General features: G+C 38.1%; 7 protein-coding genes across 9 annotated transcripts in view; 3 read left to right on the forward strand and 4 right to left on the reverse strand.

Annotated features, from left to right (window-relative positions):
* LOC311098455 (uncharacterized protein) overlaps positions 1-8,634 on the reverse strand; it is a 12,146-nt gene extending 3,512 nt beyond the window's left edge. The window contains exons 1-9 of the mRNA XM_084138655.1: positions 8,450-8,634; positions 8,165-8,288; positions 6,462-6,637; positions 5,667-5,843; positions 3,911-4,031; positions 3,634-3,794; positions 2,613-2,765; positions 142-283; positions 1-54 (exon numbers count right to left, since the gene is read on the reverse strand). The exon at positions 1-54 is cut by the window's left edge and continues 266 nt beyond it. Of these exons, the coding sequence (XP_083994781.1) occupies positions 1-54; positions 142-283; positions 2,613-2,765; positions 3,634-3,794; positions 3,911-4,031; positions 5,667-5,843; positions 6,462-6,637; positions 8,165-8,288; positions 8,450-8,476 (1,135 nt within the window). The 5' untranslated portion in view covers positions 8,477-8,634. The remainder of the gene's footprint in view (positions 55-141; positions 284-2,612; positions 2,766-3,633; positions 3,795-3,910; positions 4,032-5,666; positions 5,844-6,461; positions 6,638-8,164; positions 8,289-8,449) is intronic.
* An 824-nt stretch (positions 8,635-9,458) lies between these two features.
* On the reverse strand, positions 9,459-22,307 carry stxbp2 (syntaxin binding protein 2). The gene is made up of 19 exons (XM_084113802.1): positions 22,212-22,307; positions 21,205-21,254; positions 21,019-21,100; positions 20,701-20,777; positions 20,495-20,570; positions 20,278-20,381; positions 19,381-19,535; positions 19,218-19,302; positions 16,764-16,894; positions 16,548-16,655; positions 16,415-16,472; positions 15,068-15,133; positions 14,893-14,973; positions 13,448-13,589; positions 13,248-13,354; positions 11,758-11,856; positions 11,587-11,675; positions 10,523-10,683; positions 9,459-10,266 (listed from the first exon to the last, which is right to left on the reverse strand). Exons 1-19 carry the CDS (start codon positions 22,246-22,248, stop codon positions 10,193-10,195), a joined length of 1,782 nt encoding a protein of 593 aa, XP_083969928.1. The 5' UTR covers positions 22,249-22,307; the 3' UTR covers positions 9,459-10,192.
* A 4,193-nt stretch (positions 22,308-26,500) lies between these two features.
* pet100 (PET100 cytochrome c oxidase chaperone) lies at positions 26,501-28,197 on the reverse strand. Its single transcript, XM_084088620.1, has 4 exons — positions 28,104-28,197; positions 27,773-27,859; positions 27,497-27,529; positions 26,501-26,907 (listed from the first exon to the last, which is right to left on the reverse strand). Exons 1-4 carry the CDS (start codon positions 28,128-28,130, stop codon positions 26,818-26,820), a joined length of 237 nt encoding a protein of 78 aa, XP_083944746.1. The 5' UTR covers positions 28,131-28,197; the 3' UTR covers positions 26,501-26,817.
* A 3,486-nt stretch (positions 28,198-31,683) lies between these two features.
* On the reverse strand, positions 31,684-81,255 carry brd4 (bromodomain containing 4). 2 transcript variants are annotated; one of them, XM_084088635.1, is made up of 20 exons: positions 81,123-81,255; positions 71,298-71,445; positions 43,807-44,176; positions 43,190-43,327; positions 42,966-43,101; positions 42,171-42,544; positions 41,710-42,075; positions 41,492-41,620; positions 40,319-40,540; positions 39,924-40,144; positions 39,433-39,812; positions 38,325-38,435; positions 37,831-38,214; positions 36,199-36,894; positions 35,037-35,131; positions 34,782-34,938; positions 34,258-34,394; positions 33,950-34,155; positions 33,609-33,867; positions 31,684-32,583 (listed from the first exon to the last, which is right to left on the reverse strand). In XM_084088635.1, exons 3-20 carry the CDS (start codon positions 44,044-44,046, stop codon positions 32,515-32,517), a joined length of 4,320 nt encoding a protein of 1,439 aa, XP_083944761.1. In that variant the 5' UTR covers positions 44,047-44,176; positions 71,298-71,445; positions 81,123-81,255; the 3' UTR covers positions 31,684-32,514. The 2 variants fall into 2 exon arrangements, with proteins under 2 accessions (XP_083944761.1, XP_083944760.1); XM_084088634.1 differs by lacking the exons at positions 71,298-71,445; positions 81,123-81,255 and adding an exon at positions 60,261-60,888.
* On the forward strand, positions 61,126-68,557 carry LOC311067077 (uncharacterized protein). 2 transcript variants are annotated; one of them, XM_084088665.1, is made up of 4 exons: positions 61,126-61,328; positions 62,835-62,908; positions 64,747-64,857; positions 67,401-68,557. In XM_084088665.1, exons 1-4 carry the CDS (start codon positions 61,274-61,276, stop codon positions 67,560-67,562), a joined length of 402 nt encoding a protein of 133 aa, XP_083944791.1. In that variant the 5' UTR covers positions 61,126-61,273; the 3' UTR covers positions 67,563-68,557. The 2 variants fall into 2 exon arrangements, 1 of the variants encoding a protein (XP_083944791.1); XR_014603179.1 differs by lacking the exon at positions 67,401-68,557 and having other exon boundaries at positions 64,552-65,815.
* Positions 81,256-82,758: 1,503 nt separating the features above from the next.
* On the forward strand, positions 82,759-88,478 carry LOC311067068 (epoxide hydrolase 4). Its single transcript, XM_084088655.1, is given in 8 exon segments — positions 82,759-83,073; positions 83,461-83,546; positions 85,227-85,377; positions 85,381-85,384; positions 85,469-85,597; positions 85,697-85,800; positions 86,578-86,726; positions 86,819-88,478. Coding segments are annotated over 8 exon segments (1,104 nt in total). The 5' UTR covers positions 82,759-82,830; the 3' UTR covers positions 87,057-88,478.
* Positions 88,479-89,114: 636 nt separating this feature from the next.
* lpar2a (lysophosphatidic acid receptor 2a) lies at positions 89,115-99,913 on the forward strand (the record flags this gene model as incomplete). Its single annotated transcript, XM_084088683.1, has 3 exons — positions 89,115-89,378; positions 89,831-90,753; positions 99,582-99,913. The coding sequence occupies exons 2-3, from the start codon at positions 90,000-90,002 to the stop codon at positions 99,911-99,913; spliced, it is 1,086 nt and encodes a 361-aa protein (XP_083944809.1). The 5' UTR covers positions 89,115-89,378; positions 89,831-89,999.
* Positions 99,914-107,334: the final 7,421 nt, after the last annotated feature.

Consider the following 107,334-nt stretch of genomic DNA (forward strand, 5'->3'; position numbering starts at 1 on the left):
GTCGTCCTCTTTGAAAGTTGGCCAGTAGATTGAAAAGGTCCTCAGAATCTTCCGCTGTATGCAACAAGCCAGAAGTACAGTGACTGAATTACAATGATTCGGTCATTAATAATCATCATTATCCGAGCAGACTTCAGTTACCTGTGGGATTAGCGTTCGGGCTATTCGGAGAGGGGGAAGGTTTTCTAAAGGGATCAAATGAGCACCGCTGGTCGTCCATTCGCCGATGCTGTGAATGATGCACCAGGGAAAAAAACTGGTCCTGATCAATACAATTTTGTACCTGATTCAGAGAAAGAAAACACTATATGAATCAATGTGAATTTATGATTTTCAGGGGCATTCTACCTTTACCAGACATATTCTACTATCCTAAGAAAAACTATAGTAACTGACAGCATACCATAGACTTATTTTGAACCCACATCATTTATCTATCTATCTATCTATCTATCTATCTATATATCTATATATATATATATATATATATATATATGTATATATATGTATATATATATATATACTGTATATATATATATTAGTGCAGTCAATCGATTAAAAAATGTAACTAGATTAATCACACATTTTTTCTGTGATTAATTACGATTAATCACAATTAAAAACATTTAAGTTTTTAGACGTTTTTAAAAATATATATATTTTATAATGTAATAATTTCACAGTTAATCTCCAAATTAATGTATAAACAACATAAAAGGCAGTATATTTAAAATATTTGTTTAATAGCATCTTTTTGTGAATGAAGGCCAGTATCACTGCTACTAATACAGCAACTAATGTCTCAATGAAAATGACTTTTCCCCCCAATTTTAAACTTTAATTATAGCCATTTAACATTACAGTGATAATTGAAATCTATCTTCTTTTTTTAACATTTATTAGGCTTCAAAAATATAACAACTTTTAACCTAGGTGAACTTAAAAGAGTTTTCACATAAACCCATAATAAATGTAATTTGAATAAATGTCCTTCCTACTTTTCTAACTAGGAATTGAATGAAGTTATCAAACAGTCACTGCATAAATTATAAATTAAACACAGATTAATCCTTATTAAAGCTATAAAAAAAAATTAGTCACGAGCAGTGAGTAATTTTCTGTTACTTTTGTTCTTTGATAAACTTTACGCTGCGTTAATTGCGTGTTAAAAATGCGTTAAACTGAAAAAAATTATTTGCATGCGTTAATTCATTAACGTTGACAGCACTAATATATATAATATTATGTAATTATATAATTATTTAACAATACCAAATTGACAAAGATGCTACAAAGATGCTCGAAAATTGCAACAGAATAAAAAAATGACCACAGAGTCAAAATATACTGTATAAGGGTACGTTTACAACAGTGTACTACAAATGGAAACATATTTCCTTTGCGTACAAACATACAGACATTGTCAAAACGATCCCCGTTCACACGGATCTACAAAAATGATTAAAACGCTGTATTATTCATGCCAGGCCAGTAGTTGGCGATGTCAGTTTGTAAAGAAACACTACACGCCTATAGACTGAACACGTGATACGCATGACGTCACCGTTTTCACAAATTCACATTTTTGTAGTTTACACAGAGACGATAACAGTATCGTTTTCAAAAGTTTGCATTTTCAGGCCCCCAAAACACTGCTGTCGTGTAAATGAACGACCAAAATGCATGAAAAGTTTTCAGTTTTTAGTTGAAAACGGTGTCGTGTAAACGGCCCCTAAGGTTTGCAAAACTTTTGCAATGTTCACACAAAGGGGCCGTTTACACGTCACTGTTTTCAACTAAAAACTGAAAACTTTTCATGCATTTTGGCCGTTTATTTACACGACAGCAGTGTTTTGCAGTAGCACCTCACTGCAGTACATGAGATCCAGGGGGCGGAGTTGGATCAGATCTAAGGGGTGGAGATTGGTAGGTTTAGGGGTGGGTTTAGGGATCAGATCTAAGGGGTGGAGATGGGTAGGTTTAGGGGTGGGTTTAGGGATCAGGGGGTGGAGATGGGTAGGTTTAGGTATATGTAAGGTGGGAGGAGTTGGATCTGGATCCAACTCCTCCCCCTGGATTTCGTGTTCTGCAGTGAGGACCATCTCGTGTTTTGGGGGTCTGAAAATGCAAACCTCTGAAAACTGGTTTCAAAGTGCAAGTTTTTGAAAACAACACCGTTGTCTCTGTATAAACTACAAAAGCACGAGTTTGTGAAAACGGTGACGTCATGCGCATGCGTATCACGTGTTCAATCTATAGGCGGGTAGTGTTTCTTTACAAAGTGACATCACCAACTACAGGCCTGGCATGAATAATACAGCGTTTTTAGTTCTTTCCGTGGATTCGTGTGAACGGGGATCGTTTTGACAACGTTGTCGTCTGTATGCAAAACTTGTATGCCAAAAGGAAAAACATTACCGTTTTTAGTACTTTGTTGTCGTTTAAACACACCCTATAACTTAAGAGCTATAACTTAAGTCATTACAAAGGCAAGTAAACTTTTTTTATGCTACTAACGACAACAAAATATATAAAATATGAAATATATAAAACATATAACATTTGAAATATCCAGTCAAATAAATATTATTAAATATAGGCCTATATAACACCTCAGAAGAAGGACTGAATGATCCTGATCTCCTGGTTGATTCAGATGGAGGGTTACTCGGGGATACAGGTTGAGAATAAGTCTTCCTTGGGGGGGCAGGAGACCCCAGCTGGATTTTGGGAGCAGAGCAGCACTGATCATCCATCCGAGAGCCCTGCCAAAGAGAAAATAATACAAGCGTGTCTTGTTATCACGGAGTGCTTTTAAATTAATGATATTCTGTCCAGGTTTCTATTTCTGTGCATGTACCAGTTATGGAAACAGGAGAGCGCTAGTAAATGTTGATTAAGATCTTAAAATAAGCCCTTTTTTGCTGGCCAATATTTGAGCTCTTGCCCTTATTAGAGCTGCGCATAGTCTCACAAATGTATCTCAAAGGGGTCGTTTCATCACATTTTCCATGATTTTTAATGCACTAAGAAAATATACTATAACTTTTTTAAACTTTGTCCACATAATTAAATAAATATGTATGTATGTATGCATGTAGGCCTATGTATTGGAAATAAGCTGCATAAATAATGACAGATAAATACATTAACATGGACTACCTTTCAAAGAGTGTTTCTGAAAGAGGTTTCTTCTGCTCATCAAGGCTGCATTTATTTGATCAAAAATACAGTAAAAACAGTAATATTGTGAAATATTATTATGATTTAAAATAGCTGTTTTCTATTTGAAAAAAAAATTAAAATGTAATTTATTCCTGTGATCAAAGCTGAATTTTCAGCATCATTACTCCAGTCTTCAGTGTCACATGATCCTTCAGAAATCATTCTCATAATGATGATTTGCTGCTCATATGAATCATTCTCATATAAAGATTTTTTCAGGATTATTTGATGAATAGAAAGTTCAAAAGAACAACATTTATTTGAAATAGAAATCTTTTGTAACATTATAAATGTCTTTACTGACACTTTTGATCAATTAATGCATGCCTACTGAATAAAAGCATTCATTTCTTTCAGACTTTGGAACCGTATTGTATAACCGTTTGAAATGTCGGAAGCGTTACACACCTGTATTCTGGAGACCATGTTGAAGAGCTGATCTGATTCCTGAGCTGTCATCCCAGGAGGTGCTTGTTTTCCTGCCAACGGCTTTAGCATCACCCGCTGGTCATCGAACCGTCGATTTTGGGTGTTAGAAATGAGATTAAAAAAATTCTCGACATCTTGATCTGTTTAGAGGGTGTATACAAACATGCGCTTAGAAAAGAACCTTCTCTGATTGGTTTGCTTTTTAATGCATTTGTTGAATTATTAACTTGATAAAACTTTATTATTACAGACTAACCTGACTGGCTGTTTTCCATATGTCTGGGTGAAGGCGATAAGGGGTTAATGGAGCAGCGCTGTTCATCCATACGTCCACGTTGTGTTTGACTAACTAGACACAACAGCTGGTCCTGGTCACCCTGATGAATTAAGTACAAGAATAACAGGCTTTTGTACTTTAACCCATAAGAACCCACTGTGACGTGGGTGTCACAAACACTGGTGATTATCTGGAAAGGTCTTTTTAAAGCATTATCCCTTACTTTCAACCCAGGAAGTCCCTAAGTGACATTTAAGGAACATCCAGGTTCAGTCATGTGACAATGTGTGCATTTTTGTTGCCATGGTAACATTTCCAAAATGGTGGCCTGCCCGGTGTGCACATGTTGCAGTGTCAGCAATTTTTAAAAATGCTTGTTTTTGTTACTAAAGGTATGTTTCAACCCATACAACAATTCTAATGTTTTAATAACATATCCTAGATTACACTTGACCTGATTTTAAAACATGTCTTGTACAAATTTATAAAAAACAAGTTATGAAAATGATGTGGTGACATATGTGTCACATCAGGCTTTTAACCGTAAAACAGTAGGTGGAATTTTGATGTGACCTATATGTCACATTAAGAAAAATGGAAATGAGCTGCTCAGATAATTTAGCTGATTCAATTATTTTAGTGTTATATATATTCTGCTGCTCAATTCAAAGCATATTTTAAACAAAAAAATGTCAAATTAATAACATTGTTAATGAAATGTATTCTGAAAATATTTTGCATACCTGTAACTAAAACCTGTATGCAACATATGGTATAAAACAGGTATAACATGTGTTGATATCATATGTTGGTACTATTTTAAGGTTATTTTATCTTTTTGTGTAGTGAGAATAACATGAATAGATTCAGGAAACATCTTGATGTTTTTTTTTTTTTTTTTTTTACTTAGCATTGTATTGTATTGTTTGTTTGTTTGTTTACAGTTTTATTGCACAATATACACATTTTTGCAATGTTATTGCACTACATGCATGTTCAACATGTTTACCTCCGGTGTGAGGTAGTTATTTATTTTTATTCAGTTTGCACGCATTTTTGAGTTGTGAAAAAATTAGCTAAAAATGTTTCTGGTTAAACCTTATACCTGAAAAGGTAGAATTTTGCAATGTTATTGCACTACATGCATGTTCAACTTGTTTACCTCCAGTGTGAGGTAGTTATTTATTTTTATTCAGTTTTCACATTTAGGAGTTGTGAAAAAATAATCTAAAAATGTATTTCTGGTTAAACCTTATACCTGAAAATGGTCACAGTTATGTGGTTTTGAAATATGTGGCAAAGCAAATAAAATACAAAAACTATTTCTTCTAAAAAAGTTTTTTTTTATTTATCTTCCTAGAAAAGTTATAATTTTGAAAATGTTGTGGAAAAGAAAATAAACAGAAAAAAAAACTGTTATTTAGAAAGAAAATTGACTAAATGTATTTTTTTTCAAATGAGAAATAAAATCCCAATGTGACATATATGTAACATTAAAAATTTATCATAAACGCCCAATGTCACATATATGTAACATTACAGATCTTTCACAAGGAGTGGTTGTATTTAAAAAACAACTGCAGAAACATGTTTTAAGTGGTCCATTTAGTCTGTTTTATATGCCCCATAATTTTCCTATAAGGGGAAATTGGTCCGGGTTCTTATGGGTTAAGTAAGTAGGAAGTTTTGAGAGAAAGTATCTGAGGCCACTGTAAATATATGCATTCATACTCACTTGAAAACTTTCCATTCTGTCCTTGTCTGATATGGGGTTGAATGAGGCTGATCTGGTTCTGAGCGTGTTATAAGTGTCTGAATCAGCAGGAGGTTGAGGACTGTAGCTCACTCTTCTCACAGAGTCCGGGGCCTCAGGGGTCAGGGTGTTTTTTGAATGGGTCTGTTTCCTGAAACTCTACATTGCAGGTTAAGAAATTTGAAGATAAAAAACTTTCTTTTCAATTCTTTCCTGTATATACAATCAAAAATAAATTGCAGGATTTACTTGAAAAAAGGCTAGGAAACAATTGCAGTTAATTTTACGTGCACTTACAGCGTACTTAAAAAGTACTGGGTAATATAACTACATGGGTTGAGGTTAGGTTTATGGGTAGGTTCAGGGTTAGTACTTGTTGAAAGTAGTTGTTATATACTATAATAAGTACATAGTATGTATATGCAGAACAGGGCTGTAAAATAAAACGCTACTAAATTTCAAATATAAATACTAAAAATTCAGAAATTGCTAGTAAATTCCCAGGTGAAAAATACGTACTATTAAATATATAAAAAATCTACTTGAGTATGTTTTTAGTACAATACAAATATACTTGAATGCATTTTTAATATATTTAACAGTACGTCTTTTTCACCTGGGTTTCACAAATAATTACAATGAAATGGCAAGTAACGTAGGGAATTAAATGTGAAATTTTGAAATAGAAAGACTAAAACAGTATTTTCTTGTAAAACATGCTCCAATAAACTTTGTTTTACAAATCAGATGTCCTCCAAAGTTCACTGGAAAACTCACATGAGCTCTGCTGACCATGTTGCAAAACTGATCAAAGTTTGTCTTCAGTACATTTCCCTCTTTCGGATCTCTGATGGTGAATGCCTCCATCCCTGGCAATGAACTGAGCGTCACTCGTTGGTCATCTAATCGTTGACTCTGACTCTTGACCAGGAACTGTAAAAAGTCATCGCCATCTGCCGCAGTGTCGTCCAAAGAAACATGAACATGTAAATGTTACTTTTAAGGCAAGACGCTACAGACAAAACCTGTGCACTGGTCAATTTTGAGTATTTTGGGCTATTTTTGCTTCCACAACAGTCAGATACCTGCACTTCAGCAGCACTTATAAACACCAAAATTGTTAGCTGCTAATAAACCAGGTATATTACTGTCAATACAGAGCCCGCGGACACGTGGTGGAAATATGGGATGGGAGGAAAACATTTTTTCAAAGCTTTTGCATTCTCTCACAAAACTTTTGCGTTCCCTTGAGAAATTTTGCGTTCGCTCGCAAAGATATTTGCGTCCATTCGCAAACTTTTGGGCAAAACCTGTTGTGAGTTTGGACAAATACTTTCTGATTAATTTATCGCTGGCAGTGGTTCAGTTCAATGGAGAACCTAAAGGGACATGGTGAAGGAAACAAATATGAGATGTGATGAAAAATTATTTGTCAATGCTTTTGCGTTCTCTCATGAATGTTTTTCGTTTCGCCGAGAAACTTTCCGTTCACTCGCAAACTTTTGCATTCTTTCGCAAAGATATTTGCATTCGTTCATAAACTTTTCCACTCACTTGCAAAGGTATTTGCATTCACTTGCAAAGATATTTACGTTCATTCGTAACCTTTGCTCTTGCAAAAATATTTGCGTTTGTTCACAAACTTTTCCGCTCACTCATAAACTTTTGCATTTTCTCTTAATGTTATTTGCGTTCGCTCGCAAAATGTTTGTGTTCCCCCGCAAAACTTTGTTTCATGAGAAACTTTTCGTTCCCTCGCAAAATCTTTGCGTTCTCTCTGAAAAGATAATTGCATTTGTTCGCAAACGTTTCATTTCACTTTTGCGTTTCCCGGAGAAATGAACGCATTTTTTTGCGAATGAACGCAACGTTTCTCGGTGGAACGCAAAAGTTTTGCGAGAGAAAGCAAAAGCATTGAAATCTTTTTTTCCCCCAATCCCATAATTTTCCCTCCACCATGTCCCTTTAAGGGCTCTGTAAGAGGCTCTGTAAAAAAGAGATATCACAATCCCCTCTGGAAAAACCAATGACTCTAATATGTCAACAAAAAGAAATTTGAACCTGGGTTTATCCAATGTTCATATTTCTGATATGGAAATGTATGTGAATTAGTTCTATTCAAAAATGCTTCATTTGCATCTAGTGCTGTCAAATCGCTTAATCATGATTCTAACATGAAAGTTTTTGTTTATGTGTGTGTGTGTAAATATATATATATATATATATATATATATATATATATATATATATATATATATATATATATATATACACATACACACACGCACACACATGATATAAACAAACTTTTATGTTAGAATTGATTAATCGCGATTAATCGATTTGACAGCATTTTAGAAAACTGGAAATACAAAAGCATTTGTCTAAATGTGCTGTGATTAATCAACTGTGTAAATAGGGTGATGCCTATTTTTTATTTATTTTTAATTACCATTACCAAAATTGCAAAGACATCTGACCTGGGCTGTTGGCATGAAGTTGTTGAGGTTTTGTTGGACCCAGTGTGCAGCGCTGTTCATCTAATCTTCCACGCTGAGCGTTACTAACGAGGGAAAACAACTGATCCTCTTTCTCTGAAACTTGCTGCGAAGACCGAACATTTCAATCAATTTGAACATTGTTAACAGGTTGTAGTAAACATACACTGTTAATAATGATTCATATCAATGAAGTAATAATCAAATACAGCAGAAAAGTTTAGGGTCAAAAGTTTAGAAATGTAAAAAAAAAAAAATATGAAATACCTCCATGTTGTCCGCCACAGATGTCATCTCCTACTACTATCTTCATCTGGATTTTCTTCTTAATAAGATACAAATATCAATGCATACTTCTTTAGAACATGTATTCAAATTTCAGTCATAGTGTAATCTAGTACTTTTGTACAAACTTGCGAGCAAGCTTCTCTCTCCAGACTGAAGTAAAGCTCTACCAGGACGGATGGATGGAGTGCTTTTAGAGGGTCTTAAGCTTTGAATATAAACCCGCACCCATTAAACCTAGACGGGGGCAGTCTTTAATCCCAGATAAAAACAGTTAATCCTCTCTATCATGCAGCGATGATCTTTTATCATGGGAGACAATTATTGGAGCAGTGACATCAGTATCAGTATCAACAGAGACCTCCTGACACCATCAGTCTGTGTTTAGGTTGGTAACTCTATTGAAATGATCAATGGATTTCTAAAAACCTGCAGACAATAGGTTTAAACAATTGTACAAATATGTACAAAAATAGGACTCTTTAAAAAATTAATTATTATTATTTAACAAATGGTCAGTGAAATGATTTTTGCTTATTGGTGTGGTTGAATCAGATCATCGAATGTCAGCATCAAAGACATTGGTTAATAAAGTGAGATTAAAGTCTATTTGTGTTATGTTATTTAACTATTGCATGTTTGTGTAATATTCTGAGTTTACATTTCACTCTTCATTCATTTTGAGGAATACCGAATGTTTTTGTGCGAGTGATATGAGTAAATGGTCACATTAGTCTAGATCTACAATAATCATCATGTTCACACACAGCACACACAATGCCTCTGCATTTACTCCTGATTTCTCTCAACATGGGGACAGGAGAGCTGTCAGTCAATAAATGGGAAAACAAAGTAACTTGTGTTACTTTTTTGAAAAAGTAACTGCGATATTTTGTTGTAAATTTAAAACTAATGCATCACTTGTTAGTTGTCTATTTGACAAACTTGTTATGCGTTACCCCCAACACTGCTCAAGCATCTCTTTCTGGAATGAGGTATAAGCAAAATTTATTTAGAATTGTTAACAAATAGACAACAGACACTAAGAGCCAGTGAACCACATCCACCGATATGTGATAACGTAACAGTAAAAGAAAAAAAAGTGCACAAGTTCAGAGCATGAAAAACAAAAAGACACCTATACTGAGATAAAACATTTCATGCCTTCACCAACACGGGGGCAGAAAATATCACAAAACCTGACTGAAAATCAGAAATGGACAACTGTGCCATAAGCAGGCTTATCTTGCAAATTCCTTTTTTCCACATTGTGCAGCTTTACAGTAGCAGTAAGACAGTAAGTAAAGGCAGGTGGTACAGTGCGTCTCAGAATCCAGGGTGATCATTTGGTCCAAAGAAGTCTTCAAATCACATCAGAACTTGATACGACTGATGTTCAAAGGGTGTAAGGCAAGATTTAATCCATATATCTGCACATTTTTAAGACTCCGGCAACAGGTCCTCAAACAATTTCACATATATCATCGTCTCATATATATATAATTTTTCTTTTAAATTAAGCATCAGTCATCAACAGCATGAATATATATATACACATACATATACCACCAGTTTAGCTTGGGTAATTAAAATGACTACTTTAAAAGCAAACAATCAGTAAGCTAGATCTAAAGGTCTTTTCACTGGTCATTTGAGAGAATCCTAACTTCAGAGTATCAGGTTTCACAGGAGTTCAGTGGGATGAATCTCTTCAGGGATGTGCTGCTAAACGGCTGCAGGCTTGTCCAAATCCCTCAGGTCATTCAGAAAGCTGGTTGGAGTGACAATGTGAGATGATCCTGCAGAAGAAAACCAAATTAGACATTTTAAACAACACTGAAGACAATTAATGCTATCTTCAACCCAGCTCTTGGAGACCCACTGTCCCAGAGAGTTTGGCTCCAACCCTCATCAAACACACTCGAACCAGCGAATCAGACTCTTCCAGATCACAATTGGTGTGAAATCCAGGTTGGATATAAACTTTGCAGGACAGTGGGTCTCCAGGAGGAGGGTTGAAGTCCTCTGTCAAATGCAGAAGTAATCTCCTCTTACCAATCAGAACCTCCCACTTGCCCTCGGTGGCCCGGGTCACTTCATAAGCACAGCGCATCTCAGAATGGGTCACGCCGCCAATCACAAAGATGATGAGGCGAGGGCCGCTGCGGTACTCCGTGGCAGTCTTGTTCTTGTGCCAGTGTCCAAACCGTGCACTGCTGGAGTAGGGTTCAAGAGAAATGTCAGACCACAGGACGATATTTGACATTGAGGTGAAAGACGTCTTGCGATATCAGCATGAAGGAGTTGAGTTTGTGGCAAAACATTTCACAGTGCTTGCATTATGTTGTTTTGTCTCATACTCAGACAGCAGAACTGAAGTGACATTCGTTACAAGATAGGGCTGTCACGATTACTCGTTTAAATGACTGATTGATTGCTTAAAAAAATGATTGATCGCATACCCATGCCGTTTAACCAGCAAAGCTAATTTACAGCAGCGCTAATTTAATTCCGTAAAATAGACACGCAGGCCAACATGGTATGAATGAACAATACAAAACTTTTGCCTACAACACATGAACGATCTGTCCATACAGGATTTTTTTGAACAAATGTGCACAATTATGCAGTTTTTTTCAAATCCCACCATATGGCTATACAGACACTTAGAGGTCTCTATAAATGAAAAGAACATTTAGGCAAATATGAGCCTTTACTGTCATATAATATCAGGGACATTTCAGCGGATTCACTCCGCATTTAAATGCGGTTATCTCTCCTGACACTGCAGTATACATGGCCGTTGATCCTCTTAGCAGCATGAAAGATAAAACTTTTATTAAAATTGCAAATAGATTATATACATAAAGCGAGCAAAGAGCACTCCCTTAATGGCTGAAACTGTCAATCACTTCAGTCGCTGCAAATCGCGTTGTAATCAGAAACCTTTGACGTTCACTGCGGAGCGTGAACACAAATAAGCACGGGACCGTTTGAAAGCAGTTGCCTATCAGTGGGTGCCGAGTTAGTCTTGGGTATTGGACCAGCCCGTGCCTATTGATTCCTGACCCGCACCGCAAGTGTGCAGCTTATCTATTGGCTGTGAGAAGTGCTGGTACCTGACTGTAGTTGATGTGGTGGTGGTGATGGGGGCGGGATCAGACAGGAACGGCCACAGCTTCCTGTCACACTTGTCATCAATGATGTTCTGCAGAGCAAGCCGAATTTAAATAAGAATCATTACATTCTTATACGATTATAAAAATCTTACGGACACAGCGTTTCCTGACCTCCATCACATCTTTCAGGATGGGCGTCCACCGGGAGAGCTGATATGTGGATTCTGTGCGTTCTTTCCTGTCAGGCATAGTCTTACCAGAATTAGTGCCCTAAAAGACATGACAGAGAACAGTTTGGTAATGTGTTATCATACTGATCTTCAGCAGCTGTTTCCTATGAAGAAATCAGTACAGCTCCTATGTTCCTGAACAAGGAAAGACTGAAATTTAAATTAATGAAACATCATCATTTTACAGACATGAATGATAATTGTGAAATATTATTATTTAAAAAAACTGTTTTCTATGTGAATATATAGTAAAGTGTAATTTATTCCTGTGATCAAAGCTGTATTTTCAGCATCATTACTCCAGTCTTCAGTGTCACATGATCCTTCAGAAATCATTCTAATATGATGATTTGATGCTCAAGAAACATTTCTTATTGTTATTAATGTTGCATACAGTTGTGCCGCTTAACATTTTTATGGAAACCGTGAAGCATTTTTCAGTATTGTTTTTTATTGAGTTGCACGATTAATCGTTATAAGATGGCGTTCTAAGTTCGTTCTAAGCACATAAAGAACGTTCGTTATAAGGTGACGTCAAAAATCCAAGTTCTTATTCCTCAATGATTCAACTGGGTCTATTAAACCTTTGACAAAACCACACCGGAACATTCAAATTTGCGTTTGCGCTGCAGCTGAGCCAGAGAGCCGTTTCAAAATAACGATTGTATCAATTCCATCGTTATACCAGTAGGTGGCGACAAGTGACTGTTAAAAATGTATTCAATGAATCATTCAATTAAGAAATTCTGATTCGCCCAGTAATGAAACAAGTGTTTACGAGTGAGTAATTGAATCATTCATTCAAACAGATTTTTTTTTTTTATTGTTAAAGTTAATTAAACATTTTTAAAATAGACTGCAGCAATTAACATTCTGTCAGAACTCTTGATTAGATTAGATTAAAGTTTTTTTTTAAAGTGTTTATATTTTGTATGCTGCATGGTTTCTTCTTATATGCTAAATGTTTTATTGCACAGCACTTTGGTGCAACTTTTAAATGTGCTATAGAAATAAATTTTGACTTGACTTGAGAAATTCTACTAAATGACGTTATTTTGTTCAGTTGTCTGTTCGGAATCATGGGAGAATCGAGATCTCTATTTGAAACATAAAAATCGTGATTCTCATCATTACTGAATAAAAGTATAAGTTTCTTAACAAAAGTATTAGTTATAAAAACATTTCAAAGAAGCAATGGCATCCTAAATCTTACTTTTTCAGGCTGGTCCAGTTAATGCACATGCACATTTAAAAGTAAACAAATCTAACAAGGTGACTGCCTCTTAACAGCCATTTCTACAGTGTGATCAGTGTCTAACTCGGTTTTAAACATTTTATCATAGTTAAATCCATTCTGCAGATTTCCCCATAAATTCAGCACAACACATTGCACATGGGCCTGTTTTCAGACATTAGTGCGTCTCATCTTACCCCAGCGATGATGGGGCAGCCCAGGAGCTGCAGGTTGGTGATGATGTTACTGTCCTTCTGCACGTTTGCGTGCTGGATGAGTTTTGTGAGGTTCTCTTCACCAATGCCTGTGTGTAAGGATGAGTCACTTCTGCTTAATTCATTCAGAGCTTAAGCTGTCAGCTTTCAATAAAGTTATACGCAAATGCGAGTGTTCATACCCTTCTTCTTATGGAAAATGTAAAGCAGTATGATGCGGATTTTGTCGTAGGGTTCGATCTCGGTGTTGAGCAGAACGGGGACGATACTCTTCATGGCATCTTTGAGCGGTTCCCCCTCAGCATCTGAACCCATGGCCAAGTCCTGAGGAGGGAAACACAAAACCACTTCTGAGAACAGGAAAGACTGAAAAGTAATTTTTTTTTTTTTTACAGACATTGAATGATAATTGTGAAATATTTGTACAATTTAAAATAAGCGTTTTTTTATTCGAGTATATTTTCAAATGTAATTTATTCCTTTAATGCAGAGCTGAATTTTCAGCATAATTACTCCAGTCTTCAGTCACATGATCCTTCAGAAATCAGTCTAATATGATCATAAACATTTCTTATTATTATCAATGTTGAATGTTGCTTTTTCAAAAGAACAACATTTATTTGAATCAGAAACATTTTTTAACATTGTATGCGTCTCAACTGTCACTTTTGATCAATGTAACGCATCCTTGCTGAATAAAATGATCAGTTTCTAAACTTTTGAATAGTAGTGCATGTTTACAGTTTGTTGCATTACTTCTGAAAACAATGGAAGCGCATTTAAAGTGAAAATATTGAACGTTTTGATGGCCCCATTTGTTTGTTAAACTCATTTAAACATCTTTGAATCATAAAAATCATACAAATGAATCAGACAAACTAACTATTTCCAATGCTTTTTAGTAATAAATCAGCAGAATAAGATGTTCACGATGTTAATTTAAAGAAAACAAGGGAGCGAGATTATGCATTTAATATTTTACTGCCGCGGTAAAACATATCCACACTACCAATTGTGTGAAATACCAATTGTGTGTCATTTTTGTGCTTTATTTATTTATATATATACAAAATTTGGCTAAAATATCCAGAACTTCACCCCCAGATGTTGAGGCAGATATTTACATAACAATTACATAAAATTATATAAGTTGTGAGTCCATCAAAACAAGAGGAAGTTGAGATTATCCATCAGAAGGCACCAAGTGATATAAACACGGCACATAAAGAACGGCATATGCTGCAGTCATGTCCAGACATTAACCAGCTGCTTATAATACCTCCACACACAGAACGGTGCACTTAGGGAAAGAAATCGCCCATCTGCTATACATAAAACGGGGAGATGGCTTCCTGTACATTATTTTATTGCAACAGATCAAAGTTCAACTTCAGTGCACAAGCTGTTGCATAAATTGACAATAAGAAGCTTAGAAATAGTAGTGAAAGATAGTAACAGACCCTCTGAAATCAACATAAACATAAACAGTATAAACTGCATTTCATCAGAACATATGGTTAAATGTAGCCTCACAAAATATTTCACTAACTTTAGATATTAAACTCATAAAATGAAATAATACTGCTAAATACAGTGATGGAATCTGACAAAAGCAGGCGGCACTGACCTGCTCCACCGCACAGAGCTTGTCTAATGTGTTCTTGAACTTCTTCATGCAGGCATCAGCGAGGTTCAGATGAGTGGAGTACTGTCGACAAACAACAACACGTTAAAGTCGTCGTGACTACACACAAGCGTCAGGGGAAAAAGGGAAGCTGTGCTATGTGAGAGAGAAGTCGTACCAGGCTTAGTTCTTTCTGGTACTGTGGCATCTTCTTCAGCATCTGAGACAGATCTTTGATGTTGGCCTGAGGGAAGACGCATCAATGACACTTCAGCATGAATCAGGTGCAAAAGAGAGCGTTTGTTAAAAGTCAATTTGTTTGTTCTTTTTCATCAAGATTTCAAAAAAAATTTGCTATTTAGAAAACGTGGTTTGTTAACCACCCTCGTGAAAAAGAAGTGCGATTAATTGTATTGAATGCGCACTTGTCGTTTACTTCAAATATTAAAGTCCCCCTGTAGTCAATAATTGTATCCCTTAAAGACTCATTTTTAATCACCAAAATGACATATTTAAATGTTTTTTTTCCCGAAAAAGAATTCCTACATGAGTTAAAATAGCCTGAATGTAACTCTACACCCTTGCTTCATTTAGTATACGCAGTCTCATGAATATGCAAATTTGCCCACGCCTCCACTCACTCACACCAGCTCAGATTACCTGATCAGCTCGCTCAACTTTACTGTAATAAACGCTGCACAATGGCAAGTGGAAATACTGGTTTAATTCAGCCATATATGTTTGAATCAGAAACTGATTCAGATGAAGAGCAAATTATACAGGCTCGTACTCAAGTCGATGCATCAGAATGATAATGTGTTTTATGTATCGCTCTCTACAATGTCGGACACATAACGGTAATTGATACGATTAACCTTTTGCTTGACTACGTTATCAAACAGCTAATAATGTGTTGCTAATGTTACACAAACCATGTTCCTGTTCACCATCTCAGAGTCTGACAGCCGTCTTTAAAAATCTGCATCCTTAGAAACGCTTTGAAAGTCAGTGGAGAAAAGTTCGGGATTGGTTACGTGTTTGTGATGGTAGGAAACAGGGGCGAGATCAAACCGGGTTTTTGAGACTGTCTTTTTTCACTGCAGTTTTAAGGAGAAAATACTCAGCAATGGTGTTGACTGATGAATTTGCACATGGTTTGTCTTAAAGTATATTAAAAACACCACAGAGAGTCAGGTTGCTTAACATAGACCGCTTAACATAGTGATTGCTTTCAGGAAATGATGAGACTTTCAACCTGCATAACAAAAAATATTTCTGTAGAGAATCACCTATTGCACCTTTAACCAAGATCTGTAATAAGCGTTAGTTATTGTGTTATTCATAATGCATTTACTAATGTTAACCTTATTGTGGAAGTGTTGCCATATTTTATTACTTTAAACCATAAACCATCATAAGAAGTTTAACTGTCAATGCAAATACATCTGAACTTCTAGATAACACTAACACGTTGGATGAAGTGCGGTGTGACATCATCACTAGTGGACAAAGAATGTGTGTTTACCTTGTCTGTGTTCATCCTCTTGCTCTCACAGAAGGTGCGCAGCAGCTCCGTCACTTTCCTGAAGCAAAGCAGAAGGTGTGAGCACAAAAGCCCATCAGACAAGCAGGAAAGGTAATGGTTGATCTGCTCTTACTTGGTGACGTCTGCTATGTGCATGTGCCGCAGCTGCACCCACAACTCGTCGTCCTCGTCCAGCAGCACTTCCTTCTCTCGAGCCTCGCCGATCCCTGCCGTCTGATACCTGCCAGCAACATGCCACAGTTCACTGGCTAACAGTAATCATTTCATACATCGCTGGTCAGATTAACTGCTCAAAAGTTATATTGGGAGCCGGTAGACAATCACACACTTGTAAATGTCTTGCTCGATGTCCAGCAGATCGTAAGCCATGGCCTGAAAGGTGAGCTCATGCAGGATTGGAGAGATGGGATCATATCCACGGTCCACTATAAGCAGCTGGGAGCGAGCTTTATCTGTGCCCTGTCAGTCAAACAACACACAGGCTGTTAAACTGCAGTTCCTTACAGTGAGCATTTAAAGAACATGCAAACCAGGGTTGTGTATCAGTATATTAGACAGGTTCCAATGTCAGACTTAATCAGACATCTGCTTAAAGGCACACTATGTCATTTTTTGTCGCTAGAGGTCGCCTATTCAAAGCAAAAGCGTAGCTTGATGACGCTGTGATTTCGGCTCGAGAGCAGTGGAGTCATATATGTGGGGTAACAGTTTAGATATATTTGAGTGTGTTGAAAGTTATGTTATAATGCTACTCTGTGTGTTCGCTACTATGCGGCTACTATATGAAACACTTGTCACACACTGCAGCGAGCTAGATCGATGTTAGGTATGGTAAAGCATGGTACTCGCAGTATATCAAGAAAACAAGATTTAAAAAATAAAGACTAACTGTGTTGAGCTGTATAACAATGATTAGTTTTCTGTCGATGAATGTATCCAAACAGTTGCTCACCTGTCTAATAAAACACATAATGTATTAAAGCGACTTTGGTGTTAGAAACATTTGGGATAATGTAAGTACACAAATCAACAAAATATATAACATTGTTCTAGTGGTTTTTGGATATTTTAATCCAAAGATCTTACATATTGTGCCTTTAATACTTGCTTGTCTGTCATTTTTAATATATATAGAGCTATCAATTTCTTTCACAAATACTTCTAAATATCTTTTTTTTTTACGTTTTTGAAAGGAGTCTCTAATGCTCACCCAGGCTGCATTATTTGATCAACAGTAATATTATTACAATGTAAAATAACTGTTTTCTATTTGAATACATTATAAAATGTAATTTATTCCTGTGATGTCAAAACTGAAAACCTCCAGTCTTCAGTGTCACATGATCCTTCAGAAATCATTCTAAAATGATGATTTGATGCTCAAGAAACATTTATTATTATTATCAATGCTGAAAACAGTTGAGCTGCTCATTATTTCTGTGGAAACCGTGATAGATTTAAGGATTCTTTGATTATTATTAAGTTCAAAACAATAGCATTTATTGGAAACAGAAATCTTTTATAACATTCATTATAAATTAATTTACTGTCACTTTTGATTAATTTAATAAATCCTTGAGGAATAAAACTATCAATTTCTTTCTTTAAATAATAATAATAATAAAAAATCTTACTGACCCCAAACTTTTGAATGGTAGTGTATAATCAGGCTCCAAAATAAACGTATCCGCCATGAAACAGATTTTGTGGGATTTCATTAAAAATGTGTTAACAAATTTTTATTAGAAATGTGTTAAAATCATGTAACAAATTTATTATTTAGTTGTTTATTCCTTGTATATTTATCAACAGCGTTTTTACATCAAAAAAGGTTGGGCGATAAGTTTAAATTGTTAAATTGCAATTTAAAACACACAGGCCTGGTTTCACAAGCAGAGCTTAGATTAAGCCAGGATTAGGCCTTAGTTCAATTAGGATATGTAAGTAATATGCATGCCTCAAAAATTATAATATTATTATTATTATTATTATTATATTACTATATTATTATTATAAAATATTATTTAAGAAACATGCCTTAGAAAAAAAACATAACTGGTGTTCATCTTGAGACAAAACAATGGCAATCTTGACATTTTTAATATCAGTGCAAGTTTCTTTCAGTTAAAACAGCTCAAACATGTATTTTAGTCTGGGACTAGCTTCAGCCTTGTCTGTGAAACCGGGGGAGTATATTGCAATACCTAAAAGATCAGTTCAGTAACAAATTGTTTCAGTTTATGCAATATCTGGTGTTGTCAGCCAGGGGAGTCTTGGTTCCTTCCTCATCTATTTAAACAACATCCTAGGGAGTTCACATTTGGCTTGTTCACTGGAGGATTTTAACTTAAGGGACAATTTTTATTCACCTTTTCTCTACTTTATTTTTCTTTTGTCTGTAAAGCTGTTTTGGAACAAGCGCTGGTGACTGGAATTGAGTTTAATAATAATGTGAAATTTCATCAAATGAAATGCAGGATCAGAGAGAAAACAGATGAGGGGTTAGAAGTAAAAAAAAATACGACAAGAACACAGATGCAACAGAACACAAGGAGATAGCAAAAGCAAGACTCGCATTGACACCCACCTGAACCTCGAGAAAATACCAGCTGGCATTGGAGAACAGGAAGAAAAAAAACAGAGAGAAGAGAAAATAGTCCAGAAAGCAGAGTAAGAGATGATACAACAATCAGGAAGTGTCACTTTGAATTGAAGAAACGGAAGAAAGTATTTGTGTGACAACATATTAGAAGGCGTTTATAATATATATATATTATCTCACCTCTCCCATACTGGGATTGTCTGCTTTATGTGCATTCAGACGGTCCATCACCATCTCAGCCAAGGTGAAATTCTCCTTTGGGCCCCTTAGAGAAACAAAGTTGGTTTACACTTACACTTCAAACCAATCATGTTACACCAGGAAACAAAGTCTTGACACGTACTGGTGGTAGCGGATGGCAGGGTATTCCTTCAGTGTGTCACAGAGTGTGGCGATCTGCTCGGCCATGGCCTCCATCATCCTGCTCCTGTCATCTAGATTTGTCTGATTTGGGCTGTAGAAAGTGTGGAAGGAACTAGGGTTGTCCAGAGAAAACACCTGCAACAAAAACCATTCAAAAGTTTGGGCTCAGTAAGAATTTTACTTATTTTTTTAAAACAAGAAATTAATCCTTTTATTTAGCAAGGATGCATAAAAGATACACCATGTGACGTTTGGCCCTCTAACGGTTAAAAAACAAAAATGCATGCATTCTACGTAAAAACACTTTATTTTAAGGCGACGTAGTTACATTGTACTTACTCTAAGTATTAACTACATGTTCTTACTATGGAGTCACAGTTAAGGTTAGGTTAATGGTTAATTACTTGTAATTATGCATAATTTACTGTTATTACTATAGTAAGTACATGTAGTAACGTGTAACTACGTCACCTTAAATTAAAGTGTTACCAAACATTGTTTTGGTTGTGCGGATGAACACAATTTCCCACAAAAACCTTCCCGCCAGGTCTAAAATATAAACACCTATAATAGGCCAACCATAGTGAATCAGGGTAAGACAAAAACATGCTTTGGAAGAAGGATTGATGATGTATGAGCGAAAAAATAGTTACATAGTGTGTAAGTGACAGTGAAGACATTTATAATGTTACAAAATTTCTATTTCAAATAAATGCCATTCTTTTAAAATGTCTATTAATCAAAGAATAATGGAAAAATTGCATCACATTTCCACAAATCTATTAGCAGTTTTCGACACTGATAATACAAATCAGCATATTAGAATAACTTTTTGTATGGTAGTGTTAGTGTATGTGCTTGTTACTCTGACACGCACCTGAGACTCGTACGGTATGAAAGCCACATTGATTTCCTTCAGGGTTTTGATGACCTTGGCAACCTTCGACCTCCCGATCTCAGCAAAAAGCCCATCAGGACAAGCTGTACAATTTACAATACAGTTAATACACAAATCCAGATCACACAAGAGTAGGCAACCAAAATAGACTGTATTCGAGCTGAAGCAAAGCTAATAGTGAAATGAATAGCCTTACTGTCTGTAAAGAAGATGTGCGCTGCTTTGTATGTAAGGCTGTCTCTTTGAAAATCACCGATTAGAGATTGAATTGACTGGAAAAACAAATATGAGACCATTTCAACATGCTTAAGACCATGAGTGTTAACAAAAATGATCAAAGAGACGTTAACAACACTAGGCAACACATTAACACTTCAACATGTGCTAGTAAAGATGGCTCACCTTTGGCACAGGGGAGATGAGGTAAATGGCCTCCAGACTGGGGATCGGCTCCCTCCGCTTGTTAATGTCCTCTACAACTGTGAAGAAAAACAGGAAAGCTCACATCTTGTGTTCTTAGGTCAAGATTGCATCGAGTGGTTCATAGGATAACCAGTGAAGTGTAACAGACACATTATGCAATAAAAACATGCTAATAAAAAAATCATCATTCACACTTTAGTATCTGACACTGGTGACTTTAAAATGGAAAGTGTTTCATAGTGAAATAGTGAACTGATCTGTGAAAGAAAAGAATAAAGAAAAATTAGATGTACTCACTTGTAACGCCCTCCGCCATGATGTCAGACATCTTACAGCAAGAGGACAGAATCCGCATACTGATGTGATCCACGATAAGAACCTAAATAAACACAACCAAGATACACAGAGTCAAAGTCATTTGCAAACAGATTAACAACTACATAACTTCAGTCTACTGTGCTAATATTATACTAATATTATTACCTTCCATTCTCCATCTTTCTTAACACTCTTGATGACGCCACTGAGGATTTCTACAGACAAATACAATCATGTATATCATGTATGGAGTTTAATACAGGACAGATATATGGAAAATCAGGATATTTATGGCATTTACAATGATGAAGCGTATTATGATGATAAGCTTTCGTTTGCTGAAGCAGGTTAAATGTCTTTCTGGACTACCGGAAATAAGAAATAAATAACTGACGGTCCTTAATTTGTGTTCCAAAGATGAGCGAAGATCTTACAGGTTCGGAACGACGTGAGGGTGAGTTATTAAAAACAGTAATTTAATTTTTGGGTGAACTATCCCTTTAAGATTTGGTTCTTAAATTACCTGCCTGGTTAATACAGGTTTATTTTGTGTAAGTGAGTAAATATATAAATACATTCAGAAATGTGTTTATTATTTCATACAGAGGAGCCTGCAAAAAATGCAGACTTGTTTCTTATCCAAATATAGTAAGTGTTATATTGTCAAATTTGGCAAGAAGGAAACATTTAAATGTAAATAAAACATAACTCTGGTGAAATGCAATAGTAATATATTAATACTGTGTAGGGTGTTGTGCATTTTCTCAAGAGTTACATAAAAAATTTACATTTCCTGCTGTGTGTTTTTATAATGTCCGGCGTGATGTTGATCACAAGACCACAATAGCCTACACTTTCTAAATCGTGCAGTACAAACAAGTCTATTATCCCCTCCATTAACATAAATGACATTTCTGAGGAGTAAACGTGTTGGGTAAAGTCATTAAACTTTCCTGAATTTGTACTAAATGAAAGTTCAAATTTCTGTAAAAACTTGAGCAGCTCATACGGAAGTTTGGTCCATTATGACGTATTGAGCGCTCATTGTACACCTGTTGCTATGATTACATATCACATGACAGGGCAATATGTGAATATTTAAACACTTAATCATTATATATAATGTCAGTAGATGTTTTAAAGGCCGTATTGTGAGATTAAAACAAACTTACTCTCGTTTGCGAGCGCTTTTAGTCCACTCGGGGCCATCTTGACACTTCCCTGTTGACAGACTCCAGCAGGGCTGTGAAGGCAGACTCTCCCACACCCTGATGGACGAGAACACCCGGAAGATACAATTCACAATAAAAGTCCTCGAAGATGTCTTCTTGTTACGATGACTTGACCAATATTTATAGAAACTATGGTTTCTTTTAAACGAATTAAAGACTAAAAGCAACAGCAACATTAACATAAACTAGGCTCCATCTCGTTTTATACTGGGGCTAGTTGCATAAACACAGTTAGTGTTTGGAAAAGTTACGTTTAAAGTCCTCATGAAATCAAAATTGATTTTTTTTTTTTTTTACTTTATGAATATGTTAGCCTTACTGTTATCTATAAGCTAGTGTGCTCCAAAACAATGACAAAATGAAATGAAATGAAAATCACATTTAGAAGATAAGCGCTCAAAACTTACAGTCTACTTCCATCAATATTTATCAACGATTCTGATGACATCACTCTGCACTTCAGCTTCTCATCAGACTTTCTGTCCAATCAAATACTCTCTAGAATCTAAAGCGTCCTGCCCCCTATATTATGAATAGAGACTGAAGCTAAGCAGGTCTAATGTGCGAGTTTGCGCTGGCCAGAAAACATATCAACCCATTTTGATTTCTGCACAGAATGCTATATTTTAAAGCGATATGGAGGAGATTAGGAGGAGAAACGGTTAGAGATTGGTGGTTAGAGACTGAAGTTTATCTGCAGAGCTCTTACTATCTGGCCTCTGTAACACTCACCCCCCTAAACCTCACTCCCATCTGGGTCATCGCCAGTGCTTGAAGTGGGGTAAAAAAGGTGCCGGTACTCTCTTGCATTGGCAAGTAATCACGACATTTGAGATTTGTACAGTGAAAAACAAAACTTGGAGATATTGCTGGTACAACAACAATTTATTGATATTTATTAACAACATAAATGTATTTAAACAAGTCGTGTGTGTGTGTGAAAACGGAACTACTCCAAGTCTGCAAGTCCAAAAATACATTTATGGTGAGATTACTACATTTTATTTAATTAAATGCATTTAAAGTGAGATTATTATATTTTCATGTCATATTCTGTGTTAAAGGGATAGTTCACCCAAAAATGAAAATTCTGTCATCATTTACTCACCCTCAAGTTGTTCCAAACCTGTATGAGTTTCTTTGTTCTGCTGAACACAAAGGAAGATATTTGGAAGAATGTTTGTAATCAAACAGCTCTCGGTCCCCATTGACTACCATAGTATATCTACTATGGTAGTCAATGGGGACCGAGATACTATGGTAGTCAATGGGGACCGAGAGCTGTTTGATTTTTGGGTGAACTATCCCTTTAATTTTGACCACGAACCATGCGTTGTCACTTTAATTCAGCGCGTGCAGCACAGCGAAAATAGACTTGGTGCAGAAATGATCGTTGCACTGCTGTATACGCACCGCTCCTGGAATGTATTGCCGGACCGCATGCGCGTGCAGTGTGAAAGCTCAAACCTGTTAATATGGGTGCGGAAAAAAATAAGCACCGCATACGCATTGCAAACGGAGTATATGTGAAATGGGCGTGACACTGACGCTTTTTTTGTCAGTGGTAGAGTACCGGCTACATGCGTGAAGTAGCGGTACGCAAGAAAAAGTGCAGGTACGCTTTGGAGTAAAATGCAGAAGTGCCGGTACTGCGTACCGGTGAGTACCGCCCCACTTCGAGCACTGGTCACGGCACCAATGTAACCCCTACTCGCCCCACTCCAAGCGGGATTCATCTCCGACATGGGAGGCGGGTGCGCTAACAAGGACGTTAAAGACCGCAGTCTGTAGCGTCAGTCGCCAGTGTGCCTCTTGAGATCAGGGGAGTGAGGTTTACCTGCACAGCTCTCACTTTCTGGCCTCTGTTACACTTGTATTGCTTAAAATGGCATACAGACACTAGATGTTCATTTAGCAGCATACCATCTAGCATGGAATTGCTAATTATGCAGCCTCGACTGTTGTGTAATAGACGAAAGCATAGCCTTTAGGTTCGCTGTTACTTTTCGTGCACAACTCTGTTTGACAGGATTTCCCCAAAACACAAAAAAGTTTTGTACAAACAATGTCATTTAATAATTATATTACCGATTCCACTTTTTCTCAACGCAGAATCCAATTAGCCCAACAGGATACACCTCAGTTTGAGCTCCGAAAAAAATCAGCATTTAATGCAATGTGCATTTAGTGCGACATAACATTACCTGTTGCTCCAGCACCAACACACAAATATGGGTTGATATACAGGATTTATTTTCCAGTTTTATGGCCTTGTATGATATCATTGTCATCATCATCAATAATCAGCCAACATCAGCTGATCTCATTTTTTCATGGCTTTTTTAGCTACAACAATTGTACTTTATAAACACACAATTACAGCAGCCAGAAAAATTTTATATCAAAGAGTCAAGGGTCAAGAGCACAACTAAAGCAAACGCTAACCACCATCATGGTGACTTTAAAATGCGAACTATGATTTAATTAAAATGGAAATTAAATAAAGTAAATCTGGTTAGTTTTAAGTGAAGCTGGTAATAAGTGTACGGCCATGCATTTCACCTTTTTGTTTGGCAAAATGACATCAGCAGAGGTCAAAATCTTGACATCAAATTGACATTGACACTCTGATGTCAGTATGACTTTCATTTTTGACCTATTTCGTGACGTAATTTTGACATCAAGGTGCCCGCTGGGTCCTTAGTATTCAATCTTGATAGTTTTATTTTCAATTGAATTAACTGCCAGTTCAAAGCCAAAGTGCATTGTGAGTGAGGAGGTTATTGCTTTATTTATCAAGTTTTGTTTTCTAATTCAGATGACTAATTTGAGGCTAATTTCTCCATGATAAATGCTACATATTTCGTTGATCTGCCCGCCAGGACACACCAGTAGCCTACTGGTTAAAGATACTCTAAAACACAATGTGAAGATTTAAATTCAAGAAAACATGACCCAGAAGTTGAGCATTTTCTTTCTCTGTGACCGTTTGGCACATCAGGCACGTAATGTTGCTCAACATAGGACTGTAATGGTACAAGTCTGACATCTGTGCCTTTGTGAAAAGGAATTTGGGAGCAATTTTGAACAGTTTATAAACTATTCAAACTATTTATCGGTTGATTTATTTTCATCATTTATTGATAATGATTGTGCAAAAACGTGTTGTTTAGTTAGACTACTAGGCCTATAGATGTTTGTACCTGATATGGTCAGAGAGAGAAAAAAATGCGCTTCATGTAATTTCTCAGAGAGAGAGACATTACTCCTTGGGGAAAGAACATCGAGACCTCGTTTATCAGAACTAATTGAATGAACAGCAACTGACCTTTAGATATTTGTTGTCTAATTTGTTGTCAATGTAATTATATTCCTCCAGGAGGCAGCGTTGCACAGTGTTTCCAGAACCTACATGAAACAGAAGCCTAGCGTAAAAATCTCAATAGATAATACTCTATTTTAATGTTTCAATATTAGTAAAGCAACAAGACATTGAGTACACTATCCCCGGTTTCACAGACAAGGCTTAAGCTAGTCCCAGACCAAAATTAACGTTTGAGCTGTTTTAACTGAAAGCAACTTGCATTGGCATATCTTCAAATATGTCCGTGCCATTGTTTTGTCTCAAGGTGAACACCAGTAATGTTTTATTCTAAGGCACGTTTATAAAAGCTACTTAAATGTCCTAACTGAACTAAAGCCTAACCCTGGCTTAATCTAAGCCCTGTCTGTGAAACCGGGCCTATATGTATTATGATTTTAGTGTGAAACAAACTCGCTTGCTAACAGTTTCTGTGTAATATCTAGTTTTACAACTTCATTGCATGACAATGAATGCATTAACGCCAAAAACACTAAAATGACTGTAAAAATGATGCTTTAAACAGTTTTACATCTTAAATACATGTTTTAACATAAGAATGGATCTAAATAATTTGATACATATATTAGTTTCGTATCTATTCACTCCCATTGTAAGAATCTCAAAAACATACATTTTTGCTCTTTTTAACATACAAGGAAAACAGGAGTCTGAATATTTTTTTTCTGGTAATCAGCATTATGCCACAAATGCTGTCGACTGAGATGAACTTGCATTGAACCTAAATTATTCCATTAAGCAAACATCTGTTATGTAGTTTAAATAATACTCTTTTACAACATGAATATATATTATGACCAAACGTATAATAGAATTAAAAATGAATAAAGAATGACAGCAGACAAGATTAAAAAAGAAATTATTTTTTTTATTTTCAAATTGGAAAAAAAAAATCAACAGCAAAAACAAAAAGCGGTGTTCTTATTTATTCACTAAGAAAGTAGTTACACACACACTGAAGTCCAACCACTCAATTGTAACATATATTTACAAAAAATATATACATTTTCCCACCCGTTTATTAATCTATGTCCAGAAACAATAAAGATTTAACTATATGGTCTGACACTTTGAGAGAAGCATTACAGTGTTTTCCATGTCACACATGAAGGCTTGATCTCAAGGTTGTGATATGACACAATAGCATGTGATGTTGTTTTATAGTCATTCCTCAGACTCCATGGCCATCTGTTTCAGCATCTTCTGCTCTTTCCGGTTTCTCATGCGCTGTTTGAAATCCTCCAGTTCTTGCCTCTGTTCCAGAATGAGAAACGGCACAAGTAAAAGAGAGCATGTGGCACTGCATCTCGCTTCTCATATATGTTATATTCACTTCCCGGCCGTGTTTGGATTTAAATAGGCAAATGCTTAAGAGTATATGATTGGAATGGTTGGGAGGAGCATGAAGAATCATTTTCACACATGAATCGGCACCTCTGAGTCCAGACCTTAAATTCACTGAAAGTCTTTGGGATGTTCTGGAGGAGACTTTACAGAGTGCTGGACTCTTGCACTGACAATACAAGATCTTGTATGCAGAAAATGTATGCACCTCTTGATGGAAATAAATGTTGTGATGCGTCTTCCTACATGGTTGTTAAAGAAACGAAAAGCTACACACTCCATCAATTAGGGTTAGACGAACTGATGCCAAACATATAACATGAAAGAAACATAATAATCACTGCAATAATGATCCAGTCATAGACTCTCAAGCATTTGCCTATTTAAATCCAAACAGCAACTTTTTTTGTGTGTATATGTGTGTGTGAGAAATATATATTATATCTATTATCTACCCAAATATCTGTTGTGCGCATCAAATTAAAGAGGAAATACTTACATGCATTTTCTCATCAGGTGGGAAAATCTCCCTCTGAAAAATGTGATAATATATTGTGATCATACAACAGCAACTGAATATAGGAAATGCTAAATAACACACATAAGAGAAACTCCCTAGTGAAACCAGAATATGATTTTAAAACAAAGAGAGATCCCCAAAAATGTAAGTATCGTCATAACTTTAAACAAATGCTGATATTGTATTATAAAATATTTACGTATTAAATGAATAATACTATAATAATTGACTTAGATTATTAGGGCAATTATAAACCTTTCGCTTCACGATGTATTCCTCAAAATACTCGGCTTGGTTTGATATCCAAAACATCGCCACTGGAAACGACAGATACACCATCATCTGTGTAAATAAATAAATAAACACTGCATATTCATATATACATTCACTTTTTTATCGGTTATTCACATAGCTAGACAGGCAGTGAGGAGCAATACAGTGTTTAGCAAAGTGGGACGTTTAAAGCGTCTGCACGTTTTTTTTTTTTTTATTCATTATGTATCTCCCCAAAGTTGGTTTAGTTTGTGTCTCTATGTTTATATAGACAGACCGGGGTGCTAACAAGTCTAAACGTAATCAAACTCACCCTAAAAACCTCTATTTTAACCCCCATGTCCTACAGCTTGACAGTCACGCATGCAGGCACTTCCTGTTTTTAAGATGTCAAAATAAAAGTCCGCTCTAAACACGGCAGTTTCATTCTTACGTAAGCCAGCGGCAGGCTTATGAAACAGCGTGCAATAGACCTTATTCACAGCAGCGCCATCTTTGATTTTTAATGGGAATGAAAGCGAGGCTGTGAGGGACAGACATGCTTCTCTTCAATGGGCAGTAGTGTTATTTAATGTGTTTTTGGATTGTTCTGCTCACGAAACACTGGAAAAAATATATTTCCAAGAAATTTCAGTTGACAAAAAACTCCTGACAATATAAGCTGTGTAAAATTGTAAGTAATCTAGGAGCTTTATACAGCGGATGCCATTGGAAACAAGGCAAGACTATCCCTCACAGCCTCACTTTCATACCTGTCATGGCGCTGCTCTGAATAAGGTCTTTCGTTGACCGGATGCTGGTACATCAACATGATGATGTAAGCATGCAGTAACTTTACATCAGATACACAATATCAAACTGTAAGACCAATATTCGCCTCTGTTTAACCACATCTAAAGATATTTGAAGACAATTAAATGGTTAGTTCGTCTAAAAAATATGTCATCATTTACTCACCCTCATGTTATTTTATTAAACATGATACATTTTATTATTATTATTATTTTGCAAAGCAAGTGTATTCTCATGTTGTAAAGACACGGGTGAGTAAATGACAGAATTCTCATTTTTTTGGGTGAATCACAGAAACTGCCAAGAAATGTCCGGGTCATATTTCACCCCAAATCAAAGGGTGAAAAGTACATTAAATCTGCTATTGAAATCTTAAAGGGACAGTTCACTCAAAAATGAAAATGTTGTCATTTCCATGCTGTTCCAAACCTGTACCAGTTTCTTTCTTCTGTTGAACACAAAAGAAGATATTTTGAAGAATGCTGGTAACCAGACAGTTGAGTGATTCTGTGGAGTTACATTTTGCATTTCAAAACGTTAAAAAAAAAAAACAAACAAAAAAAACTACCTTTTTTCTTTAAATTACAAAAATAAAATAATTCTTCATAGAATTGTCAACTCTGTCACATATTGTCAACATTGTTACCCTGGAAACAGAGTTTGACGGTAACAGAATTGACCATTTTAATCTTTTTAGTAAAAAACTCCACTTGCTAGCATAAATGACAAGAGCTCATGGCACTAATGAAATCATGATTAAAATACTCTTAAACAACCCACTGTGTGATCAGTGATAAATTCTGTTTTCCTTTTGATATTGTGGTAACAGTTTTAACAGTTGGTGTAAGAACTTTTTAGATTAAAATACATTAAATACATACCTTTCACTGCTTCAGGTCTTATTAGTGAGGTCAAGTGACGTCATTTCCTGTATCTTACATAGTTGTGGGAGAGAATTACACCAAAGGCAAAGTATGGTACAGTAACAGAATTGACAAGATTTATGGACACATTTTTTTCTAAAATGTTATTTTAAACAATTTAATGTTGTAGAATTGGGAAAATGACTATTTAGGGCTTTTATAAATAGAATAGATGAAATATTACCCCCCAAAAAAGTTAATATTAAAGTTAAATATAATATTTTGATTACACAATAATAAATTATGGAAAAATGTTCACCTATATAAGACAGAAAATGTGTTATGGCCTGTAACATCGTGATCCATGATCTCAAATAACCATTTGAAAACAGTAAAGAAATGACGACTTTGGACACCAAATGAACTATCCCTTTAATGTCCCTTATTTTCCTCGCACAAAATTTCTCTTGATTTTAGGGTGAAATATGACCCAGCATTTTCTTGTGTGCTTTGATTAGATGCTGAGCAGTACAACAAATGTTGCATATGAAGGCACAGGTTTCTTTGCACCATTTTCAAACAAACAGTCAACTTCTCAACTCGAGCTGAAGAGTGAAAACTGATAGGTAGCAACACAATGGAAAACATAGCATATGCATAATGTGTAGAACTGAACTGTGATGAATTATAAAAAAAGGAGACAGACTCATTTTTGTTTAATTTTAATTTTCTATAAAAGAGATGAGTTTATTTCATGATCATAACAGATTGAACCATTGACCTCGATAGCCCACGCACATACCAAACAGTAATCGAGGAAAATGTTAAACAAACCAAAAAAAAAAAAAAAAAAAAGAACAAAAAAAAAGAAAAAGAAAATAACAAAATACCTGAATAAAGCAAACTCTCTGCTGAGCTGCAGGTCAGCACATTCTCCGGAGAATCCGAAACTATGGCACATAATGTCCAACTGTTACCATGGAAAAGAAAATACATTTAAAGGCTTGAAGGAATGAAGTGTTGCTCTTCTTTTAACTTGTACAGACCAAATTAACCAAAGAAAAAGAAAAAAATAGATATTTATATAAGTGGACTTCATGAGGAAGAAAACAAAAAAAGTTTGCAAAGCAATATCGTTTAAATGAAGTGTTGCGATTTAAACCTCAGGGTAAGAACACCCTCCCCAGCCACATGACGTACACATCCAAACATCCAGACACACACACACACACACACACTCACTCGATGACGATGGGACATGTCCTCTTAGCAGTTTCGAGAAAATGAAAACTAGTTGTTCGGTGTATACTTAAGAAGTCCAGCTAAAACTAGATTTAAACCTGAATATTGTAAATGGGTAAAATATAAAATGTTTACGTTCCTTTTTTCGTCTTTTAAACACAAGCTCTCGCACCTAAATCCCCAATTTTCCCCTCCCCGGTCCAACCGTGCCCCCTCCCTCGCCCTCCCAGAACGTAATATATGCCAACTAGAATCGCAATACAATACAGGCACTGGAGAAAACACTATAAGAGAAAACTCAGAGGACCTGCCAAGGTCTCGAATTGTGCCCCCCCCCGCCCCCCTCGCCGAGTCAAATAACAGAATTAGAACACATATCCACTATAATCGAACAAGAACAATGATAAATCAGAACGGTTTGATTTTTTTTGTAACTTTTTTTTTCTTTCAAACTTTTTGCAATTATATCTAGCACAGCATACGGAGTTGTCTCTGTGCCGCTGTAATAAAATGATCTGTGAAAAGAAAAAGAGGAGTCATGCAGTAACCAGCTGAGAGCTCCGTCGCGTTGGCCTGGTGTTCGCGTGACGCTTCCACCAGTTGCACAGAGTCGCATGTTTTCCTTCTGTATGTATAATACACTTAAAATAGTATTCTTTAAATTATACTCGAAACTAAACGATACTCAGAAACTGCCCCACATGGGTCAACGCTCCGGCCCGTGGCGAGACTCCCCCACCAGGCTAACATGAAAACCATGAGCAATGAAAGTATATCTTCCATGATTCTGTCCTCAATTAACACTTTTCAGAATAATGCATATATTAGGGTTTATTTTCTACAAGGCTACCTAAAACTTTTAATGACGAGTGGGGAGAACAAGAAAATATATTTATATATTTAGAAAGACATGTTAAGTGAAGCGTTTCGGGTCTCGGCTATCAGCATAAAAGGATATGGGTGTTTGGCATAGACATCAGAGGGTAAAGGTGTTGGTAAGAGAGAGTTAAAAATATTTAAAAAAAGAAAAACAACAACGAAGAAAAAAAAAAAAAGAAGAAAAAAAAAAGGAGAAGATAAACAAAAATACAACCAACCAATCAACCAAAAACAGTAATTAAGAAAATACCTTTTTACAGTAGATCCTACATAATGAAAAATCTGCACATGATAACAGTGTGAAACACACCATGTTTAGTCATTTGTCACAGCCCCTGGTGAATATCGTTTGTGTTGTCAGAGGTGTAAGGCGAGCTGTACCTCCTCTCCCGAGGAAGATCATCTAAGTGCCCCAGATCCCATCCTGCCATTTGCCTGCGTGTTTTCGCGAAAAAGGGGAGGAGGGGGGAGGATATAGCGAAAACGAAACGATGGGAAGGAAACCAAATCAAACAGGAAACAAAGACGTTTTCTATTCCCCCACAGACGTCTGGCAGTCGACGGATGCCGTAACTAGAGAATCAGTACATGTTATTGTTGTCGTTCAAATATTCCTCCGGCGATCGCATTGTCCATTGCTCCCATATTCTGAATTAAAGAGTCACACAAACAAGTCCTCTCTTTCCCGCCATGGTCACAATGGCAAATCCAGGAGGAATGCCGGAGAGGCGGAGCCGTCCCAGTGTGAGGGTCCCTCTTTCTGCTAAGGCAAAAGGAGAGCTACAGCCTCCCTCCCTCTCTCAGGGCCTCAGCTTATCCATCGCTAGTTCAGCCTCTTCAGTGTTTCTTGTGGTCAGATGGGGTCTTTTTCCCTTACTGCTTTTTTGAGTTCATTCTAGAGGAATCCATGAGCTTCTGTTTTCGCAGTTTATCTCTTCCTCTCGCACTTCAGAACAAGTTCTCCTCAAAGATAGCCATCAAATCGCTTTGGAAATTCATGTCAATAGTAGCTGCCATCTGTAGACGTGGAGAAAAAAACAACAAAATTAAACATTGGCACATGTAACATTTTGAATCTCAAATTATATCCACATTTTTATGGCAAAGTGATTCAAGAGTTACTGTAAAGACACACATTTGTTGCTCGAGTTCAACTGCCCAGTGCTATACTGAGTGACAGTACCACTCAAATGTTTGGGGTTAGTAATGATGCTGAAAATTCAGCTTTGACATTTTGAAATATATGCAAATAGAAAACAATTACTTAAAATCACTATAATGTGTCACAATATTACTGTTTTGGGACTTCTTTTAAAACATCTTACAGATCCTAAACTTTTGAACGGCAGTGGCTGCAGCTGTCGATTAGTTTAGTAATCGAGTATTCCACCAATTATTCCATCAATTAATCGTATAAAAAAAAAAATTTGTGGTATTAAAAATAGATTCAAGTTAAAAAAAAGTCTTTAAAATTACTTAAAATACAAATTTATAATAACAAGCAATAATAATTGGCTCAAATAAAGTATCAAAGCAAGCAATCATATGGGTTTTATCAAACAACATGTAAAATAAATGATGTAAACTAATATAAACAACTAATGTACATTATGTATTATAATGCCTGCAGAGGCGCCAACGGCCTGGTGATAGTTGTTGTTACACTGCGGCATGATCAAATCCTTGTTTAATACTGGCCAAACATTTAATTCAAATGTTCACTTGATCTTTAATACTTTTAACACGTAATCTGCACGCATGTAAATAATGCTTCGTGCTTCTCTGTGAAAAACAAACAAACAGCGCATATATTTATCTAACTGAATCGCAGCCTTTGTGATTTCACAACAGCACATTTTAAATAGCTTTAATATATCGTGTAGCCTTAGAAAACGGTGTAATAATGCAGTTCATGGATTCTCATCTGTGGAACACGCCACTTCCGGTATTTTGCCGGTTCCTTGACACGGGAAAATTGCAATCGAGGAATTTTTTTCTTTAATCGAGGAATCAGGACAGCCCTAGCTGCAGCTGTAACTCACCGCCTCTCTCCTCCTCCTCTCCTGCTCCCGGCGACGTGCGTTCTCTCTGTCAAGTGCACTCTGGGAGGCGGCGGGCGAGTGGGGCGGGGCTTGGGAAGGTTGCGGGGCCGAGGGCGGCTGGGCCGGGTTCTGGGCTTGGGGCTGAGTTTGAGTTTGGTGCTGCTGCGGTGGTGCCTGAACCTGCTGCTGCTCCGGCCGCCTGCGGGGCTCCTCCTGGGGCCTTCGAGACGTCTCAATGGAGTCCTCCTCATCACGTCCCCTTCAGAGAGCAAGACCAAGAAGATGTCTTGAAACTGCTAAAAGTGACCTTTGATTAAAACAGACAAGTTCAGCTCTCTTACCGAAGTTTCTCTTGTTCTCTGCGCTGACGGTCTTTCTCGGCTTGCTCAGCCTGGGCTTTCAGGGCCTTCTCTCGCTCTTCCTTCTCTCGGGCCGCACGTCGAAACTGTTCGAAGCTGTCGCTGGAGGACCTCAGAGCAGACGAGGGAGTGGAGGTGGATTTCTGTGCCAGGCTCGCCCAGGAACCCATGTTCTTTAGTTTCACATCCTGGGCACAAAACGATGCGAGGCGTGAAAACAACGTAACATTCTAGAAATGTTAACAGTTGCATTCATGGAAAAGTAAAACAAAGTTGTCCCTTCCACCCACCTGTACCTTTTTAGGTGCCACAGGAGTTTTGGGCTCCTGTTTGAATTTCTCTTTGTCCTGCATGGAAGGAGGTGGACCGCTTTGCTCAGAGGAGCGGATGACAGGACGGGAACTTTCATGCGATTTCATATCTGCTCCTAAAACGAGTTGATAAACAGTTAGTTATGCTCCTTTTATTTGATTGACAGAGCGGAACCAAGAGTAATATTTAGTATAGCCGGGATGTTTCACGGTTTGTGGAACATGTGAGCAGTGCGTAGTGGAAGCAAAGATGTGCGATTTTGCATGGGGTGCAGAGCGTTTTTTTTTGGCACAACTCATTTACATAATCTGTTCTAGACCAGCTTTCTGTTTGTGAAATGCTTCTAAACAATTTTATTAAATGTAAAAAAAAAAACTACATATTAATTGTTTATAAAATAAAAGCAATATAACATGCAAGAGTGATGCAATTTTAAATATCAGCACACAACAGCACAAAGTGTGCTTAAATTAAACATACAATTGCATGCTTTGAAACTCACTCTGTTGGCTGTGACCTTGCATTGTAGGTTTGCTCTCAGGGTGTTTGTGAGGCTCTGGTCTCAAGGCTGGACTGAAGGGCTCACCACGCATCACAGGTGACGGGGGCAGCTTCTCTTCTTTAATGCCAGCCAAAGCTGAAGGACCTCGCTGCGGTTCCTGTAGCAAACCAAAGCTTCAGTTACACCACACCGAACACACATCTAGAAAACCACGAACTATTCATCATGCAAAAAGAACATGGAAATGGCACTGACCTTTTTGGCCTGAGGAGGGGACTGGTGGACTAAAGCATACTGAGGGATTTGAGGGGAATGCATCATGAGCGGAGAGGGGTTATCTCGCATGTGTGCTGTTAAAATATAGACACAATTAAAACACTTGCAATGGTGTCCAATACATATAACAAACGACCTGTCTGGACTTTGGAGATGTGTCAGGGAAGCTTTTATATATAGTGTTTATACTATGCAGCTTTTTTAAATTAGTATGTTTGGGCAAATTCAATTTTAAAAAACAAACAAACAAAAAACACCACAAACTGTGATAATCATCAGTTTAATAGACAATAATAAACAAATACGGTATTGTTCCGAATATAAGACGACCCTAATTATAAGACAACCCCTTTTCAAGATGCACCTTTTGGAAAAAAGACTTTTTGATAAAGAAAAAACATACTGCATATTTTAATTTTTGTATTGCAAGTATGCCAAATACTGGTACCAAGTACCAACGATCACATTTAAAAAAATAACACTTTGGCATACCATAAAAATAACCTGTAGCCCATCTGAATTATATAACAATTAGGCTAACCATCTCATAGTGAAAACCATGTAGCCTACCAAAATTTCATAAACAGTAGAAGTGAAATCGGTATTGTAGTTTTGAAATCTGGGTTCCGTCTTGCGTTTTAAAATCACGTACGGGGTAAGTTGGTCCCGTCAGCAAGGCACACGGTCACACGGATCTTAGACGGTAAGCTTTTCTTTGACGGTTTGTGTTTTTAAGGCTGTCTTTTTGCACTCGCGATCTTCTAACATTCCACTCTGACATCGTATTTCTTGGCACACTCGTTTTACACGTATTTGCTGCCACCTATTGTTGCGGGTGTATTATTGACATGTAAAAGTCTAGACCCTGAATATAAGAACCACCCGGTTTTTCAAATGTATTTCAGTACTATACGGTTATCCAGACCACACGTGACCACAACCACTCTTGGTTGGTCGTAACCCCAGTGACGGGTAGGTTTAGGGGTGGGGTTGGGGTAGGTCATCACATGTGGTCCGGATAACCGTATAGTACCTGTATTTCTAAGAAAAAAAAAGGTCTTATATTCTGAACAATATGGTAAATAGTTGCTGGAAGAGTTACACCATTAAACAGCTATTTTTTGTAATGCTGTTGTTTTACCTGAGTTATAGGGGTCGGACTTGTGTTGACGTGGAGAGTGATGCTGCTGTGGCTGTTGCTGGATGATCTGCTGTGCTTTCGAGGAGGGCATGGAGACCTTGTGTTGACTAGCCTGCGTTTGCGTGGTCTGCACCGGGCCTTGAGAGAAGCTCAGCTGCTGCGAGTGCTGCATGTGTCTGGCCTGGTGCTGCGAGAGCTGCGGGGAGGGCTGGGCTTGAGTCTGAACGGGGAGCTGTGGCGGGGGTCCCAGCTGAGACTGAACCTGCACCGACTGCAGCAGAGACGGCTGGCCCGGCTGCTGCGACCTGCTCTGCAGAGACTGCATTAGTGACGTCGGCGGCTGCTGCTGCTGCAGGCGGTTCGGCTGCAGGTGCTGCAGGTACATGGGCAAGGGCATGGAGGGAACGGGCTCCTCGTCGTCCTCTAGCAGCATCTGTGGGGGCTGGGAGGAGAGCAGGCCCTGGGGAGTGAGTGTGGGAGGGGAGAGCGGCCGCTGGCGCAGTTGCTGTGGAGGGTGCAGGAGGTGAGGAGGGAGGTGGTGCTGGGGTGGAGGGGGTTGCTGGGGCTGGAGCTGCTGGGGCAGGGTCTGCTGCGGTTGCTGCTGCTGGGGCGTGCTTTGCTGAGGAGGTTTAGGAGGTAGTGGGGCTGCCCTATTACTGGGTCGTGAAGGCTGCTGGGGCATTGCGTTGTGCAGGGCTGTAAACCAATGAATATAGAAAAAGGAAGGGGTCAATATAGATCACCGGCAATTTTTTTATAATACTTACAAATAAAACAAAATGCAGTATTAAAAGAATAATATAGCTAATCAGAACATTTAACATGCAGCCTGCAGAGCACCACTTTGAACCAATGAGATGTGGGCAGTTTGACAACGTGACATGGTAGCCTGGCAATAGGTGTCTAACCAATAGTACAATTGCTTGAAATGATTTCCATAGAACAGATGGTTTCTGACAGAGGGAGTAGAAAAGGAGTAATGGTTTAAAAAGAGTATTAACCGTTTAAGAACGTTAGAGGACAAATCGAAGGTTTCAAGCATGTCGCTGCCCAACGGAGGTTATGCCGTACAAGTTAATCTACAAATGCTGTGAGAAGAGATATGGGAATAATGATTCTTTCTGCTGTCAAGGTCAGTTATACAGGGGAGAGTTTAGGAAGTCAGATAAGATGTTATTCACAAAGGTCAGGTGTGCATGCATATTATGGGATGTCGACGCCGGAAATTGTACTTATAAGATAAAAAGAAGTAGGAGGCCTTATGATAATCTGCTCTTTTGTTTATCAAACCATTTTTGAAAGTCTTTGTTTGCTAAAAAATAAATATGTATGATTTGACTGGTTTGCTTGGAGCTCACTTTGTAGCTCTCCAAGATATGTTTTGGTTTAAGAAAGACTACCCTGAATTTCGATTTTCAGAAATAAATTTGGTTTGATAATTTTACTATTGAGTGGGCTTGACTTTAATCTTATAGTTGAATTTCCAACACACTTCTACAAACAGATGCAACTTATCAGTTTTCTTTTCTCTCAACAACGCAATTTTGACCTGGTATACTTTTGGAAAAAATACGCTACATCAAACCAGGTTAGGACAATAACTTGATGTAATAAACAGTAGCTTTCACTCACCTGGGGATGGGAGGATGGGGTGCTGGTTCAGGAACGGGTGCGTCTCAGGTGACACTTGGCCTCCTGGAGGGTGAGCGTTGAGGTGAGGCGGCGCAGGGGAGGACGAGTCATTGGCGTGGTGGGGAAGGTGCATGATGGGCTGGCTAAAGTGGGCCAGAGGGTCAAAGGGGTTTTCCAGGAGCTGCGAGGGCTCCAGAGCCGTGACGGGAGGCATGTAAGCGGCGGGAGAGGGATGCTGTTGTGGTTTCAGCTGAGCGCTGGGCTGCAGCGCAGGGGTCAGGGGTTGATGGGGAACCTGCGGCTGAGGCATGCCCAGAGACACCGCCTGGTGATGAGCCTTCTTTCCTTCACCCCTCCCTCTCTTCTTCGGCTTAGATGCCACCCCTGAGTTTGTGAAGAGGAAATCTTTATGCAATGCAGCTTCTTGGATCATTTAACATAGAAAATGCATTAGAAAATCAGTTGGTCAGACATTATCAAGCTGCAGGGCTCACCTGTCTCTGAGTCTTCACTTTCTGAGGAGCTGGACTCGCTGCTGCTGCCCGACTCGGATGATGAGCCTTTTGTCTTTGCAACACTCATTGCCTCCATGGTCTTCTCTGGAACTAACGGATGTTAAACAAATAACAACCAATTCGAATTTGTAGACACTTGTATTTAATGCTGTCCATTTTGCATCACCTGTGATGGACATTAATACCAAGTGTAAAAAGGATCCAATGCAAACACATTATGTTTGCATCCACTAATTTTCGTAATTCAGATTGAAACCATGATTTCAGATTCTGAAAGTTCTGTATGAACCCTGATTTACATATTCGTTTACATGTGCATTACATGTATTCTGAACTCTTTTGACAAATATTTATTAACTATTCAGTCTCCTCCACTGACCAGCTCACAAGACGTGAGATGTAAATAAACATATGGACATTCGTAAGATTATATGTAAACTTGTGGCATATAAAATCATGGCACTGCGCAGGAGCACAAGTTATTTTTTTTTTCTGATTCAGATTCAAGCGTTTACATGCTTAATTTGTTCCTACTATTCAGATTATTACACCAGCCCTTCGAATCTGATCGAAATTTCATTCAGATCAAGCTCAAACAACTCAAACAACAAAGCCGAGTAAAGGCTTTTCAAAACGATTGAACAATTAATGCGATTATTTGGGTGCATGTAAACGTAGCTTGTGTTTTGCAATTATTCAAAACAATCTTCTGTGGACGTGAGGAATGTGCCCCAAACTTCATTCTGGGACAGGAGTGTCCAATCCTGCTCCTGGAGGGCCACCTTCCAACAGAGTTTACCTCCAGCCCTAATTAAACTCACCTGAAGCAGCTCATCAAGGCCTTCAGGATCACTAGAAACTTCCAAGCAGGGCTGTTGGAGCTCAAACTAAAGAGCAGGATTGGAAACCCCTGTTCTAGGGACACTTACTCATGCAAAATGCAATTATGCCAAACAAGAGTTTTTTCTAGGTAGGTACAGCCAATCATCTGATCCAACTGAGTATTTGCGGTTGACATGAGAGGCCGATATTAATGGGTGTAAACAGGGCCTCAGTGTTAAAGAAAGCGATGCTCTTGATCACTCACCGATAGGCTTCTTCTTCTTGCGTAGACAAGACGACACGTATCTCTCCAGCTCCCGCAGCGTAGAAGGCTTCAACGTCTCAAAGTCGATCTCAATCTCGTCTGGATTGGAGTTCTTGAGCGAGGGCTCACGGGACTGGATGATGTGGACCACACGGCCCAGCTTGTCTCCAGGGAGCTTGTTAATGTCCAGACTCAGTTGTCTCTTCTCTTCATAGGACATGGGCTTACACTTCTCTCCAGCAGCCATGCCTGCCATTGCAGCTCCACCAGTCAGACCCAGATCCTCCTCAGAATCCAGGCCTACCACAGGCTGCAGGATTGGTGGGGCGGCGCCTGGGGGAGCCATGGAGCGACTGCCCTTACCACCTCCCTCCTTCTTGCTATAGAGCATAAGACGACAAGAACATCTCATTTTCCATGACTACACGGTTACAGGGTTGACCGCAAAATTCTAAGGAAATGGGTTTGCATAATCAAATGTCTCAGCCTACCTCAGCTTCTTGGACTTTTTAGGAAGAGGATCCTTGTTCTTAGGCTTTCCTTGAACCTTAAGGGCAGGAGGCGGCTCCAGGATCTCCTCCAGTGCAGGCATGACTGCTGCTTTCCTTTTGTGCTTGTCTTTCTTCTTCTCCTTCTTTTCCTTCTCTTTCTTCTTTGGTTTGCTGGCCGGAGGCTGGGACAAGGCAGCCAGCTGCTCATGAACCGCTTTCAGCTGAGCAACAAAGAAAAAACAAGAAAATGGGAGATTACAGTCTCTTAGTAGAAAGCATCACATCTATAATACACATCTTTTTACACATCCACAATATCTATAGTGACCGATCTCTCGGCCAGGTCTTCAGGGACGTGCTGGCAAAAGCCAAGTCGTAAAGAAGATCTAACTCACCTGCTCCTGAAGCTCTGCTAACCTCTGGGCTCTCTCCTCTTCAGAGTCATCCGTGGAGGAGTCGGATTCCGATGAGGAATCACTGGAGCTGTCTGAGGACGAGGCAGGGCCCATGGGCGGCTGTGTCTTTACAGGAGCCGGGTGGAGCACTGGCGCAGGAGCGGGTGCCAGCATTTCCTCTGGCTCATCGGGCATTTTAGCAAAACGCATCTCAAACACATCCTACAGAAAGAGAGAACCTTTTGAAGACTCTTTTCATCCTTCTTTCAGAGTTCAGCAATGACATTAGTTTCACAACTTAGTTTCTATACTGAACACCTGAATTTTCCTATAAGTGGAACATTTCTAAACCCCTTCCACACTTCACTGTCAATCAGGAAATTAACAGCGGCTTGTGGCAAAAATACTACCAAAAAAATAATAATGCCCCTACACCATTAAACAAAATCTATTACGACTGCTCCGATTAAAGTGAAATGTGAATGTGTGTGAAAAGTGTTGATTGTGTCATTACATTTAGAATACATTTGCTCAGGTTGCATTTGTTTTTATGCATTATTATGCAACGTTGAGCATTACTCGCGCTAGACTAAAGTGCTGGACTGCTTCAGTGATGGGGAACGTTCTTGGCTTGCTTTCTGTATTCAGTTTATTTTGAGTTTGAATAACCATTTTGTCTTTCATGCTACTAAAATAACCAATGTGAAGTCTTCAATTTCTACTGCATGAAAAGCAATAAACTAATTCATTAATAGTCCTTAGCTTGTTTTTTTCTGTGTAGCCAGTATATGACGTGCCGTTTCAGCAAACACAAAAAAATGATTTTATTAAATTGACAAATAATCATTAAAATATCAAGAGCAATAATCAATGATTTGTGTCCTAATATTGAAGCCCTACCCTTTAATGAGCTCCTGTTCTTGTTTTATAATTTATAAAATGTAGGCTATTTACATTAAGCTACCTTGAGTAGCATTAAACGGTGTAAATCAACATGCCATGTCAGATTCAGCTCACGTGCCACCTTTGCAGTGTAATGATGACTTTGGCATGGTCTATTGCCAGTCACTTACATAAAGTACACATTGACTAGCAGACTAGACGTCTGACTAAAAAAAAATTACGCGTCATGCAAGCCCTAATGTACACAGTATTTTGCAGGTGTCCATGTACCTGCAGTTTGCGTGCCATAGCCACCACTTCATGGTCTGGAGGGTTGTACTTGTAGCAGTTGGAGAACATTAACCGTACATCTGCTGCAAACTCCTGAGCATCTCTGTACTGTCTGGTTTCCAACTTGTCCTGCACAACCAAAGAGAAAACTGAACAAATAAGCATGGAGAGCAAACAAGGCTCATCCTTCGATTTAGATCCAGCAACTGCATTTTCACCTTAATAGTGCTGAGGTCCATGGGATGTTTAATGATGTCATGGTAATCGTGCAGCCCTAAAGCATCCACATCCACTGGCTTGTAGAAGGGCCAAGCGTATGCTGCATGTTTCTTAGCGTACATGTCCTTTACGATGCCCAAGCAGTAGCGTAACTGTTCTTGTTGCTTGGGGCTGTGGGTCCCAGTGGCGACTGTCCCATGGTGCTGGGAGTCTGGTGCCTCCTTTTTGGGTAGTTTGCTTGGTCGTGTACTATCCCGGCGTGGCAGAGTCTTCCCTGACTTTGATTCGGCGGGCGAGGACTCGCTCAGCTGGTCATTTGCCGTAGGTGTCGTGGTGTCTGCTTTCCTTTTCTGACTTTTTCTCTGCTGCAGATGAAAAGTTTTATTTAATCGAGTGAGGAGAGAAAGACGCAACTTAAAAACAAAGATCGACTATGGTTGAATGTTATGGGCCAACTTACTTTGGGAGGCATTGGGATGGGGCTTTGTAGAATAGGAGCAGTGCTCTGCTGCATGTGCACGGGCGGCAGGGCAGTTTGAGTGGGAGGAGGCACAGCCGTCAAGATGGGGGCCGGTGGGTTGCAGTCAGTGGGGCCCAAAGAAAAAGGTGGCCCTAATTGAGGCGCGAGGGTAGGGAGTGAAGGGAGTGAAGGTAGTGAAGGGAGCGAAGGGGGCACTCGAGAGGGCAAGGCTTGCATGGCAGATTGGGGAGGTAAAGTAGGCGGACCCAGTGGTGGTCCTCTCGTTTGTGGCCCAGGGGCAAGACCGGAAAGGCCACGTGTTTGAGGGATTGTGGGCGAAGACTCAAGGACAGGCCCAATCTTCAGGTTTATGTCTAATAATGTAAAGAAAGAGAGAATACAAAAGAATTAAGGCCCGTTCACACAGATAACGATAACTATATTAGTGTCCACACCAGCTGACAACAACATTGTTTATTCTAAGTGCACACTGCAGTTTTGTCATCTGATAATCTGAGATCTGTAAAATCTGTAGTTATCAAAATCAGATGCTACACCATTCAGGATAAAAGGGCACTGACAGCAGTTCATAGCAACAAAGCAACATCATTCAAATAAAGGCTGGAGATCTGAGGTGATGTACACCATCAGAGACACAAAGTTAATGCAAAGGTGCAGAGACATTAAGACAGTGAAGCCCAGATGATCTTCTGGCCGATACAGCAGTCAAGTAGGACACGTAAAAGGGCAGCAGTGTGAGTGGCCCTCAAGTAAGAGAGAGTATGAGATTTATACCTGGATCCCTCCTGCCCCGGCCACGACCCTTGCCGGATGAGGTCGACATCTCGATCTCCTGCTGGGGCATCTCTGAAATCTTGGTGAGGAACACCTTCTCCAGCGCTTCTGCCATTAAGACTATGTCATCCCCAGGCTGCAGGGGGCGACACATACCATTAACCACATGCCCAATCACACCACAGTCCATTGTGAATGATGGCAGCAGAGATGTGAACCAGTACCTTATTGTAAATGTAGCAGTTAGTAAACATGGTGTTGAAGTCTTGAATACATTCTTGGGCATTGACGTAGAAACTGTTCTCTAGGCGTTTCTTGATTGTTCCCATGTCCATAGGATTTTTGATTATCTTGTAATAGTCCTAGGGAGAGGTGGTTACAAAAAGTCAGCATGACTCATCACAATCCGTAACATAATGGCCTTATGATGTTATAATAACAGCAAGCAACATTTTTGACAGTGGTCCATTTGAATTTGAACTTTTAAAATGCGTGTAAATGTACATAATGCATTTTCTGACAATTATTTCATGTCAAGAATTACAGGGTTAAGACTGTAGCCCGACTATCCTAAAACCCACAATAGCTTGATTATAACTACTTGATGTAAATTGATGCGTTTTATTTGTGAGAAGGTTATGTAGCAACATACTGAGTGGAAATGCAGGGCAGTACAGAGAATAAATCGCATAACATCAGACAGAGGACCTGCTCCAGCATGACAACTAGCACCATTTCAGTGGCAAAAGAATTGCTGTAAACATCAGTGAAACAACAACTGTCTGACAGGACCTGCTCATCACACACATGACAGGACTGTAAATGGATGTAGATCACTCACAGGCAGATTTAGCTTAATGGCGTCAACAGGAGAGTGGAAAGGCCAAGCGAACTGATGCTTCCAAAGAGACTTCAGCACCACCTTAAGCAGGTACTGCAGCTGGTTGGTCTGACGCTTGGGCCGAGTAGGGTTGGCGATTTCTGGGGGATTGGGGTTTAAGAGGGAAGGGGCCTGGGACGAGGGCTGCCCCTGACTGCTGCTGCTCCCCGACATCTGCACTGCGTCCAGGCCGTCTCCCATAATGATGGGGTGGAGCGGGGGCAGAGGGACAGGAGGGGGTGGGGCAGGACACCACTCGTTCAGTCTCGAGCCAGGCGCGGGCTCCACAGGGAGAGCACCGCTAATTCCATTGCACTCCTCGCTGGACTCTCTGTGAAGGAAGCAAATCATAGTCATTAGCTCTTTGATTTACATCTATGCCATCTGCATCAGATCCATCACTGTAATCATCACTATCATCTCAATTATACTTAACTATTCGCACACATCCTCTCTGCCCCCCCAAACAGCATTATTCAAATGGTTCATGTTTGCTTAAGTAATTGCCCGTGGATTCTCGAATTATCCCCTGATGTGATCTGAATCATTAACATCTTCCAAAAGACTCGTACTGAGTTTTAAAGAAGGACCCGACTGCTTCAAGTAGGTGCTGTCTAGCCAAACGTGGCACAGGTATTAGTGTATAATATTATAAACTGTACAGAAATCTGCAGGAATAACAGAAACATGTCACCTTTTTGTTGACCAGTGAGTCTTGTAGGCTAGTCTATATAATCTGTACAATGAAATCATTTATTTTAGCCTTTCAGTAATGCTTTTAGCAGCATGTAACCAATAGGAGCTTGAATAAGTCACATACAAATTTCATCATCAAGCTTTTCAATGGGCATAAATGAAGAATACACTAAGTGATGACAGCCTTATTCAGGCACGTGTCAATGTTTTGAGTTTTGCTTTGTTTGTACTGTTATGGAATTTGTTTTACACTTAATTACCGGCATTTTAATCCAGTTTATTAAAGTCGCAATAAAACAGAAGTAGGATTCTACTCTTCCAAATTGTCACGTGTATCCTAGTGAAATGGATTATTGGAGAGAAAGAAAAAACATAGGGCGAGGACTTGCTTCTTTGCATGGGTTATTGACTGGATGGAGGCAGATCTGAATGTGAGCTTGCAGTCGATTGTAAGGAAGGGGCAGAGGTTAAGTGGAGGAAATGATTGCAGAACTTTGACATACGTCACCAGAGAGTAGTGTCATTTCACAGGAAGATTGAGCTATGAATTTGATTGAAAATGACGAGATCAAAAATAAACGCATGGACATGTTCATAAAAAGATCGATAAAATGCATTTAGAATGTTAATTTCATGCTGACTTTAACGTTTAAACCTGAATACTTAATTCTGCTGATACCTAAAAACAGCTACTGTGTTTAAAATGTTTCTTTATTTTTTTTATTCAATTTCTTAGTGAAATTATTACATTATATTTGTAACTGGTTACTTTGAATATTAATAAATTAAGTCTATATTTTCAACAGCAGTTTTGTTTTGAAAATCTGTAGCGATGACAGCAAAAGTTGGCACTGGTATCAACTACTGAAATTTACAAAGAAAATCACATCTTGCTTTACAATTTAAAACCTTACAGCTTGCAAATTTGCATGAGATTGATGACTTTCTTTACTAAAATGATGCTTTAAATAACAAAATACACCATACAGTGTGAGCGTACTATGGGCTAGGCAATGACTAGTGTTTTGCTTATGTAAGATGATCAGATAATTGTGTTTGAGTAGGGGAAAGAGAGAGATGAAGAGCAATGTGTGAGCTCATCAACACGACGTGCCCAGGTGACCCCACGACCAAATGAAGCCTCAGAGTAATGTGGCAGAGTACAGCTTATGTCGGGCTCAGCAGACAAACCGGATTCATTCCCACAGACCATCCCAGACCTCCACAATCAATTCTTGCTCCTCAGCCAGTTGTTTTTCGATTGAAGCGTGTTAAAGGTCAGCCTGGTAATTGATACCAAAAGAGCGCCTAAATGTCTTTGCCTCTCTCTAGTAATCACACTTCCAACCTCTGCCTCTGTAATCTGGCAATCCCCACCACTACACTTCCTGCTAATGAAACCTCACGTGACCTCATACTGCTCTCAAGAGCCTTAGATTTAATCTCTCTACAGGCTCACGGCTTTCAAGAGGAACCTATAAACATCACAACTGCAGCACTACTACTGAAAGCATGACTCGGGTGAGTCAACTGAAAAAGGCTTCAGGTTTAGACAGCCATAAATAATCAGAATGGGAACATTCAGAGCAAAACTGGATGTCTCCGTGCTTAAAGAAATGAGAAAAGGGGATCAGAGGAACGTGTTATGACATCTGATGAAGTGTGTGGACAGACTGCTATTCCCCTGCAGCATGCATCTCAGTCATACAAGAGCTGTAGTGACTCGTTGGCACAGTTGCTCTGTCTCCTGTCAAGTCTTCATAAAACATGATACACCAGAATGTATTCAGTCGGGATGAGTCCACAGTGACTTCCATTCCTGAATCATTCAAAATGACTGAGACATAGCAAAAATATTCAGAATTTGCCAAAACATGATGAAGCAAAAGGGATCCAGTCTTAAAGTGCCCTCCAGTGTACTTTTCTGCGGTCAGATTAAGGGTATTAACCTCTGCAGGTCTGACAATAAAAAGGTAGTAGACTTGTGTTCTGTCATTAAATGTCGAAAGCTTTGGCTGTAATAAAAACAACAGTGCTGTAATGATTTTACAGCACAGTAGCTGCCAAGTGTTCTCTCACGTTGAGACACTTCATTTCATGTCGTCTTTAGTTTTTGTTAGAACATTAAATCATGATTATTATGCCATTCATTGGGTCTCAATCGTGAAACCTGAGCAAAACAAAACCTGTAAGTGTTTCATAAAACCATCCTTATATAAACTGCTGCACCGAACTCCATGCAACAGTTTACACAAGAATGGCTTAAAAAATATTTATACAAAATTCATCATGCTGGTGTTTCCTGAAGCACACACCATTAACTAATAATTTGAGTATAAAAGGGACTTAATTTCTCAGTGGTGTGGCAGAGAAAAACTCCTAGTAGAGAAACAAGATCATGGGCTCAATTCCCAGGGAACTCACAAACTAATGAAAAAGAATGAATGATGTCTGGGATAAAAACATTAAATGAAAAGCAGCATCTCACAAAAAGCCAAACACAAGCAATTTCTCTCTCTCACACACACACATATGCCTACATGCACTAAAACTCCTGTCAAACAGGGACTTTAAATGAAGATTTTTGGGTGATGGAAAAAAATAAACCAATAACGTTGTTTGGAATGATTCATCGAAATTAATTCATAGAAATTTGTAAATGATGTTTGGAGTATGAAGTGCAATAAATAGTGTGAAGAAATTTCTTAAGTTCCCTTCAGATATATTCATACACCCATTTGCAGTGAAGATTCCCGGGACTGGGCAACAGTCTGTGACTGTGTAACTCCAGAACAGGATGTGTGAGAGAAAGTGTTCTTCAAGTGCGAGTGCTTGAGGGTAAATATATTTCTTTCACATCTGGCAGTGCCTGTAGCTGCTGCGAGGGTCTGCGGGTTCACCAGCATCCACTCCCCTTCATGGTGCGGGTCTCTGCAGGGCTCAGGACGTGGGAGTTCAGCTCAGAGTACACTTCACTGTTCCTTTCAGCTCCGTAATGGGGGACATCATGTCCAAGTCGGTACACAAAAGAGCATGAGGCTAATCTTCAGCCCAAGGCCACGAGCACGCACACACACAGCTAAAAATACCCCGAACTATGGAGGAAATGCAACCAAAACGGGGTGGGCTGGGGCTGGGGCTGAGCTGAATACCCTGCAGGTCCTCGGACACGACATAGTCAGGTTGCCATACATTTCGCTTCTTTTCCGAGTCTAAAAGTATCTGTATACACACAAAGCACTTGTTTATGTCTGACTAACCGCATTCTTGATGACTCACATAGTGACGAGAGAAACAGTTGAGATCACATGACCACTATATCAACCCTAGAGCTCAGACTCGGAAAGAGGGAGCTGACGATCTGCCAGCGTGACTACTCAGGAAAGAATGCCAAACTGTCTGTTACCAGTAAATGCTCACTCATAAGCTGCTGCAGGGAAACATTTTCAGAGCCTCCCTAAAAATCCAGTTAGAACTCATATAGATGAAGACATGTCACACAAAGCTGAGCTAATTACAGTATCGGTCACAAGTTCGATGTCAGTAAGGTTTTTTTTTTTAAAGAACTGAATACCTTTATTCAGTAAGGATGCATAAAATTGAAAAGTGACCGAAGCCATTTATAATATTAGAAAAGATTTCTATTTGAAAAAAAAAGCTGTTCTTTTAACTTTCCATTTAAAGAATCCTGAAAAAATTAAGTGAAAAAAATTAAAAATCACAAATGAAGCAGCTCAACTGTTTTCAACACTGATAAATAAATAAAAAATTGAGCAGCAAATCAGCATATAATCTTTTTTTTTTTTTTGTGAAAATTTTAAATTGTAATATTTCACAATATTACTGTTTGTTGTATTTGTGATCAAATAAATTCAGACTTGGTGAGCATAAGAGACTTTTCAAAATCATTAAAAAAAAATTATCCCTAAACTGCAGTGCGTTCTGTAGCATGCTGTCCATTTCCACAGACAATGATTTTGACCAGTCCCTCAGTCTGTCAGGATAAATAATGGAAACCAATGAAGCTATGCATTCAAAAAGGTATTAAAATCCACTTCTGGTATCCTTGTTCTGGTAAAAGTCGTACCAGAGTAACTATACATGGACATGACAACAGATTATATGACTACAACCAGTAAGTGATTATTTTAATAATCTAATGTTAACATCTATAAATGTTTACGGCTTCTAGAAATGCTTTCAAAGCAGTATTTTAACATTTTTCCAAGTCAATACAGCACGATATTGCACTTGGATTGCAAATGCATTAATATTAGGGCTGGGCATTGACAAAGTTTACGATTTGATTCACAAGCTTCAATTAGATTTACGATTTGATATGGATTAATTGGGGCCTATCAGGTACAGTATTTAAAATATAAACATTTAAAATGGCGGCTGTCATAAAAACGTTGGATTTATTCATACATTAAATATTGAAGAACAGGTTAAGTAATAATATGAATTATGCAATAATGCATAGCCCATATTTAGCAAAATGCTCCTCTCAAGAGCTCATTTTTCTTGCTGACTTTTCTGAGGTATTAAATGTAACATTGTTTACAAGGTTTTTCTGACATTTCTGAAACAGTGAGCGATGACATGAGACATGACACGGATTCCGAGTAAATTGTACTGTATCTTTCAACATACCTTCTGATGTTCATTCATGTTTATTTCATGTTGTAACTAGTAAAGCAGAAGAGATGATCAGTTCATGTGTGCTCCGTGGTGCCACCTCGCTTGAACTAAAGGAGCTGCACGATCTGTTAAACCACACTAAACAGCGCCAAAATGGTATTTATTGTTTGAATTTCATAATAAACTGTACAGAATTTGAAAGCAGAGACATTTTCCTATCAGAAGTAGCTTATTGCGATATATATGATGGGGGGTGTGCTACAAAGTTTTGTTCATTCATCAACTGAAAACAGCATAGGCTGAAAGATACCGGTTCTTCAAAATGAGAATCGATTAAAAACGAGAAATTGATATTTTTAACCCAGCCCTAATTAATATATATGCCATTTCTGTTTGATTAAAAAAGCAGTATTTGATGCACACAACTGTCAATGGTAGTTTACTAACAATTGCTGACCGTTAATGTGCCTACAGTTGCTAAAATCTCTTTCTTCAAAAAGCATAGGCTGTTTGCACCAGTGTGTTTACAGTACAGAGATTATCACCATGTCAAGCACTGGGTTTCCGCACATTACTGCAATTAAACGTGGTTGACGCTTCCAAAATGATGTCATGCATGTTGATAGAGCTCAACTAGTATTTGCCCAGAACTTTCCTCTTAAAGCCCAAGAGGCCTCTTGAATTCACCTAGTAATTCACCACGTCAAATGGTTTGAGACAGAAGAGATCCCAAACTGAACAAACACATCAGAAACTCACAAGCCAATGTGAGACAAAACACACGCCAACTGTCTTGTACCAGCAACATGCAAATGAGCTGTTGTGACAGCAGTGAAAGTGGAGTGATCACACACACACACACACGGGATGTTTGGAAAACACATCAGAAATACAGGAAGAGATCACACTTAAGTGACAGACTGGAGCTGGAAGCACTACATGACCCCGCCATGAGTTTAGTCCAGCTGGTGTAGCATGAAAACGCACACAGATGGCCAATAACCGCCAAATCTGTGTGGTGCTGTAACCTCATTCAATACGCTTATAAAGTTCAACAGCCAAATAATTCATTCAAACACAATGGGGATTTTTTTTTTCCATAAACAAGTTGCTTCATTAACAACTCAAGAGTTGTTATCCAGCTGTTCATAGCAGATTTTAAATTAACTCTTTAAATTAAAAGAGGTTTAGAATAACAGTCAACAGACTATTCGGTTATTATCAATTGACAACTCTGACTGTGTAAAGTGTTGATGAAAAAACTAGTCAGGCTCTGAATTTTCCCATATTAATAAACAAGGGAAAACTTCCTCGTGTAAAGTCCCCTCAGTAGTGCCAGTTTCAGTCTCGTTACACTCGTGTTTTGTCATCTTGATTACCTAATTTCTCTACTCTATAGTGCTGAAACAATTACGAGTTATATATTGTGACTTTCGACCAATAGCAAGAATATTTTTCTAACATTCTTCACTGAAACAGACAAAAAGAAAACACAGATGTGGGTCTAAGTCTTCTAACGTTTTTGTGTTGTGTTGATGTGATGTATTTCACAAGAAAATTACACGAAAGTAAAAGAAACCATGTTTTTACCAAGCAAAACTGAATTTGCAAATCTGGGCAAAACAATCAGGATCTCTCAAATACAATTCCGCACAATTCCAAACATAGATTAAACTATTATCTAATATTACACAAAGTCGATAAAAGTACTAGCTTAAACTTATTTTGTTGTAGTATTTAACAGATACACCAAAGTCAAGCGACAAACACCACTGTGAGTGGCATGAACAATCAGATTCATTTTCAGGTGACGGCCAAAGAACCGAACTTTCCAAAAACCAAAAAACCCCAGTGTTTCCCCTACCATTATATAAGGGGGGCGCCCCGCCCTCCTAACGGCTCCCCCCGCCCCCCTTGAAGTCAAGTAAATTTGATTTGATTTTCTTTATAGCGCCATATTACAATTTGTTATTTTATTAAAAAAAACTAAATAGCCCTTAAGTAATATGTTATTTATCTTATTTCCACGATGGCATGTCTTTTCTGTCTGTGTTTGCGCGTTTACAATTATCCCAATGAGTGCGCAAGCGCGCACACTCACACACAAACAAACACTTGCGTCAAATACAGATGAGCACTAGCGGACAGAGAGCGCGCGGCGGGAAATATGTCGCTGAACTGAAGATGGCAACACTCGCTCTACTGCGAGTAGCAGCCGGAGTAGCTCTCCTGCTCCAAGTCTACGCCCGTTTCACACATATTTCGTTTGCAGTGCGTGTGCGGTGAGTATTTTTTTCCGTACCCATGTTTACAGAGCTTTCACACTGCACGCGGATGCAGTCCGTCGATGATCGATCCGTTCCAGTTGCGGTGCGTATACAGCAGTGCAGCGATCGTTTCCGCACCGAGTCTACTTTTGCCGTTTATATACGGTCTATGATTTCTGCTGTGCTGCAAACGCTGAATTAAAGTGACAGCGCATGTTTCGTGGTCAAAATGAACACAGATTGACCTGAAAATGTAGTCATTTCACCATAAGTGCGATTAATTAAATAAAATGTAGTAATCTCACCATAAATTTATTTAATTAAATACTACTTTTTTCACTTTAAGACCGGGTAAAGCAAGGAAAACTACAATTTACCTCAACAAGGCGACATAATGACATTCGTGGAGGTGGAAAAACAAGTTCTTTGTGACATGCAAGATTTATTGTATTAAAATTTAAATGCAAAAGATTTTAATATAAATACATGGTTAAATATTTTACCACTTGCTTGAGAGCAACTTAATATATAATTATATAGAAGTAATGCATTGAATAATACATTGTTTAAATTGTGTTTAAACGTGAACGCGCGTTCACAGCAGTGCTGCGTCTGACAGGATTATTCTCTCCAATAAATGCACCATAGAAATAAATAATAAAAAAATGTGTTTGTCATATAAATGTATTAACTAACATTAACGAACAATGAATGAGCAATATATTTGTTAGTATTTATAAATCTTTTTTTAGTTGTTAGTTAAAAATAAAACTATTTAAGCTCTGGTCCATTAATATTAACAAATACTTCTATAAATTTAACAGAAGTATTCCTCCCCCCCCCCCCCCAAACCTGTAAACCTAGGGGAAACACTGAACCCTGTGAATATTTTCAAAAATTTTGGTAAATTACATTGACATTGATTATAATACAAAGTGAAACTAAAAAACTAAACTAAATCTGAAATCATAATGGTTGACTTTCTAATGATATTGAAATAAACATTCATTATTACAATAATGGATTAAAAAACTTAATTTGTCTCACATTATGTACACGCACACAACAAAAACTCATCCTAGACTGCTTAAATCTAGTTTATACGGACTAGGTGAGGAACACAACAGACATCTGTGACGGAACAATGAACTGTGGCATAAACTGAAACTTTGACGCAATGCTAGTTCACGTAATTGCTGCATCCTTAATTACATTCATTACAAAGTGCTCTAACCAGGTCGGACACAACAAGATTCCTGAACACTAAACACAGAAACGCAGTGCAATGTTACAATCACAGCCAATCTGAACAGTGAGTGCAGAAGTTCACGGTTTACTCGCTCGTAATGCACTGCATAGTGTAAAACGCATACCTTGAGTTCTGATGCTTCACCTGACAACATCCTTTTTATGGTACTTATTGTGGAGCTTGAGGGATGTGTCAACATACGGCATACATAAGGAGCATCAGGAATACAAAGCAAGTGACTGTCAAACTGTACGGACACAGCTGATGGAAAATACTAGTATATGTGCATTTCAGTTTTAACATGTACTGAGGAATTTAAAAAAACAAAAATCTAAAAATGAAAACAGTGAATGTTACACATCACGGGTCCAAATTTATGTCACTGGTTGTCAAGCTGATTGAGGACTTCAGCTTTAATTGAGAAGCATTGTGTAAAAAGCAAGTTACAATAGGCCTAGACTATACACCAGTTGTATGATAGAAACAGACGTGTTTGATTCAGACAGGATTAAACATCACAATGATCATTAATGAAACACAGATTTACTGATAACCCAAGAAAACTTGCCATCATAATAGACAGTGACCATGAGTCATATTCTGAGAACTAAAACCAGGAACAAATCTTGGTCGTAAACTGCAATGAACAATACAGTATCTGGGAAAATGTTGGTCAAAATCGGAGTAGTAGTAAATAGTCAAGCTCTTCTGACCACTTAAGAGTCATCTGGAGTAGCATTTGTAGACAATTAAAAGTTAAAAAGTTAGACAATTCCTGTAAACTAGTATATCAAAACCCCCTGCAGGTAGAGTCCAGACCTCTGAATAAAAGGTAGTGCCACTGACCACACTGACTGGGATGGACACTGTCACCTTGTCGGTAGGGTCACTAAAATGTGGCAGGTCACTTAAAATGTTGTGGTTACATGAAATAAGGCTGGCAGAAAATCTTTATTTAAAAGCTTTATTTTTGGTCCACACCTCATATGTGGTGGATAACCAATGCAATGCATTTAAATCCATTTTAGAATTTCAATAGAGTGAAATATGGACTTAATTTCAATGTTTTTTTATTTCGCATTTTGACAGTTGGGCAAATCCATTAAATTGTCAATCTTACCATGAAAAAAAACTATAATAATAATCAAGCTATAAGAAAAGCTTGTAACTGAACAGCCTCACGAGACACAAGGAGGATGAAGACTATAATGTAACGGCATTAGCATTGTGATTAGACCTGTCTGAATACAATGTTGAAGAGGGAAATGCAAGTCTTACAAATGCCTTTTGAATCACTTAACAGCTAAACAAATTTCATTACAGATGCACAATTTATCAAGTTAAAATGTCAAAATGTTTAATGTTTGCTGTCAGGGGTTCCCAAATTTTTCCATTCCAGAACCCACCTAGATCTCGAAACCCACCAACATATTTGAGGGTAGACTTAAAAGTTTGACAGAAATGGAGTATTTAAAGGTCCCATGACATGCTACTTTTTGTAGGCTTTAATATAGTCCTTAGTACTGTATCTGAAATCTCTTTCCAAAAATTCAGCCTCGGTGCAGAATTATAGCCACTACAAGCCAGTCCCAGAATGAGCTTCCTTCAGACGGGCCATTTCGGTGTCTGTAGCTTTAAATACTAATGAGGAGGAGAAAGGCGGCGCAAGGTGGAGGGTGGGTGTGGCCTTGACCATCTTGCGCAACGGTACCATGCATGTTTGTTTATGTTGGATATATTGCAATGGCACGAAGACACGCAGTCGTTCAAGCATTTCAGTTTGACCCAGCATCTGATCCAGATGGAGAAGCAACGGATGAAGAAGTTGCAACACAGCGGCTCCAGCAGGACGTTTCCGAATGGTTAGTTTAAAATATTATGTCTGGATACGGTACTTTATTCGGATGGTTTACAGTTATTATGTAGCTAACGCTAACCTACTGTTGCCTTTACATGAGAGATCTGTAACGTCTGTAATTTATCTTATTACAATTACATCAAGCTCTGCGATCTTGAAATGCGGATATCGCGCGCGCCATTTAACCAACAGGAGAACGGTTATCCAAATAACAAAGAAATGTACAACACTCGCGTTACAGTGTGTGTAACTTGATGCTGTCTACCTTCACATTAGCGCAAGTAACTGCATGGCTAATGTGACAGCCACATTCTACGTGTAAGAAGCTAGGTAACCATAAACAGTAAAGCAACACACTTATATATCATTTGTTGACTGACTTGTCCGACGTTCAGCAAGCCCAGCTCTGTATTGACCATTCGATGTTCATTTGTACATCCAATTATTGAGCAATTATTATGCTTCGCTCGCTCAAAAGCCATGATATCTCTCGTGGACAAACTAACCCTTACTGTAAAATCGCGCGCGCGCGTTCTACTTCCTAGCTCATTTTCTCATAGGCGGAAAATATTCTCTGGGCGGGCAAAGCAGAGAAAGGGGAGGTAACATTTCTCCTTATAACGTCATAAGGAGGAGATTCAAGATCAGCGCAGTTGAGCTTCCATTTTCTCAAAGGCAGAGAAAAATAGCAAAAGCTCGATTTACACCGATTAAAAAATTTCTAGAAACTTGGGGACCATATACAGGCTAGGGGAACTCATATTAATGTTAAAAAACCTCAGAAAGTGGAAATTTCATGTCATGGGACCTTTAATAAAAAAAAAATATTTTTTTCTGTAACTGTAAAATTTCAATACTAATATTTAAGGTGTAATTTCTTTATTTGCAGACGTTAAAAAGTAAATTAAATATGTCCATTCAAACTTGAAACATGCTCGCTCCGGTCTGGACATGAACTGTAATCCACACTGCGAATGTTGTTAAACTCATTGCACTGTTTAGCACAGAAAACACTCTCATGCTCGTTCCATGTGTGTACATGTGTTGGTAGGTAGCCAAATGCATGCGATGCAACGCAAACAACGTACTCTTATGCCCAGTTCAGGCTACACGATTTTAGCATGTCATGAGGATTTGTAAACGACAATGGCCATCGGGATGCAAGAAACGATTGTTTTATCTTATAGAGAGTCATATTGGACGACAACTGACAATCACGACAGAAAGAATAGCATGTTTAATTTTTTTCAGTCTTCCACAACGGGTTCTGTCACATCTGTGACATTGACCAATGGGAGCCCAAAAGCTCTTCCATTCACAGCTTTCAAACATGCCAAAACGAAGACAATTAGTATTGGTGCACTGAAGATTCGTGGAGCTATGGCAGTACTCTTGCCTTTATGATGTTTTCTCGAGGGACAACCACGACAGAGTGAAAAAAGATAAATGCTGGCAAAAGATAGCGGAGGCGCTTCAGCAACCCGTTGAGTACATTTACTTTTGCTACTGGCTAAAAATAAACAATATTTTACCTCGAGTTCTCTTTGGAGGATTCCATGTGGTCCTCTTCGTGCAATCTAGGAACGTGTCCCACTGTCAGGTTCTTTCTTTTGGGGGCTTTTCTGACGACAAGGCATGCAGTGCAAAACATGCCGCTTCAGTAGCCATTGTTTGTTTACACTCACAACAGCTGTCAGTCGATAGTTCCACCTTCTCAATGATATCACACGTTGTTAAAGACAGCAAGCGATAATTGGCCGGAAAGCAACGTGTAGTCTGACTTGGGGAACAGCACGTATCACTTTCACGGCTTAATGCAGTTTTAAAGTGCCCCTATTGTGCCATTTTAAAGGTTAATAATTTTGTTTTTGACGTCTCCTACAACAGGTTTACATGCATCAAAGGTATAAAAAATATATATTTTTCTCATAATAGACATTGCACATAACTTTTTTTTAAGATTCTTAAACGACTCATCCTAAGATCCAGTCTCTCTAAATCCCTCCTTTCAGTGATCCTGCTCTGCTCTGATTGGTCAGATGGCCCAGTCGGTTGTGAATGGTCTACTGCTTACAGCGCGTCGAAGCGAAACGCCCATTGCCATAACTGAACTTCAGCTTCAGTCCTCAGCAATTGTACACACTTGTAAAGAGTAACGATGGTGTCGATTTTACCATATCAAATTGAGCACAAGTCCGAAATATTTCAAGACCTAGTTGTTCAGCCCGAACCTCCATCGCAAGGACAACTTGAGCAGGACGTTTCTCAGTAATACACTAGAGGTTTATTAATAGATGTTGCAACTGTAATTCCTCACCATCAGCATTAACAAGAGCATGTCCACCGATGTGAACATTTATAATTTATTGCAGTGAACATGCAGGAACTGTATCGATAACAGTGCAAACGTTAGCCCAGCACTAACGTGAATCACTGATGTAACAAAGTTTGTAAAACAAATCTTGCTCCATACTTTATCTTGACTCAAAGTAGTAAGAACGACAGACAAACTGCATTAATTGACAGTTTTAGGTAATAGTGGCCCACAGCTGATTAGCAGAACTATTTCAGTAAGACGGTAATAACGGGAGTTAGCCGGAGACCTACACAATATAAAACACAAAACTATGCATTTTGAACACCCGGTAAAAAAATATATACATCACTAATTAATCATACTTACAGGTTGTGACTCAGGATCAAGTTGGTCCAAATAAAGTGGTTACTGTCCCATCTTTAATGGATAAGCATTTTGCAAATCCCGAGTTGACCTCACCAAGATTTGAGAAGCAATCGTCAGTAAAATTAACACAAAAAAAGGTTTATACTGCTGTCTCGCTGTGGTAATTTTAACCACTGACTCTTCACATCCTCATTCTTTTGGAGGTGTATACAAAGAGAATTTGCAGTAACCTAGCTGGTTTGGACGTTAAGTTTGGGTTTTTGGGGAGGAACGAAAGAGCCCCGAGGTGAAGGAAAGAAATGTACTAAAATCATTCACTAATAATAGTGTGAATTATTTATACTTAAACGCACAGGAGAACTTCACGAAAAATGTTCACCTATTACACAACACGCGTGTACGCACATGAATTTGTTCTTAACCTCGTTTTGATGTTAATGACTTTGGAGTATTCTAAATTAGCGACAGCATGCAGGATAGCATGTCCATAAAACAAGCCTAAACCATCTTAAGGGTTTCCACACAACCTTTATCCAGCTGTGTATAAGTGAAACCTCACAGCTTGAGCTATAATTGCATATTTTCTTACTCTTTATGAGGAAATACATTGAAGAGAAAATTTTCATGCAGAAAATGTCAACTTGAGACGTTTATAAGGCCACCGAGAGTGATTTCTGCATTTTTGTGGTTTCAGTTGTTCTTAAATTGTCTGATAGTGTCAAAATTATTATAAATAAACAAAATATTATATAATATTAAACAAAATAATTAGCTTTTATTGAACTTTATTCCATTAGCCTTGACATCCTTGACCCCTTAATTGCTATTCTAAATGAGAAGCGTCAAGAGTCTAACTATCATCGCATAGGTTTAACTTGTTTATGCAAACTTTGTGTTCAATGGCTTTTGAAACCACCATTCAGAATAGTAAATGGTATAGCTATCTACTACCAATCTCATTATCAAAAGCCTGAATTTGTTCACATGAAACTTTTGTGAAAATGTTTCCAGCGCAGGCTTGGTTAAAATCCACAACAAGTCCGATGACAAGACGGCTTCATATGCTTTCAAATCGCACTCGCTGCACTTTCACCGTCATACACACGGCCTGTGCAGCGTCGCTTCAAGTCAAACACGCCGAAATAACTGCAGCAGTGTCTGTCCTGGGCCGTTAAACTTCCTGCCCCAAACACCCTGTGGAATAAAAGTTGACCTCTGAACTGGACACAGATCATTACATACCACTACGGAATGTGTGTGAGGGAGGAAGTAGCTCTGGTTACTGTGAACCTGAACGCACTCACCAGGAAATCTGGTTCTACAGGCAGGCCAAGCCCAAGCGTGACACATCAAAGGGAGGGTGTAAAAACCGACGGCAAACAAAATGAATGCATCCCTAACGAAAGTAAACAATTAATCATTAATGCTTACTGGGAGTTTCTCAAGACAGAATGCTCCAGGCTCCCAGTGGAGTTCTAGGTACAGGACAGGGGCAGCAGGTTTGTTTGCTTGAAAGCATTTGCATAAATAATAAATGAAACTGTACAGAGTCAGTTGCTCAGGCCAATAGTCCCACCTCCCTCATCCATCTCCCCTCTCTTCTTTCACACTTTTGTCTCGCCAGCACTCCTGGGAGCTGTTCTTCCCTACATCTCAGGCTTCAAAGCAACCTCAACTGCCAGGAGAAAGTACAGCAACCGTCTAACTTCTTGTGTTTGTGTGTTACAAACTGCTCTCGACATGGAGGGAACTAATCTGTGCAAACATCAGCATGGGCACCTCTGAAAAACAAAACAGAGGTGTTTTTTTCCTTACTTGAACATTTGCCGTGCCATGTCGTGTTTGTTCTAGCGCTTTGATCAGTGACCTAAAACGACTCCGAACAGGGTCTAACAAATGTCTATTGGAGAACGGAGCCAGGAGCGAACTGGCAGCGCAGCGCACGCTAGGCATGTGCGCAATGTGACTGGAGAACTTTTTTCCCAATGCAACTGTTCCACATGCCTCTCACGACTCAAACTTCAGGGTGGGAATGTCCAGCTCGCATGTGACACCTTCACAAGCCTCAAGGCCGTTTGTTATGCTAAGAGGTTTAGTAGAAGAATATTCTGAATATTCAGTAGGTACACAGTTTCATGGGAGTGTTTAGTCGCTTTCATTTACTGCAAAACCGAGCTAGAACATCCATTTAAAAAAGATATAAAGCCAGTTGAGTTGCTTTACTAAGGACACCTGAGGAATTTTGTCTGGTTAAACAAGCGAAGGATGTTAGGATGTTACTTAATCGGTCCATTCTAAGACCAGCACAGAAATAGATTAAAAAAACAAGGACAAACTTCCTAAGAAAAAAAAGTGGCCCTATATTAAATGCAGACCTTGTGAAGCATTTGAAGGTTGCCAACTGAAAACAGATATTTTCAGCGTTAGGAAACATCTACAAACTTTTTTCTCCCAGATGTGTTTCAGTGTCTAAAAAAAGATATGAAATATCTGCAGTGAACCAAATAATGTCATAATCGTTAAAATATGCTTATTTGCAGTGAGTCTAAGATGAATACTGACTAAAGTTGCTAAATCATAGCCGGGTGAACCCTCTCCTTCTGCCACAACAAATACACCACCCCCTTCTTCCTCTGAAAAACCCACCCCCACCCCCTGCTTACTCACACACCCCCTCCGTCCCTCCGGGAGGCTGCCTGTTCGGGGCTTTTAGCTTTCTTACCAACAATGCCACCCTTTAAAACACTATTTTGAGGCCATTCTGGGGAAAACTCACAGTGAAGGACAATATTAAAAAAATATTACTGACCCGTCAAAGTGACGACTATAAAATAATGCAAAAACGAGTAATACAAACCAAAAGACTACAACGAAAACTTAAAGTCTATGAATATTAACTTCATCAGGAGTAAACTACAAGCTAGAAAGCAACAGAAAGAGATACTGCACAAGCAAACACCACTGGTGATTAGTTGTGTAATGTTCAGAAAAGCAAATACACAAAAAGCTGATCAGTTTTACCTTTTAACAGGGACAGAGCAATGTGCAATTTTTTCCAAAAGGGCATCCAGCGTCTGAAAATCCAGCAAATCATTGGACTTGGAATGCATTTTGTAATCCATTTATATGGAATCAAAAGCAAAACAGAAAGGGAACTAAAGGCAAGAAAAGTTCGTCACTCGATCCCAAAACACAGTAACCTCTCGCTCTCAAATCTCCAGTTCTGACGTATGTGTCCCAAAATCCACTGCGCCAAATACATGTTAATCCATAGTTAGTCCACCATAGTCCTGAGAGAAAGGTTTCGCGGTTCCTGAGAAGCCTCTGATCGCGGGCGGGCAAGTGTGTGTGATAGAGAGGCGCAGAGGCCTGAGGCCGGCTGGATCTGTTAGCTCTGTGCGCCGGTCGGCTCTCGACACCCTCCCCCCGTCAGCAGCACAACGGCCCAGTTGCCACAGGCACTTCGCCCCATTGTGTGTCCACCCGAGGCCTCTCACACAAACCACCTCCAGCGGGGCGCCAGAAAGCGGGGGAGAGCGAGAGCGAGCGAAGTAAAACCCAGAATGCGCACTTTCTTTCTCTCACTCGTTCGCCGAGAACAGCGTGCTCTTACTCAACAGTGAAAATGGCTCTGGCGCTTCCTCATTGAGAAGAGGCTCTACCCACACACCCCTCCCTCGGCTCTCTCCGGCGCTTGCTCATTCTCTAACCCCTCCCTTCTTTCACCATCAATAGCTTGAGCACTCTCCACCCTCCCTCTCGCTCTCTCTCTCTTCCTGCCTCTTTCTCTCTCCTCAGCACACACACACCTTTAGCTCCCCACCCCCTTCCTCCCTCCATTTCGCCCTCCCCCACTCATTCTTTTCAGACGATCTCCTGCGTGCCTCCCCCACTACACCGAGGGCCGTCTTATCTGCTGCCTCTCCACACGCCGCACACATTCACACGTCTAGACTGCACCGGCACAAAAAACAAGCCACACTGGGGCGGTCCAAGCGGCGCACAGAAACTGCCCTCCGTGCCAAACTACACGGATGCACGAGACGCTGAAGCTCAGATGGGAGGGTTTACAAGGAGTAGATGGAAACGGTGAGTGAGTGGACCCAGGGGAGGATGAATTAAGAGGACAACACAGGGATGCACCTCCATAAAACTCATGAAAATACTCCTTGGACACCACTCGCTTAAAGCGAGAGGATGTTGATTTTGGTAGTGTCAAACTGAGGGGAGGATTTTTTTTCATGTGTTCTCTGAGGTAGTAACGTTGTACCTTTCCTGTACTGGTGCATGATTCACAAACTCTGATACAGACGCCTCAAGTTTGGTGTGAAAATTATGAGTGTTTATTTCGCATCAGGGTTCTTGGTGTTGAGTCTGGAGCACGACCGGTTTCAGCCATGATGGCTTTTTAAAGGTTTAGTTTCACCCAAAATGAAAACGGTGTCATCGCTGTTCCTCGTGCGTTTCTAAACATGTTTGTCCTCATGTCTGGATGACGATGTACTACATGGAACATAGTAAAGCATCATAATTCATTCATAAGACTCACGATTTGTGAAAGTAAAAGACAGAAGTCAATATTCACTAAAAATCTTTCCTTTTTTCACAACTCTCATTTGTAATTCCTTGCAACTCATTTGCATATTCAAACAAGAGACCCGTGAGAACTAAAAGCTGTTGATCTCACTGAAGTTAAACCTTGATGTTTGAACATGCGCAAGTGCAAATGACATTTGAGAAGATTTTCAGGAAGTTGCAATTTAATTCAGGTCTATTTATCACACAAAGCTTTTGTAGATAACACTTTACAATAAGGTTTCATCCGTTCACATTAGTTAACTACACTAGTAAACATGAACTAAGAATGAACAATACTTCCACAGCATTTATTAATCTGATGGAAATTTCAACATTTACTAATACGCTTTAAAAGTATTTTTGGTGTGTTCGCACTGCAGGAACTAGGAACGATTTTAGTTCTAGGAACTCCTTTTGGGGGAACTAAATTAGATCCTACTTCAGATTAGGGTCTAAACCAGCATTATAGGAACTACCAGAGACGTAAGTGGACATTGATTTGCCACACGCATGTCAAACACCGACACCGAAACACCAAACATGGAAAACAGCGATGACGGCATTGTTTCCTGTTGTCTGCAGCATTGGGGGAATTAGTTCTCGGGGAACTATTCTAGTGGCTAGTTCCTAGAACCAGGTTCATAGAACCACCCAGTGCGAAAGCCCCTAAAAAAACCTTGAAAATATTCAGCAATTTCACCAGCTCAAATTCTAGAGCAAGAATGGCTTTTTTTTTTTACAATAGACAGAAGATCTTAAGCTTTATCAGCAGGTAAACTGTTAATCACAGTCATGAGGCAAAGTTACCTCTAAAATATAGATTTATCAGAGCCCTTTGGCATTTTTATTTGCAGGAAGCTGAAGGCAGTATATTCCTCAAGTGTACCGGACTAGACTGTCTTTAAGAAGGACAACTTAGAATACGACATCACTACAAAAAACAAAAGAACACTACATTTCAAATCCATTTATCATGTCTTTTCTTTCCACTCTTGTCTTAAATACTTGTGAATCTAGGAAAGCAGACAGTCCTAAAATATCTTCCCTTGTTTCGCCATGAAGATTTATCTTCACTGCTTAAAACATGTCTGGTGAGTATGATTTATTAATTCTTCTGCTGAAAGCCTTGACAACATCTTGCCACATAACCATGAGTGACTAAAAGGTATGCAAATCTTCATGACAGCGAATTTATTTTTGGTTATCAATTCAAAATTGATTTAGTAAAAATGTGTTAGATCGTGCCAAAATGTTAGATCGGATGGATCTCCATGTCAGAAATATTAAATATATCAGATTAAACCAAGGGGTGCCGAATCCCTGCCAGAAGACATAAGTCTTCTATCAGCCTAAGAGTTTGACTGCGAGAGCCAAGGAAGAGCAGAAGCAGTGAGAAACAATGGAAAATTACTGCTTCAAAACATCATCCTGTGACATTAAAAACCTTGAAACAGAGACATTATTTTATCTCCAACTCGTGAAGACAAACATTCTTACAAACCACACAATCATAAGATTAAATAATAAGCATTGCAAGAGCAAGGAAATAAGTAAAATAAGTAACATAAAATGTAAAACAAATTACATGAATAATAATAATAATAATAATAAGGATAAATGATAAATCAAATGTCAACTACAAAAGTGACTAATGATTATAAATTATTATAAAATTAAATCATAAAAACAGTAAATAAACAAATGTATGATTGCATTCTTAAAATCTTTAGGTCTTTCAAATGGGAAGTTGTTCTCAAACTGTTTTCTAAATGTCTTTACATGGTTGAAACATGATAATAAAATGATCAATTTCAGTAATTTGTACTGTATATGAACACGAATGTGCTATAACTAGTAGTAAAGAGGAAGAGATGACCAGTTCATGTGTGTGTCGTGCCACATTAAAGAGCGCCAGAACTATATGTATTGTTTGAAATTCATGATAAGTGACAGAATTTCAAATCAGCTTGTTTCATATCAAAAAGTAACAAAGCTTATTGCAATTTATTAGATGGGAGGCATGTTACAAATAATGTTTAGAATGTCTTATGCATCAAATGAAAAAAAAAAAAAACACACAAAAATGATCAATCTATTCCTTTAAAAAAATAAAATTATTTGCAATAAAATATTGTAACTGAAGATAATGGTGTCCCGACTCCGAGCACAATGCCTAATGTCACAAACTTTGCTATTTGTTTGGAGGAAGAGGTTTTCAAAAATGCTTCAGACCTGTAATCTGCAGTTTCTTACCAGTTTGGCCTTTTCTTTGCCTTGGACTTTTGAGTACTTTTTTATATTGTTTTAATTGATTGCTGTATCAATTTTATAGTTAAGGAGTATGGTTGTGGTGTTTGACATTGTTCATATTTCCATTTCCATATGTAAAAATTAGTTTTTGCTGCTGGTTTCTATTAAAAGTTAGAACAAAACTTCAAGCCTGCAGTTATAGCTTTATTTCATAACCTTGTTTTAATGTCAACTAGAGCAAAACACCTTTTTCAATAAACCCACGTCCGTTGTGGTAGCCTATATCAAGAAAACATTACAAGTTTACATTTATTAACTCAAATAAACAAGTTGACTTGGAAATTTAAGTTAAGTCAACTTTTTTTTTTTAATTAGTGTACGATGCTTTGGAGTTACTTCCACCGTATGGAAAATTAGGAGTTTGGAATGACAGGAGCGTGAGTAAATATGACGATTATCATTTTTGCGTGAACTATTCCTTTAGGCACAGAACTACACAATGTTTGTGTGACAGAGTGGGACAGCCTCTCATTCCCCTAAAGACCTACAGACTACATCAACTGTCTCCTCCCCTGATGGCATCATCCCACCATCTGTCCACACACACCTCATCATCATCATCATCATCATGACTCAGGCTAATTTCCTTCCACCCCCTCCCTCTTTACTTCACTTTCAGTTCAGGACCACCCAGTTACACTGTGGTCACAGTTACACACTGTGGTACACACACGGTGGAGGGGAAAATACTGGTAGCGAGAGAGAAAAACAGTGGAACGGAAGAGTGGAGGTTTGTAAGCTTCTGTAACTGGTAGAAGGTCACAGAGAAATGAAAAAAAAAATGAAATGACAGTGACTGTCGAAGCCGAATACTCAAGTCAGCAGCTGATCATTTACAACCAAGGTTTATAGGTCGACATTTAGATCGACATCAAAACATACATTTTAAAATGTATGTATTCGCCAAAATTATTTTTAGGCTCATCTGAGTCCATCAGTATTAAATATTTCAAACCTTGTACCCAAGATGATTGAAAATGCTTTAAGTAAATGTAATTGGAGTAATTAAAAATGCATTTATATGTCGCACGAATACATAAGAGCAATATTTACCTTCATACTTTTTTTACTAACATTTATGCATGCAAATTGTTCCCAAATCTATTAAAAGATTCCAGAGGCCCCCCCAAAAATGCGCATGTTGTGACCAAGGACCGCATGAACAGGCTGTACTTCTATCCCTCAAAGCCTCGCATTAATTCATGTCACATTAAACCCAGTGTCTACTCTAAGGTCCATGTAGATTTGATTCTGTCTCATTAAAGGACACTTGTAAACAATCATTCTAACCCAAAAGGGAGATGGATTTACATTAGAAGCTAACAAGCAATTATCACGTATTGAACGCCAGTGAGAATAAAAGTGGGGTGTTGTGTTGGCCATGTGAAAGTGACAGATCTCTAAACAGATGAAGTCACAACAGCAGATACAATGTCGATGAACGGGTGAACGATGTGGCAGGGACAATCCCTTGTAAGCTTCTTTCTAAACCAAAACTCGCCTTCTGCGAAGACAAAAAAAGAGTCACTTTTGACTTTAAGTTGTTTGATACTTTCATTCGCAGTTGCGGTACAGAGGGGCAAAAGTCGAGTTCAAACTCGCACGAAATGAGCACAGCTCGACATTATGAACAATTATGCCATATTAGTCTTCTAAAGGCTAATTGCCAGTGCTTGCTAAAGCAAACATTATTCATACATGCAGTTAAGGGGTTTAAATCCTAATTTATATGTATTAAAATGTCGTCATCCTATGCTAATAATTATAATACTGAATAAAATAAAATAAAGACATTACTCTTAATATTTGTAATAATTCAGTGTAAAATAAATTGAGAATAATAATAATAATTATTATTATTCATAATATTAATACTAAATAAAATATAAAAATGACAAAGAAAATAAGGTATTACTCTTAATATTTGTAATATTTCTCTGTAAAATAATTGTCTTAATTTCTTCAATTTTAAAATGTTTTTGACAGAAAACGAATCAAATTAACAGCAGCCGGTTTATAAGCACTTATTACAAGCATGGGAAGATGGTTGGCACATGTTGCGTTCCCAAATTGGGGACGTTAAACTGACCTAAACTCAGAACAGATGCAGAGACAGTGTTTAAGTGAACCAAGCCGCTCTCAGACGCTGCAAACATTGGTGGATAATCAGATGCTCACGTGTAAATAAACACTGTGTTGCTCTTAACTCTAAAACATGCTGAACATTTTAGAGCTGCACGCTGAATTGTTAAAAGATTGCGATCTTGATTCGAACACCCACACAATCTTATTCCTAAACAACGATCTGGCCATCTATTAAACATTTGACAAGTATGATTACAGCGAACATTAAGATCTGCTTTGCCGTTGGCGCTGCCGCTGACCCAGAGAGAGCAGGTGTGAATTATTTCTGTTTAACAATCATTCAAATTATCACAGAAGTACTGGGACAAAAACTTGCAGTTTAGATTTAAACACTAATGCCAAAGGTAGTGTTCAAAATAGAGTAAATCACCTTTTGAAAGTAACTTCATAATTCAATTAAAGTTTGTATTAAATTACATTACACCAGTAGGTGGCGACAAGTGAATACATTTTTATTTCTCATTGAATCATTAATTCATTCAAAAAGATTTGTTCAAAAATTGCTGATTTATCCAGCAATGAAACAAGTAAAGTCTCTATGAATGAGTCATTGAATCATTCATCAAACCCAATTTTAAAAAAGAATCCTAATTTAAATTTTTTTAAATAGACCACAGCAATTAACATTTTGTCAAAATCTCTAGTAAATGACATCGTTTTGTAGTTGTCTATTCAGAATCGTGGGAGAAGAGATCTCTATTTAAATTACCGAAACAACCCCTAAAAGTTAACCGTCACAAAAACCTGTAGCCTACATCAATAAGATTTGGCTGATTTCTGAACATTTGTAACTAGTGAAGACACAAAATGTCTTCACAAACTGATTATCAAGGTATCTCTCTCAATTAGGGAGGACATTTGGCCCACAAGTCTAGCAAAACCTGCGCGCGCGCGCGCACACACACACACACACACACACACACACACACACACACACACACACACAGAGTGCTTCCTGACCCACCAGAGGGGACAGGAACCCTAACCTTTGACCTTAATTGCTCACATTCCAGGTAAACCTATCCAGCCCGACCATCTGCACTCACTTTTATTGCCCCATCCCATGACTCAACCACTCCTTTAAGTGTGTGAGAGTATGGGAAATCTGTACGTTTTCCATGTCTTTAGGTTGTGTATATTGCTGGGGGGAGGAAGAGACGTCCTCCAATTTCACATTCTGTCAGGAAACCCTCTGCAGCCAGAGCCTGGCCAACCAGCGGCAATCCCTCCACCCAGAGCACGGTGCCTTCCCCAACACCGCCTGAGACAATACAGCAGCTGCCCGAGTGACAAAGCACAACTCTGAGAGGCTGGGACGACCCTCACCAGCATTTGGTGGCTGTTTCTGTGTGTGTGTGTGTGTGTGCACTCCTGCATTCAAACATAGATGGGATTGGGGAGGGATTGGGGAGTGAGGAGAACAAGGGGGATGGGAGGAATGGATGAGAAGACGGTGGGGCGACGGCAGAGAGCGCCTTCAGATTTCTGAGCCCATTAATCATCTGAACGTTTGAGAAGCCCAAGCCAACAGGGACCTGGCTGGAGAGAACAGGGACAAGTAATCTGCTCTGCCTGCATATGTGTGTGTGTGTCTGCATCAGGGAAGAGTATAAACGGTAAAGCAGTTGAGAGTGAGCTCATGAAGAAAAGAGGCAAGTACAGGATACCCAAAAAACAAGACAATGAAAGGCTTTCATGTGGCCCATTGAGTGAAACGCTCAAAAAGAGCTCTCCTCTCTTCCCCATCTGCTCCTAACGTAAGCCTCCTGTGGCACACAAGAGACATCTGTCGTTTGCGGCGGTGTGCCCTGCGCTGACACAGTAGCCATACACTGGCACACAAGAGCTCCAGCAGACACCTTGACCCTTCTCTGTCTCCTGTCAAACAGCCGCTGCGCTGCACACACCCGTCGCAACTCGTACACGCTCACAGCAGCGCACATGTCCTCTGGAGGACACAGATCTTCTTCAAAAGGGCACAGGCAGAAACAAGTCAACTATTTTTTGACACAGATGCACACAGCCCCAAAGACTAGCTGAGAATGTTTGCTGCCTGGTGTAGTTTTGTAAATGTATGAATAAGATAAATCATTACACTCAATATAAAAGTCCCACCTTCCTTTAAATGGCCAATTTCCTTTTTTGTTTACACTAAAGCACTTAACTTGAGCAGCCTGAAAAAGACTTTGTGATTTGAAAAGTGATTTGAAATACACTACCAGTCAAAAGTTTGGGGTTACTTGGGGTATTACAATTTAAAATAAGGGTTTCATATTGTATTTTATTTTAAAATGTAATTTATTCCTGTGATGCAAAGCTGAATTTTCAGCATCATTACTCCAATCTTCAGTGTCACATGATCATTATAAATGTCATTATTGCCAGTTGATCAATTTAACACATCCTTGCTGAAAAGTATCAGTTCATATTTTATATATATATATATATATATATATATATATATATATATATATATATATATATATATATTATTTTTATTTTATTTTTTCTTACTGACCTCAAACTTTTGAAAGGTAGTGTATGTTTTACGACACGCACATCCAGAGCACAAGCTCCCATTACATCAATGGTCACAGAACAGATGCAATAGTTTAGACTGTTTTTCAATGCACTTTCACTGGGCATTAACCTAGAGATCATTAGCCTAAGATAATAACAGAACGAGCGTCCGTTCAAGCATGATTACTATATTGTACTGGGAACTACACCGTTTTTATTTGCTATACAATCTAAAAGTGCACTTTAGTTAACTGAGGATACAAAAAGCAAACAGACTAAAGCCTCCCAAACAAGAGGGGGATCAAAGGATTTTTAGCAAAGATGGAAACAGTTCAGCAGTAAAGGTCCTGAAACTGAAGAGCTGCTGTGCATTAAACAAACATACCACTGATCCAGATTATACACTGAGAAACTGACGAAGAGATTTATTCTCTACGGTCCTAAATTAAGAGACTGACGAGCACAAATTGTGATGTTTTAAAGACTGATCTTTAAGTGTTGGTCCTAACACGCTGTAGCTTTTAAATTCATTATTATTCCTTTTTTTCCCACTTACGTTAGCAAAGTTTTTTCCCCCGATTTTTACAAACATTTTGCACCCTCTCTCTGATCTTTAAGATTTAAACTGTCAGCGATGAGCATTTTCTCCAACCTGCAAATTCACTGTCATTTAAAGTACAGTTTTAAACTTCTAAAATAGCCTATTTTTAAAGCAATTGTAAGAAGACTCATCAAAAAAGATCCACGCTGAAATGCGCAACACAAATGATCAGTCTGAAAAGATCAGGGACACGGTTAAAAATAAACTTCTGCTACTTGTTTCTAAAGTTGGGATTCCTCAGAAAGATGCGCAGCGGGGCAGGAGCGAGACACAGCCAGGAACATGAAAGTTTTGGGAAAAGTTCCTTGATATTATATAAGAAAATGTATTGTTCTAAAAATACAGTGGAGATGTAGAACTTCCCGTAGTTTGGTACGTCAACAGCTTCAACACATACAAGAGTTGCATAAATACCAAAAATAATTTTTAATAATTATTATATACCCAAAATTATTCAGACACCAGTTGTAATTTCTTATATTTTTCTTAACTAGTGGGTGCAGGACACTATAATTAATTTATGTAAGTCAGGATAAAATTAAGTAAACTGACATATTATACCCAAAAATTATTCATACAGTGGACTACCAGTAAAATCTATAAAAATTTGGGACCAAAAATGATTCAGACACTTTGACCTGACCATGTTTTGCTTAAGTGTTTTAAAATCAAAAACTTGTCATACTTCAAAAGCAGGACACAGTCCAAGAAAATATGTCTGATAGAAAGGGGGATACTGCAGAACATACATGGAGTTGGATCTTCACCTTTCAGCAGAAATTACTTGAATGTTGATTCAGTAGCAGTCACAAACAAAATCAGATGTGATGACAGCCAAGCATGCACAAAATATAATAACGTAAAATATAATACAATAATTTATGTAGTTTTATTTTACATTATTGCTTGTGCATTTTACTTTATATTACGGTCATTGTTTTAATACATTACATTTTTGTTGTGGCATGTTGTTAAAGGGGTGGTATAATGCCCTTTTCACAAGATGTAACATTAGTCTTTGATGTCCCCAGAGTGTGTATGTAAGTTTTAGCTAATAATACCCCACAGATATTTTTATATAGCATGTTAAAATTGTCAATTTTTGAGGGTGAGCAAAAACACACCGTTTTTGTGTCTGTCCCTTTAAATGCAAATGAGCTGCTGCTCCCAGCACAGAGGGCGGAGCTACAACAGCTTGCATTCACATAGACATGCACTGAAAATTTCAAAAAATTTTAGCATTTTATGTTCAAACGGGAGTCAGACAAAGATGGAGAGACTCAAGAAGAAGTGAGAACATGTAGAAGCAACAGGACGTTTCTGAATGGTTAGTTGATGAGTTTATATTGCTGATGTGGAGTTAACTATCTTCTAGTCATTGATTAGCATATTCTGTCATGTAAATCTATAAATGAGTTCCCAGGGGGTGGGGTTTATGTAAATGTTAGGGTTGGTGATGTCACTAACCCAGGAGGAAGCTCGTGTTGTCCCTACCAGCCGTTTGTTGTAGTCCTTAAAAAAAACAATTTCTTTAAAAGCAAATATCTCCCTTTGCTTTGAACTTTGAGCGTCGCAACTTTGCAGATGTTGTTTATGCTCAAACAGAAACATTACACACTAACTAAAGTTGGAAATATGAAATCATAATCAACCACCCGTTTAACCCTGTGAGACACCAAATCACCATGTTTTGAAGGACTGGCTCTCAAAGTAAATATGTTTGCTGTGAAAATGTAATAAGCATTCAGACTACAGAGACATGATCATGATCTAACGTACACAAACCCCACATTTTATAAAGCCGTTAGCCTATTTGGCAGACATTATTTAGAGATTAAGCTTTTATTACACGGCAGGAATTATGACGGGACTGAATGGAAGAAGCTGTCAGGTTATTGACTCACATTTTTGTCTCTCGTGTGAAGAGTCTCTTATCTGTGCGCACGCATCTTCTCCAAGAGCACTCAGCAGAAGAGCTGCCTTCACGCGGTCCAGAGAGAAGTCACCAGCTCAGACGCAGGCTACGCTGATCACACGGTACGAGGGCCACTACTGTAGATAGACAGAGAGAGACAGACAGATGAGTGACTTGTTTGAAGTCTTCACACATTTAACAGCAGCACACTCACACAGTAACCACTCTTTCTGCACCTCAAACTCTCATTCACTGATACGCACGATCAAACGGGCTGCAGCTTCCCTGATGCCTTTTAGAAATTAAATTTAAATCACTCATTACGAAAGGCATCTTTTGCTCTGATAGTACATTCAAAGATGTGGCGTACACATCACAAGGGGGTGTGCAAAACTACCTTTTTATGATCGTTCTTTTTTCAAGCGAAACACAAAAGGAGATGTTTGAAGAACGTTTTATTTTTGTACATGCAATGAAAGTCAGTGGGGTCCAAAACAACATCGACTTTCATTGCAAAAAACATTTCTCAAAATGGGGAGTAAATAATTTATTTTTTAAACCCTTTTAAGCAGAAGGCCTGTATTATTAGGATGATTTTGGGTTCACCTGACCCCCTATACACATTACGGGGCGTTCTTGTGTTCAAATGACTGGAATGGAACAGATTGAAGACAAATTCTTAAAAACTGGACTATTTTACCTTGAGAAGTCATTTTGAAAGTGCAACACTTAAAGTGGAAACGCAATGGCCAAAGGAGTCTGTCTGAATGTGTGTGGCTGTAGCAGTGGTGAACTAGACGAGATTCAATTTAAATATGCAATTTTTCTGAGAGACTTTAACCAAATCATGCCATCCCCACGCCACTTAAAACATCAAAATAACAAAAAAATAGGGATGCACAATATATCAGCCACCATGTTGGTATCGGCCGATATACAGTATCTCACGAAAGTGAGTACACCCCTCACATTTCAGCAAACATTTTAGTACATCTTCTCAAGGGATAATACTATAGAAATGAAACTTGGATATATTTTAGAGTAGTCAATGTGCTGCTTGTACAGCAGTATAGATTTACCGTCCTCTGAAAATAACTCAACATACAGCTATTATTGTCAAAATAGCTGGCAATAAAAGTGAGTACACCCTAAGTGAACATGTCAAAACTGTGTCCAAAGTGTCAATATTTTGTGTGAGCACCATTGTTATCTAGCAATGCCTAATGCCTGGTTCAGATTACACGATTTTTTTGTCTGTTACGATAGTCACTGTGTCAGATTACACGATTTTGACTCCTAAAAATCTTGTCATGTCGTCAGACTACACGTTGTTTTCCGACCAGTCATCGCGAGCCATTTCACACACTCATTCACTGGCACATACACACGCTCACTCACATAGCTACACGCACTCACTCACACACACACCTGACACACGCTCACTCGCACATACACACTCACTCACATACACGCACGCACTCTCTCTCTCTCTCTCACACACACACTCGCTCACTCACACATGCTCTCTCACTCACACACAGTCACACACTCACTCACTCTCCCTCACTCACTCGCGCGCCGTCGTCGTCGTGGAGGACCGTTAAAAAATTAAACATGCTAGTCTTTTTGTCGTGAAGCATCGCAGACGCGACGTAGGTTGTCGCCCACTATGACACACTATACGAGATGAAACGATCGAATCTTGCGTCCCGACGCCCGTTGTCGTTTGCGAATCCCCACGACACCCTACATCAAATAGATTGTGCCAAAATCGGGCTAAAATCGTGTAATCTGAACCAGGCATTAATCCTCCTGGGCATGGAGTTCACCAGAGCTGCACAGGTTGTTGCTGAGTCCCTCATCTACTCCTCCATAATGACATCACGGAGCGGACACATGGTGGTTCTCCACCTTCCGCTTGAGGACGCCCCACAGGTGCTCAGTAGGGTTCAGGTCTGGAGACATACTTGGCCACTCCATCACCTTCAGCTTCTTCAGCAAGGCAGTCGTCATCTTGGCGGTGTGTTTGGGGTTGTTATCACGGCCCAGTTTCTGAATGGAGGGCATCATGTTCTGCTTCAGAATGTCACAGTACATGTTGGAATCCATGTTTCCCTCAATGAAGCGCAGCTCCCCAGTACCAGCAGCACTCATGCAGCCCCAGACCATGATGCAACCACCACCATGCTTGACTGTAGGCAAGACACAATTTTCTTGATACTCCTCACCAGGGCGTCGCCACACATGCTGGACACCATCTGAGCCAAACAAGTTTATCTTAGTCTCAGCAGACCACAGGACTTGGTTCCAGTAATTCATGCTCTTGGACAGGTTGCTTTCAGCAAACTGTTTGTGGGCTTTCTTGTGAGCCAGCTTCAGAAGAGGCTTCCTACTGGGACGACGGCCATGCAAACCGACTTGTTGCAGTGTGCGGCGTATGGTCTGAGCACTGACGAGCTGACCTTCCGCTTCTGCATCTGCATATATGTCTGATGTGTCATAGAATGCATTAGGTTAAGTAAATTAACGCTGTAGCAAAGCACTTCAGTTTACTGGTGATCATCCTCAGTGCAAGTGCTTAATAAATAAAATAAATGAAATGAAATTAATGAAATGCATGTGGCTCGAAAAGCAATGCACAACGTTAATAACTATGATTGGGACTGTCATATTACATAACATTGTAAAGAGAATAGTACTGTAAAAAATGTTGTGAATTCTTTGGGTTTAGTTGCAGTGTTTCAGCGCGTTGTTACGGGAAGAGCGCATCCACAACAGGAGTTACACATTCTGACTAGCACATAACTTAGGCCTAGTTCAAGATCACTTGTGCATTTGCATCCTTTTGCGCAGATATAAGTTGTAATATTGTATTAATGCTATTTAGGTTTTGTTAAGTATCTTATACCTAATTATTTTCATATCAGTGGATCCCTAAAGACTGATATAGTATTTTCTTATACGGCACTCTCCAATTATCATTGTTTTATTTATAACTTAAAGAAATACTTTTATCAGTGGAGCTTTTCCTAAATAATTCAGCCCTAAAAGGATTTTGCTGTTTAAAACGTCTTCAGAGTAAAGAAAAGTAATGTTTCAGCTTTGTTCTTTTCCATGCAGATGCACTCCTCAAGAAAACCACCCCCCCACACACAAGAAAAATTAATTCTTTCCAAATATAGATTGTCATCTGGTGAAAATTCCTGAACATTTATATCGGAATACGTATCGCTGAAAAACAAAATATCGCAACAGTTTTCCAATATGCTTAGCACTAACAAAAACTAGATAAAAAAAACAAAAAAAACAATAACTGATAAAAATGACAAACACACACAATTACCAAAACAGAAAACAAAATATTAAAAAAATGTAAATAATAGAAATAAAACAAAAACTGTAATAGTGTCTCAGTGATACTAAAATAACACTGTTACAACCACAACCTCCCACACACAGATTTGGAACCATCATCAAATACGGGACAACTTGGCATTTCTGATGTACAATGCAAAGAAAGAAAGAAAGAAACACAGATACAAGGAAATTTCTGTTTCTCTTCTCCCATCCATTCACTCCTGCTCCCCTCATTCAGAGCAGAGGTCACATCCTAAATGAGGCCAATGATGGAGTTGCTATGGCAACAAAAACTGCAAGGAGGGAAAACAACCAGGCCTGCACACACACACACACACACACACACACACAGAGGAGTTCCAGCCAACAAGAGCACTCAGATACACTCTACAAGATCACTGTAAAGTTACAACCAAGCAGAAAACACTGGCCTACAGTCATCTGTACATTAAGACACATCTAATGCTGTTTGTGTTTCTCCCCTAGCCTGACCCCTGCCCTGCTATCTCTGTGCACTTTATGCTGCCTGAGGGCGATGTACAGTCACACAGCCTACAGCCCTATTCGGACGGGACTGCGAGCCCCGAGTTAGAAATCGAGTTAACCCTCCCACTTCTGCTAGTTTTACTGAGATCTCTTATCCCGTGCGAATTGGCCATTAATATTACAAACGTCCTGTGGTAAAATTACATTACTCCATCTACCCTTGTAAAGTTAATCCCATCCGAATAGGGCTTATGAGTATGAATGGTACAGAGGTTACCGTCCCTGTGTGTTAGTTGTACTAAAGTCAGTCAATTAAACCCATTACATCACTAAACTCTCCTAAGAAATGAGACGTTATCTATGTACGGATGTGTTGCATATTCACAGCGGACGCCATGCAGAAGGAAATAAAGTCAGTCTATAGGGGCTTTAGCACCGGAGGAACCTTTTCATAGTTCCTAAAACTAATGACGTGTTCGCACCGCAGGAAATGAGAATGATTTTATTAGCAACGCCTTTTGGGGGTACTAATTTAGCTCCTACTTCAGAGTACCGTAGAGTCTGAACCAGCACTATAGGAACTACCAGTGACGTTAGTGTACGCTGATTGGCCGAACGCACGCAAAACACCAGCACCCGCCATTTTTAAAAAGCTGTGTAAACACACAGATTATAGCCTATACATTTACTCCACAAACTAGGGCTGCACGATATTGAAGAAAAGTGTGGTATGTCATTAAATAATGCAACATTCGATATGATAATGCTTAGTGTAAAATAAACTTAAATTATCTTTAAAATATATTTCAAATTACATAACCTACATACATGTTTCACATTCTTTTTGCAGCAGTGTTTTACTGTAGCAGAAGAAGGGTTATTTTAACATAAGTGTAAAGTAGTGTTGGGCGATATGCTTCATTTTCATATCGTCCTATTGTCAGCCTGTGAGATCGGCGATACACGATTTTATCGTGAGGGGGGCGGGGCTTACATATATGATTATTAGCTTACTTATTTAGTCATTAATTTGCTTGTTTTATTACTTCGTTTTATGTATGAGAATCTTTTTCTATTTTGCTAGCAAAGGTGGAGTGCCAAAAGAACCGCGCGGGTTAATGTGTTTTAAATGCCGGGAGAAATCAGAGTAAGGGGCAAAACTCTAGCTGAATCGATCGGTTTATACTTAAACTTATGACTTGACTCTGATAAAGGAAAACGGGTTAATGCATTTACATGACCACATGCATTGTCAGTTTATTCAGCAGAATTGGGTTTTCTTGTTAAACAAGTGTTCGAAGCTGCTTTTGATTTTCACAGGCGGCAGAGATGTGCTGTGTTCGTGAACTAAAGCCTGTTATTAGGCCTATATCATCTTAGTGATATTATTATTAATATGTTGTAATTGTATTGTTTTTATTGGTTTAATTGTCATTACATGTTTTGTTAATGTGCTATGGAAACAAAATACTGACGAACAACGATGCCGTTTTCATCTTGGATCTGTATAAGAATGATGCGTCTGTTAAAACAAGCACTCTTGACAATTTGTGAATGGATCACCTTGCAATTAAAGTTTGATGTGGGATGTAGTTTTTTAGTCTGTTTTACAAACATTTCTTAGAGGAGTCCTCATACGCACATGTCGGTGATGTCGCTCTGAATTTAGGCAAGTCAAATGAATTGTAGTTCCTAATATCAATTTAATAACAATACTAGCTTTATAATAATACTAATAATTATTATTATTATTGAATACATAGAAAACGAGCCAATTATCATATTGATATCGTCAAAGGCATGCTGATGCTATGACTATCGTCGATACGCGATACTATCGTCTATCGGTGTAAACCACAGGGTTTAGGGTTTCAGGTAGGCCTACATTAGAGTTTATTTAACAACATAAACTGAATAATCAAATGTAAAAATAAAACACTGCTTAGTTTTCACTGTATGAATTGTGAGTGATTTTTATTCTTATTTTATTCTTATTTTTATATAGTCTTTTATTCATGACCCCAGTCATTGAAAGCTGTTGCGATATGCATATCGCGATATATACATTCACGATATTTCGATAATTTCTATATATTGTGCAGCCCTACCACAAACTAACTCTACGAACATGGAAAACTGATAGATGGACCTCTCAACCTTTACGCTGAGGAGAAAATCCAACGCAACTCAGAGGGGACCAAACGAAACATTTATGCATTTCTGCTCAGCCACACGGCAAACGCTAATACTTTCTCATATACTGTCTACTTTCTTGGTATAACAGTTCTAATAAAGTATTGGACAGGACTGTGAAACAGACCGTAAACTAATGAAGACAGAGAATGGGAGCACAGCGCCGTCAAAATAAAAGTCATAACAAGCGCGGCTTACATCACTTCAGAATTCCTACTCGCGGTGCGAATGCAACCAGGAAAATGACCCTTGGGGAACACTGAGTTCTCGGGGAACCACCCTGGAGTGCGAAAGAGGTTCATGATAGGGGGGTTTGTCAGGGGGCTGGTTGACACTGTTCATTCATAGGAGGTCTCACATTTGGCTGATCACAAAAAGCAATCCATAACACTGCAAAGCTGCTTTCACTTGTCATTTTCCCCTTGATGTTTTGAATATTTAAATGGAGAGTTTGTTTGTGTGTTATTTAACTCGATGCCCGATTCTGTGGACCTCGCTCATTTTTGGTGATGCAATATATTGCCCATTGTTTACATAAGAATGAACGTCACCAACATTTTGTCGATCGCGCTGCCTCTGTCATCTTATCAGCTCTCCGTGTTGGAGGCGAAAGCAGGGCTCAGGCCGCTCCTTCATACACAGAGAGGACATTGACAGGTGAAAAGGCAGTGTCATTTGAAATATTACGGTGTTTTTCTGACATCTACAGACAGTTTGGAAGTAAAAGTCTAAATGTACTCAGTTTTTAAAAGCAGCAATCCACTGTTCCGGTGCAAATATAAACCTGACAGCGCGAAATGGAGATATTTCACAGCTTCATAGAGAATGCGTGTTCCCATTGTTTTTCTATGTAAACATGCGCAAGACGGATATTTGATTTTTGATACTGATTCCAGTATCTAAATATTCTTAATTTAAAAAAATTGTCATTTGAACGCGTGTAGGCCCACTTGCATTATTATGTTGTTTTATTATGATTATATATTAAGTGGCATAAAGTGGTCTTAAAATGACAATATAGTTTATCGCAGTTATTTCAGGAACAATATAATCACCCAACAAAAATAAGTTATTGTAACAGGCCAAGCTCCAACCCTAATAAACACACCTGATCCAGCTAATCAAGGTCTTCAAGATTACTAGAGGTGAGTTGGAGCTAAACTCTGCAGGACAATGGCCCTTCAAGGAGCTGAGTTTGAGATAAGTAGATATTTAAGTACTTTAATTACTTAAACAGTCCCTCCTTTTCATGATTAGTGATTACAGTGGAAGAGTCACATTTTTGCAATTCTGCATAATTTGCCACAGCAAAATGATTGCAAAAAACACAATACTAAACTTTATTGACAACGTTAGTGTGATAAAGAAACATACATGATTGAGAAATGGCATGGGATGCAGGACTCGACAGTAAGGACTGCCCGACGGCCCTGGCCGTATGAACTACACTCGGGACAGCTGACGGAACGGTCACTTGCCCAATCGGGCCAGTGCTGTACCACTACGAAAGTTTATCAGTTGCACGTGTTTTTACGCCTTGCCAGTTTAAATATTCAAGTGCAAAAAGATGCGAAAGAGAACTCAACTGTGAGTTTTGTGTGTGAAAGCCACGTCTAATAGTGCACCCTTACTTTACAGAGAAAAGAAGGTCAGCGAAAAAATCTGTAGAAGGAAAAACTCCATATAAGTCCCTTCTCTGCTGTTGCAGGCGTGTTGTTTTTCTCCTACGTGTTACTATTTTTGTTAGAAATTTTGTATTATTTAAAAAATAAATAATTTAATTTAGGATATTTATTTTTTGACAGCATTACCAGTATCTAAATATTCTAAAGAATTATTTAAAAAAAATGTTTTTACTATTTCTGGGACAATATATCGTGTTACACATGTTATTGTATAAGTTATCATGACAGGCCTATTTGAGCCACTTTGCCTGCAGTCTGCACACTGCAAGTGACAAATTACTTCCAAACACACACACACACAAAAAATCACTTTAAATCAGCATGAAATTGAAGTTGCAATAGTATTTTCTTCCCCATTGTGACGCATATCCGAGTGAAACGGCTCCCTGAACAAACTGTAGGACTTGATATTGTCCATCAGGAATTGATTGGATCATTCTGGTAAGCTATTGCTGTGATCTTGTGTGAGTGACAGGTTGCCTAGTGCCAGTAAACAAGTCACCAGAGAAAATATCTCGTTGCAAGTTATTTCGATTATAGATTACCAGGGGACATAAATTAAATAAATAATAATAAATAAAAAAAATAAAAAATAAAAAATAATAAAAAATATAAAAATAAATAATATATATATATATATATATATAGATATAGATGTGCACGGATAAATTATTTTTATGTGCAATATTCCATAAAAAAGTCATTATTGATTTCATTGTGCCTTTAATAAGCGACCAAAATTGCCAAGCAACTAAAATCACACGCGAACACAAAAGCTAATCACGCAAGGAAATCTGTCAGTCATCCAGCAGCTGTCAATCACAGAGCTATGATGTCAGATAACAAACACACCACAAATATATGCTCCTCACACAAGTTTACGTGTATAACAAAAAGTGTTTACTGGCTGCATTTAATATTCCGAATATCTAATAATCGTTTATCTGATATTTCTGCAACAAAATCTTTAGACTCACTGACTCTGAGCGCAAACCGAAAGCGCTGCGCGGCTAATAACGCTACTGACATGACAAGAGCTCTATCGAAACTGACACCGTTTTTAACAAAACACACTTTAATATAAAGAATAGTAATGCTACTAACCACGGAAAGATATAATTTAAATATGCCTATTGACTCGCTCACATTTTCATGTAAGTTAACGTTAAACGTAAAGGTTGTGTGTTTCACCGTTACACGGAGAAGCAATACAAAATGGCGACTGCGGGCAGCTCGGATGAGTCCTTAACACGCAAAGTCGCTAAACACCGAGGCCATGCCGTTATATTAACGTTAAACGAGTTCATGTCGAATCAAAACATTTACTAGGAGGGTTCAATGAGGTTGAGGCACTGTAATAGGCCTTAAGAGCATGAAAATAAGCCACATATTTCCTCCGACCCGCTATCAATGCTAGCGATGTGTGACACGGACTCGTCCGGCGTCGTGCACGTATCTCAATGTGTGTGTGTGTGTGTGTGCGTGCACACGATCAAAACACACACTCTCACCACAGACCAAAAGCGTGCAACAACCACGGTCCACATTATTACACATCTGTCAATGTCAGACGCTCGAAACGAGCGCAGATCAAACGAACCCGAGTTAATTAAACTGACCGTGCGTTAATGTACGCGCATTCTCGTACAATTCTACGTCAAATCCACAAGCATTCCCGCACAGGGAAACGTGAGATTTGTGCGAAGCTGCGCAGAGCAGGGATGCGATGCTGTGCTAGCTTTAACCAGCAAACGGCCTAATGCTAATAAACAACCTCAGGGCCCTGCATTCCTCGCTTTCTTTGACGCACACGCGATGTAGGTGTCGTAATTCAGCACTAAAACACAAATGCAACGAGCCCAAGAGCAAAATGATATCCAGACTGACCCGTTGTCATGAATGAGTTTGTCTTTCCTAGCAGCTAGCGTTAGCACTCGGCGACACACAGGCCGCGTTCACCGCGCGCGCACCAGACAATCATTTCAGCGCTGATTAGCGCGCTTGACCGTTACACGAAACGACGCAGCATATGCCGGGACCGTTAATAAGAAATAATCGCTTTGCATAAGTGTAAAGGCTGCTTGTTTATTTACCTTCTTTATTTTGTTGTGAGGGCGCGCGGGCTCTTTCTCTCCCACAATCCAGAACAAACAGATCGAGACGTCGGTGACGTCATGCGCGCGGAGGACGCACAGGACGTGGGAGGACAGCGAGCGCTCCTGTCTGTCACACGTGTGAAAGATCACCCAAAACCCCTCTCAACTCTGATCTCTTCCGTTTGCCCTTTGATCGGTGTCATTTAAACACTCTCTTAAGTAACAATAACAATAAAATATATGCTGAAATATTTAAATAAATAACACATCCGCTCTAAAATACCTTTAGTAGCTATATTATTCATTTCATGAAATAAAGTCTCAAAATCGAGGGTGTGACCTATTAAAAATATGAAGCTTTACCTGTAAATATGAAGAAATTGTGAAATTTTAATTATAATTTTGGCCACCCCTAAAATGGTTCATAACATAGAAAACCAATTTAAAGGGATAGTTCACCCAAAAATTTAAATTCTGTCATCATTTACTCACCCTCATGATGTTCCAAGCCTGTATGAATGTCTTTCTTCTGTTGAACACAAACAGTTGATGGACCCCATTGACTTCCATTGTATTTTTCCATACTATTGTAGTCCATGGCTACCGTCATATTTTGGTTACCCAGAATTCTTATTCTTCAAAGTATCTTATTTTGTGTTCAACAGAAGAAAGAAATTCATACAGGTTTTGAAAAACTTGAGGGTGCGAAAATAATGACAGAATTTTCATTTTTGGGTGAACTGTCACTTTAAGGACGTGCATTTATTGAACGTACGGAGCAAGAACAGCGTAAATGTCTACAAAAAGGCACTGAGACTTCAATCACAAGTGAACACACCACGAGCCAGAGAAAGAACAAATAATACTTTTTTAATACTCAGCGAAGAAAAGTTCGTTTAGGGTTGTTTGCACTGCCAGAGTTTATTCTGTGGTAGTTATTACATTAAGTAAATTATAATATTAAGTATATAGATTAACATTTATAGAAAATAACACCTACTACGATCATTTTTATAAGGAGAAGTTGAGCTTATGTTTTAATAGCCAACAATTAGGCTATAAGTACAAAAGTAGGCTACGTGCCGTGTTGGTAGGCTACATTTATAATATAATGTCTTTGCAATTAAAGCCGGTACTTTAATTGCAAGGAATTTACGTTTAAATGTCACTTTTACTTCGTTGATGCACATTACTAGTCTTGTGGTGAAGTTGATTCACACACACATTTGTAATCTTTGAACAAAATCTGGAAATGTAAGCTACTTCCCCTCTAGACGGGCCTTCCTTCGCCGATGACGTCAGTTTGACGGCTCGTGTAGAACATTCCTCCAGCTGTCAGTCAGTCTGCAGCGATCACTGACGGCGAGCTGAATGGAACGGAATGGAACTTTTAGAACTTTTTAGTCAATTCCCAGCGCGGGGAAAAAAAACAAGCAACGGTCTCTATTTTCTCATTATATTCAATTTCACTGGGAAAATACATCATAATACTGAAGTAAAGTCGGTCGCAACTTCCGGTTCACGCACTGTGACTCAAGCCAAGCTCCCAGACAATTTATTTGTGGTACAAAAATAGCTCAGCAGTTGTTTCCACACAGTCACATGGGGTGTATTTTAAAAGCTGAACCAAAGACGAGGGACAGTTGCTACATCGAGCCTGTGCTTTGACATATGTCTCTGATTATTAAAATTACTAGCTATCATCATGAGTCATTCTTTGATGCACTTGCTTTTACTACCAACTCGGCTAAGTTTATGGATTCTCTCTTTGGTATATTATATTGTTGTGTATGGCACCGCTGGAATCACTGCCTGTTTGGTTTTGATCCGAATTGCCTGGACTGGATTTAGGGATCCATATAGAACTTTTCAATGGACCATCCGAAAGAAACCCCCAGACTGCCTCCAAGACCCTGCACTTGGCCACCATGCATATCTGAAGGGCAGGGTGAGAGGATTTATAATGAACAAATATGAACAAGAATTAATCTGATGTCTTTAAAAACATTAAACAACGTAATCTGTACGAGGTCGTTAATGAAAGGTGAATGAACGGCTACATAATGATTGCCCATATCTTGTGTTCTTGCGCCACCTGTGTTTAAAAATAGAACACGGCGTTCACAATAGATTTCACATTCCTTTGTTTTAATGGGGAACACACTAGCCCTGTGATATTACAGTCAATGTCAGATGGAATATATTATATATAGCCATCTTTCACCAAATTTGATATTGATCTAGGATTGCTAGTTATTGAAAATAATGGCTATAGGTCTTTCTTTCTTTCTTTACTCTGTTTTGTGACTTCTTTTGGTCGTTCTTCACGTTTCAGAGCTCAGGCTTGAGGTTCCATTATGTAACTAAAGGAGACCACAGAAAGCCTCTAATGCTGTTTCTTCATGGATTCCCAGAGAACTGGTGACTTCCTTTGCTTCATTTTCTCTGTCTGCTTATTTAAAATTTGACATATGCTGCCCTTTATTCTTTTATTATATCATATTTGATGCAGGGAGGAGATCCAGTCAGATGATTAAGTCAAATTTTATATCTTAACAGCAGACAATCAAATAATAAATGAAGAGTAAAATTAATTCATCCATAATCAGGATTATAAGTTTAATAAAGAAACATAAAATGAAAAGTTAAAATCACTTCTAATATTTCTAAGTAAAATATAATTAAAACACTCTTGAGTATAATATTCTCAGCCTAAGAGTCCAAGGTAGACTGACCTGTACAGAAATTGATCTCCCTATTATATAGTTGCTTATCGGAACAGAGCTAAGTTCCTCTTTTCATAGTATTGTCTCCATCGTAGGAGACACACAATACACAAACATATCTAGTTTTCATGATTTCACACCCATACAGTGCAAGATTTTTCGCTAAGAAGGTAACATTCGTTTACCATTTTAGCAAGTAGTTCACCCTATCAACCAGCTACATTTGAGGCATAAAGATTAATAAAAGACAAGCATTAAACATACATTTCAAATTATATAAATGATTGATGATAAAACATATTAAGCAAGAAATACATTTTTTTCTTTTTCTGATTCATCAATATTATATTTGTATATTATTAAATATCAACAACAATAATATTTACTCATAAAGCACATTTAGCATTTACTACTGGTCAAAAGTTTGGAAACATTACTATTTTTAATATTTTTGAAAGAAGTCTTGTGTGCTCAAGCCTGCATTTATTTGTTTTTAAAAAACAGTAATATTGTGAAACATTATTAGAGTTTAAAATAATGGTTTTCTATTTTAATATACTTTAAAATGTAATTTATTCCTGTGATCAAAGCTGTGTTTTCAGCATCATTACTCCAGTCTTCAATGTCACATGATCCTTCAGAAATCATTCTAATATGATCTGATTTATTATCAATGTTGAAAAAAGTTGTGCTGCTTTTTTTTGGGAACCTGTGAAACTTTTTCCAGGATTCATAGATGAATAAAAAGTTATAAAAAATTTAGTTATAAAGTTATAAAGATTTTTATTTTCTACAAATATCAATCTTTATTACCACTTTTTATCAATTTCACACATCCTTGCTGAATAAAAGTGGGCCTACTAATTTCTTTCAACAACAAAAAAAGAAAGAAAAAAAATGACTGACCCCAAACTTTTGAACGGCAGAGTATATTGTTACAAAATATTTCTATTTTAAATAAATGCTGTTCTTTTTCAACTTTTTATTCATCAAAAAATCCTGAAAGAAATATCACAGGTTATAAAAAATATATATATTAAGCAGCACAATTGTTTCCAACATTGATAATAAATCAGATCATATTAGAATGATTTCTGAAGGATCACGTGACACTGAAGACTAGAGTAATGATGCTGAAAATACAGCTTTGATCACAGAAATAAATTATACTTTAAAGTATATTAAAATAGAAAACCACTATTTTTACTTGTTATTATATTTCACAATATGACAGTTTTACTGTTCAAATAAATGCAGGCTTAATGAGCATATAAGAGGCTTATTTCAAAAACATTAAAAACAGAAATAGTTTATTTTGACCACCACTGTAGGAAGTCAGAGTTTGTGTGTTCTAAGGTATCAGTATGATCTGCAGGTACTCCTGGCGTTACCAATTACATGAATTCAGCAGTCATTACCACACGGTGGCGCTAGATCTGCGTGGCTGTGGAGATTCGGACGCACCCGTCCGGCTGGAGGAATACTCACTGGAGACACTCTTATATGACATCAGAGACGCCATCGATTAATTGGGTAGGCCTGCTGACTAAATCACAGTGTGAGAAATAAACTGCCTTAGACACTAAATGCACTGGAATGAGATTTGTTTACTCATAGGTCACACGAGTTGTATACTGGTGGGCCATGACTGGGGTGGGATGCTGGCATGGCATTTTGCACTGGAGCGGCCCGACATGGTGCAACTTCTCATCGTCATGAACGCCCCTCACCCTGCCTCGTGGCTGGGTAAGAGTGCCAGACAGGTCACGGTTTCACTTGTGTTTCTAAATGCTGGTCTGACTCTGAACTGAAACTGAAATGTCGGTACATTTCTGTAAAACCCAGATGCAGTTTTGAGAAGACCCTCTCAGCTGTTGCGGTCAGGACATGCATGCTTCTTTCAGTTACCGCTGCTGCCCGAATTTGTTTTGTCTCTTGAAGATTTTAAGGTAGTGTGAACACTTTTAACGTTTTACTCTTTATGCCTGAACTGTCTGATGTGGTTAATAGTTTCTGCTTATTTTATGTCTTGACACTTTTTTTTTTACTGTAACAGGAAACACTAAATACCAGTTCTAGGTAACTTCCTGTCTTCAGTCTAGTTATAGCTCGTTTATGTCATGAGCATGATGCTTATAGTTCTAGACTAAATGTGAGCATTTACTCATCTCACTTGCACAAAAACAGATTCAGTATTCCTCAGAATGAATGAAAACTCAGAATATTACTATTATGTTAAAGATGTTAAATAATGCAAATATACTTCATGTATTTAATCTCAATTTATTAACCAAGTCTTTGCTGCTGACCTTCGATGATCCAATTCAACCATACGAATAAGCTAAAACGACTTCAGATTTACATGACATTTGGGTTTCATCTTTTTGTTTTTATTGCTGAAGTGTGAGTGTTGAACTTTCTTTTACTGCGTCCTATTCTTCTGTGACTCAGAATGGCAGCACAGCTGAAAGGTTTGTTTGAGCTGCGCCCTCTACTGTATAGGCCTACATTTATTTATTTTTTACTTTTGGGCCTTTACATTTGCTTTTATAAATAAAAACGAACAAGCAAACCCAGCCCATGTGAGAAAATGTAACGCGAAAGTACTGTAACACATTACTTTCCATAAAAAGTAACTGTTACAATTAGTTACTTTTTACGGGAGTAACGCAATGTAATGCATTACTTTTAAAAGTAACTTTCTCCAACACTGGTCATGTGCATAGTTGGTTCGAGGTCTATTTTGTGGCACGAACGTGGGCATCAAGAACAAAGCCAGAAGACTGACTGAGTCCCAGCTGGAGGGTTACCTGTACCGGCTGTCCCAGCCTGGAGGGCTCACAGCCCCTCTGAACTACTTCCGATCTCTCCTCAGGTTTAAAACACATCACACTCCCATTTCTATATCATGGGCCTAAACTGCAGTACATTGCTTAAAGTGGTTACTGTGTACCTCTCTTTCTACAGTAACACTCTGTACAAGCATCAGGATGTTGGTGTGTCCTGCATGTTAATTTGGGGTGAGGCAGACAATATACTGGTGGAGGGCATGTCCGGTGGAACGAGGCCTTACGTAAGGGGTCCCGTCGTCATTCACACTATTCCCGAATGCAGTCACTGGGTTCAGCAGGATCAACCTGAGATAGTCAACAAACTCATATGGGACTTTGTTCTGGATAAAGACATCATAAAACACAATCATTGATTGTCTTTGGTTCACTTGGCACAATGAAGAATATTTTTTTTTTTAGTCTTTAGCTCCGGCAATGTTTCAGATTTCAGAGAAAATGTATGTTGTACAATTTGTTATCTCAGTAAATATTTGAAACTATGCAAAGTTTTAAGTTTAAGTTCAGCTTTTACATATTTGTTTCTTGTATATAATATTGCATTTAATGAGATCTTCAATTCAAGACACTTTGACAAATAAGGATTTCAAGGATGGTATATATCATAATATATCATAACTTTGCTATAGCGTCTTTCCTGCGAGCTGTTTAACTGAAAATCCAACATAGTTTTATGTTTAATTTAAATTTAGTGTGACTAAATACTGTATAACCACATCAAAATGCCTGATATGCTTGTTCTATGGCTTAGTATTCCTGTGAGTATTGGACGGCATGTTACTCAATGTGTTGAATTATCTCAGCATTAGTGACGACAATAAACATTCTCACAGAGAAAAACCCAAATTCTTGAGGATGGTACATACTGAACATATGATTATTATACGTCACAGTTAAAAACAAAAACCTTTGTTGCACAATGCAATTAACATTCTTTCAATGCCATTTTAGTCTGCCATTGCTAACATTTATTTTAATCAATAGCTCAAACTTTAAGTCTGTTTCAGACATAAAATATTGCTTTGGAAGACATTGAATATAGTGCATGTGTCATACAGACTACTTTTGAAATACTTTTATGGTACTTATATGATGGTTTTATGATGATTTGGAGCCAGAGAGTCTGAGCAGGACATTCTGATAAATTTATCTTTTTGTGTTATATCATTTTCTGTTGTGTTTCGTGTAGAAAATAATTCTAAGTAAAAATTCATTTTGTTGTGAACTCTTTAACAAGTCCTTTTGTCATCACAGTCATCATTTTAAAATTAATTTCTCTGTGACTTTCGATATGTGCTCACCTCATGTGGCAAGCTATATAACAGTATAAAAGTAGCCTATCTTTTCAAGTAGTCACTATCCAAACAGTTATAAAACATTCAGTTTTTACTGGTAGCAAGACTATTCACTTTTGACTACATATTCCAATTGATGATCCTATTTGTAGCCTACTAATAACTTTTTATTTGGAGACACCATCTTTCCATGTTGTTGCTAGTAAAAAAAAAATTACCTGTAATTTGATCAGAAATGTTATGTGTTTTTTTGTTGTTGTAGGTTTAAGTAGCAAATGAAAATCGCTAAAATGATTAAATATATATTTTGAGACAAATGTCTTAATGATTTTCAGTTTGGTTCAAGCTTATTAAATCAACAGTTTTTCAAGAATATGTAAAAGTATGGTATTTGGTGTAAAAAGCGCACCTTGCTGTTGGGGCGAAAGGCACAATAATTAACATGATAATAACAGCTGAATGACTTTTCCATTTGTTGACATGACATGCTAAAATCTGTATAAAATTATTATGGGATCTCCTTAAGATTGCTTTCAGAATCTTAACTTTTTAAAATAATGTTGTTTGTTTCTTTTCTTCTTCTTTTTTTAAAATCAACGTATTTTAGTATCAGTATATTGAACAAAAATGAATTATTTTATTTATCAAAATAAACAGAAAATAGTACAAACTTCGCTAAAGAAGCCTAATTGTTTTGAACAAGTATTAACTTAGACATGATTAAAACCATATTTTAGCTTAAGTGTTTGTGTAAATACTTTGCGCCTTAGTCTTACCCCTGTATGTGGGGTAAAAGGCGCACATTGCCACCACATACATTTATACGTGTTTTAAACAAACAAACAATTAAAGAAACCACTTTTATGATTTATTTTCACACTAACTGTTGCTCCTTCAATGTTCAATGAAAACATCAATATTTTTTCTCCAATCATTTACTATGGGAGTAATAAAAAGCAAATTTTTCTTAAGGTGTAGCCTAATAATTGGAATAGTTATTATTATGAGTAACTAAATAAGTAGGCTACTATCTAATGGAACTGACATGGAATCTAGTGATAAGCCATTATTGGATTATGGAATAATTATACATACGGCTTGCCATACGCCCTGTTTGCCAGATTCTGGGAAATTAATCCAATATCTATTTTCTAAACTGTCGTCAAAGGTTTTGAACAATCGTCTGGTGTTCATTGGATCTTCGGGCGGCGATCCCGTCAAATCAGGTTTGAGGGAGGTGTGATCTTCGGATCTTTCACTCGAACATCAAGATTTCTTCTCGAGCTCCTCCGCCAGATGAGCGTTTCCGGCGGAGAGTGCCAGAACATAGACACAGCTGCTGTTATGTGTCTTTTCTTTGTTTGCTCTGAAACTCTGGCAACGGTAAGTGTGTTTCTCTAGTGTTGTTTTAGAAGAAAGTAGCTGTTGTTTTTGTGCTGAGTGACAACCGAGCCAAACTGTACAGTGTGTAACACCGCAGGGTCCAATAAATTCCGCGTGTTTCTGCAGTAGATTTGTTGCGTCCAGGTTCACTTGAACATTTCAATACCCTTAACTAGTTTTATTTCCCGTTCTCTTAATGCTACCTCTAAAAACTGATGTTAAGTAATACATTGAGCAGTTGGGATTGTAATGGTGCAAAACGTCACTCTCCCGTTTACTTTGCGGTTAATTTGTAATGTGTAAATTTGTTAAAAGCAATGTTTAAGTGTTGCGTGTCCAATGAAGACTAGTTATTATCATTTCCGCTATTGCCTCGTTAAAGATTAACTTTTTCACTTGTCTTGGACTTGTACAGACAAATAACGTTGCTGTCCATGCTTCCTGTGTTTTAGGGTTGGAAAACAATAAAAGACACGCCTTGTAAGCAGCAACATTGGCACACTTTTGATATGTAAAAGGAAAATTTCAAATGGTGGCTAATCGCATCATTAGGACTACAGCATCAGGGAGAACTGGCCAAACTGGCAACAACTGAACAGCTAAAGGGATTTACATGAATGAATGTCTCTAATAATGTTATTAAATTATACCTGCGAGGCTTACGACAATTCAGTGTACTACTTCTACAACAAGACTGGCAAGAACATCAGCGCTGAGTGGCGCGCGCATGACTATGTGGTGGTCGGCCTTGGGCTCCCGATTTGCATCTTTATCATTCTGGCAAATATGTTGGTCGTAGCGGCCATAATCATCAACCGACAATTCCACTTTCCCATTTATTACTTACTTGGGAACATGGCTGCCGCTGACCTCTTCGCCGGCATCTCGTATCTCTACCTTGTGTTCCACACGGGGCCGTGGACCATCAAATTGACCATCAAAGAGTGGTTCGTCCGTGGGGCTTTGATCAACATGAGCCTGACCGCCTCTGTGGTCAACCTTCTGGCCGTGGCAGTGGAGCGCCACCAGACCATCTTCACCATGCAGCTGCACAGCACCATGACCAAGTGGCGTGTGGTGATGCTGATAGTTTTTATCTGGTTGGTGGCGGTCATCATGGGTCTGGTGCCCACCATGGGCTGGAACTGCGTTTGTGACCTGAAAACCTGCTCAACGGTAGCGCCACTATATTCCCGCAGCTTCCTGGTGTTCTGGGCGGTCCTCAACCTCCTGGCCTTCTTCATCATGGTGGCCGTCTACACACGCATCTTCATCTACGTCCGCCGCCGGAATCGCCTGATGTCGCCTCACACGGATCAGCCCACGCACAATCAGACCGTTATCAGCCTCATGAAGACCATGTCCATGATTCTGGGTAAGGCCTTGACTCTTATGTAGACTTCTGGCATTTGGGAGATTAACTCCGTCTGAGTGAAACTCTTCTGAAACCCTTTTCTAACTGTATGGAGAAGTACTGTTAACTTGTTTTAGGACAAACTAGTCTGTCAACCCCAAAACAAGTTAACCAAACCGGTTTGGCACAGATTTGCTTGTCAAGCACTCGCTTGTTTGAGTACCTCGAGCAGGAATCGTTTCTTTAATTTACCCCTAAGGCTGTAGGCTGAGACTTCTGCTTGTAGATTTAACTGAAGTGGTGTTATTGTGAGGAAGTGTCCATAAAATCAAATGCAATTTATACATTATATATTATAGTAGTGAATGATTTACACACTTATTCTGAAGAATAATTAAATATGTATAAAATATTCTAAAGAGTATCTTGGAATTGGGAGTCAACACTTTGAAAAAACTAGCAAAAAATGATGCACAAAGATGCAGGGAAAATGGTCTATAATAAATATCTTAAAATATGAAATAATTGAACTTTGACAAGGAAAGATTAGTTCAGGTTGTAAAACATCATGTGGTGATATTTATTAATTAATGATATTTGTAAAGAAAACACTTTAATCACTTAATAAATATTAACATTTTGTTCAATATTTTTCTTAAGAAGTGTATAATATGAGCTCACTGTAAAAAAAAGTCTAACCTCCCCAACTCAAAATTTTCTAGATTTTTCAATTAGCCCAAGTGAAATTCTGTAAATTAAATTTTATCAATTGTTGCAATAGTCTGATAACATTTGCTCAACGAGAAGTAGCCTAATACGCTAGCCTAACTTAAAATGTATATTGGTCAATTTTTATTAGTAAAGCAACTTTACTGTGTTGTTTATTCCCCATTGCCCCAAAATAAAAAAATATGTATTACATCATTATCATCATTAGTGACGTCGAAGTCATTAGTAAACATTGCAAGATGGCTATGGATGAACACCAGTTGTTTTGCCGACCAGATATGGTAAGAGTATAATCTACCAGTTAGCTCTGCTGGTAGCTAAGCGTACGAGGCTTATTGTTGTGATTGGTCGTAGTGTTATCCTTTGCAGTAGGGGTTCAGCGAAAAAATCGGCAGCTGGCAGCAGGAAGCCCTGCCATATTAGGATCATAGACAGTATATAAACTGGACACAGCGACCCCATAGGATTCTCCTCCTGTCCATACGGTAATTTCTCTACTGTGCGACAGAGAGTCGCGTGGTTATGACGCAATCGTTAGCCTATTTTTACAAAAACGGCTTCTATGGGGCCATAACGTAAGATACAAGGTAATGGAGCCTTTTATACATTTTCGTGTTTCTTTAGAAATAAATAATGGACAAATGGAGTCTTTAAACGCCTCAGATGTAAAGTTATTCGCTGTCAAAGTGACGCCAAAATGAATGGGAGTCAATGGGATGCTAACAGCAGGTGATGGTCTGCTAGCCAATGGCGGCGCCCGGGGAAGCTTCAGATTTTTACGAAACATTGGCCCCCTGATTAGGATGGACCTGCCATTTCGTGTCAGCCAATCAGTATCGTCCAACGTAGTAGCAACCAATTACATGTAACTGGAAGTCAAGCGACAGCGGCCAATGGTCAATGGTGGCGCCGGCGATAACCATAAAACATGGTAAATCATGTTAAACCATACTAGAACATTTTAAAACTTTCTGGCTAGGCTTTTTCAAGCCAAATTAAAGTTTGTCTACGAACTTTACCATCTAGTTCAGGATTGTGGTCTATCGTTCTGATTTCAGAACAACAAATACAAAGCCTGTTTCAACAGTTACAGCTGCTTCACAAAGACAAGAATATATTAAAGTAGTACTACAAATGTAAAACTGAACTTAAATGATAGCAAAATATGATTTTAAATAAAGGTAATCGATGAGACAAAGTTCTTTTTTTCTTCTTCTTTTAGACAGGACTTTCATTATTTAAGTTTAAATGTTGTATATTTAATATGTATAAAAAATATATATTTAATAAATATCTTTCTGTATGTATATATTTAATTATTTAACAAACATGTACACTCATTCATAAATTATATTTTATATTTATAATAGGCTATATATTATATTTTGCTGCGTGTCATCCGCACCAATTACAAAAACAAACAAAAAAACAACTATAACAAATTATTTAGCCTTTGTTCTTCAAAGAAAAAGAATGCCTTTTTGAATTCACCTTATAGGACTACAATAAAACGAGGTTGATCGTGAATTTATCTGCTGCTCACTCGCATTCGTTTCTAGCTGGCATTAGCGCGTTTCGTCAACAGTTCAGGTTTAAATAAGGCCAGATTGTTGACAATCATACACACTGCTCAAACATTCTAAAACTGCGAAACCAGTTGAAACAACTGGATTGAACACTCCAATAGATTTTTTTGTAATGGAAAACCTTTAAATGCATAAGCTACAATATTTATAATTGAATTAAGATATGGCCTATTTAGACAGAGATTTGTCCTGAAAGGAATTTTGCCTTTGCCTGTTCTCATTATTTAAGTTTAATAAATGGGTATGTATATTTAATAAATATACAATATGATTACATAGGCATTTCTTTCTGTATAGATTTCATTATTTAACAAACATGTACACTCATTCATAAATTATATTTATATACAAATTCATAATTTCAAGTGTATAGCTTGTTTTTTTTGTCTATGATCTTCGTTACTTGATTTATATTTGATAAACCTTTTTTAATCAAATAATATAAAATAATTACTAATAGAAGTATTTTATTTAAATAAGTACTAACATTTTATATTGATATATTAACTTATTTGCCTGGCTAAAAGCGGCATCCACCTCTGACTTCCTGTTATTAGCGGCCAGTGTTTAGAGAAATGTCACTTACATTTTAGTATTTAGGTACTTTGAGTTCATGAAACTGCAGCTTAACAGTTTAAACATCTAAAAATATTTGCTAAAGTGCAAAAACGTCAAAAACACCATAAGATGCGAATAACTGGAGAGGGTTACTTCAAATGTTCAGTGTGACCACTTGAATTTTTGTATTCTCACAAGAGGCTCTCATGAAACTGCATCTTAACAGTTAAGCCTAAACATCTAAAACATTTACAAATATTTGAAAGACTGCAAAAGTCACACAAAAAAAGGAAAAACGGGAATGATGTCCTCTTAAATGGTGAAGAAATGTTGATTGAGAGCAGATGTCCTTAAAATCACAGTTGTCTCAAGAAAATGTGGCATTCTCCTTAATGCCAGTCTTTGGATGTACCCCTCCATGGATGTGTTTTTAAAGCCCCAATTCTTTTGAAAATACAAACACATTCTGGGTGCAAACAGGGAAAGGAAGTTGCATTAACTGACCAATGGCAAGTTCTGTAGAGCTTGAAAAGGATGTCTTGGTGAGGTGATGAAAACTTGCAAAATAAATAAATGACAAAGCCTCGTTGCATCAAATAGCTGACGACAAGTGACAGAACAGAAGTTATTTTACATAACACTGCCAAATTTGATTAATATGTCTTTAAATCACATGCAGCAATATTTTTAACCTTAAAACATCTTAATGAATTTTAAATTCATGAGGATGTCTAGTGGCGGATCCTGGCTGTAACACTGGACAGCAAATGAATTGGAAGTCTTGCATATTCACGTAAAATAGCTTGCTTCTGCATTGATAATAAGGTGGATACATTAGTGGATTACAGCAAACAAATTTGGTCCTCGTTCCTGATGTACATGCACTGACATACCGCTGCAAGTTTTATTTATTAAAATAAAAGGTATATGAGGGACAACTACTTAAAATCAAAACTTGCCACTAGATCTGGTTACACGTCATCAGTTAATTATGCATTTATCCACTGACCTACAGAATATGGCAATGTGGTTGGCAAAGATGGACGATAAGGTTATGAAATGAAATATTATATAAGTTCATTTGAGCAATTGAATGAGTCTAAGATTTATTGCTGTCCTTTTTACAACAAAGTGACATCCATGAAATTCATACACTGACATAAAGTTGCTAACTCTAAATTCATTAAATTAGTCAATTAATTAATAATGTCAATGTAATATCATCAAATAATACTAAGTTTTGAAGTAACATTAGCATTAACCCAAACACCACTTTTATTTTTATTGATATTCTTATTGTATTTGGCCTGACATAACAACATTTATTCAATAAAAAAAAAATGTTTTACATTTTTTTTTTTTTTCTAATTTAGAGGCTCCATATCTAATCTTGCCTAGGGCACTAAGTAAGCCAGAACCAACTCCGGATGTCGTTACCTAAAATGATATCATGGCCACGTTGTGTCCTCAACAAGCCAGTACTAGAAGTTCCCTCCAGACTAACACAAAATGGCAAACATCAACTTCATAACTTACGCAGCCTGAATTACACTGTCACATGTTTTAGCGGTCTCATGGCTGAATGAACAAATATGCAATAACAACTATTGGTAAAATACTCACTAAAAGTCATAGTGGTTCCGTTTTCTTCACTGATACCTGGTGAGTCAGACCTAACGATGCTGGGTTACATTGAGAGAAATCAAGTTATAACAGAAAGGTATAGGCTACCTAGTGTCTCATACATTTAATATAATCATAATAAAGTTCCATAAAATGATTTAGTTCAATAAATAGTAACTGAGAGATTAGTATGGGCTAAATTAGGCTATAAAATGCTATCATGAAACCGAAACCAGCAAAGGTGTGAATTCACTGTTATTCTGCTCTAGGATGTGCACTGTAAGTTCGTAGTAAGACTTTTACATTGTACCTGATTTGTTTGTATTTGCTTCATTAATTAAAAAAAATAATAAAATAAATAAAAAAAATAAAATATATATATATATATATATATATATATATATATATATAAAAAAAAACAGTTATTCTGCTAAATACAATGTTATGGTATGTAAAATATACTGTGTCCTAAAGTAAAACATTCAGAGAATCGTTCTAATTCGTTTAGCGAATGCTTATCGGGCGCGGTAATGTATACCCATGTTTTTCGGGTTTATGCTGAAATTGAGACCTGCACTTAAATTAACGTACACAAGACTTAAAGGGGTGGTATAATGACAAGATGTAAAATTAGTCTTTGATGTCCCCAGAGTGTATATGTGAAGTTTTAGCTCAAAATACCCCACAGATATTTTTAAATAGCATGTTAAAATTGTCACTTTTTGAGGGTGAGCAAAAACGCACCGTTTTGTGTCTGTTCCTTTAAATGCAAATGAGCGGCTGCTCCCGGCACAGGGGGCGGAGCTACAACAGCTTGTGTCCTTTTACCTCACACAGACCTGCACTGAAAATTTAAAAAACTTTTAGCCTTTTATGTTCAAACGGATTCAGACCATGGCGAGACTCAAGAAGTGACAACATGTAGAGTGCAACAGGACATTTCTGAATGGTTAGTTGGTGAATTTATGTAGCTTATGTGTAGTTATCTTCTAGTCATTGATTAGCATATTCTGTCTTGATAATCTATAAATCATGTTCAGGGGGCGGGTTTATGTAAATTCTAGGGTTGGTGATGTCACTAACCCTGGAGGAATGTGTTTGTTGTAGTCCTTAAAAAAACAATTTCTTTAAAAGCAAATATCTCCTTTTGCTTTGAACTTTGAGCTCGTAACTTTGCAGATGTTGTTTATGCTCAAACAGCAACATTACACACTAACTAAAGTTAGAAATGTGAAATCATAATCAACCACACACCCCTAAAATACAGAGTTCAGTACTCACCATAACTTAAATGATGAAAAATCTGTCTGGAAATGATGTTCTGTCGTCGTCCTTCAGCATGAGCTTCGACTCCTCACTGACTCTCCCGCGCATATACATTTGAATCCACCAACGGTTTCTCTCAGGCGCATGCGTATACGTTTTTTTTTTTGCAAGGCTTGTTCGCAAACACAGATTTTTCGCTTATACTTGATGGATTGGCTGAACACAATTTAATATGTTCAGTGAATATATATATATATATATATATATATATATATATATATATATATATATATATATATATATATATATATATATATATATATATATACATACATACATTTTTTTTTTTACCTTCAGACTAAAATTACCACAATGCATCTTTTTGTTTGGGGATAATTAGTTGGAAGCAATTTGTTGAGTCAGTATTTAATTGTCAGTTTCCAAAAAAATTCCAAATATATATATTTTTTACAGTGCACATTCAAAGTGTAAAGGAAAATATGTTAGGCTACTACTATTGTTACAATACGAGTTAATTTGTTAACAGTATTTAATGCATCAGTTATATAAACTAACAACGAACTTTTACAGCATTTATTGATCTTGGTTAATGTTCATATCTACATAATTTTGTAACATTTTGCTGCATAAATTATATGTGTGTATACTGTAAACGTGTGTGTATATATATATACACACATATATATATATATATATATGTGTGTGTGTGTGTGTGTGTGTATATATATACAGTCCCCTCCAAAAGTATTGGAACAGTGAGGCCAATTCCTTTCTTTTTCCTGTAGACTGAAAATATATGGGTTTGACATCAAAAGATGAATATGAGACAAGAGATCAACATTTCAGCTTTTATTTCCAGGTATTTACATCTGGATCTGATACACAACTTAGAAGATATAACTTTTTGTTTGAACCCACCAATTTGCTCATCTGACCAAAAGTATTGGAACAGATTAACTTAAAATAGATTAAAGTGAATAAGACTTAATATTTAGTTGCAAATCCTTTGCTTGCAATAACTGCATCAAGCCTGTGACCCATTGACATAACCAAACTTTTGCATTCTTCTTTTGTAATGCTTTTCCAGGCTTTCACCGCAGCCTCTTTCAGTTGTTGTTTGTTTTGGGGGGCTGCTCCCTTCAGTCTCTTTTTAAGCAGGTAAAATGCATGCTCTATAGGGTTTAAGTCTGGAGATTGACTTGGCCAGTCTAAAACCTTCCACTTCTTGCCCCTGATGAACTCCTTTGTTGTTTTGGCACTGTGTTTTGGGTCATTGTCTTGCTGCATGATGAAGGATCTCCCAATCAGTTTGGTTGCATTTTCCTGTAAATTGGTAGACAAAATGTGTCTGTACACTTCTGAGTTCATTTTGCTGCTGCCATCATGTGTTACATCATCAATGAAGATTAATGAGCCCGTCCCAGAAGAAGCCATGCAAGCCCAAGCCATGACATTACCTCCTCCGTGTTTCACAGATGAGCTTGTGTGTTTAGGGTCATGAGCAGATCCTTTTTTTCTCCAAACTTTAGCCTTTCCATCACTTTGGTAAAGGTTAATCTTTGTCTCATCAGTCCATAAAACTTTGCTCCAGAATGTTTGAGGCTTGTCTCTGTACTGTTTGGCAAATTCCAGCCTGGCCTTCTTATTCTTCTTGCTAATGAGAGGTTTGCATCTTCTGGTGTAGCCTCTGTACTTTTGTTCATGAAGTCTTCTGCGAACAGTAGATTGTGATACCTTCACTCCTGCCCTCTGGAGGTTGTTGCTGATGTCACTAACGGTTGTTTTGGGGTCTTTCTTTACAGCTCTCACAATGATTCTGTCGTCAACTGCTGATGTTTTCCTTGGTCTACCCATTCGAGGTCTGTTACTTAGTACACCTGTGGTTTCTTTCTTTCTCAGGACATTCCAAATGGTTGTACTGGCTATGGCCAATGTTTGTGCGATGGCTCTGATTGATTTTCCATCTTCTCTCAGCTTCACAATTGCTTGTTTTTCACCCATAGACAGTTCTCTGGTTTTCATGATGGTTACACGTCTAATTATAAATGCAGTCTGCACAGGCAAAACCAAAATCTGAAACTGAGCGCAGACATTCAGTGCTATTTATTGTTTGAATAATCAATGTAATAGGACACACCAGGGCAACAAAACACACCTGCCAGTCACATGTTCCAATACTTTTGGTCACATGAGCAATGAGTGGGTTCAAACAAAAGATTGTATCTTCTAAGTTGTGTATCAGATCCAGATGTAAATACCTGGAAATAAAAGCTGAAATGTTGATCTCTTATCTCATATTAATTTTTTTTTGTCAAACCCAAATATTTTCAGTCAACAGAAAAAATAAAGGAATTGGCCACACTGTTCCAATACTTTTGGAGGGGACTGTATATATAGAGAGAGAGAGAGAGAGTGTGAGTGTTTTTGAAAGTCTCTTTTTGCTGCTCACCAAGGCTGTAGTTATTTGATTAGAAATGCAGTAAAACAGCAATATTATTAAATAATATAACATTTTTAAACAACTGTTCTGTAATTTAATATATTTTTACATGTATTTATTCCTGTGATTGCAAAGCTGATTTTTTTGAAAAACAAACAAAAAACAACTTTAGTAAAACTTTTTTTTTTACTATCGCTTTTCATCTTTAATGCATCTTTGCTGAATAAAAGTATTCATCTTATCTTACTGACCCCAAACTTTTGAACGATTGTGCATTTATGAATAAAAATTAAATGCTGGCAAAAAATATTGGTCATTGTTAGTTTGACACTTATTGCAAAATGTTAATGTTCATTTTTACATTACGTTTGAGTCATTAAATTGAAACTGTATTGAAAATGATGTAAACATCAGGCACGGGTTTGTCCGTGCGTGTAAAAATTCCACCTTTGATGTCGTGAAATGTCATTGCCCACGAAAAATACACGTGTTAATTGTTCACAGTATTTACTGTATAAAGCGTTTCACCAGATGATGCAAGATTTCGTTTGCATGCTGCAGTGGTTATCACCAAACTACCACTGCATCAACACTTTCTTTCTTTCTCCCTCTCTCTCTCTCTACAGGAGCCTTTGTGATCTGTTGGACGCCGGGTCTAGTGATTCTCTTACTGGATGGTCTCAGTTGCAGTGAATGTGAGGTTCTTAAATATGAGAAGTACTGCCTGGTTCTGGCTGAGTGTAACTCTCTGGTGAACCCTATCATCTACTCGTTTCGGGACAAGGACATGAGGAACACTTACAAACGCATTCTCTGCTTCCCTTGGAGAAGAATGCGCCAGCATGAGGGGCCTTCTGGCATCCGCTTTGAGTCTGTGAAAACAGGGGCTCCCCCTGAGAAAAACAACTATAACTCCACCAGTTTAGAGCCCATTTCTGAACAAAGCCTATTGAAATGATAGAAAAATAATTTCTCTTTGTAAATAAATGACTTTGTATTTGCTTAGTGAAATGATCACAGTGTGTACAAAGAGTAAATAATACTTCATTTTTGATAAGCTTGTTTTGGTGCGTGTTTTTGTCTCTCTTCGACAATAGATGTATTAGTGGTCTTTTGTGTCAGTTAGTTGCTCTGCTGCCCACAGGAAGTTTTTCTTTTCCCAAAGCACAAGCATTAATATTCATAAAAAGGCCCTTTTGGACCATTTTGTTTTGTTGGGAATGAGATCTGGGGCCTGTACCATGAAGCCGGATTAGGTGGCTAGCCAGCTATGTTTCAGCTTAGTTTCCGCCAACCCTGGGTTTTAGGTACTATGAAAGTAACTCGGCTTTAATCGGTGTTTGTTGCCATGGTATCTTACGCTGCACGGCTAACCTGCTCCGGGGCAGGCTATGTTCTGGATTCAAGATCTCAGACCGAAGTTTGACCAATCAGCTGAGAGCAAAGAAACATATAGGTGACGTAACTTATTCCAAGTGTCTGTTGCAATGACTTCACCTTTTCTTCCAAATCCGGTGGACATCTCAGCGCAAATTGTTTGACGAGCACTTCGTAGAGAAAGAGTTTTTAGCCAGACAAAATCCCCAAAAGAATTTAACACGTCGAATTCATGCACTTACTGTACCGCAAATTGTATTGCGTTGCATTTTTTTTTTTTTTTGCAAGTGGTACATACTTGCATGGTGGGTGACGCACAGAAGCTAGGGGAAAACATATGTTTGTCGAACCATTCGCAAGGTGGTCCTCGCTCTGCAGGAGTACATGAAAAGTTTAATTAATAATGTTCCCCGGACATTTATCGACCATGTCCATAAAAGAGGGATTTTATAAAATTGCCGGTAAGATATATTGATAGGGTGACATCACATGAACACTTTTTTTTTCTCAAAAAGCAAATTTCACAAATGTACTATACAATATAATACATATTAAGAATTATTTTGAATCTTTTTTATTATTCTTCTGATAATCTTATGATAGGATTCCCAAGTCATTGCAACATGTATGCAGTCTATTGCTCCAATCTCCACTGCTCTAGGGGAACATGAGGCAGATTATGTTAATAGGAAGTCCTATCACAGCCTTAATGTTCAGGTAGAGATGATGTGAATATGTGAGATGATTATTTTCTGTGAGATGAATCTTTAAATTAATAGTAACTTTAACAGATATAACAATGATCTACTAAACATTTCACCTGCAGACGACTTGTGGTCATGAACATAATGATCAAGTTTGGATGCCAAATGGCCTGGCTCCAGTGCTTGTCTTACACATTTTCCATGAGTCTGTGTTGTGTCAGCGCTTTGAGGAAAGCAAGTTAAATTTGGTACAGTACAAAACACTGTTCATTTAAACGGAGATAGAAAAACCTACACAATAACCCCCTATCCTGACCCTCAGACAGGGCCACAGCACTGCTTCAATGTGGCCCTCAGTAAAACCAGAGTGAAGATAGAGATGACCTTTGGCATCCTAAAGGCACATTTCAACTGTGTTCGGCGCTTCAGAGTCACCAGAGCGGGCATCACAGATAGTGGCTGTATGTGCCATTCTGCACAATATAGCCACCAGTAGAAAGAGCGAGAAACACCACAAAACCAGCTTCTCCCCGATGAAACTGACCCGATCACACCTGACCACCCAGCTGGTGCAGATGTAGATGCAATCACCATACAATATTACACTTAATAAAGCACAGTGAAACTGCAGATAGACCTCAAACTGTTTTATTGGTTTTGTGGGATGATAGGGAGAAAGAGAGCAAGAGAAAGTTGCATTAATAAATATTCATACTAAAGTGTTACTTGGTTAAATAAGATAGATATATATATATATATATACTGAGATCAGTTTTATCCAGCTGTTTGATTTTGTTTGGAGCCTCCTCAGCTCACAGTCAGCTCCTTTAGTGAACAGTCTAGTTCAAGTCTCCTTTAGTGTGTAGTCTAGTTCGAGACTCCTTTAGTGTGCAGTCTAGTTCAAGACTCCTTTAGTGTGCAGTCTAGTTCGAGACTCCTTTAGTGTGCAGTCTAGTTCGATGCTCCTTTTGTACAGGGCCCTGACTGAGTCTGTTTCCACCTGAAACATAATTCCACCACAAACATGATCATTACAAGTTTTCTGGAGGCTCATCAAAATCACAAAAAGTTCCTTGACTTCCTACAAACACAGGACTGACTGTAATTTATGTCAAGGGTTTTAAATCCTTACACATTTCTTCTGAAGCCCATTGAGGTAGAGGCCTCAGTTTCTGGGTCAGGTTGTGAAAAATCCTACAAAAGAGATGTGTAAGGGCCAGTCCCTTTTTTATGCCACACATTCAAATGTTTGCCATAATAAAAAGCCCAGTGCATTCACATCAGCAACTGAACACACAGACAGAGTGTCTTCATCATTTGCTTCACCCTAATAAATAAAAATAGGCCAATGTAAAGCATAACTGTTGTAAAGCAGGTTATGTTTGGTGTTCTGTGTGCTGCATACTGACCTCTGTGTGGGAGACTGTGTGTGTGTGTGTGTGTGTGTGTGTGTGAATGTGTGCTAGCTTCAACAGTGACACTGTATTTCCCTGCAGAACATACAGTCAGCCATATTTAAAACTTAAAAGAAAGTAGTAATGTATTGCACACGTACCCAGTGTTACTTGCTTAGAGGAGCCAGCACCAGGGTCAGATTGTACAGCACCTGTAATCACATCCATAATCGGCCGTCCCTTATTGCTACTCAGAGCCAACTCCTCCGCCAGTGTATTCTGGTTTTCTGAATTTAATTCTTTATTTCTGTTTGCTGCAAACAAGTGTGATAAAATGTTCACAAAAGCAATAAAAGGTTGGTAAATACTCTTTTAATTAACTCCTTGAAATAACCACTTTGAATTATATTTTTATATTTTGTCTTTATCTGCTGCCAAGAACATTTGGAGTTGGGGTTGCATCTAAAAATCAATGAATATTAATCTTTCTTAGTACATACATGCACATTTTTTATATATTATAAAATAGGCTATTGGCTATATTACACATATAGGCTACACATACATATATACATACATAATTTTACATAAATATAGAACGTATTTGTTTAACTTACACATTAACAATCAGCAATCTTTCTCCAACAGTCTTCTCTTGCTTTGGCAGCAGAGACCGTATTGTTTCGAGCTTGACATACATATTTAAATTAATCGTAATTATGAATGATTATCTCTTGCTCCTCCGCGGAAAAATATATCGCTCTCGCTCTACCCGCGATTGGTTGTTCAGTGTCGACGTCACTCTTTTATGTGCACGCGCGCGTGGAGTAATCATAGCTTAAGGATCAAAGCCTGAGTTGACAAAGAAAGTTGATGAGCTGCATCATGGTACCAATAAAGCCTGATTGCATCGGTTTGGTTTTGTCAACTCAAAACTAATCCTGTAACCCCGAGTTTGTTCAGCTAACTTCATGGTACAGGCCCCCGACGGCTCAGGAAAAATACCAGGTCTAAAACTGACAGCGTGGTGCAATTGTTTCTAACCAATCAGACTTTTTTTAGATTCTCATTTTAAAGTGCCCTTATTATGCTCATTAACAAGTTTGTAATTTTATTTTTTAAGTCTTCTAAAAATACATTTACATGGAGTAAAAAAAAAAAAAATTGTTCTCATACTCTACATTGCTGCAGCACCTCTTTTCTTCCTCTGCCTGAAATGCTGTTTTAGATCCTGTCTTTTTAAATTCGCCTTTCCGAAATGCCCAGTCTGCTCTGATTGGTTGGTTGGCCGGCCCAGTCTGTTGTGATTGGTCAACCACTTATAGCATGTGATTGGCTTCATGAGCAGCTATATCTATGGTCGACGATATTGTAAGTCCATACAATGTTTTTTGCCTTGGTAATGAAATTGCATACTCAGTAGGTACTACATTTGAATTTACCTTTTTTACTTCAGAATCTCACCCGAAGTAGTAGGTCATCCAGGTACTTTTCACCTACTGTTTTTCGAATACTATACTCAGACATACTACTCTGTTCGCATAGGCCTATTATATAGTAGGAAAGTATACGATTTCGGACTCATCGCTGTTTTTTGAAAAATATAGCTGCATCCTAATACAGAGGCTCCATCCTTTGAAGGCCACATTCGAAGGCTGTCCCAATTATGCGGCATTAGTTTATCATGCAAAGAAGGAAACAACAGATGAATCCTTCACAGCCTTGCCTACCCCAGAATTCATTATGCACCAGTGATGACAGGATGTTTTTTTTCTGAGAAATTGCTTAATTACACTTTTAAAAATAAGCATTGAGTTTTAGCTTACTCAAATATGATACAAATGTTTAAAAAAAACAACAACAACAACAACAACAACTTTAAGGCGGTTCAAATGTTGACATATCTTACTAAGATGTGAATATATTTTATACTTTTTATAATATACAGTAATGAACCATGGTGAACATATTTAGACAGTTTGTGAACCCCCTATTGTTTTCTGACAGTTTATAACTTTAATGTCCAATACGTTACTGCCGCTCGTCAATGGCAGCCCTCACAGTTGCTAGGCGACAAGAACAGTCCTCTGTCGCTCGGTCTGACCTTCGAAGTATTGGACGTGGTGTGTTCAAGTCATGTTGAAAAGATCGTATTTACGAGTTGAGCGCACTTATACTACAGGGCCGTTGAATGCTTGAATCTGATTGGTTGACGAACGTTCTAAGGTGTGCATTATTTTCAGGGAAACGCACGGCTAAAGTAGTTCCAGGCAGGTCTTGACCGCATTACAGTTCCATATCACTTCGCGTAGTTAACTGTAATAACGGAAAATAGGATACAATTCATAACAAGAAAAAAACATGCAGCCCCATGCGCTTGATCTGCAATTTTCAATGTCTAGCTTCACAATCAATAGAAACATGCAGTTTAATTTTAATAAATAAAGTATATAGTCCTATCTATATTATAATCAATAGAAAATTAAACTGAATATAGGCTAAATAAATGGATAGTCCTGCAGTACGGATTTTTATTGCAGATAATAACAAATAAATAATTATTGATAGGCCCACTTGGGCTTTGTGTTTCATTTATTTGGCTATAGTCTACTGCCATCTGTCAATGAAAAAAAAAGAAGAATGAACGAATTAATTAAAACGAATTAAATTAATAAATAAATAATAATATTGACGCAAATGCTTTTCTGTCTCATTATTGCAACATCTCTCTCTATAACTGCTGCATTAATAACTGCATAAAGCCGGGGACACACTAAGGCCGGTTATGTAATTTGATACTTATGACTGATCATGTCCAAACGCGTGTTCAGCGCGTTCAGTCTGTGTTCAAAGTCGTGTTTAAAATCTGCTGCTGCGATGAAAACAGTCAGAGAATGTGTCAGCTAGTCGTGTGTCCCAGCATTAGTCTGCTATCAGTGGCTCAAACCTCCGTTACTAACTCTAAAATGACGTTTTGGAATTAGCAACGGAGGCATTGGATTAGATGCGTAAGAAATTAGTCCTACATACAAGAGCGTTTTAATGACAAAACTTTACAAACGTCTTGAAATACATAATCTGAACAATGTTTCGAGGTGTGGTAACTGTAGTATAAGCGGAATAATTGACTTCAGGCCGTTGAATTATTAGAAAAATAATGCACACCGAGGTGTAACGGCCACTCCGCTTCGCGTCGTGACCGCATTACCACCTCGGGTGTGCATTATTTTTCTAATAATTCAACGGCCTGTCGTCAATTATTCCTTACATGAATGCCACCACAAAGTCGTAAATACGGAATTTTCTTTTAGCCCTGTTTATGAGTTGGGGCGTGTCAGAAACGTGGCGGACCACAATATTTATAGATATTTTGCAGTGATATTGTCAGGCTTTTTTATTTACAATAAAATAAGCTAATTCCCTGCGCAAAATAATAATAATAATAGCACTGAAATATAACATGAGAAAGTTTACAGTGGCTTTATGAATTCATTAAAAAAGCAAAACACACCTGAAGCACATTTGTTGTTCTTCATTTTCAAGAAGTACAGTTTAAAAACCTTGCTGTATTTTTATGTAGTATTAAGAGAAGGTACCGGCCACAATTGCTACGATGAAAGAGACTTCAACGCACCTGCCGTCATAAACACGACTTCCCAACTCGTAAAAACAAACTTCCCAGGACGACTTGAACGCACCAATACTACTCTTTTGGTGTACTGATTTAGCATACTAACGTTATATAGTAGGGAAGTCTTCAATTTCGGATGCAGCGAGTGTCTCGTCTATGGCAAGCCGTTTTAGCTTAAATTGTACCCAGCGTTACTCGTCGTAATCGCATTCGTAAGAATTACAATTAGAGAGCTCTCTAATTCAATTATTATTAGTAACAATTCCAATTACAGAGCTCTCTAATTGAAATTTTACTAGTAAAAAAACGAATTAAAGATATGTATAATTGCAGCTCTGTAATTGAATTAAAGAGCTCTGCAATTGCATTCTTACTAGTAACAACTGAATTAGAGCGCTCTCCAATTGGAATTGTTACTAGTAATAATTGGATTAGAGAGATCTCTATTTAAATTGTTACTAGTAAGAATTAAAGAGCTCTGCAATTGCAATTCGTACTAGTAACAACTGAATTAGAGTGCTCTCCAATTGGAATTGTTACTAGTAATAATTGGATTAGAGAGATCTCTATTTAAATTGTTACTAGTAAGAATTAAAGAGCTCTGCAATTGCAATTCGTACTAGTAACAACTGAATTAGAGTGCTCTCCAATTGGAATTGTTACTAGTAATAATTGGATTAGAGAGATCTCTATTTAAATTGTTACTAGTAAGAATTAAAGAGCTCTGCAATTGCAATTCGTACTAGTAACAATTCAATTGTAGAGCTCCGTAATTAAACATGAATGGAAGTCAATGGAGACATATGACTAGTAAAAATTCATTTGTAGAGCTCTCTAATTGGAATTGTTACTAGTAAGAATTGAATTGTAGAGCTCTCTAATTGAATTCTTACTAGTAAAAATGCAATGACGACGAGTAACGCTGGGTACAATTTAAGATAAAACGGCTTGCCATACTTGTCGACATGGCAAAATCACTTACCCAACTGTTCTTTGTGGATGAGCCAAAGCAGCCAGTAGGCAAGCATTATGCAAATGTGTAGAAACCAAGCAACCTTTCGACAACAATCTTAGCAACCACATTTGGAAGTGACTTTTGCACAGACCAGCACATGTTTTTCAAGACGAAACGCAAAATGTAATTGATAGTAAACCGCGGTTCTAATGATCATGAATTACTGACTCGCTGATGCTTTGATATAGAAGGCCCCAAATGAAACAATGACCTTGATTTCATGCTGTTTTGTTTAGTAGTGTTTCTAATTTTACTTTA

Source organism: Abramis brama (genome assembly GCF_963993115.1).
Source record: "Abramis brama genome assembly, chromosome: 1".
In the NCBI taxonomy this organism is placed as follows: domain Eukaryota; kingdom Metazoa; phylum Chordata; class Actinopteri; order Cypriniformes; family Leuciscidae; genus Abramis; species Abramis brama.

Bases quoted from the DNA above. Each gene is read 5' to 3' on its own strand.
- stxbp2 (XM_084113802.1), bottom strand. From the start codon at position 22,248: ATGGCCCCGAGTGGACTAAAAGCGCTCGCAAACGAGA. The intron at 19,303-19,380 runs GTACGTGTCAAG...TGTTTCTCTAAG, and splicing joins CCTGCCATCCGCTACCACCA to GGGCCCAAAGGAGAATTTCA. The intron at 16,656-16,763 runs GTGTGTGATTGT...TGTTGCTGGCAG, and splicing joins ATCGAGCAAGACATTTACAA to GTATCAGACGGCAGGGATCG.
- pet100 (XM_084088620.1), bottom strand. From the start codon at position 28,130: ATGGGGGTTAAAATAGAGGTTTTTAGG. The intron at 27,860-28,103 runs GTGAGTTTGATT...TTATTTACACAG, and splicing joins TTAAAATAGAGGTTTTTAGG to ATGATGGTGTATCTGTCGTT. The intron at 27,530-27,772 runs GTTTATAATTGC...CACATTTTTCAG, and splicing joins AATACATCGTGAAGCGAAAG to AGGGAGATTTTCCCACCTGA.
- brd4 (XM_084088634.1), bottom strand. From the start codon at position 60,361: ATGGATTACAAAATGCATTCCAAGTCCAATGATTTGCTGGATTTTCAG. The intron at 43,102-43,189 runs GTACTGGTTCAC...CGCCCCCTGCAG, and splicing joins ACTGCTACATTTACAATAAG to CCTGGGGATGACATAGTCTT. The intron at 36,895-37,830 runs GTGAGTGAAAGC...ATTGGTTTACAG, and splicing joins CCCCATCCTCCCATCCCCAG to CCCTGCACAACGCAATGCCC.
- LOC311067077 (XM_084088665.1), top strand. From the start codon at position 61,274: ATGCACGAGACGCTGAAGCTCAGATGGGAGGGTTTACAAGGAGTAGAT. The intron at 61,329-62,834 runs GTGAGTGAGTGG...TTGTGAATCTAG, and splicing joins ACAAGGAGTAGATGGAAACG to GAAAGCAGACAGTCCTAAAA. The intron at 62,909-64,746 runs GTGAGTATGATT...CTTCACTTTCAG, and splicing joins CACTGCTTAAAACATGTCTG to TTCAGGACCACCCAGTTACA.